Source organism: Ambystoma mexicanum, chromosome 6q (assembly GCF_040938575.1).
Source record: "Ambystoma mexicanum isolate Mex_15411 chromosome 6q, UKY_AmexF1_1, whole genome shotgun sequence".
Taxonomy (NCBI): Eukaryota; Metazoa; Chordata; class Amphibia; order Caudata; family Ambystomatidae; genus Ambystoma; species Ambystoma mexicanum.
Window position 1 is genome coordinate 1,064,853,367 of NC_090937.1, and position 144,179 is coordinate 1,064,997,545.

Here is a 144,179-nt window from a genome sequence, read left to right on the forward strand (position 1 = left end):
ATAATTTTTAGAATACATAAGGATTGGATACATATTTGGTGACAAGGTGGTCCCCAAATTGGTTGATTCACCATTCGTGATTGTGTTGAGATCATGTGACATTCGTGTTTGAACATATTGTGTGTGGGTGATTTAATTCCCAGTGATTTAGATATGTGTACATATTCATTGTAATTTGCAAGTTGTTTCATACATTTGGCAATAAAAAACACAATAATCAATAAACAGTATTGAGTACATGTTAAGGCGCTTTACACAGCAATTGAACATCGCCATGTGTTGGATGCAATTGACTATGCATTTGCACAAATCTCTGCATCTCACTACCAACATCTGACCTTTCTGTTTGATGGGACATACTATAAACAAAAGAAAGGCATCGCCATGGGTGCGACTTATGCACCTGCTGTTGCAAATCTGTTCATGCACAAATACAAACAGATTCATGCTTTCAGGGAAGAAAGATTAAAAAAACACATCCTAAAATGGCATCGATTTATTGATGACATCCTACTAATTTGGAATGGAGGGAAAGAACTCTTGGAAGAATACAAGCTTTATCTGAATTGCAACAACTTTGGAATAGTGCTGATTGGGACAGAAAGTGAACACACCATTGACTTTCTAGATATCAGGATCACCGCCACAACCACTGGCCTTGAAACCAGAACTTTCAGAAAAACTACAGAGGTCAACTCAGTCCTCTGCTCTACCAGCTGCCTTAAAAGGAATGTGATTGAGAACATACCAAAAGGAGAAATAATAAGGGCGAAAAGAAACTGCAGCACAAATGACTCCTATAAAGAAGAGTGTGAATTACTCCGTGACATATTCCTGCAACGAGGATACAATTCATTCATCCATCATCTCAAAGGCCATCGATCAAGTATCAACGATCCCCAGGAATTAACTGTTACAGGCAAAACCAAGAGGGAACACCACAGAACAGATGAATGACATCTGATTTATCACTAAGTGCAACAGGGATAGCTCAAAAATCCAGAAGATACTCACTAGACATTGGCATATCCTAGGAGTAGATCAATATATAAAGGATTGGATATCAGAGAAACCGAAAATGACCTACTGCAGAGCACCAACACTTAAGAGCATGCTCAGTCCCTCATTCATGGACCCCAGACAGGACCAGGGAGAACTGTCTACACCAACATACTGGGTCTGGATTCCATAAATGCGGAACCTGCACAGTGTGTCCTCAAGCCACCGCAACCGATAGAGTGCACTTTGATAATCTCTATGAAAAAAAGATCAAACAATTCATCAACTGCTGCACTAAATTTGTAATTTATGTAATAATATGCATATGTGGACTGAAATAAAAAGGCAGCACTATACAAGAACTAAGAACAAGGATAAGGGAACACCTACATTCCCTGAAAACCACAGAAGCAAGGTATATACTGGCTACCCACTGGCAAAAGAAACATCAAATGGAAAACCAGAAAAATATCAGATTTGTGGGTCTGGATTCAATCAAGCCCAACTCCAGGGGAGGAAACCGAGCCCTGAGTTTACGGCAAAACGAAGCAAGACTCATTTGTAGAACGATAAATACGGAGCTTGGTCTGAATACCGAGCATGAGCTCAATGTGATCTTGTAAAATATGACTGTTACCTGATTTATGCTAACCCCACTATATCACCGAAGAGAAGGTAGTAATCCAGACATGGGCCCACATCTATGTAGACTATCTCCCATGACCCGTCATTACCTGACCAAACTGATACCCAGACCCCAATATGGCAAAATGAGGACGGTCTCACGCCCCTGTCAGGACAGACATTACAACACCCACTTTGACATAAGATAAGACGCAGCCTATGACTGCAACCCTAGGAGACCCTGAAAGAACCAGGCCAACTTGTCGTGGGTTACAGCCCATTACCTTGAATTGATTTTATCACAGAAAGCACTATCCCCATACCGTAGTACAGCACACAAACCAACGTGGTATCATCCACAAGGACCAAGACTTGATTGACCAATACAACCAATATTGCACATCCGTTGATACTGTATTAACCAGTAATACATGCTCACATTGGATCACTTTAGTTTCATCACATATCATCAATATTTATTTACATATTATCACATATTATTTATTTATTTACATATTATCACATATTTAGTTTCATCGTATATCATCACAAGTCCACTGTGTGTCACTCTTAGTCAGGTGGCATCTATATTTCTGGTCGACCGGTTTCAGTGATTGTCTTTCGTATATCATCATCGATGATCATCGACAATCACTGAAACCGGTCGATCAGAGATATAGATGTCACCTGACTTAGAGTGACACACAGTGGACTTGTGCATTTTGGAAATTTTTAATTGATGTTGTAGATATTGCAATTTATTTTATGTATGAACTATGCGCTCTCGCACAATTTAATTGTGTATGTACTCCAAAGCAAGAGTTTATTTGAGGGTGCATTTCAACTTGTTGAGAGTGTGATTTTGATATTTATATTCTTAAAATGTTTTAGACATTACACTTGGGCCAACCAGACACACCTCACGGAGGGCAAATAAATTGTCCAAAGCCTGACGTCTAGTCCCACGTGAACTGTCTGTTTGACCAAAGTGTGCAGTCGGGAAAATGACTTTTTCCCTTAACTGTACTTTTTAATTTGTTTGGGCCAGAATCAAAATTGGGCTGAATGCAATTTTTGTGAAAAGCTCTATCTGAAAATCATCCCATCGTATGTAGGAACAGGGTGAGGTTTGCCCACATGTACCCCCCACTCTTAGTCGGTGCACCAGTGCTTTCTAGGGTGAGGAGCATCATGAAGGTCTAGGTTAGTGTGTCCTCTCTAGGGAGAGTGTTAGGGCTGCATTGATGGCACAATAAAGAAATTGGCACAAAAAATGTTTCACCATACAGTTCTTCACAATCTTATCACAAAAGCTGAAATGTTACGATCTACCGGAGACTTATTCTTCAAGCTCTAATTGACAGCACCTTTCTACCAAGAGAAAGAGAACATTTTTATATTGATTTTAAACAGAATGAAACCACTAACTAAATGAATGAATACATTACAAAAAGTACTTCTAAACAGGTGCAATGTCAATAAAGATACCTTTTCAAATTGCTGTGAAGGTGAATGGATTCACACAAGCAGCACAGAAACATATTTCGATGAAGAGGCTTATACATAAAAAAAAACCAATTGCCATAGACTGTGTTGGTCGAGGGTATGAAATGTTAGGAGACACAATTACGGCAAAAGAAACCCTCATAGCAAAAACATCGCCAACAAACTTTAATACAAACATTCCTTTTCTCCCAAACAAACCGTCCAGTGTAAAAATGGACATGCAGCTCAATGTGTAACGTAAGGCAACAATCCTTCAAATGTTTACAACAATTCGTCAATCACTACACCAAACTAAAATATAAAAATAGAATGAAAACTTTACAAACCATGGACTCCTGTCCACTGCACAGCCACACTGGTCTTCGAGGACATTCATTACTGGGCATTTTGGGAACCTTCCACCACATCAAAATGTTAGCAGCACACCGTTCCACGATACAGGATCTTGTGCATAGATTATATTATGCCAAAACTCATGCTCTAGAACTACAACATTTAAATACCATTCTCCTACATGGAAAAGCCAAAGAACTCCTTAAAAAATAGAACACATCCAAATTAAGTACTTTGGAACTGAATTTGACTTAAGAAAACATTACCGAAAACTTTACACACATCAACCTCCTAACAAACACATACAAAAAAGAAATAGTTACATTTCAAAACACATCTGCTGAAATACCAGACCAAGTTATGTGTCTGTTGTCGGAGAACTTTTTTATAAAGAACACAAAAACATTAGATATGGCCTTCAAAATAGAGAACAATGAAGAATCGCAATGGTTCCAATTAGCTTTATATCTAACAGCAGAAAATAAATACAAAATAACTGTTGTGATGCTGGAAATGTATCAGAGGGACAGGGCCTCTGAATCCTTGTCCTCTTCTGCCTTTTATCGTGTGTTCTGTTATGTTTTCTGCCCAGGAATCCATTTGGGACTCCTGGCAGTGCAGCTCTCTCTTTTGGTTTGGTGAACAGACCCCTGGGATACCCTTATGGCACCCATGGGTGGGGGGGTACAACCCTGTGCCCCTAGTGTATGTTTTTGGGCACCTGTGGGTGGCCCACAGAGCAGGGTATGGGCTGGTGGCAGCTCCATGCTGAATTGGACAGGTGCTCTGGGTGTCCTCCATTTTGGGATACCCAGGCCCTGCCATTGGGATCAGTTGATTCCTGATAGAAACAAGATGGCCCCTGTGGCCTCTTGCTTTCTATTGCCTGTTGTCTTGTTTTCCCAAAGTCCTGGGATGCCCTGACTCTGTCCCTTCCCCCTGACTGGCTGTTGGGTGGAAGTTCCATATATGGTGTTGTTGTGAAGGCCCAGCTAGACTGACTGGAGCCTTCCCAGTGACTGTATGTTGTGGGTACCTCCTGTGGGTGGGACCTGGGTGAATGGAGTGTGTGACCAATATACACTCCTTGTTGTGGTTGTCTGGTTTCTGGCATGAGAGACAAAGACTGAGACAGCCCTGCCCGAAACTGGCCTGAATGCAGTGTGTAGTGTTGAATGGCTGGGTACTTGTCCCAATCCACATTCCTTGTTGTGAGTGTCTGAAAGGGAGGAGTGTGGCCTGAATGCACTGTGTGCCTGATTGGCTGACTGACTGCATGAATGCCCTTCTGTGTGATTGGCTGCTGTGTGTGTGCCAGCAGTGTGGATGAGAGACAGAATAGTATATCTGGGGACCTCTCACCACTGGAAATTGTTCAGAAGCATTCAGAAGCTGAGTCTCCACTCAAGAGTAACTGGATTTGCTGATCCTCGACGTCCAGCTGGAAGAAGAAGACTTGCTGTGGCATTTGCTTCGACGGAACTGAAGGTTGTCGAAATCGTCGAGGACTGACCCGAGAGAGGACCTGGTAAGGCGCCCTCTTCCCGTGCTCCGAGGGACCATCGAGCACCGCTGAATCTTCGCCGAAGCGCCCTGGAAGTCAGACCCTCGAAAGGCTGCCGACCCGAGACGGGACCGCCGAGGAGATCGAAGTGAAGCACCCGGACATCGACGCTGTCGAAGTCCATTGCCGTCGACCAGGGTTCGCAGGTCTGTGTAACCGCTGGAGGCCCGTCGAAGTTGTGTTGCCCAGCCGTGGGAACCACTTGACGCCGTGCCGCCGACGATCGGAGCCGTCCGCTCCATTGCCTAAGAACATTCAATCGAAGGACTCTCTCGACCGCATCGTCGACCGCTTATCCTGCCGGAGAAAGTCGAGGACGACCAACGCGCCGAGGAGAAACCTGCCGGTGGGTTTCCCGCCACCCGACGACCCCAAAGACTCGGACGACTCGACGCCCTTGCTGGGCTCCCGTCTCTACAATCTTTGCGGTCCAGAACTATTGTCATCGAGGTGCCCCGCACACCTCCGCCTTGCAGGACGCCGACGCCCCGACGCCGACGAGCACCGCTCGGACGGAGCTGCCGCCTCTTCGACAACGTTCGGCCTCGTTCGTCGACGGACGTTCGACGCCCCGTGCCTCCCGCCTGAAAAGGAAGGCATTCAAGAAGGGCCGTCGATTCCCCGTCGCCGAACAGCGAGTCCCTCGACGCTTGTCGACGCCTTTTCGAGGAACTCGACTCCACCAGGTACATTGGGGGGGTAAAAACATTATAGGAGAAAAATAGACTATTGAACAATATCTGGACTGGGCTGGGGTTATATCTCTTTATTTTGCAGGTTGCCCAGGTGGGGGGATCTCCACACAGAACTGTGTCCAGTAGCAAGGGCCAGTATTCTGCCTATTGTTTCAACCCTCTGTTATCTCTCCTCTCTCTATTGCTGGTTTCCTTCTTATTGATCTGTGTGCCATTTCTACAGTATTGTGAATGCACTTTAATGAGGTCTAATATTAGTGGTACCACTTTAGAATTGTAGATATTTACCATTGCTGATTTTCCTGAGCACAAAGTGCGTTATTGTGATAAGTGTACATAACCCTTGAATATTAATTATATAAAGACTGTGTTTTCAGTAATACAGTGTGTGGACATTCCTTTGTGGGGGCTTGGGGATACACTGTACTTAAGAACCAGCCTGCATCACCTCCTGAGAAGCTAGGCCTTGATTGCTCGTCCATCGCTACCGTATTAGAGAATCTTGGCTGGGGTCCTCTGTGCCTCCCCTCTACCATATAGAGAGCAGAAGTACAGACCCCCCCACCGGTCTTCTTTACAAAGCTGGTGGCAGCGGTGGGATGCTTATGGTTTTAAGACTCAGTGTATAACCGTGCCACTTACAAAATATCCGCACTTTTATTAGATTAAGGTTTGGGTGTGTACCAAATAACTGCATTACAAGCAATGGAGGCCATTGCAAATGGTAAATTGACTCGGATGAGCTTAGAGGCTCTCCAGAGTGCTTGTGAAGCCAGGGAGTTAGACTTTGTGGATAAGTCTAGGGCTGAGCTGATAGCTGCCCTGGTGGATTACCAGACTGATGGTGAAACTCTTGAGGAAGGGGGGGATGCAACCAGTGAGGACTCTGCCCCTGGGGTTGTCGCTGAATCTGTTTCTGGGAATGCCACCATTCCTGCTGCCTCTGTTCCAAACCCCAGCAATTCCATGGAACTTGAGTTATTGAGGATGAAGTTAGCCTTTGAATATCGCAAGTTGGAAATAGAAGCTGAGCTTAAGAAAGAGGAGCTGGCACAGCAAGTGGAACTCAAGAATAGGGATCTTGAACTCAGAAATAAGGACCTTGAACTCAAAAGCCAGGACACTGAATGTCAGAGAATCCAGCTAGAGAAAGCCAGAGTGGAGACTTCAGCTAGATCCAGTGAGAGTGTCAGGTCCCCAGCCACCAAGTTTATGAAAGATTTGGTTGGTGTGTTTGTGGAGGGTTCAGATATCCTCCAATGGATTGAAGCGTTTGAAATGGCTTGTGCAATTCATGATGTGGATAAAAGAGATTGGGCTAAGTGTTTGTTAAGCAGAGTGCCTCAAACTGGATATGACTGTATTCTGAAGCTGAGTGTGGAAGAAAGGGGTCAGTATGAGTGTATGAAGTCTGCTTTGATTGCCAAGTTTGGCAAGACACCTGCCCAATACCTTAAAAGGTTCAGGGAATTTAAGAAAAGAGAGAATGTGTCTTGGGTTGACTGGGTGAGTACTGCGCACATGAACATGATGGGGTGGATTGATGGATACAAGGTGAAAACTTTTGTTGAGTTGTCCCACCTCTTGTTTTTTGAGCATTTTTCTGAAGCCTGTTCACCAGAGCTGCGTCAGTATGTGGCTGACCAGAACATTTTGGACCCCTTTAAGCTGGCTAGGTTGGCTGACAAGTGGGTCTCCCACCGGGTGTCCCCTAAGGACTCCAGTGGGAAGGACAAGGACAAAGAAAAGGGGGCCTCTCAGAAAGCTGAGGAGTCCCAAAAGCAGTCACAGTCGGGTAAACCAAAACCTTCCTCTCCTAAGACCCAAAAATCTAGTGGGGATAAGTCCTCTGTGGGTGGGAATAAGAGTAGTGGTCCACCTGCTGCAAAGCAGGCTCCCAGTGGTTCCAGTACCGTACCCCGCACTCCTGGCACTTGTTGGGATTGTGGGGCTCTGGATCACAAAAGGGGTGACCCCAAGTGTAAAGGTAAGGCACTTGGAGTACAGGCTGTCAGCCTGACCTACCCTTACCCCGTGTCTGAGGTGGAGGCCACTGTCCTCCCCTCCTCTACAGGAATCACATTTGGTGCTCCAGTAGAGATTTCCTTAGTGTCCCTTGGGGCCTGGGACCAGTACGCAGAAGTACTGGCGACTATCCCGCAGAACACCCGTAGGTTTTTGAGAAGTGTCCTCTTGAATGGCCAGCCTTCTACTGGTTTGAGAGACACTGGGGCAAGCATGACAGTGGTGGACAGGACCCTGCTCAAGCCAGAGGACTATGTAGGTGCTCCTCTGAGAACCACCAGGTTAGCTGGTGGGCCTCCCAAATTATCGCCTGTAACCCTAGTCACACTCATGATTGGAGACAAGACAGCAAAGCTTCCTGTCCTGGTTCAGGACAATGTCCCTGCTAACATTCTGTTAGGAAACGATCTAGTAGAGTTGGGGTTGATCTCGGATGGTCTTCCCATGACTGCTGCTGCAGTCACTAGGTCACAGGTGACACCGGGTCTGGCTGTGAGTCAGGTATCCGAGCCAAAGGCGAGGCCTAAGGCAAGAAGAAGGAAGACCAAGAAGGCCACCTCTGTGGAGGGAACACCTTCTCTTCCTGCTGTTCCGACAGCACCCAATGGGATCCATGCTCCGGACGGGCTGGGTCCAGCGGAAAACCCAAACTCAACTCCTGTGGGAGAAGAGACAGAAGACTCTCCTGTGGGAGAGGTTCTCAACCCGGAGGATCATCCCGACCTTCAATGCTTGTTAGCTGAAGGGGGACCCTCCCGGGCAGACTTCTGTAAGGGACAGAGAGAGTGCCACTCTCTCGAGGGCCTGAGGAAACAGGCCCTGTCCCAGGCACAAGGTGAAGTGCCTAGGACATTCAAGATTTATTGGGAGGGTGAGCTCCTTGTTAGTGAGCCCACTAAGCCCGAACCTGGTGCCCGCAAGAGGTTGGTGGTACCCCAGGTTTACAGGCCCTTCCTACTGCAGTTGGCGCATGAGGTGCCCTTGGCTGGTCATCTTGGGACCAAGAAGACTAAGCAGAGGCTCTCTGCCCATTTCTACTGGCCACGGATGGGAGTAGAGGTGGAGTCCCACTGCAGGACCTGCCCAACTTGTCAGTTGTCTGGCAAGACTGGAGGCAGGGTCATTGCCCCACTGCAGCCATTACCAGTGGTTGGCACCCCATTTGAGAGGGTGGGCATCGACATCGTCGGTCCCCTTGACCCTCCCACTTCAGGTGGACATCGGTTCATCCTGGTCTTGGTAGATCATGCCACCAGGTACCCTGAGGCAATACCCCTTCGGACTGTTACTGCCAAGGTGGTTGCCAGGGCTCTCCTGGGCATTTTCACCCGTGTTGGATTCCCCAAGGAGGTTGTCTCTGACCGAGGATCCAACTTCATGTCTAGTTACATGAAAACCATGTGGAAAGAGTGCGGGGTAACCTACAAGTTCTCCACCTCTTACCACCCCCAGACCAATGGTCTGGTTGAGAGATTTAACAAAACTCTCAAGGGCATGCTAGGTGCTTTGGAAGAGCCCCTAAGGAGGAAATGGGATCTCCTCCTGCCATGCCTGCTGTTTGCTTACAGAGAGGTACCTCAAGAGGGTGTTGGTTTCAGCCCCTTTGAGTTACTCTTTGGACATCCCGTGAGGGGGCCCCTCGCCTTGATCCGAGAAGGCTTGGAAGCCACCCCTCCAGGTCCCGCCAAGCAAGTGGGGGACTATGTGTTAGGCCTCAGGCGGAGGATGACACAAATGATGGGTCAGGCAACAGCAAATCTCAAGGCCAGCCAGGAATTGAATAAGTACTGGCATGACCTGAAAGCTTCGCAAGTGGATTGGACTCCGGGACAGGAAATCCTTGTGATGGAGCCTACCAAGCCTAGAGCTTTGGCAGACAAGTGGACTGGACCCTTCAGGATCATCTCCAAGATGGGCGAAGTCAATTATCTGGTGGACATGGGAGCCTCTGGGGTAGCCCCCCAGGTATTCCATGTCAACAGGCTCAAGCCTTTCCACAGGCGAGCAGAAGTCTCATGTCTCTTGCTAGCTTCAGGGCAAGAAGAGGATGAGAGTGAGCCCCTTCCTGATTTGCTGCATAGCAACCCTCAGGATGGCTCAGTGGAGGGAGTACAACTCTCTCCCGATTTGACAACAGAGCAGCAGAGGGCCTGCCGGGCTTTGCTCCAGCAGTATGCCCCTCTGTTTTCACTGACACCGGGCCTTACACCGTGGTGTAAGCACGAAATTGACACTGGTGACAGTGTGCCTGTCAAAAGCAGGAGCTATCGTATGTCAGATACCGTCAAAAACCACATCCAGGCTGAGGTCGCCAAGATGTTGGATCTGGGTGTTATTGAACCCTCCACCAGTCCCTGGTCCAGTCCAGTGGTCCTTGTCCCCAAGGCAAGTTCCCCGGCGGGTACCAAGGATTGGAGGTTCTGTGTGGACTACCGAGGAGTCAATGCCGTCACCAAAACTGACGCGCACCCATTGCCCAGGGCTGATGAGCTCGTGGACACTATAGGTGCTGCCAAATTTGTGAGCACCTTTGACCTTACCTCAGGCTATTGGCAAATAGCTCTGACGGACCATGCCAAGGAAAAGACGGCATTCTCCACACCTGAGGGACTCTACCAGTTTAGGGTCATGCCCTTTGGGTTGAAGAATGCCCCTGCCACCTTCCAGAGATTGGTCAACCATGCGCTCAGTGGGCTGGAAGCCTTTTGTGTGGCTTACTTAGACGACATTGCCGTCTACAGTTCCACCTGGGAAGAGCATTTGACACATCTGGATAAGGTGTTGCAGGCCTTGAAAAGGGCTAACCTCACTATCAAGGCCACCAAGTGCCAGATAGCTCAGGGGAAAGTTACCTATCTTGGTCATGAGGTAGGAGGGGGTCAAATCCAACCTCTCTCCAGTAAAGTACAGGACGTACAGAACTGGGAGACTCCCACTACTCAAACCCAGGTGAGAGCCTTTTTGGGCCTCACTGGGTACTATCGCAATTTCATGGCAGACTATGGAACCATAGCTGCACCCCTGACAGCTCTAACTTCACCCAAACAGCCTAGGAAGGTTAATTGGACTGAAGACTGTCAGAGGGCCTTTGATGGCTTGAAAGAAAGTCTGTGTAGGGCACCTGTGTTGAGTGCGCCTGACTACAGCCGACCCTTTATCGTCCAGACGGATGCCTGCGACACCGGAATTGGAGCTGTCTTGTCCCAGTTAGATGACAAAGGGAGAGAACATCCTATCATATTCATCAGTAGACAACTCAAGGGTAGAGAACTTAGGTGGGCTACTGTTGAAAAGGAATGTTTTAGTATAGTTTGGAGCCTTAGGCGTTTTAGGCCCTACCTTACGGGGTCCACCTTCAAGGTCCAAACAGATCATAAGCCCCTGAAGTGGCTTATGCAGATGAAGGGTGAGAATCCGAAATTGCTCAGGTGGTCGATTAGCCTACAAGGGCTAGACTTCACCATAGAGCACAGACCAGGGAAGAGTCACGATAATGCAGATGGCCTTTCCAGAAGGTATGTTGACCGTCTGGATGAGGGTGTCTATCCCGTGGGAGATTAGGCACCCTCCACCTCAGTCTGGGGGGGGCGACTGTGATGCTGGAAATGTATCAGAGGGACAGGGCCTCTGAATCCTTGTCCTCTTCTGCCTTTTATCGTGTGTTCTGTTATGTTTTCTGCCCAGGAATCCATTTGGGACTCCTGGCAGTGCAGCTCTCTCTTTTGGTTTGGTGAACAGACCCCTGGGATACCCTTATGGCACCCATGGGTGGGGGGGTACAACCCTGTGCCCCTAGTGTATGTTTTTGGGCACCTGTGGGTGGCCCACAGAGCAGGGTATGGGCTGGTGGCAGCTCCATGCTGAATTGGACAGGTGCTCTGGGTGTCCTCCATTTTGGGATACCCAGGCCCTGCCATTGGGATCAGTTGATTCCTGATAGAAACAAGATGGCCCCTGTGGCCTCTTGCTTTCTATTGCCTGTTGTCTTGTTTTCCCAAAGTCCTGGGATGCCCTGACTCTGTCCCTTCCCCCTGACTGGCTGTTGGGTGGAAGTTCCATATATGGTGTTGTTGTGAAGGCCCAGCTAGACTGACTGGAGCCTTCCCAGTGACTGTATGTTGTGGGTACCTCCTGTGGGTGGGACCTGGGTGAATGGAGTGTGTGACCAATATACACTCCTTGTTGTGGTTGTCTGGTTTCTGGCATGAGAGACAAAGACTGAGACAGCCCTGCCCGAAACTGGCCTGAATGCAGTGTGTAGTGTTGAATGGCTGGGTACTTGTCCCAATCCACATTCCTTGTTGTGAGTGTCTGAAAGGGAGGAGTGTGGCCTGAATGCACTGTGTGCCTGATTGGCTGACTGACTGCATGAATGCCCTTCTGTGTGATTGGCTGCTGTGTGTGTGCCAGCAGTGTGGATGAGAGACAGAATAGTATATCTGGGGACCTCTCACCACTGGAAATTGTTCAGAAGCATTCAGAAGCTGAGTCTCCACTCAAGAGTAACTGGATTTGCTGATCCTCGACGTCCAGCTGGAAGAAGAAGACTTGCTGTGGCATTTGCTTCGACGGAACTGAAGGTTGTCGAAATCGTCGAGGACTGACCCGAGAGAGGACCTGGTAAGGCGCCCTCTTCCCGTGCTCCGAGGGACCATCGAGCACCGCTGAATCTTCGCCGAAGCGCCCTGGAAGTCAGACCCTCGAAAGGCTGCCGACCCGAGACGGGACCGCCGAGGAGATCGAAGTGAAGCACCCGGACATCGACGCTGTCGAAGTCCATTGCCGTCGACCAGGGTTCGCAGGTCTGTGTAACCGCTGGAGGCCCGTCGAAGTTGTGTTGCCCAGCCGTGGGAACCACTTGACGCCGTGCCGCCGACGATCGGAGCCGTCCGCTCCATTGCCTAAGAACATTCAATCGAAGGACTCTCTCGACCGCATCGTCGACCGCTTATCCTGCCGGAGAAAGTCGAGGACGACCAACGCGCCGAGGAGAAACCTGCCGGTGGGTTTCCCGCCACCCGACGACCCCAAAGACTCGGACGACTCGACGCCCTTGCTGGGCTCCCGTCTCTACAATCTTTGCGGTCCAGAACTATTGTCATCGAGGTGCCCCGCACACCTCCGCCTTGCAGGACGCCGACGCCCCGACGCCGACGAGCACCGCTCGGACGGAGCTGCCGCCTCTTCGACAACGTTCGGCCTCGTTCGTCGACGGACGTTCGACGCCCCGTGCCTCCCGCCTGAAAAGGAAGGCATTCAAGAAGGGCCGTCGATTCCCCGTCGCCGAACAGCGAGTCCCTCGACGCTTGTCGACGCCTTTTCGAGGAACTCGACTCCACCAGGTACATTGGGGGGGTAAAAACATTATAGGAGAAAAATAGACTATTGAACAATATCTGGACTGGGCTGGGGTTATATCTCTTTATTTTGCAGGTTGCCCAGGTGGGGGGATCTCCACACAGAACTGTGTCCAGTAGCAAGGGCCAGTATTCTGCCTATTGTTTCAACCCTCTGTTATCTCTCCTCTCTCTATTGCTGGTTTCCTTCTTATTGATCTGTGTGCCATTTCTACAGTATTGTGAATGCACTTTAATGAGGTCTAATATTAGTGGTACCACTTTAGAATTGTAGATATTTACCATTGCTGATTTTCCTGAGCACAAAGTGCGTTATTGTGATAAGTGTACATAACCCTTGAATATTAATTATATAAAGACTGTGTTTTCAGTAATACAGTGTGTGGACATTCCTTTGTGGGGGCTTGGGGATACACTGTACTTAAGAACCAGCCTGCATCACCTCCTGAGAAGCTAGGCCTTGATTGCTCGTCCATCGCTACCGTATTAGAGAATCTTGGCTGGGGTCCTCTGTGCCTCCCCTCTACCATATAGAGAGCAGAAGTACAGACCCCCCCACCGGTCTTCTTTACAACTGTCCCCAATACTTTGCACGTACTGCAACACAAAACTTGACAATAAGCAAATGCCATCGTGTGCTATCCCTAATAGCTTAGAAATATTCCCACTTCCAATACTCTCCAGCAACTTAACTTGTATGAGAGCATTTTAATACAAACAGTACACTCATTTCAAGGTATAGTATGCCTTCAGATGAAAACAGCCAAATTACCCCCATCTGAGTTACAAAAGGGTATTATTATATTTGCCATTAAAGCTGAAAGAAAATGTAGAAACTCTAAGAATGCAATGACCAATAGATAATTCTTTGATTGTACTAGTTAATGGTGTACCAACAGAAGACAAACAAATTTGGCAACAACTAGTTGACTTGAACAAAGTTCTACAAAGATATAAACATAAAGGAAAACTTAAAAGAATCAACACAAATAATTAAAGATTGACCAGCAACTGACCAATTTGAATGTGTAGATCAGGTACTGCAGCCAACATTTTAGACCAGTATACAATTCCCCCACTACACTCCAAAGACACCACTGAAGATGCATTAAAACCATATCAAATGTGTCAAGCCAACGGATCCCCAATGAGCATGTGGGAAAATGTCTAGAAGCATGGTTGTTTCCTCTACTCTTTCTTACAGGAAAAGGAAAAAGATATGATGAAAGGTCCACACAAATTAGTGCATCAGAATATCGCTCTTTACGAATTTATTCTGAAGATGCAGATTCAGACAAAATGTAGAATACATTTTCTGACTCCTATTTGACAGTGAAAGAGTGAACTAGCAACTCTATGTTACAGACTATAATTTTGTAAACATGTCCGCTACCCAACTGCTTCAAAAAATACAAGACAAAGAGGACGTTTTGCAGTCAAGTCACACAATTTTGTTGTAAAACATGCGTGGTACAAAAGAATACTGGTTCCAACATGACGCTGATGTATGTTGTATGCTAAGTCACCTAGACCAACCAACATGGTTTGATACTTTAAGCTGTTCAGAGTAAGCATCAGATGACTTGCATGACTTTGTATGCACTGCAAACCAAATTAAGATGGAATAGATATAAAAACACTAGAGGAATCTCTTCTCTTGACCCTGCCTACGTATCAAGGTACTTTCACCATCGCTTCACTGCTATGCTGCACTTCCTCTGCAATAAAACTATCCCCATGCTCAGAGAAGTGCAACACTTATTTTTGAGCAGAGATTATCAATCCAGAGGAGCACCAAACATCCACATGCTTTTGTGGATAAAAGTAGCTCCCAAATGTGGCCAGGACATTAGTGCCACTGTTTTACAGTTTATTGAAAAATACATAACCTGCTAAATCCCTTCAGAAACCACAGATAGTGTCCTACGTACACAAATCTTACGCTTTCAAAAACATAGTGTGGCAAATTCTGCCAACTTAGATATAGAAACAAAGGTAAATACTATACCAAATGTTGTTTGGGCTTCACGAGACACGTTTGCAAGTAAATAGCTTAATGTCTTCTGTTCGACACCGTGTAAAAGGTAAATCCCCTAAAAACACATAGAACATGAAAAGGGACGAAGCATCCAAGTACATCAATGTTTTATATGCCGGAACATGCAGCATTTGATGTGCACATGCGCTTTTGTGCGACAATCTCAGGCACAAGTGATCCCTATGGCACAACTGCAAGGGTTTGTCACAGCACAGCAGCAGTGGAAGCAGATGCAGCCCCAACCAGCCCAACTGCAACAATGGCAGCTGCCCCTGCCACAGGTGCTGCAGCAAATACAATGGGGTCTGACAGATGGTGGAATCACACTACAAAGTATGACATACATGCCATCTTTGGTTGCGAGAAGTAACTAACTAACTAACTAACTAAAGAGTTTCTTATATAGCGCAATCACTCACCCAATGGTCTCAGGGCGCTTACATAACATAACAAACAAATAACATAAATTGAAAAGAGAAGAGAAAAAAGAAATAGCCGCGATGGCGACTAACACGTCCTGAAAGATAGCCAGAGATCTTAGGGCATAAGATGGTGATTAGACATCAAAAAGAAAGGTCTTAAGACATTTTCTGAATTGTTGCAGTGTGGTGGACTGTTTGAGGTGGAGAAGGATTATGTTCCAATTCTTAGGGCCCCAGGCCCCAAAGCTTGCTTCACCCACTTTCTTCAGAAGGGTACATGGTTGTGCCAATAGCAAGAGACTGTTAGAGCGTAGCGTACGCTTTGGAATCGCTGTCTGTAGCCTAGTTTTTAGATATTCCGGGGCTTTGCCTGAAAGACATTTAAAAACTATAACTAGTCCTTTAAATTGAAGCCGCTGCTCAATAGAGAGCCAGTGTAACTTTCTTCGATGTTCTGTGATGTGAGTTTGGCGACTTAGGCCACATACAGCTCGAACAGCTCCATTCTGTATAGTTTGGAGACTCCTAATATTTCTTTTTGAGGTGCCTATCAGGAGGCTGTTGCAGTAGTCCAGCTTGGTGTTAACTATGGCTGCTGCAATGGATGCTCTGTTAACTTCGGACAGATATGGTCTTATTTGCCATAACAGATGTGTGAAAAAACTGCAAGATGACTTGAGGTAGGATACGTGCTTCTAAAATGTAAGATAAGTATCAAAATATACTCCCAGCGTTTTTACAGAGTCTGATACTTGAATGTTGTTTCCGCCAATTACGAAGGCTGTATAGTCTGTGTCCATGTTTTTATGCCTAAAAGGTGTACTGATAACCAGCAACTCTGTTTTTTATCGTTGAGTGTGAGAGAGTTAAGAGCCATCCATTTTTGAATGGTATCATAAATTTCATTTACAGTAGCCAAATCATCCTTGTAGACACCAGATAGTTTAATCACTATCTGCGTGTCGTCGGCGTAGTTAGCACATTGTATGCCCATTGATTTCAGCAAATCACATAGGCATTTGATGTAAATATTAAAAAGTAGTGGGGATAAGCAAGATCCCTGGGGGACACCACAGGTCACAGGAATTTTTTGAGATTTAAAAGATCCCTTCGCGACACATGCATTCCTAGGACCCAGGAAAGATTTTAGCCACCGTACCGCTTCGGGAAAGCATAGGCTGGTTTTTTGGAGTCTATCAGCAAGTAATTCATGGTCGACTAAGTCGAACGCAGAGGAGAGATCCAGCAGGAGCAGTAAAGCAGAATTACCCTCCTCAAGTATCTCTGTTATATTGGCTTTAAGATCTAATAACGCCGTCTCAGTTCCATGGTTGGCTCTGAAACCGGACTGTTCCCTGGCAAGAATGTTATTATTTTCAACAAATTTCTCCAGCTGGATATAGGCTATTTTGTCCAGTATTTTAAGTATAAAGGGAACATTTGTGATGGGACGGTAGTTCTCAGGTAGCAAAGGATCAAGATTGTCCTTCTTAAGTAGAGTGGTGATTCATGCCTCCTTTATCCCAACAGGAACAGCAGCCTCCTGAAAGGAGCGATTAACAAGTTCTGTTACCCATGGGGTAAGGGAGCTGGTGAATTCCTTAAAAAGTGAAGTGGGAAAGATGTCTCCTTTGCATGATGTAGGCTTTAGGCCCTCAATAATCGCTAGGACCTCTGATTCTGTCATGCTAGTAAAGGAAAAAGGTGTTATGCCGTGATGCGGAGGTTTCTAGCAGAGATGGTAGTGATGATTCAGTTAAACATTGAGACTCAATTTTATCCCTAATGCATCCCTGATGGAGTTCAGTTTTCTGAGTAAAACTATCAAGTATGTTTTGACACCATTCATTGTTTATAGTGATCCTATGATCAGTATTGGGATTTTTCAGTTCGTTAAGAACTGTAAAAAGTTTTTTAGATTTTATTGCGGCTTTTTCAATTCTGTTGTTAAGAGACAGTTGTTTAGCCTCAAGCACAAGACTTTTGTATTCTCTAGCTGCGACTTGATAGATCAATAGGGCGAGGGTGGATAGGTGGTTGCGCCACTGGCGTTCACATTTCCGTTTGTTTTTCCTAGCAGTGTTTATATTGGGGGTGAGTTGAAGTTTGAAGCCTTGCTTCTTCTTCCTTTTTTCCTGACGGAGGGGGGCAAGAATATCAAATGCCTTGTTAGTTGCGTTTCTAAAGGCAGTAGTAAAGTCTTCGAAAGATAGGTTACCTCCTAGTGGTGGTAGCATGGGCTGTATGGTAGATTTAAATGTATCAGCTTTAATATTTGTTATATTATGTGATTCACTTATACTACTAGTTTTTTCCGGGATAGGATTACATTTCAATGCTAATGCAAAATGTACCAAAAGGTGATCGGACCAAGGGCACGGATCTATATTAGTTATAGTAGGTATAATATTCCTAGTAAGAATCCAATCAAGGGTGTTTCCAGCTTTGTGGGTTGGCTTATCCACTGACTGTACAAACCCTATAGAGGAGAGTGTCTGAAGAAGGGATTGAACTTCTGTATCTTGAAGGTTATTTGCCCATAGGTTAAAGTCTCCTAAGATAACAGACGCAGTATTAGTTTTACATATACTTCCTATGAGAGCTAGCAATTGTTCCTCAAAGAGGGGAGTTTCTTTTGGGGGTCTGTAAATAATTATTAGACTTAAAGAGTGAGTTGTATCTGTGTTAAGTTTGAGTTGAATAGCTTCACATAATTCAAGTTGTTGAGAAGACGATATGTAGAAATCTAAAGAAGATTTAAAAATAATTGCAACCCCACCTCCACGTCCGGATTTACGATCAGCATGTAAGCACTTGTATCCTACTGGAGTGGCAAGAGCTATTGCATGCAAGGCTGTGTCATGAAGCCATGTCTCGGTTAGGACAAAAAGGTCATAATTATTAGCCATGATATTATCAGCGATCTCAGTTGCGTGTAACACCATGGAACGTGTGTTCAAAAGACTGCACTTGAGAGTGTTGTCATTAATATGAGGTGAGGAGTGTTGTTTGTTTACACTAGTTAAAGTAGGTTCCTCTTGTAGTGTGATTGTGTTAGCACAGTCATCTGAAACAGTGATATGGTGCTCATATGTTGGGCAAGAAAGAGCATGATAGCTTACTCTACAAGGTATGGTGTGCAAGGAACTTTCTTTTTTGAAAGGGCAGTTGGCTTCCGCCTGAATCCGTAATCTACGATTTCTTTGAATCATGGATACAAGTTCTATTTGTGTGTATTCTTTTATAGGCATGACTGGTGCCTGGTCTAAATACAAGTGACTATAGGCGCACAATAAGATAAAAGAAAAGAAAAAAGGGATATTGCTATGCTATGCAATCACCTGTAGCGAACCGGAGCAAACCGGCCCCTACGCGCGCCTAACGTGAGATTAAATACACGTTAGAACTACAGTGGAGATGGGAGTTGTAGTTCTTAACAGTTTCCTCACTGCAAGCAAGCAGAGCAAAGATGCCAAACATGTGCTTTCACGGCGAAAAGCACGCGAGGCAGAAGAAGAAATAAAATCCTGACTTATTTCGCAATTATATTAGTTTTCAAAGCACAAGTAGTTTGAGCAGTTCCTGCAATTCTTGACTATACAGAAAAAAAGGGTTTTTAAAAACGAGCGAAAACGAAAGTAAAATAAACAGCACTTCACTTCAGCCTATCATACGAAATAAAACAATCTATTGCCTGATGGATGCTTTCTCAGTTTAAATACCGGAGCAAACCGGCCCCTACGCGCCGGCGCTTACGCGCCTGACATAAGATTAAATACACGTCAGAACTACAGTGGAGGTGGGAGTTGTAGTTCTTAACAGTTTCCTCACTGCAAGCAAGCAGAGCAAAGATACCAAACAGTTGCTTTCATGGCGAAAAGCACGCGAGGCAGAAGAAGAAATAAAATCCTGACTTATTTCGCAATTATATTAGTTTTCAAAGCACAAGTAGTTTGAGCAGTTCCTACAATTCTTGACTATACAGATAAAAAGGGTTTTTAAAAACGAGCGAAAACGAAAGTAAAATAAACAGCACTTCACTTCAGCCTATCATACGAAATAAAACAATCTATTGCCTGATGGATGCTTTCTCAGTTTAAATACCGGAGCAAACCGGCCCCTACGCGCCGGTGCTTACGCGCCTGAAGTGAGATTAAATACACGTCAGTACAGTCATGTTAGGACAGAACGTGGTACCCCACTACACCAGGGTCAGCATTGTCAGAGGAAATTCTTTCTCTTTCCCACAGAGTGACCCACAACAATAGGGGGGCCTGCAGAAAGCTTGGGTGTGTCCAGTCCTAGCTGTAAATTATGTCCCTGACTCGTAACCCAAGGTAGCAGTAGAAATAGGACCAAGAGAGCTCTCATTCCTCATAAATACAGGAGACACCAATTCCTGTTTAATGGATGGGGGATTCTCGCTATCAAACAATGTGATGGACATGCAGGGCTTCTCTAGGGCAGTAGTGACGGTTCCAGTAACAGAAAACGTACTACTACCGATAGGGACAAAGCACATTGTAGCACTCCTTTTGTATTCCAACAAAACCCCTATCAATATACTAGGGAGAGACTTGCTGAGAAAACTGAATGCCACAATATCATTCACAGAAAAGGGGATGGTGTACTCAATGCCAGGCATGTATTACACACGAGTGGCACAGTACGAGGCCAAACCATTTACCCCAGCATGTTTCTGTATGGGGTTGAGATACTGGTGCAATGGGTCCCGGGGATACGAAGGACGGTGTTCCGATCGGCACCAGAATTCGTATTTCGGCCACAGAGCCAGAAGGAAGGCACAAAAAGCACCTTGGTAGTGCTACAGTTTGAAGAGGTACTGATACGCAAAGACATGGTGATTTTATGCGGGATGAACAATGACAACATGGAATGGCGTGCAATGTTATGAATCGACCCAACACTGACAGTAATAGGAGTAACAGATGAACAAATGTTCTCCGATGGGGAGGAGGAGGGAGAGATTGTATTCCAGGTACAAGTGCCCTGCCCAAAAAAGTAGTAGAAAAACTGCTGCCGATACTCAGACAACTGCTGAAGAGGGAAGAAAACAACAGGGTTCCAGAGAGACTGTGGACAAAAGAGTCCCATGATGTAAGGTGACTGAAAGGGGTAGGGTCAGTTAAGATAAAGTTAAAAGAAGGGGCGCTGCTGCCCTACAAAAGATGATACCCATTGTCCAGAGAAGCAGATGAGGCGATATACTCAACCCTACATGCCCTTAGGCAGCAAGGCATAATACAGCCATCCACATCGCTATACGACACGGCTATATACTCGATAAAGAAATCGAAGGGTGGTTTGTGGGGATTTATACAAGATTTACGCCCTCTTAACAATGCAGTTGAAACTGAGTTTCCCTGGGTACCGAACCCCACTAAAATACTGTTCAACATTCCAGCAAAGGCGACCTAAAGAATGCCTTCTTTTTCATCCCACTACACCCAGACTCTAAATATTTGACATCATTTACGTATAGGGGAACCTAATTTGAACACACTAGACTACCCCAAGGGTATTGGAAATCACCCAGCATTTTTAACAGAGTGATACAAATGGACCTAAGCAACTTACAAATGTCGAGCAGAGTGATACAATATGTTGACTCTTTTTTGATGTGCAGCGAGGCTGAGGAGCAGTGTAGGGCCGACTTGGTGCATCTCTTGTCACTACCAGCAGACAGGGGCATCAAGTGGATAAGGAAATACTGTAATATTGCCAAGAGGAGGTCGTGTACTTGGTGCAAATAATATGCATTGAAGGACAGAAGATGACACAGGAGAGGTTAAAAGCAATTCATCTGACTGCTCGTCCACGCAGAGTGAAGGAGTTGCAGACGTTTCTGGGTTTATATAATTACTGCAGGGCGTGGGTTTTAGATTACTCTACATTTACAAAACCATGTCTGCAGGCCCTTAAGAAGGCACAGAAGGAGAAAAGGGAAATAGAGTGGACATCAGAAATGATTGAGAACTCGACGGAACTAACATAAGCATTGAACCATGCACCAGTGTTGGCCACGCCTAACTACAAAGAGAAGTTTTACTCGTTTCCCCACTCAAATGGCTCAGTGATGACAGCGGTCCTCACGCAAAAGAGACCACAGGACCACAAACCATTGGCTTATTATAGTGGTGTTCTAGACCTAGTTATGCAGGGAAATTTCCCCTGCAAACAAGCACTTACAGCTGCAGATTTTGCAATAGAAAAGGCACCAGCAATTACTATGGGTTGTCCAGTTGTACTGTATGTGGAATATTCATTATTTGCGATTTTGGAAAAATCAAAGAGTACCCTGACAACATAGAGGGCGTCAGGGCAACAACGAATACTGACAACCCCAGCCATCGAGGTAGTGAGGTGTTGTGTGGTAAACCCAGCAACATTCATAATGGAACCAGCAATGGAAGGAGATTACATGCATTGATGTGGAACATGTGCCTTCTTAAACTGTCTGTAACAGCATAGAACTTTATCCGTTTCCCAATGCTCTCCAACACTTTGTATCTGAGAGCATAATTATTCAAATGCTAAATCCTTTTTCGGCCATTGCAGATTTATAACATAAAACTGCCATGCAGCCACCCCATGGATTACTAGAACAAGTTAACCATAATGTTATACATCTGAGAATGTCTAATGAGTATTTTAGGAAAGTTTGAATGCTTTTTGTTTTCTCCTGCTTTTTCCCAGTGGAAAGGAGAAACAAATCATGAGTAATCACTCCAGATATGTGTAGCAGAGTTCCAGTCCTTGGAATTTATTATCTTGGTTCCAGGTTCCAAAAAAAAACATTGAATTCATTTAGCATCTGCTGTTTAAGAATGACTGGCACCTTTTGTGTAAATGTGTTACAGAAACATTGAACATTGGTAATTGCTTTCATATATAATTGGCTGGACATGTTTAAAATCCCACAGAAAAAGTGTTGGAGTCAAGACTTAGTAACATATTGACAAAAAAGATAACTGGTTACGGCAGGTGGGGGGATTCAAATGACGTCCTAGGTCTTGTAAACCAAACTACTTGTTGATGGCGGATGGGTGGAGGCCCTGATTATGCTCGATCTGTCAGCGGCTTTTGATTCTATTCACCACAGCCCTCCTCCTCTCTCGTCTGTCACTCTCAGAATCTCTGGTCCCATACTAGCTTGGTTCACCTCTTTCCTGACCGATCGTGACCAGTCTGTATCCCTTCCTCCCTTTCTTTCTCCCTCTCATTCTCTTCTCTGTGGGGTTCCCCAGGGATCTGCCTTGTCTCTGATGTTATTTAACACCTATGTCTGCTCCCTAGTAGCTCTTATGCGCTCCCATGGCTTTAGGTGTTACTCCTACACGGACGACACGCAAATCCTGGTCTGATTAGATCTTGACCAGGATGGAGTGTCATCTCGTTTGTGTGACTGCCTATTAGCCGTGGGGGATTGGATGAGTGCCAGCTGGCTCAAACTTAACGGGGACAAGACGGAAGGCCTGCTGGTGGGGACCTCGGCCATATTTTACTCCTGGTCCGCTTCCTTCTGGACTACATCACTGGGTGTATATCCCATTCCGGTGACAGCGGTAAATCATTTGGGGGTCTATTTGTCTGCCTCACTGTCTATGGCCTCACATGTGATTGCGGTATGTCAGTCTGGTCACTTCTTGCTGCGGGTTCTCTGTAAGAATCTGCACTTTCTTCCATCTTCACTTCATCTGCCAGTGATGGCTGCTCTCCTTTCTAGCAGGATCAACTACTGCAACGCCCTTTTTCTGGCCCAGCCGGACAGTCTTTTCCACTGGCTATAACTGCCCCAGAATTTAGCAGCTTGAGTCACAACTGAAACCCTGTATGGCTCTCACATCAGCCTGGTACTTCACTGTCTACACTGGCTTCCAGGGCAACAGTGAATTGACTTCAAATCTTTATGTACTGTTGATTGAGCCTTTTATCAAGTTGAACCGGATTTTCTTTGGGACTAGTTCCAGCCCTATATTCCCCACCGGACTCTCCACTCTAGTGGTGACCGTTTGGTCAAGGTTCCCAGGTTCCGCCTTCAGAGAGTAGGTGGTCAGGCCTTCTATGTTGTGGCTGGCAAGCTTTGGAACGGTCTTCCTTTCAAACTCAATTCTATTGAGAACCATCTGAACTTCCTTCACCTACTTAAAACTACTCCCGTCTGCTGATTCTCTCCTAGCTGCAGACTTGTTGCGTTGTTCCTCGGGGCAAGAAGCCCTTGGGTGTATGTGCGTGCTCCAAATTCACCTATCATTACATAACAAACAAAGAAAACAGTGGAAATGGAAATTATTGACTTACAATGTTTTGATGAACTGTGTACAAAGGACCTAGTGAACAGTTTGTATTACTTCCAATGCAATGTTGAATTGTGTGGCCTCCACCTGGCAAAATCACACACTTTTTCTGGAGGGAAAAGTATCAGTCAGTAGGTGCTTCATGAATCCACATGCAGTTATTAATCAAGGTTGCTCCCACGTTTGGCAGAGACTTTCATCCCACTATATGGCAATTTATTGAAAAGCACATTCCATGTATTGTCCCCTTTTAAGAGAGACATGTAAATATTGCAATACTTTTAGAAGCACAGCAAAAACTACACCAATGGTCACTTCAGTTTCCCCAGACCTCTATTTACAAAATGTCCAGTGAATCGGTTCATGTCTGCTTACAAACACAGCTTTACTGTGCTTGTCTTCCACATCCAGAAGAGCAGGGAGTGATGCAGATGCCTCAGTCTCTTACTCCTCCAGAGAGTTCTGCTTGGGGAAAACCTCTGTCTCCCCTACCTGCTGGTCCTACATCCCCTTCTGTGATATCGCCTGAACATTCGCCTTATCTGTCTTCCTGCATTACCATAATCTTTCTTCACCCTCTTACGATCTGACCAAAACATCTTTAGTACAAATATTGTTGGGTTGTGCCGTACACTTTATTGTTTGCAGCCAAACAAACACAAATAGATAAGACAAAAAATGATCCAGTCCTTTTACAATGCTCCCAAATTACTGATCAGAAGGACACCAAGTCTAACCAGGAGTTTCAGTGAGGCTGATTTGCCTGCTGAACAGAACCACATCTGCTCAAACCTGCACGGGACATTATTGGCTGCTTATGAGTTCCAACAACAAATACAGCATCCTTCATGGTAACTGCCAAAACACACAATGAATCCACCAGTCATTGCCTGATTTAATTTCCTCTGTCTACTTTAATGAGGGGAATGCCTTTGGCCATGCCTCAGGACCCCCCACCCCCGAAATACTATGAACCCACTAATACTGGTTAGTGATCATACCATCTATTGTCTCCTATGACTGAGACTGGTGTATCAGTTAGACACAGTGGAGTCTTGGAACATTGCCTGTGACTGCTTCCATGAAACACAATTACCCACAGAAAATTCCACATTCCTTATTGCTAGTTTTATAGGGTTCACGTGGCCAGTTGACATGAGCTGTGGACATGCCTATTGCATACTTTGACTAGGGCGGGGACGTCTGCTCTGCACCAGGAACACCCAAAATGCACGATTGCTTACTGTTAATGGACCTCTTTCACGTTTTGTGTCACATGTTTCACAGGAAGAACACAAAGAAGTCCTTTCAGCAGAGTGTTGCAACCTCTTCAGCACTCACCAGCAAGCCTATGTCCCCACACACACACAAACTGATTGCAAATGCATCCCATCAGTGATGTGTGCTTACGTTGCTGCTGATAAAACAAGGAGTAACATTACAGTTTATTCCTTATGCAAAAACAAGGTGAGCGGTGCCAAGGTGAGGATGGGTCACTTCTGGGGACATCAGGCCAGAAAGCCCACATGAAAAACAACTAGTGGATATGGGGCTAAGAAGGAGGGAGTCGTAACAGCACCAGTGGGCCACTAGCACAGATTCAACAAATATGCTGCCCAAGTGCAACTACAACAAAAAATACCCCTATAGGCAATATGCACCAGCCAGAGCTTACTGAGGCTTTGGAGAAACAAATAATTCTATATGATCGCAAACATCCCATTGCCCATCAACTTGAGGCTCTCACATCAAAGATCCTTGCAGTTGATCTGCTGCCCTTTTTTCTTTTTTGAAAACTAGGGCTTCCAAGAACTGATGTCATGCACCATACCAATGTGGAACATTCCAAGTCACCATTATTTCGCAAGGGTTGCAGTTCCAGCTACCTATGAAAAAGGTGGTGTGTGATCTGGACAATAAACTGTAAGAACCAGAGGTGGAGAAGTTGCACCTCACCATGGACATGTAGACTATTAGACAGATCTCTGACTACATCATTGTAAAGGTGCACTGTGTCTCATTTGCCACATAACATTCAGGGCTGACAACCACAAGCTGCACTGATGGGTCCCCAAGCATACCACACACTTCTTCAAACAACCAGCACCAACATGCAATGCTCAGACATTTATGCTGAAGTTGAATCTGATATTGCAGAATTGCATGGTTCAACTCTCTCAAGGTTGCATGTGTAACTGCAGGCATTGGTAGCAATATTGTCTCAGCCAGTGCTTAATTTCTAAAGAAAACTAAGTGCCAGGGCTCAACATTTTTCTTTGACGGCCACCAGTGAATTATCAGCCCCACAGGAAAGAGGTCAGGAAGGTATTGAAAATATTTGGGCTTGGAAAGGTATGGGTATTTGATAAAATTATATCAATTTTTTATCATAGTGAAAGCAGTGACAAATGGTGACCTTGAAAAAAGATGGATGAGTAAATCGCATGAACGATTGAAGTGAGCAAGCAAGAATTGCTTCTTCCAGGAGGCTTTCAATGGTTTCACAGCCAGGAACATGTATAGCTGTATATTTCAGCCCTAAAGTGGGGGGTATCGCATCCTTTTTAGATTCTTTGTCTGATCTTATGTCAGATCTATTGGAGGAAGCCGTTAGTACTATGGTTATTGTCACGGACTTTAAAAGCGATTGTTTAGACCTTTGTTATTAGAGGCTTAAAGTAAGATCTAATGTATCTCCAGTGGCAAAGGATAGAGGGTCTCTTATTAGAACGGAGTTGATTATATTTTTGTCGCTGACGATATAAACCAGAGATGTTCTAAGCTGGAGGTAAAACATATGAACTCAAGTGACCACTGTTTGTCAGCACTGTTTTTGGAGGTGGACATTGTTGAAACTTAAAAGGTAACTGCCAACATTGTTGTAGAAGTTAATCCAATAGACCATTCATTAGTTTGGAAACCTGGGCTAGCGGTGCGCTTTAACAAACGTATATTGCAAAAGGTTGGAAGAAAAAAGGACATGTTGTTAAGTTCATCTGTTTATGATACAACAGTCCGCAAAATATTACAAAATGTGCATGTTCCAAAAGCACTTGTCTGCAACCCCTCCAGGCGGCATCAGGCTTTAAAGCATGAATATGATAAACAATTTACTGATAGGAAACGTGCCTTGCAAATAGCATTGAGACATTTAAATAGGGATATTAGTACCTGTAATCTGGAGTTTAAGGCTCTAAAACAAAATGATAAAAATTGGATAAAAAATGATCTCATCTGCCTTCATATGGCAGACGCGGAAATCATGCTCGGCACGATTATCTGAAAAGATATGCGTGCCTTTTGGAGCCTTTAGGGAACCCGCACTTCAGAGCTCACTCCAACTCAGAGTCTTCGGAGGATAGCACAGGGACAACGTGCTTGCCTTGGAAGAAAGACAACACAGAGCACAGCAGGTTCGATCCCCGGTCCGTGCTTAGCAACCTGAGGTTATTTAGCACATTACAAATAACCTATCATATCATGTCATAACTGCATCACATACAAGCAGAGATCTTGCAGTCCCATTTCTCTAAATTATATGGCAGGCCTGACTTTATGAAACGGGGGCTGATCATAGACTCATGTTGGTCTGACTATATGACTGTTGATTTAGACACGGTTCAGATGCTTTTTAAAAGAAGCAAACCCTCAAATGTCCCAGGCCCAGGCGGCTGAGAAAATGCAACACTAAAATAAAATGCAAACTTATGGGCAGCTATTTTGTGGGGCCTGTTTCAAAATATCTTGAGGGAAAGCTTGCTGCCAGTATCTTGGAAAACAACCTTGATTGTTGTTATTTTTAAAAATGGTGATAGGCAATACCCTAAAAATACCCTAAAAATAACCACCCAGTATCATTTACCTCATTGGATGCCTAATTTCACATTTTTGGGACATTCATTTTAAGGGAATTAACACCAGTGTTCACCAGTGTTCATCTGCGATACAGTGCTTGGATACATTTCAATCAGGCTTCGGACCGGCGATGTTCACAGCGTTTTATTGTTCACCTTTTGCAGACCCAGGCCAAATGGCGAAAAAGAGCCATTTACTGGGCTCTTTTAGATATCTGACAGGCCTTCGACTGTGTAAACAGGGCTATACTCTGGGAAAAAATATATATGTTAAGGTTCGCCTAGATCAGAGTGGCAATTCAACTAGGTGCATTGGTTTACGCCAAGGTTGTGTTTGTGTTTTAGCACTGTTTTTATTTAATTTATGTATCAATGACCTTGGTGATATTTTTGGAGATGTTTTAAATAATCCTCCCAAACTGGACAACCTACAAATAAACCATGTGCCCTATGCAGACAATGTTGATTTGTTCTCGCTAACTCCCATAGGTTTACAAAGAGCACTGATGGCTACAAATGCCTATTTTTTATCATTGGACCTGCATCTAAATGTACATGAGTCAAAGATTTTTATTATACATTATAATAAAATAAGGAAGATACATTTTAATTGGTTTTTGGTTAAAGTATATTTGGAGATGGTCCAAAATTTCAAATATTTGGGAATTGTAATTTGAACATAATGAAAAAGAAAATTAGAATGAATGCTTCAGAGACTTTGACAGGAAATTTGAATGCTTTTCTACGACTCCTTTGGTCAAATTTTACCACCAAAAGACAGTGCCTTGTTTGCTTTATGGTGCCGAAACGGGCCTGTTGATACATTATTGGAAAAGGTTTGAAGCACTTTTATGGAAAAGGGTTTTAACTCTACCACAAGGGATTCCAATAGAGGTTTTAAGACATGAGGTGGGTTTAATCTCAATTGATGCCTGTGTAGACTCGAACAGATAACAATTGTTGAGATCGCTTTTATTGCCTTCAGAACAATCTGCATTCTCTGCTTTAAGATTTCAATTGGTTCAAATGTCCTGTAAGGTTTTGACTGAGTGGTATCGTTTTACCATCAAATCACTAGGTGCGCATGACATTATGATGGAGGATCTTTTTACCTTTCCAAAGAGTGGGAAATTTGATTGGATAAAACATCGGGCCTTAGCTATAAATTACTTATTTTTTACCATTTTAAATATGAAATTAAAGCCTACAATGTTCTACCTTTATATTTCCAAAAGCCCCCATCTGGAAAATATAGACAAGAAAGGTTGCATTTTAAACTATAACTACTCTCTACCAGAGAGGTAATGGGTGCTAGGAAAAACATTTTGGGGAACATTGTACCTGTAGGTGCTGCAATAATTATTAGAGAAACTCTTTTTTCCAGCTTGTGATTGTTTTTGAAGTCTTGTATGAACTACCTTATTAATTATTTTGTAGGTTTGTTTATGATGAATGTTTTTTAAAGACAGAGCAGTTCTGGTTGAGAATTTTAAATAGTAATGACCTTTTATTGAATATTGCAATTTTAACTTTTCGGGAAAATATTTTAAAATACATTATTGATTGTATGTGGGAAGGTTTTTTGCTTATGATTTTTATATTCTAATTATGTTGTTTTAGATTTACTTGTTTGTATTGTAAATAATAATGTTAACATTTTATTACAAAGGTTGTCATAAACTATATGCAATTAAATACAAAAATAAGTATGGAGTTATGGCCATAACAGTTAATGATGTACTATAATTCTAGTATGGTATATAGTATACTTATGGTATAATTTTCTCAAAATTGGCTGAGTGGGTGTAGGTTGCATGGATATAAAACAGATGCAGAATGAGCAACAGATATCCAGCTTCTCACACATGTAGAACTCATACAGAAGCAGTGCAAGATTTTGAATGATTCTCTCACACAAAAATGGTCAGTTTGTCTTGTGGTATTCTTCTGCCTCCACAATCACTTTGATAGCTAATGTGGTTAGCGTACATCCTGCATGACACGTGTGTGATGGGGTGGTGGAGGCTGTGGCAATGGGCTTTTGTAGGGGTGTTGAGCCTGGCAATGCATTTCACACTTGAAACAGTTTTGCACATTTGTTCAAGGTATGTTGCAGTGGCCTCAGTGAGTTTGGTAAGTCATCAGGGCAAGCTTCTCTCTCACACACAGAACAGGCATAGCACACAAGCTTTGCATATGCAGAACAACTACAGCATTTAATGTTTCCACACACAGAGAATGGGTGAACATACACGTTCCTCATGAGAGTATGTCATGATAGGTCTGCATAGAAGGGTATTTCCCCAAACAGATCAGGTACATAATGGACCACAGAGGTGCATGTTATTTCAACTCGAGAAGGTCAACATGAGGTGCAGAAGTGAATGTTTCTCTCACAAGCAAGGAACCAGGAACTTCAGTAGTGCAAGCTTCTCTTGCACAGAAGAAATCAACACCTGCCTCAGCAATGAAACCAGCGCTCAAACAGAAAAGGGCCTAGCGGGCTGCCATGATGCAAGGAAACCTTCCATCAACACAGAGCCGGACAACAGCAGTGCAAGATTTCATCATAAAAATGATTTCTTGTATTGGGCTCAGCAGTGCAAGCTTCCATCAGATAGAATGGTTGCAGCATGGCCTTCAGCAGTGCAAGCTTCCCTCACATACAATAGTCTTAGCATTGTCCTTTGCAGTTCAAGCTCCACTCAGAAAGCACTGTCATAGGAATGGGCTCCCCTTAAGTAAAACAGCATGTGTCCCAAGTGCAAGAAACATGAGCAGTATGGGCCTCAGCAGTATAATCTAATCTCACCCCATATATAATCATCACAGTAGGGGTATTTGTAGTGCCTGATGCCTTCACATACAACAGTTGCAGCATTGGCCTTTACAGCCCATGCTCCACTCAGATATAACAGTCACAGTGGTATAAGCAATGGCAGTTCAAGGTCTGCTCACAAAGAACATGCATAGCCTGGGCCACCACAGTGCAGGTGTCCCTCTGATGTAACAGATATATCATGTGGCTCAGCAGTACATTCACTCTTCATGTAGAAAAGATACAGCATCTATTTTACCAGTTGAAGTTTTCCGCATCATAAGATAGTGACAGCTTGGGCCTCTGCAGTGCTCCCTTTGTTCATTTAAGTGTGTGCTCACAGACTGCAACATATAATACTCACAATATGGGCCTTGGTAGTGCCTGATTCGTAGCCTCGAATAGCTACAACATGGGCCTCTGCAGTGCTTCCATCATGCATCCAGATCCTCTACAAACTCCCTACATCATGTTGTTCCCCAAAACTACCACATAGTAGTCAAAATATGGGCCTTGGTAGTGCCTGTTCCCTCACATAGAATAGCCACATCATGAGCCTTTACATTGTTCCCTTCATCAATCTAGGTCCTCTGCAACCTTTGGCACATCATGAATTGCTCACAGACTGCCACATATAAAAGTCAATATATGGATATTGGCAATGTTTGCTCCCTCACATAGAATAGCCACATCATGGGCATCTACAATGCTCCCAACATGCATCCAGATGCTCTGCAACCTTCGGCATATCATGTTGTACTCTGAGACTACCACATAATAGTCACAATATGGGCTTTGGTAGTGCCTGCTCACTCACATAGAATAGCCACAGCATGAGCCTTTACAGTGTTCCCTTCATGCATACGGGCCCTCTGCAACCTTCCGCACATGAATTGCTCACAGATTAACACATATAAAAGTCACAATATGGACCATGGCAGTGCTTGCTCCTTCACATAGAATAGCCACATCATGGGCCTTTGCAGTGCTCCCATCAGACACACAGATTATCTGCAAACTCCCTGCATTATTTTGTTCTCCGAAACTACCACATAATAGTCTGAATATGGACCTTGGTAGTGCCTGCTCCCTCACATAGAATAGCCAGAGCATTCGCCTCTGCAGTGCTCCCATCATACACCCAGATTCTCTGCAAACTCCGTACATCATGTTATGCGCCAGAACTACCAGATCATAGTCATAATATGGGCCTTGGTGGTGCAGGCTTCCTCACATAGAATAGACACATCTTGAGCCTTTACAGTGTTCCCTTCATGCATCTAGGTCTTCTGCAACCTTCTGCACATCAAGAATTGCTCACAGACTGCCACATATAAATGTCACAATATGGGTCTTTGTAGTGCCCCCACCAGCGGATTGCTGCTGTCCCGGAAACACTGAATCTGCCGTCTGACTACCCGGTGCCACCGGGACATTACAAGTCCCAGTGGTGCAAGAAGTCAGGAGGCAGATTTACCATCTCCCCATTCCCATGGAGTCCTTCAGGACTCCATGGGATTGGGGAGACGGAAGCACCAGCACTGGTGAAAAGCATGCCTGCAGGGGCTGTTGTGCACAGCAGGTCTGACCCTGCTGGGTGCAACAGCCCCTGCAGACAGACTCGTAGTTTGGGGGTCTGGAAACAAGGGTGCCGGTAAGCTTAGCAGCACCCTTGTTTCCAGACTGCCACACTTGCAATGAGGCTCTAGGTCCGCTGACAGCGCTTGATGAGCCCAGAGGAGAGAGGAAATTACTTTCAGTGTGTCTGTGTGTGTGTGTGTGTGTGTATGTTTGCTGAGACAAGGGAGAGGGAACATTAGCAGAGAGGTAGCTATCATTTCCACAAGTGCTTGTCTGCCATGTCCTTCTTGTAATCTTCTGGTGGGGCTCCATCACCATACATAGATATGCCAATGCCACTGCTCCATCACAATGGACTCTCTTGGGGGAGAAAGAATACCATTTGGTTAGTCGATATGTGTGTCTGTATGTGAGAGATATAGTGAGAGAATGAGATGAGAGTGACAGATAGATAGAGAGAGATAGAGAGAGAGAGAGAGAGAGAGAGAGAGAGAGAGAGAGAGAGAGAGAGAGAGAGAGAGAGAGAGAGAAATAGGGAGAGGTACTTACCCCTTCCAGAAGTACAGTTCCGGCCAGGACCTTTTTGTTATCTTTTGTCAAGGGCCCATCTACATGCTTTGCCCCACCAAGCCATTGTTCGCTCACCATGTACAAACATTTTGGGCCTTATTACCAGTTGGGCGTTTTGGGTAAAATGTGGCAGAATTACCATATACCGCTGCATTATGGCACCACCGCAAATATAACTTTCGCTGAAATTTCACCAAATTTCAGTGGAATTACTGTGGCAGAATTACAGCCACAGTAATGACTCCAAAAATCCTCCAGGAAGTCCTGTGAACTCCAATTAATGGGGACTAACATTGCCTGCTGCCACTTGTAATGCAGAGGCAATATGGCCAGACCAAGTGGTGGTAATAATGATACAGTCAGGTGGCCTCCTGGCAGATTTACTGCAGAGATACCACCAAAAATACGATGGGCCCAAAGTTGTTAGCTGTTGTATATATGTGAGAGAGAGGGAACAAATCTGATCCTAGGCATCATCCTGCTCCTACTGGTCCTTTCCTTCTCCTCTGCCCTCATGACTCTCAGTTATGGATGGGGTACTCTTCTTCCTGATCCATCACTCCACATGCCTGACAAACTGGTACTATTCAGGGTGGTGTGTCTTAGTGGGTTAAGGGCAAAAAGCCAACACATTATCAAGCACCATCTCACCATACCCCAGAAGAAACATAAAGTATCCAAGGAATGTCAGCCCTGTGTTGGCACTACTGTGATCCCACACCCCATGGAGCAGGAACAGTGGGTAACTGACAGGTGTGTTTCAGCTGCCACCAGATGATATGGGCTTCTGGCTGAGGCACTATGAAAAGAACCGCCATTGCTGATTTCCAGGTTTTTAGGATTGTCATCATGGTCATCATTGTGATAGTGGTGGTGATTCAGTGTCTGTGATTGTCAGTGGTGCTGGGCTCTGGGCACCTTTGAGGATTGCGTGGTGTTGTTCAAGATGAGGAGATGTCGCCAGTGAGCCAAGCACACATTTGGCAGAATTGGCTCCCCATCATCTCCAGGTGGCAGGTAGAAGTGGCTCTAGGTACATGACTTTCCTCGGGAGGCAGTGATGTGTCTACCGTTCTGGTGAATACTGGTCCGGCGGTGGCAGCTTCTGATCCGGCAGTGTTGAAGGAAGATGCAGGTCAAGCAGCTGCTGGTCCAGCGGTGTATGAAGGAGCTGCTGGTCCTCTGGTGCTGGTGACAGCTGCCGGTCCAGTAGTGATGGCAGCAGCATTTGGAGCAGGGGTGTCTTTAGTATCTCATGGTATCTTGTGGTATTTTGGTATAGGGGAATTTTGGCAACTCTTGGTAATATATTGTGCTAATTTTATTGTGGTATCTTTTTATTGGTGAGACTAGCTTCATAATTATTTTACCAGATTCACTAACGGTAAACAAGTACTGGACTTAGTACACCCTGAATAATTAACCTGTGCCTTCCAGTGGTATCTTATGTACAATACCACCTTATGCCCTTTTGGCTGTGTTTCAAAATACATTGATCATTTCAAATCACCAAATAGTTGTACTGACACACACAAGCCTAGCACTTCTGTAAACTCAACTCCCCCAAAATATAAAAAGTATCTTTTATTTTACCACATGTGCTAATGTGAATTACCGCCTGCAGTACAATAGCCTTACCACCTGTTGGACCTCAGTCTAGGTGTTGACAATTATTAGGATGAAATGTATGCCTCAACAAACCTATGGGGCATGTACCTGGGCAATCTAATTGAGAAGAAATCTCTTCTTAAATATTCAATACTAATCAAGAAAATGTTACTTCATTTAAATCAAAATTTTAAGGAACAGAAGGAACACAATTCGTAAATATCTTTTGCAGACAATTGTATTCATAGTTCATACAATGTTCTTGACAATCTAAATTAGAGAATTCATTAAACAAACTTATAACATTTTGCACGTCAAGATTTTCATCAAATAAGAGAGCAAAAAGTTCTTAGCAAAAAAACAATGTAATTCAGCAAAAATTCAGAAGGAATTCAGCAGAATTCGCTGAATTTATAGTTTTAAATATGAATTTCACAGAAAGGGTTTTATTTCCCCACACAATCACAATCACATAATGTTCATCCAATAGGCGTTTCGGGGTTATCTTGACCCCTTCTTCAGGTGATGATTTGATTTGTATTAGTTTCCTTGTATCCTAAAATAAATTACACAGAAAACAAAGGTACGTACTAGGTTTGTCTCTGTAGCATAATGAACACCAATAGATTTTACATACATTTTGAAACACTCTACGTGTAAATTTCACTGATCTTGGAAGTATCCAGGGTCTATATAGTCATCTCTGACTATCGTGTCACTTCTGTGTTCTTGCCACTGGTTGGTAATTGATGGTAGACTGGTTATGTAACCCTCCACAATGGTCTTGTCCCAATGATCTAGCGAAATGTTGCAATCACTCTATAGAGAAGAATAATCTTGTTACCAATTTATCACAACCTACACTTAATACTGCCTCCCTATACGCTGCACTCATATGATCACAAGACTGAAGTCAAAGCCTCCAGACCAACTTACCCACAGCTCGAAGCTTTCCTAAACGCAACGCGGGAATGGCGAAACGGCTGCAAACACAGCCTCCTGTCCCGCGGTGCATTTAAATTGGATATTTCAGTGTGTCACTTGATCGTAACCCGGATCATGTGACAAGACCTACGTTTCTTAATGGACTATCGCGCAAATGCCTCTGTCCCTACGTTGTATGTCTTCCTAGAAAACACACACTTACCCACAGCTCGAAGCTTTCTTAAACGCAACGTGGAAATGGCGAAACGGCTGCAAACACAGCCTCCCGTCCCGCAGTGCGTTTGAATTGGATATTTGAGTATATCACGTGATCGTAACCCGGATCACTTGACCAAATGTACGTTTTGTAATGGACTATTGCACAAATACCTCTGTCCCCACCTTGTATGTCTTCCTAGAAAACACCTTGTTTAGTGTCTGTCATATTGTTTGGCACTAATACTAGAAAAGGACTCAATATGTATTTGAAGGCATAGTGCCTGTACCGTAGTACCGCCTCAAGTGATCATAAAGTGGTCACGTGATGACGTGTCTGTGGTAAGACACAAAATCCGCGGATTTACGTGACGTCTATTTTAAGTGCTGTAACTCCTTTGAATGGTAAGTGTAAAAGTATACTACTAAGATATATTAATGCTGGGGTTCTACAGGGGTTCTCAATTTAGGGAAATCACACACTAACACTGATACTAATGTTACGTACATGAACAAAGACTTCCTGCTTTGTGTAAAGGTAGGTAAGAATAAATATTATACTGACATCTTCCCGGTATGGTGCTCACTGTGAAGCACCCTGTCCTCCTAAAAGGATAAATAATCTAATGAATATGGACCGAACCAAGTCTACTCTATACATAGATGGACTTGTTACTACTACCTGGGTGTTAGTCCTCCATTATCCCAATGGGGTTTTACAAATAATTATGGTTCAAAATTGAAGTGTACAATATAATAAAAGCCCAAATTCATTAAGATACCACGGGCGTTCACGATACAATTAGAAACAAGTACAGTTATTTCCCATTTTATTTAACACGCTAACATTTCTTCATTCTACTGATTAACATATCCTCAAAATGAATCAACCACCAATTGCGATTACCACAATTCTATGTACACTTTATGCCCAAAAGGGCAGTTCCAGAGACAAACAAAAAAGCATTTATACTAACAACTGCCAACTCAAAATCATATCAAATAAAACAAGTCAGATCAAAATCATTGTTCAAACCCTTCGGCTTCAAGCGCATCTAGCCGCTCAATCCACTGAACCTCTTTTTGTCTCAGTAACTTGTGTATGTCACCACCTCTTTTAGAGCCTTTTACTTGCTCCAAAATCACAAATTTCATCTGAACTACTGAGTGCTCATATTTTTTTAAATGTTGTGCCACCGGAGAGTGGACTGAGCACAATCGGATGTTAGATTTGTGTTCAGTCCACCTCAATTTCACTTTTCTTGTTGTTAAACCTACGTAAAATAACCTGCATGGGCATTTAATTCCATAAACCACATTACTTGTATCACATGTTCTAGTATGCCTTAAAGAAATCTTTTTGCCTGTATGAGGATGGCTAATGCAAGAACCTTTAATCACATTGTGACAATGCTGACAATTGTTAGAGGGCAAAGTGCCCCTAAATGCGTTAGAGTCGGTAATTGTTGTTTGATAGTCAGCTCGAACCACAAAGTCTCTTATTGATTTGCTCTTTCTGTATGCAAAAATCGGTTCCCTTTCTAACAAGTGTGTTAACAAAGGATCCACTTTCAGCATTTGGCAATTTCTTTTCATTATTTTCTTGATTTTATAGCTCTGTTGAGAGTATGTTGTTACATACACCATAGCTTCTGAATCCTCCTTCGGTGACCGCTCCAATGTGTTAGCTCTCGGAACTGCTGAGGCCTTAATTAAGGCAACTTCTAATGTGGTTGTTGAATAACCTCTTTTGAAAAATGTGTCTTTCAATTTGTTGCATTGAATCTCAAACTCCGGTGGCTCTGAAATCAGTCTACGATACCTTAAGAAATGGCTATGGGGTATACTTTGAATCGTGGTAGATGGGTGAAAGCTAGATGCAATCAATGTGCTGTTTCTGTCCGTGGGTTTGTTGTAAATGGTTGTGTGTAGATGATTGTTTTTAACGTAAATTTCCATGTCCAAAAACTGGATCCGATTTTTGTTAGTCTGAGTCGTAAACTTAATTCTTGGTGCCAACTGATTCATGTACTCAAAAAATTGAAGGAGGCTTTGATGCGGACCTCTCCACATAACTAATATGTCATCTATGAATCTCATGAAGCTTCTTAAGTGGGGCTGATATTGTGGATTGTTAAGTACCATTGTTTGTTCTAAGTAAGCCATATAGGTATTGGCATAACCGGGTGCCATGGCGGCACCCATCGATGTTCCTGCAATCTGGATGAAGTATCTGTTTTCAAAATGAAAAAAATTGTTATTTAAGACCAATTTCAATAGATTCAATATGCACATGTTGTTTGCCTTGCATTCTTGTGATGACAACAATAGCCATTCCATTGCCTCCATTCCTGCTTCATGTGTAATATTTGTGTACAAACTACAGCATCCATTGTGAAAAGGATGTCTGTTGTATCATCAAATTCAAGATCTTTGATCTTTAATAAGAAATCTGAAGATTCTTTAAGATACGTGATGGTTTTCTGCACAAGTGGCTGTATTGCTTGATCGATGTACTGTGCCAATGGTTCTAAAAGACTGTCCGTTGCTTCTATAATAGGTCTACCCGGTGGGTTCTGGAGATTTTTGTGCACGTTTGGTAAGATATAAAGAACCAGCATTATCGGACAATTTTTAGTTAAGAATGATCTTGTGTTATCTGTTATCCACTCTTGTGCTACTGTTTCATCAAGAAATTCATTGATAAGTGTTCTCACTCGATTCGTAGGGTCAAAGGTGACCTCCAAGTATGTTTCTTGATCACTCAATTGACGTTCAACCTCCAATTTGTATTTCATTCGGTCCATTATTACTAATGCATCGCCTTTATCGGCTGGCTTCAGTATAATGTCCTCATTCTGTCACAATTTTTCCAACGATAGTCTTTCATGTTTAGAAAAATGACTCATCATAATTCTGCCTTTCAAAGAAATAGACTTGAAATCTCTTAAAGTTTGTTTATGAAAGACTTCCAAAATGTGGTTCGGAGTGTGTGGTGTAAACACGCTTTTTGGTGAAATTTCCAAATATTTTGAGGACTCCAATGGTTGTGTACCTTCCGTAGTAGAGAAAAATACTTTCAATTTCATCTTTCGAAATAACCTAAATAGATCAATTTTCTCTTTCAGAAGATTACTTGAGTATGTTGGAACAAAAGATAAACCCTTTTGAAGAGACTTCGATTCAAAGTCACTTAGTTGGTATGATGATATGTTAATGACTAAGTTTTCTTTTGAGGTAGATTCACTTGATGTGATGTTTTTTTTCTTTTGGGATCTTCTGGTTTTCTTTTGTCTAAAAAAGGCGCGCTTGCGCTTATTCCGGGCTGATTTCTCAAATTCTCTCCCCCTTCTGTTGAATCTGTTTGTTGATGCCTTAAGCAAGCTTCCTCTTCAGTCTCAGGGCCTGAAGCTTCAGATGATGTTTGTGAAACTGACATTCTCCTTGGTCTTACAGGGAACTGTTGTGGATTCATCTTGTTGTAATACTCTTTCCAAGTGTACACAATGTCAAATTTATAATCTATTGTGTCTCGTCGAAACTTTCTAATTTTCGTCGTTTCGATTTCGGATTTAAATTGGTCCAGTCTATTATTGATGTCTTCCAATGTTGAGACAGGTTGTTCCTTAGTCAAAAAAGATGACAAACTCAATTTTAAAATATCTATTTCCTCATTCAATGATGTTAATGATTTTGATAATTCTTCTATAGTTAGAAGTATGATGTCTAATGAACACCTATTAAGTATTTGTCTCCACTTTTTGACAAATCCCAGACTATCTCTACACAGGGTTGGTTCTAGATCTACCCTTAAACATCTAGGTATTCTTTGAGATTTAAAGTACTAGCATGTCATTTCTGATTGATTTCTCGCTTAATCACCCTTTCCAACTGCTTAATTAATTCCTCTGGATTTTTAATGGGCTGTGTGTTTTCTTTTTCTGTTGTGGCAATCAAATTGAGGATACGTTTGGCTTCTTCGTCCGAGAAGCCCAATGTTTCTGCTCTATTATTGGTCAATGATTCTATTTTCGAAAATGACATCCTATGTCAAATATCCACGTAACCTGCAACACACTCTATTCCGTGTATAATGTTCACAAACAATTCTTTTAAAAAAAATAATGTGTGCAACCGTGAGTAGGAAGTAGCACAAATGGGCCAACCCCACAGAAAAATAACAGTGCACAACGTTGTAATTAAATCAATAATCCTATTTTAATCTAGAACAAAAGGTTACATTTATTCATTAGTTTCACTGTGCTCCAGGTTATACTCTCGCTACTAGCAAAGAGAGAACGTAATACCAATGAAATGTATGCCTCAAAAAACCTATGGGGCATGTAACTGGTCACTCTAATTGAGAAAAATCTCTTCTAAAATATTCAACACTAATCAAGAAAATGTTACTTCATTTAAATCAAAATTTCAAGGAACAGAAGAAACACACTTCGTAAATATCTTTTGCAGACAATTGTATTGATAGTTCATACAATGTTCTTGACAATCTAAATTAGAGAATTTATTAAACAAACTTATAACAGTTTGCACGTCAAGATTTTCATCAAATAAGAGAGCAAAAAGTTCTTAGCAAAAAAACAATGTCATTCAGAAAAAATTCAGAAGAAATTCAGCAGAATTCGCTGAATTTATAGATTTAAATATGAATTTCACAGAAAGGGTTTTATTTCCCCACACAATCACAATCACATGATGTTCATCCACTACACGTTTCGGGGTTATCTTGGCCCCTTCTTCTGGTGCTGATGTGATGTGTATTAGTTTCCTTGTATCCTAAAATACATTTCACAGAAAACAAAGGTTTGTACTAGGTTTGTCTCTGTAGCATAGTGAACATCAATAGATCATCAATACATTTTGAGACACTCTACGTGTAAATTTCACTGACCCTGGAAGTATCCAGGGTCTATATAGTCATCTCTGACTATTGTGTCACTTCTGTGTTCTTGCCACTGGTTGGTAATTGATGGTAGACTGATTATGTAACCCTAAATGGTCTTGTCCCAATGGTCTAGCAAAATGTAGCAATCACTCTATAGAGAAGAATAATCTTGTTACCAATTTATCACAACCTACACTTAATACTGCCTCCCTATATGCTGCACTCACTCAATCACAAGACTGAAGTCAAAGCCTCCAGACCAATTTACCCACAGCTCAAAACTTTCCTAAACGCAATGCGGGAATGGCGAAACGGCTGCACACACAGCCTCCTGTCCCGTGGTGTGTTTAAATGGGATATTTCAGTGTGTCATGTGATCGTAACCAGGATCACGTGACAAGACTTGCATTTCTTAATGGACTATCACGCAAATGCCTCTGTCCCTACATTGTATGTCTTCCTAGAAAACACCACATATAGTGTCTGTCATGTTGTTTGGCACTAATACTAGAAAAGGACTCAATATGTATTTGAAGGCATAGTGCCTGAACCGTAGTAACGCCTCACGTGATCATAAAGTGGTCACGTGATGACGTGTCTGTGGTAAGACACACAATCATCAGATTTACAATCCGTCTATTTTAAGTGCTCTACCTCCTTTGAATGGTAAGTGTAAAAGTCTACTGCTAAGATATATTAATGCTGTGGTTCTATAGGGGTTCTCAATTTAGGGAACAATAATTCAGACACATAATAAGAGTACAAATCCAATTAATGTTTCTCTTTTGTGGCTTTATAAAATATTACAATTCAGAAAGTGACAAAACAGTTGCAAATCAAGATGTCAACTATCGATCTGTTACACCGTTCTACTCCCCCTGAAGAGGAGGGCTGGTAAGAAATATTTAACTTCCTTTTCGCACCCAAAATTTGCCACATGTTTGTCATTAATGCACTAGTGAAATGACTTCCATGGTCTGATTCTATTCTTTGAGGTAAACCAAATCTTGAGAAAATATGATTCCCAAATAAAATGGCTGCCATTTGCGCTCTGCAGTCTGGGATTGGAATGCACTCCACCCATTTAGGCATTAAACAATAAATGTAGCTGTTTCCCCTTGCTGATCTCCCCACAGGCCCTACATAATCGACTTGCAAATCAGACCATGGGAGTGCCTAATCCTTTTTAATTAATGGTAATCTATGAGCTAGTGACGCAGGTCGAAACTGTGCACACACTAAACACCCTCTGGTGTAGAGCTCAACATCTTGAGACATGTGTGGCCAATAGGCATAATCTTTTAACATTTCAAATGTTTTCTGTGAACCTCTGTGTCCTGCAGTTATGGCATCATGGACGTGATTTAACATCAATCCCCAAAATGACAAAGGCACTAAACAGGTTCACCCCTGTTCCTCCAAAACTATCAAGGACCACATCGACTCCCTGGCTCCTGCCCTGGCTGACCTTTGCAACCACTCCTTTGCCTCTGGAGTCTTCCGATCCCCTTTAAGCACTCCCTTGTGCACCCTCTTCTTAAGAAACCCTCTTCCGACCCCTCCTGCCCGACTAACTATCGCCCAATCTCCATCACTCCCTTCCTGGGCAAGCTCCTGGAGAAACTGGCCATCTCCCAGCTTAACCTCCATGCTGAATCTGTTGGTAGTCTTCATGACCATCAATCTGGCTTCAGAGCTGCCAGAAGCACGGAAACTGCTCTCCTGAACATCTGTGAGGACCTGCTCTCGAACCTCGACTTCAACACTCCGTGTGTTCTCATTCTGCTCGATCTCTCTTCTGCCTTTGACACTGTCAACCATGCCATCCTGCTCAACCGTCTCCGTGATAACCTGGGTATCACTGGTCAGGCTCTGGCGTGGCTGACCTCTTTCCTTTCCACTCGACCCTCCCAGGTCCAACTGGGGTCCTTCCTCTCTGACATCTTTTTCTCTACCTTTGGTGTCCTCCAGGAATCTAATCTCTCTCCCTGGCTTTTCAACCAGTATCTGGCACTCCTTGCCCACCGCATTGCCGCTCTCTGCCCCAACTTTCAGTGCTATGCGGACGCTACCCAGCTCATTTTCAGGCTACCCTCAGCCTCCTCCTCTCCTTCCCTCATCTCTGACTGTCTGTCTGCTATCCAGGAATGGTGTGCCGCCAATGACCTCTGACTTAATGCCAGTAAGCCTGAGATTCTACTCATCGGCACACCCACTCCCTCCTTCCCTGCAGCTCTCTGGCCAGCCTCTCTTGGCTCTCTTCCTGCTCCTACCTGCAAGGCAAAAAACCTCGGGGTCATCTTCGACTCCACACTCTCCTTCTCTCCTCATATATCTGACGTCTCTAAGAAGTCACACTACCAGTTGCACCTCCTCAGAGGTATTCTTCCCTTCCTCTCCTTCCCCCAGAAGCTCACTGTCTCCCGAGCCCTAGTTCTCTCGAAGTTGGACTACTGTAACAGCCTCTATCTTAATCTGCCTGCCTCCACTCTCCGCCCTCTGCAACTCATCCAGACAGGACTGCGAGACTTGTCCGTGGCCTCAAGCTCAGAGACCGTATCTCTCCAGGACTGAAATCTCTACACTGGCTCCCAGTGGCTGTGAGGATTAAGTTCAAAACCCTCTGCATTGTCCACAAGGCCTTCTGGGGCCGGGGGCCTAAATACCTTCAACTCTCTCTTCCTAAATATCTACCTTCCCGAGCCCTTCGCTCATCCGTCTCCAACTCCCTCAGGGTCAGCCGCTTCTCGAAGCAACGAGCTGGGGGTAGATCTCTCTCTGCGGCAGAGGCCTCCCTCTGGAACAGCCTTCCTGCCTCCCTGAAACTTAAGGAGAACCATCTCCGGTTCCGGAAGCACCTCAAAACCTTCCGCTTTGCTTCTGCTTTCTCTCTCCCTCTCCCCTGCTAAATTCTTCACTGAAACTGCACTGAATCTGCAACTGGGCCACTCTCTCCGACCTCGGTCCTTGGCCCAGCCATTCTCCACTTGCACTGCCTCCCTGACAACCCCTGCACTGCGGGACTGTCTCTGTATCCCTACATCCCCCCCTCCCCAGCACTTGTCTGCACTTACCTTGTACTTGCCACCAGCTGGCCCTATTATTTATTTTTTATTCTACTTACCCTGTACTGAACTTCCCCCCTCCCCTTGCACTTTTCCCTCCCCCGTACCCCTGCACTTGCGCGATCTAAATGACACCTGGCCTAGTAGGATCGCTGTCTGTCTTCCCCTTGTTCCCCCTCCCTGCCTCGTTGCCCTTGAAACACTTGTGCATAGGCGCGTTACAAATGCCATATCATATCATATCATACCCATTGGATTTGGCCTGTCACGGCTTCTCTAGTCATCAGTCCATTTTGTAACTTAATTCTCTTTTTGTTTTTTAAAACACCTTCAATTGCTCTTTCCCTTTGCAGTCCTTTTCAGTCAGTGGGTTTTGTTCTGAATCTAGCAAATGGTTGTAAAATAGGCCTAGAATAAGATACTCCTTGTGTGCCTTAGTCACGTCTTGATCTGGAGTATCAAAGCTCCATGGTGCCACAGGCTGTTCAACCGTTTTCAGAGTTTTGGAGAGTTTTATCGCATCTACCTGTATTTCACCAAGCAGGTGTTCGATAGAGAATAACTCCCCCATTACAGCTTCAATTTTGGCTAATTGATCTGCCTTATCATTTTCTTCCTTATCCTCGCCTAGTTTTTTCAAATGGCCGCAGATTTTCCTCCAATGGAATATCAGGTTTTTCTGACACAAGTTTGTCCATAGGTTAAATCGTCTTGCCATGTTTAGGTGGCTTCTTGTTATATGTGAGCATGCCTTTCACCTTTCAGCCTGGTAAATACTCCACAAAACTATTTCGGGCATAATCAGAATAAGTGACTAAAACAATGTATTTGAGTCTTTTTTCTACTGCTGTAGATATTGCTTTATAAATAGCAGCCAATTCTGCCACTCGACTGCTTTTGGGGCCTATCCTCATGCTTACACTTGGAATGCCATCAGATTTAAACCACACATTTCCTGCCACAATTTATTTTTCAGTATCATTTTCTACATAGTATGCATATCCATCTACATATACAGTCGGTAAATCCTTCCATGTTTCTTCGTTGAAAGCCTTGTGTGGGGATTGCTCAGATTCATTTAAACTTGTCTCTATCCCTTGAGCAACTGGGTTCATTTTATTCTGTCCATATCTCAGTTCTACCAGAAATCCCTGAAAAGCTAATGTACATGAGGTATCCTTGACTGGCACAAACTCCCTGATCTGATCTTCTTATTTTTCAAAAGTTGCAAAGGCTGGTGATTTGTATCAACAATCACCCATTCCCCTTGAATTATGGGCTGGATATGTTGTAATACTAAGACAGTGGTCAGAAGCGCTTTTTCACATTCACAAAATGTAGTCTCTACCTGTGACAATGCTTTGCTAGCATATGCAATGGTTTTGTTGTTTGCATCATGTTTTTGATATAACACTGCTGACATGCATTGATCTGTGAATCCTATTTCTTTCCTATTGTTTTATTCGATATGCCAAACATGGTGCTTTCATTAGGCACCCTTTCAGCCTAACCACTGCCTCACTTTGTTCCTTTTCCCATTTTCAGGGTACACCCTGCCTCAATAACCTTGTCAAAGTTTGTGTCATTTCTGCATAATTATCAATAAACCTTCTGTTGTAACGTATCATTTCCTAACAGACTCTTTAAACTTTTCAAGTTAGTGGGATCTTTTAGCCTCTGAATCGCTTCCACTCTTTTCTATTGTGGGTTGAATCCATGCTCTGTCATTATATAGCATAGGAAAAATACCCTTTTTATGCACCACTGTGCTTTCTATAAAGATACATTTGCCCCAGCCTTCTCTAGCTGACTCAGTACATGTCTAATCTCTTTGAAGTGGCTTTTTAGATCTTCATTTTTGATTAGGACATCATCCCCATACACTATTGTTCCTCTATCAGCTGCAACCCGAGAGTGCCTTGCTCAGGAATATCCCAAACTCACTCCCACTATTGACATACCCAAAAGGGGTTCGGGACCGTGCATATTGTGATTTTTCAAATGAAAATGAAAGTACATTTTGAATGCATTCAGCTAGTGGTACACACCAGTATCCAGATGCAAGATCTGAGGTGGTAAATACCTTTGACCTGTGAACCTAGGCAAGCCCTGATCAATAAATGGAAGGGGCCACCTTGAAACAGGTACCTTGTTGCCACAAGGTACCTGCCATTGACCATTGGGTTTTAGCCCACCTAACATAGGGGTATTTGATGTACTATGAATAGGCCTAATGATTCCTCTAGATTCAAAATGTTTGGTTATTTCAGCTAGTGATTCCAAACATGCCAATAGTTACCTATATTGACACACAAATACCAGTTCCCTACCATGTCCTTCTGGTAGTCTGGCCACATGCAAATTGGTCAGCCCACAGTCATGGGCATCTTTGGCACAAACCTTTTTCGAACTTGATTAATATTTTCCACAATTGGTCTTTTTCATCTTCTTTTGTACAAGCATCTGCAGCTAGAATCTGCTCCTCTACCTTTTTGAAACAACTCTGGGAAATCCTCCAAAGGAGCTACCTATGTACTTACCGTGTGGCAGTGTCTCTCTGGAGAGCCACTACCCTCAAATATGTTGGAATATTGACCTCCACATGCTGCTTTTCTCTCTTAGACTCACCTAATTCAAACAGGATACAATCATCCTGATGACTGCATACCATTTCACTTGGTTCATAAGTGTACACAGACTGAAATCGAAAGATTCCTTTAGGCTTAGACTCCAATGATTCTGGTAATTCACCCTGTGCAGTCACATAGCTTTCAGGGATGTCACAAGCACTGTGTTACTGAACGCAGCAGTATAGTAAGATTTTTCTTCTGCCATTCCAAATGCTGAATTCCCTTCCAAATGAATGTCCTGTCACCCTTTATTGTCCACCAGGATTTGAATGGGTCCATCCCCAATCTCTATCAGTCGTGTATATTTACATTCTAATCCTTGTTGCTATTTGGATTTATTAAGGCACACAAATACATCATAATATGTTATCTGTTGTCCCTTCCTCTATTGTAATGCTACTGTAAATTTTCTGGTAAATGTGGGAATGGTGACATCCTTTTTCACTTGAAGCTCAAAGTGACTTCATTCATTTCAGAACACCCATTCACATGGATAGGGATCCATGGATGCTTTTCTCCCATGTGTATTTCTGAGGTTGTCGAAATGTGTTTTTCCTGATTTAACTTTGGATTAATATTTGATTAGCATTTTTCTTCATTTAGATACAAATTTTAGGCAATGTGTTTTCATCTATTTCTGTTTGCCAGATTTTCTTGGGATCCAAATAAATCTCCAAAGACTGCTTCTCTTTTTCTCCTCACATTTCATCCTGACGCATGAGAATAACAGTGACACTAGGCACACAGCCATTCAGAAGATATACTTCCACTGCACTTTCTTATTTATCAACAGTGTGGCATTATTTTACGCTGTTCCTGTGGGTCATTATTTTTAGCTAAGGACCACAATACTCCATTTACCCCATCAATGAAGGGCGATAATCTCCTCAGGCAATTCATCCCTATGAGAAAGGGTATTTCATTAATGGGTGTGAACAGCAGTTCTGTCTCATCCAATGCTTCCCTAGCTTTATATCAACCTCAGTCACACCTTCAATAGTTATCTCTTCCCCATTGAATTGTGCCCAGGGCCTTCATTCTGTCTCACCTTTACATGATATTGTGGTGTTCTCCCTTTATTTAATACTTTCCACCAGTTCGTTTGACATTTTTGTTGGTTGGACACCCGTATCAATCATTGTAAATGCATTACATTTTTCTTCAATGGTGATAGGAGCATAGTACCGATCCTCAACCTCTTCTAGTATGCATAAAAAATTAGAATTTTTACTAATTTCAGGACTTACCTTTCTTAGCTCTTTTTTACTTTTTGCTAGGCAAATGCACATATGAAATGACATTTTACCCTCCTTTTGCCCACTTAATTTTGAGGAGTGTGGGTAAAAACTGCCCCTCTGACTTGGGACCACTAATGTTCACACCCCAATTCCTTATTGTGCCTTTCACACTATCTAGGTCTCTCTACTTTCTTCCACATTGCACCCTATTGGCTGGGTATTTTCACAAGTGTCACATGAAACCATGTCAGCTTCTGGTGTGTGATACTTATCTGCATTTTTTACAGTCATTCCTGTTATCTGTGGCTAAAAATACTCTTCAGTTGACTGACCTGGATCTTCCTTTTGGGCAATTATTTCCTCATTAGGGGTATCAACAGTATTTTGATGATCAATTAAGGATAACATATCTGTTGATCCTAATTCTTCATTTGGTGTTTCATTTTCATATTGGATGTACTTTTTAAATCTATTTCTCTGTTATTTGAGTTTTTCTTTTGATCTTCAACTTCACACTCCTGAAAGGTTTTGTTGAACTCCAAATTGAACCACACTCCCTTTTTATGTGTTTTGTAACTCCTTGTCTCACTTTCATTTGTTTGTTTTCTCATTTTTAAATCAGCAAGAAATTCAGTATTTTTATTGAAAGGCGATTCATGGGCATCTGGGTTTCCCTCAGGGCAGAGGTGATTAGCAAGTCACTTGTCTCTGCACACACGATCACTCCTATGGCCTTCTGCACCTTCACTTGGCTGTTGTTTTTGAACTGCACATAATTTTCCTATCTGTTCAGAAAACATTTTGGGGGTAATTCATAGAATCCAGCGCACAAGTGGCGCACGCGCCTGGCATACAGTGTGCAAAAATCAATTTCCGCGCACAGCGTATTCATGGATTTTAACATCCATTACCAGCCGTGGTGCAGAGTGGCCCAGCAACCCTGCAGCAGTGCCAGTTACGCCCCCAATCCCTCCGCGTGCGCCATTTACAGCGCACAAATCCCGTACATGGCGCACAGACCCCCAACCACGAAAACGTCTGTAAAACTCCCCGTGCACCCCTCCGAATACACGTACCCCGCTGCGTGGGGAGTTTCACACGCGATAGGCCCAGTGTGAGCGGTGTACATGTATTACTGGGATGGGCGGGAAGTTTCACACGCGATTGGGCCTGTGCGCGCAGGGTACATGTATTTCGGGGGCACGCGGGAAGTTTCACACGCGATTGGCCCTGTGCGAGCGGAGTACGTGTATTACTGGGGTGCGTGGGAAGTTTCACACGCGATTGGCCCTGTGCGAGCAGGTTACGTTTATTTTGGGGATGCACGGGAAATTTCACATGCGATTGGCCCTGTGCGAGCAAGGTACGTGTATTTCTGGGGTACGCGGGAAGTTTCACACGCGATTGGCCCTGTGCGAATGGGTACGTGTATTACTGGGGTGCGTGGGAAGTTTCACACGCAATTGGCCCTATGCGAGCAGGGTACGAGTATTTCCGGGGTACGCGGGAAGTTTCACACGCAATTGGCCCTGTGCGAGAAGGGTACGTGTATTTCGGTGGTGGGCGGGTAGTTTCACATGCGATTGGGCCTGTGCGAGCAGGGTACGTGTATTTCGGGGGTGCGCGGGAAGTTTCACACGCGATTGGCCCTGTGCGAGCGGGGTACGTGTATTACTGGGGTGCGCGGGAAGTTTCACACGCGATTGGCCCTGTGCGAGCAGGTTACAATTATTTTGGGGATGCATGGGAAGTTTCACACGCGATTGGCCCTGTGCGAGCAGGGTACGTGTATTTCGGGGGTGCACAGGAAGTTTCACACGCGATTGGCCCTGTGCGAGCAGGTTACGTTTATTTCGGGGATGCACGGGAAGTTTCACACGCGATTGGCCCTGTGCGAGCAGGGTACGTGTATTTCTGGGGTACGTGGGAAGTTCCACACGCGATTGGCCCTGTGCGAGCGGGGTACATGTATTACTGGGGTGCGCGGGAAGTTTCACGCGCGATTGACCCAGTGCGAGTGGGGTACGTGTATTTCGGGGGTGCGTGGGAAGTTTCACATGCAATTGGCCCTATGCGAGCAGGGTACGAGTATTTCCGGGGTACACGGGAAGTTTCACACGCGATTGGCCCTGTGCGAGCAGGGTACGTGTATTTCGGGGGTGCGCGGGAAGTTTCACACGTGATTGGCCCAGTGCGAGCGGGGTACTTGTATTAGTGGGGTGGGCGGGAAGTTTCACATGCGATTGGGCCTGTGCGAGCAGGGTACGTGTATTTCAGGGGGGCGCGGGAAGTTTCACACGCAATTGGCCCTGTGCGAGTGGGGTACGTGTATTACTGGTTTGCGTGGGAAGTTTCACATGCGATTGGCCCTGTGCTAGCGGGGTACGTGTATTTCGGGGGTGCACAGGAAGTTTCACACGGGATTGGCCCTGTGCGAGCAGGGTACGTTTATTTCGGGGATGCACGGGAAGTTTCACACGCGATTGGCCCTGTGCGAGCAGGGTACATGTATTTCCGGGGTACGCGGGAAGTTTCACACGCGATTGGCCCTGTGCGAGCAGGGTACGTGTATTTCGGGGGTGCGTGGGAAGTTTCAAACGTGATTGGCCCTGTGCGAGCAGCGTACGTGTATTTCTGGGGTACGTGGGAAGTTCCACACGCGATTGGCCCTCTGCGAGCAGAGTACATGTATTACTGGGGTGCGCGAGAAGTTTCACGCGCGATTGGCCCAGTGCGAGTGGGGTACATGTATTACTGGGGTGCGCGGGAAGTTTCACACGCGATTGGGCCTGTGCGAGCAGGGTACGTGTATTTCGGGGGTGCGTGGGCAGTTTCACACGCGATTGGCCCTGTGCGAGTGGGGTACGTGTATTACCGGGGTGCGCAGGAAGTTTCACATGCGATTGGCCCTGTGCGAGGAGGGTATGTGTATTTCGGGGGTGCGCAGGAAGTTTCACACGCGATTGGCCCTGTGCGAGCAGGGTATGTGTATTTCGGGGGTGCGCGGGAAGTTTCACACGCAATTGGCCCTGTGCGAGCAGGGTACGAGTATTTCCGGGGTATGCGGGAAGTGTCATACGCGATTGGCCCTGTGCGAGCGGCGTACGTGTATTACTGGGGTGCGTGGGAAGTTTCACACGCGATTGGCCCTGTACGTGCGGGGTACGTGTATTTCAGGGGTGCACAGGACGTTTCACACGCGATTGGCCCTGTGCGAGCAGGTTACGTTTATTTCGGGGATGCACGGGAAGTTTCACATGCGATTGGCCCTGTGCGAGCAGGGTACGTGTATTTCTGGGGTACGCGGGAAGTTTCACACGCGATTGGCCCTTTGCGAGCAGGGTACGTGTATTTCGGGGGTGCGTGGGAAGTTTCAAACGCGGTTGGCCCTGTGCGAGCAGGGTACGTGTATTTCTGGGGTACGTGGGAAGTTCCACACGCGATTGGCCCTGTGCGAATGGGTACGTGTATTACTGGGGTGCGTGGGAAGTTTCACACGCAATTGGCCCTATGCGAGCAGGGTACGAGTATTTCCGGGGTACGCGGGAAGTTTCACACGCAATTGGCCCTGTGCGAGAAGGGTACGTGTATTTCGGGGGTGGGCGGGTAGTTTCACATGCGATTGGGCCTGTGCGAGCAGGGTACGTGTATTACTGGGGTGCGCGGGAAGTTTCACATGCGATTGGCCCTGTGCGAGCAGGTTACGTTTATTTTGGGGATGCATGGGAAGTTTCACACGCGATTGGCCCTGTGCGACCAGGGTACGTGTATTTCGGGGGTGCACAGGAAGTTTCACACGCGATTGGCCCTGTGCGAGCAGGTTACGTTTATTTCGGGGATGCACGGGAAGTTTCACACGCGATTGGCCCTGTGCGAGCAGGGTACGTGTATTTTTGGGGTACGTGGGAAGTTCCACACGCGATTGGCCCTGTGCGAGCGGGGTACATGTATTACTGGGGTGCGCGGGAAGTTTCAAACGTGATTGGCCCTGTGCGAGCAGGGTACGTGTATTTCTGGGGTACGTGGGAAGTTCCACACGTGATTGGCCCTCTGCGAGCAGAGTACATGTATTACTGGGGTGCGCGAGAAGTTTCACGCGCGATTGGCCCAGTGCGAGTGGGGTACATGTATTACTGGGGTGCGCGGGAAGTTTCACACGCGATTGGGCCTGTGCGAGCAAGGTACGTGTATTTCGGGGGTGCATGGGCAGTTTCACACGCGATTGGCCCTGTGCGAGTGGGGTACGTGTATTTCTGGGGTGTGCAGGAAGTTTCACATGCGATTGGCCCTGTGCGAGGAGGGTATGTGTATTTCGGGGGTGCGCAGGAAGTTTCACACGCGATTGGCCCTGTGCGAGCAGGGTATGTGTATTTCGGGGGTGCGCGGGAAGTTTCACACGCAATTGGCCCTGTGCGAGCAGGGTACGAGTATTTCCGGGGTATGCGGGAAGTTTCATACGCGATTGGCCCTGTGCGAGCGGCGTACGTGTATTACTGGGGTGCGTGGGAAGTTTCACACGCGATTGGCCCTGTACGTGCGGGGTACGTGTATTTCAGGGGTGCACAGGACGTTTCACACGCGATTGGCCCTGTGCGAGCAGGTTACGTTTATTTCGGGGGTGCGCGGGAAGTTTCACACGCGATTGGCCCTGTGGGAGCGGGGTACGTGTATTACTGGGGTGCGCGGGAACTTTCACACGCGATTGGCCCTGTGCGAGCAGGTTACAATTATTTTGGGGATGCATGGGAAGTTTCACACGCGATTGGCCCTGTGCGAGCAGGGTACGTGTATTTCGGGGGTGCACAGGAAGTTTCACACGCGATTGGCCCTGTGCGAGCAGGTTACGTTTATTTCGGGGATGCAGGGGAAGTTTCACACGCGATTGGCCCTGTGCGAGCAGGGTACGTGTATTTCTGGGGTACGTGGGAAGTTCCACACGCGATTGGCCCTGTGCGAGTGGGGTACATGTATTAATGGGGTGCGCGGGAAGTTTCACGCGCGATTGGCCCAGTGCGAGTGGGGTACGTGTATTTCGGGGGTGCGTGGGAAGTTTCACATGCAATTGGCCCTATGCGAGCAGGGTACGAGTATTTCCGGGGTACGCGGGAAGTTTCACACGCGATTGGCCCTGTGCGAGCAGGGTACGTGTATTTCGGGGGTGCGCGGGAAGTTTCACACGTGATTGGCCCAGTGCGAGCGGGGTACTTGTATTACTGGGGTGGGCGGGAAGTTTCACACGCGATTGGGCCTGTGCGAGCAGGGTACGTGTATTTCAGGGGTGCGCGGGAAGTTTCACACGCGATTGGCCCTGTGCGAGCGGGGTACGTGTATTACTGGTTTGCGTGGGAAGTTTCACATGCGATTGGCCCTGTGCTAGCGGGGTACGTGTATTTCGGGGGTGCACAGGAGTGCACAGGAAGTTTCACACGGGATTGGCCCTGTGCGAGCAGGGTACATTTATTTCGGGGATGCACGGGAAGTTTCACACGCGATTGGCCCTGTGCGAGCAGGGTACATGTATTTCCGGGGTACGCGGGAAGTTTCACACGCGATTGGCCCTGTGCGAGCAGGGTACGTGTATTTCGGGGGTGCGTGGGAAGTTTCAAACGTGATTGGCCCTGTGCGAGCAGCGTACGTGTATTTCTGGGGTGCGTGGGAAGTTCCACACGCGATTGGCCCTCTGCGAGCAGAGTACATGTATTACTGGGGTGCGCGAGAAGTTTCACGCGCGATTGGCCCAGTGCGAGTGGGGTACATGTATTACTGGGGTGCGCGGGAAGTTTCACACGCGATTGGGCCTGTGCGAGCAGGGTACGTGTATTTCGGGGGTGCGTGGGCAGTTTCACACGCGATTGGCCCTGTGCGAGTGGGGTACGTGTATTACTGGGGTGCGCAGGAAGTTTCACATGCGATTGGCCCTGTGCGAGGAGGGTATGTGTATTTCGGGGGTGCGCAGGAAGTTTCACACGCAATTGGCCCTGTGCGAGCAGGGTATGTGTATTTCGGGGGTGCGCGGGAAGTTTCACACGCAATTGGCCCTGTGCGAGCAGGGTACGAGTATTTCCGGGGTATGCGGGAAGTTTCATACGCGATTGGCCCTGTGCGAGCGGTGAACGTGTATTACTGGGGTGCTTGGGAAGTTTCACACGCGATTGGCCCTGTACGTGCGGGGTACGTGTATTTCAGGGGTGCACAGGACGTTTCACACGCGATTGGCCCTGTGCGAGCAGTTTACGTTTATTTCGGGGATGCACGGGAAGTTTCACATGCGATTGGCCCTGTGCGAGCAGGGTATGTGTATTTCTGGGGTACGCGGGAAGTTTCACACGCGATTGGCCCTGTGCGAGCAGGGTACGTGTATTTCGGGGGTGCGTGGGAAGTTTCAAACGCGGTTGGCCCTGTGCGAGCAGGGTACGTGTATTTCTGGGGTACGTGGGAAGTTCCACACGCGATTGGCCCTGTGCGAATGGGTACGTGTATTACTGGGGTGCGTGGGAAGTTTCACACGCAATTGGCCCTATGCGAGCAGGGTACGAGTATTTCCGGGGTACGCGGGAAGTTTCACACGCAATTGGCCCTGTGCGAGAAGGGTACGTGTATTTCGGGGGTGGGCGGGTAGTTTCACATGCGATTGGGCCTGTGCGAGCAGGGTACGTGTATTACTGGGGTGCGCGGGAAGTTTCACATGCGATTGGCCCTGTGCGAGCAGGTTACGTTTATTTTGGGGATGCATGGGAAGTTTCACACGCGATTGGCCCTGTGCGAGCAGGGTACGTGTATTTCGGGGGTGCACAGGAAGTTTCACACGCGATTGGCCCTGTGCGAGCAGGTTACGTTTATTTCGGGGATGCACGGGAAGTTTCACACACGATTGGCCCTGTGCGAGCAGGGTACGTGTATTTCTGGGGTACGTGGGAAGTTCCACACGCGATTGGCCCTGTGCGAGCGGGGTACATGTATTACTGGGGTGCGCGGGAAGTTTCAAACGTGATTGGCCCTGTGCGAGCAGGGTACGTGTATTTCTGGGGTACGTGGGAAGTTCCACACGCGATTCGCCCTCTGCGAGCAGAGTACATGTATTACTGGGGTGCGCGAGAAGTTTCACGCGCGATTGGCCCAGTGCGAATGGGGCACATGTATTACTGGGGTGCGCGGGAAGTTTCACACGCGATTGGGCCTGTGCGAGCAGGGTACGTGTATTTCGGGGGTGCATGGGCAGTTTCACACGTGATTGGCCCTGTGCGAGTGGGGTACGTGTATTACTGGGGTGCGCAGGAAGTTTCACATGCGATTGGCCCTGTGCGAGGAGGGTATGTGTATTTCGGGGGTGCGCAGGAAGTTTCACACGCGATTGGCCCTGTGCGAGCAGGGTATGTGTATTTCGGGGGTGCGCGGGAAGTTTCACACGCAATTGGCCCTGTGCGAGCAGGGTACGAGTATTTCCGGGGTATGCGGGAAGTTTCATACGCGATTGGCCCTGTGCGAGCGGCGTACGTGTATTACTGGGGTGCGAGGGAAGTTTCACACGCGATTGGCCCTGTACGTGCGGGGTATGTGTATTTCAGGGGTGCACAGGACGTTTCACACGCGATTGGCCCTGTGCGAGCAGGTTACGTTTATTTCGGGGATGCACGGGAAGTTTCACATGCGATTGGCCCTGTGCGAGCAGAGTACGTGTATTTCTGGGGTACGCGGGAAGTTTCACACGCGATTGGCCCTGTGCGAGCAGGGTACGTGTATTTCGGGGGTGCGTGGGAAGTTTCAAAAGCGGTTGGCCCTGTGCGAGCAGGGTACGTGTATTTCTGGGGTACGTGGGAAGTTCCACACGTGATTGGCCCTGTGCGAATGGGTACGTGTATTACTGGGGTGCGTGGGAAGTTTCACACGCAATTGGCCCTATGCGAGCAGGGTACGAGTATTTCCGGGGTACGCGGGAAGTTTCACACGCAATTGGCCCTGTGCGAGAAGGGTACGTGTATTTCGGGGGTGGGCGGGCAGTTTCACATGCGATTGGGCCTGTGCGAGCAGGGTACGTGTATTACTGGGGTGCGCGGGAAGTTTCACATGCGATTGGCCCTGTGCGAGCAGGTTACGTTTATTTTGGGGATGCATGGGAAGTTTCACACGCGATTGGCCCTGTGCGAGCAGGGTACGTGTATTTCGGGGGTGCACAGGAAGTGTCACACGCGATTGGCCCTGTGCGAGCAGGTTACGTTTATTTCGGGGATGCACGGGAAGTTTCACACGCGATTGGCCCTGTGCGAGCAGGGTACGTGTATTTCTGGGGTACGTGGGAAGTTCCACATGCGATTGGCCCTGTGCGAGCGGGGTACATGTATTACTGGGGTGCGCGGGAAGTTTCACACGCGACTGGGCCTGTGCGAGCAGGGTACGTGTATTTCAGGGGTGCGCGGGAAGTTTCACACGCGATTGGCCCTGTGCGAGCGGGGTACGTGTATTACTGGTTTGCGTGGGAAGTTTCACATGCGATTGGCCCTGTGCTAGCGGGTTACGTGTATTCCGGGGGTGCACAGGAAGTTTCACACGGGATTGGCCCTGTGCGAGCAGGGTACGTTTATTTCGGGGATGCACGGGAAGTTTCACACGCGATTGGCCCTGTGCGAGCAGGGTACATGTATTTCCGGGGTACGCGGGAAGTTTCACACGCGATTGGCCCTGTGCGAGCAGGGTACGTGTTTTTCGGGGGTGCGTGGGAAGTTTGAAACGTGATTGGCCCTGTGCGAGCAGGGTACGTGTATTTCTGGGGTACGTGGGAAGTTCCACACGCGATTGGCCCTCTGCGAGCAGAGTACATGTATTACTGGGTTGCCCGAGAAGTTTCACGCGTGATTGGCCCAGTGCGAGTGGGGTACATGTATTACTGTGGTGCGCGGGAAGTTTCACACGCGATTGGGCCTGTGCGAGCAGGGTCCGTGTATTTCGGGGGTGCGTGGGCAGTTTCACACGCGATTGGCCCTGTGCGAGTGGGGTACGTGTATTACTGGGGTGCGCAGGAAGTTTCACATGCGATTGGCCCTGTGCGAGGAGGGTATGTGTATTTCGGGGGTGCGCAAGAAGTTTCACACGCGATTGGCCCTGTGCGAGCAGGGTATGTGTATTTCGGGGGTGCGCGGGAAGTTTCACACGCAATTGGCCCTGTGCGAGCAGGGTACGAGTATTTCCGGGGTATGCGGGAAGTTTCATACGCGATTGGCCCTGTGCGAGCGGGGTACGTGTATTACTGGGGTGCGTGGGAAGTTTCACAGGTGATTGGCCCTGTACGTGCGGGGTACGTGTATTTCAGGGGTGCACAGGACGTTTCACACGCGAATGGCCCTGTGCGAGCAGGTTACGTTTATTTCGGGGATGCACGGGAAGTTTCACATGCGATTGGCCCTGTGCGAGCAAGGTACGTGTATTTCTGGGGTACGCGGGAAGTTTCACACACGATTGGCCCTGTGCGAGCAGGGTACGTGTATTTCTGGGGTATGCGGGAAGTTTCATACGCGATTGGCCCTGTGCGAGCAGGGTACGTGTATTTCGGGGGTGCGTGGGAAGTTTCAAACGCGGTTGGCCCTGTGCGAGCAGGGTACGTGTATTTCTGGGGTACGTGGGAAGTTCCACACGCGATTGGCCCTGTGCGAATGGGTACGTGTATTACTGGGGTGCGTGGGAAGTTTCACACGCAATTGGCCCTATGCGAGCAGGGTACGAGTATTTTCGGGGTACGCGGGAAGTTTCACATGCAATTGGCCCTGTGCGAGAAGGGTATGTGTATTTCGGGGGTGGGCGGGTAGTTTCACATGCGATTGGGCCTGTGCGAGCAGGGTACGTGTATTACTGGGGTGCGCGGGAAGTTTCACATGCGATTGGCCCTGTGCGAGCAGGTTACGTTTATTTTGGGGATGCATGGGAAGTTTCACACGCGATTGGCCCTGTGCGAGCAGGGTACGTGTATTTCGGGGGTGCACAGGAAGTTTCACACGCGATTGGCCTTGTGCGAGCAGGTTACGTTTATTTCGGGGATGCACGGGAAGTTTCACACGCGATTGGCCCTGTGCGAGCAGGGTACGTGTATTTCTGGGGTACGTGGGAAGTTCCACACGCGATTGGCCCTGTGCGAGCGGGGTACATGTATTACTGGGGTGCGCGGGAAGTTTCACGCGCGATTGGCCCAGTGCGAGTGGGGTACGTGTATTACTGGGGTGCGCGGGAAGTTTCACACGCGATTGGCCCTGTGCGAGCAGGGTACGTGTATTTCGGGGGTGCGTGGGAAGTTTCACATGCAATTGGCCCTATGCGAGCAGGGTACGAGTATTTCCGGGGTACGCGGGAAGTTTCACACGCGATTGGCCCTGTGCGAGCAGGGTACGTGTATTTCGGGGGTGCGCGGGAAGTTTCACACACGATTGGCCCAGTGCGAGCGGGGTACTTGTATTACTGGGGTGGGCGGGAAGTTTCACACGCGATTGGGCCTGTGCGAGCAGGGTACGTGTATTTCAGGGGTGCGCGGGAAGTTTCACACGCGATTGGCCCTGTGCGAGCGGGGTACGTGTATTACTGGTTTGCGTGGGAAGTTTCAAATGCGATTGGCCCTGTGCTAGCGGGATACGTGTATTTCGGGGGTGCACAGGAAGTTTCACACGGGATTGGCCCTGTGCGAGCAGGGTACGTTTATTTCGGGGATGCACAGGAAGTTTCACACGCGATTGGCCCTGTGCGAGCAGGGTACATGTATTTCCGGGGTACGCGGGAAGTTTCACACGCGATTGGCCCTGTGCGAGCAGGGTACGTGTATTGCGGGGGTGCGTGGGAAGTTTCAAACGTGATTGGCCCTGTGCGAGCAGGGTACGTGTATTTCTGGGGTACGTGGGAAGTTCCACACGCGATTGGCCCTCTGCGAGCAGAGTACATGTATTACTGGGGTGCGCGAGAAGTTTCACGCGCGATTGGCCCAGTGCGAGTGGGGTACATGTATTACTGGGGTGCGCGGGAAGTTTCACACGCGATTGGGCCTGTGCGAGCAGGGTACGTGTATTTCGGGGGTGCGTGGGCAGTTTCACACGCGATTGGCCCTGTGCGAGTGGGGTACGGGTATTTCCGGGGTATGCAGGAAGTTTCATACGCGATTGGCCCTGTGCGAGCAGGGTACGTGTATTACTGGGGTGCGCAGGAAGTTTCACATGCGATTGGCCCTGTGCGAGCGGGTTATGTGTATTTCGGGGGTGCGCAGGAAGTTTCACACGCGATTGGCCCTGTGCGAGCAGGGAATGTGTATTTCGGGGGTGCGCGGGAAGTTTCACACGCAATTGGCCCTGTGCGAGCAGGGTACGAGTGTTTCCGGGGTATGCGGGAAGTTTCATACGTGATTGGCCCTGTGCGAGCAGGGTACGTGTATTTCGGGGGTGCGCAGGAAGTTTTACATGCGGTTGGCCCTGTGCGAGCAGGGTACGTGTATTACTGGGGTGCGCGGGGAGTCCCACACACGATTGGGCCTGTGCGAGCAGGGTACGTGGATTTCGGGGGTGCGCGGGAAGATTCACACGCAATTTCGCTGTCAGAGCGGGGTACGTGTATCCAGTGGGGTACGCGGGGAGTCCCACACGTGAATTGGCAGTGTGGGTCCTCCCAGGGGTGCCCTCTATCCCCTCCATGGCCCCTGCAGGCAACCCACACCACAAGGGACTACCTTGCACCCCTGGTCATGTCCCGCAGGCAGCCCATCCACCATGGGCATGCCCCCCAGCCAGCCCACATGTCACCTTCTTCTATTGATCACCAACTCATGTCCCCCAGCACCCCCACCCACCAGCAGTGAGGGGCACCTGCCAGCAGGCCCCGACTCATGTCCCCCAGCACCCCCACCCACCCAGCAGTGATGGGCACCTGCCAGCAGGCCCCGACTCATATCCCCCAGCACCCCCACCCCCCAGCAGTGAGCCTCAGGCCCCGACTCATGTCCCCCAGCACCCCCACCCCCCAGCAGTGATGGGCACCTGCCAGCAGGCCCCAACTCATGTCCCCAAGCACCCCCACCCCCAGCAGTAAGCCTCAGTCCCCGACTCATGTCCCCGAGCACCCCCGCCCACCCAGCAGTGATTGACACCTGCCAGCAGGCCCGACTCATGTCCCCCAGCACCCCCACACCCCAGCAGTGATGGGCACCTGCCAGCAGGCCCCAACTCATGTCCCCCAGCACCCCTACCCCCCAGCAGTAAGCCTCAGGCCCTGACTCATGTCCCCCAGCACCCCCACCCCCCAGCAGTGATGGGCACCTGCCAGCAGGCCCCGACTCATGTCCCCCAGCACCCCCACCCCCCGGCAGTGAGCCTCAGGCCCCGACTCATGTCCCCCAGCACCCCCACCCACCCAGCAGTGATGGGCACCTGCCAGCAGGCCCCGGGTCATGTCCCCGAGCACCCCCACCCCCAGCAGTAAGCCTCAGTCCCCGACTCATGTCCCCCAGCACCCCCACCCACCCAGCAGTGATTGGCACCTGCCAGCAGACCCGACTCATGTCCCCCAGCACCCCCACCCCCCAGCAGTGATGGGCACCTGCCAGCAGGCCCCGACTCATGTCCCCCAGCACCCCCACCCCCCGGCAGTGAGCCTCAGGCCCCGACTCATGTCCCCCAGCACCCCCACCCACCCAGCAGTGATGGGCACCTGCCAGCAGGCCCCGGGTCATGTCCCCGAGCACCCCCACCCCCAGCAGTAAGCCTCAGTCCCCGATCCATGTCCCCCAGCACCCCCACCCACCCAGCAGTGATTGGCACCTGCCAGTAGACCCGACTCATGTCCCCCAGCACCCCCACACCCCAGCAGTGATTGGCACCTGCCAGCAGACCCGACTCATGTCCCCCAGCACCCCCACCCACCCAGCATTGATGGGCACCTGCCAGCAGGCCCCGTCTCATGTCCCCAGCACCCCCACCCCCCCAGCAGTGATGGGCACCTGCCAGCAGGCCCGGACTCATGTCCCCCAGCACCCCCAACCCCAGCAGTGAGCCTCAGGCCCAGACTCATGTACCCCAGCACCCACACCCACCCAACAGTGATGGGCACCTGCCAGCAGGCCCAGACTCATGTCCCAACAAACAACATGTCCTAACAAAACAGACCCATGTCCCTAAAGCCAACCCTAATCCCCCTTGCCCCCTAATCCAAGCATGCAACCATCCACAGAACCCACTCCCAAATTACCAATGGCATGAAAGTCGAAATGAACCACCATGCCCATGCAGGAATGCACAACGTAGCCACACAGTGGCAACACGTGACTGAGGAAATGTTCAATGAGATATGCACAAAACCAATTACAGAACACAACACCAATTCAGAAGTAATACAAAATGTATTAAACACATAAAGAACTGCCTTGGAGGAATAGTAAAATGAAAATCAATGTACAATGATCGATGTAGAAAAAAATATTGTAAATCCAATGAAGTTAAAAAAAAAAATCATGTAGAATAAAAAAATGGTCCATTGCCAATGTCCATAATAAAAACTTAATCCAAATTAAAAAAAACATTGATCCATAGGAATATAGAAAAAGAAAGTATGTACAAGTCTGCAACTATATACAATGTAAGTCCAAATGGTCCATGATCCACAAACAAAAGGAAACCAACAAAAAAGTCCTATGAAGAAAAAACTATATACACACAAAGTGGAGCAATGTCCATTAACTCTAAATTAAAAGAAAAACAAAGGAAACCTAACACTATCTAACTATATACAATGGCGGCGGGCAAGTCCTGCGGCTCACTCTGTGATGTCCCGGGCCAGGGCATCATCGAACTCCATGTCGATGTCCCGGAGGCGGGCCTCTGCCCTGGCCCCGAGGTCTCACAGGGATGCACTCATGGCCTGTTCCAACTCCCTGCGAGTTGCCTCGAGGCACTCTGCCCGCCTCAACACCAGACGCATGGAGAACTTTGCCCTGGTGAGCCGCGCCTCTTCCACCCCCCGCCGCTCCGCATCTATGCGCTGGACCAACCGCAGCCATACGGAAGACACTCCCATTCCAGGGTTCTCCTGCCCTCTGGCCGATGCCTGCCCCTCTGATGTTGATGGCCCCGAGCCATCATTGCTCCCACCTAGAGCCTGCTGCTGTTGCTGCTGTCCATGTGCCCTGTCCGATGCCTGCACATCCTCCATCTGCTGGTCTCCAGTTGTTGGGGTGTCCACGCCTGCTGGACCGCCGACTCCCGACTGTGGCAGGGATGGGATCTCCACCAAGCTGGCTGTGTTGGTCAGGCCAGGTCCACAGGGGGCCCTGGTGGAATCTGGGCCGGAAGACGGCATGGAGAACAACTGGTGCATAGTCTCAACAGAGAAGGAGAGGTCTGCCAGAGTGTGCAACACATGTAGGAACCCACCGACCAGGGCCCCTCCCAACAGTGCCACGTCGCAATGCTGCTTTTCGTGATGGCGTGCATGCTCCGCCCAGGAAGCACGCACGTCATCACGAATGTCACACGTGCACAACGCGACACCAACCAGGATGGAGCCCATACGGTCGTGGGACCCCTCGTCTGCAGGTAGTGGAGAGGCAGATGACGTGGCACTCCCCCCTACCTGCGGACGGGCCTGGGACGGGGCATCCCGGCTGGTGCATGGTGGTGCAGTCACAGGGTCAAGGACAACGACATGCACAGCGCCCTCCACGGTGACCTGTGCTGCCTCCTGACCCTGGCCCTGGACTACACCACTTGCACCAGTGGTACTACCCCCACCAGGCCCCATGTGCGGCTCAGTAGCGGGCTCCTCCTCCTCTGTGGAGACCACCAACCTGGATGTCTCCACACGGTCTTCCGCCATTGCAAGCCCCTGTGGGGGCTCATCCAGCCCTTCCGCTACAGCCGTAGTGGCAGACGCGGCACCAGCCCCCTCGCTCCTGGATGATGGCAATTCCTGGGAAGGTGGCTGGGCCTTGTGTCGCCGCCCAGTGGAGGCATCCCCGCCGCTCAGCTCCACAGCGCCATCTCCACCCTCTTCATCACTTGACGCTGCATAGAGGGAGACATAGAACACAAGCATCAGGGTACAGTACAATATTCCCCTAGACAGGAAGCAATAACACATGAGTGGCACTGTCAAATGTCACTTCGATCCTGTCCCTCCACAACACATGGGTGAATGTAAGAAACAGTCCCGGCACCTGCAATCAACATCAACATCCATGTAGAAGGGCCCCTGTGAACCAAGATGTTGCCTTCAAACTCACATGCATCATGGCTCACACTGATCCCATGCACACACATCACTGGAGGGTCATGCATCATGGCTTGTACACGACAGACACAGTGGATAGACACAGTGGATACAACGGTGTCGGCACTGCATGGGTGAATCTACACATCATCACGGACATGTGTCATGCATCCATGGTGCTTCAAAGTCACACACACACTTCTCAGACACACACACATGTGCACCATACATGTACATGACAGCAGCACCCATCCCTCACAACCCCTCCATGTCCAAGAACAGAGACTGGCATGCTTTCATGTGTGCATTCCCCATACAGCTCCCCATGTTGCATTGGAACACATGCACCATCCATGTGGTTCACACATTACTGGTCTCACATGCATGACCATGACGTCCCTGCACACACACATAGATACATGGCCTATGTCACACATACAGGCAAGTATTAGACTACCAGCACACTGCAACATGCCCTGTCTCACACAGCAATGCTTGGCCACTTACCGCTCAACTCCAGACGGGTCTGCCTCTGAAGGATCTGGGTGTGGATCGCTGGGGCTACGTATTCCAGGACCATCATCTGGATGTTGCTCATGCTGCCCCGGCCCCCCTCCGCGAGGCTCCGGGCCTTGTAGAGGGACCTGGACATCAAGTCCTGCCAGCGCTTCTTGACATGCTTGATGTTGCGGGTTGCCACCCCCTCCGCGTTGATGGCAACCACTGCGTCCTCCCAGATCCTCGACCTCCTTCCTTGTTAGTGCATGATGTTCCGAAGAGGGCATCATAATGCCACAGGACATACTCCATCAGGACACCAACTTCCTTCTCACTGAAGCTGGTGGCCCTCTGCCTCTCTGACTGGGGGTCACCAGTGGTCTCAGATGGTGTTTGCCCCAACATGGCGACCCCCGAGGCAGGCGTGGGTGGGCAACTGGGTCCTGAGTCTGGGCTGTGGAGCGATGGTATTCCAGTCGGGAGTCTTCTGTTCCAGCAGGGGTGGACACAGCAACTGGACCCCTGCAGATGGCTGATGTCTAGGCACCAAAAAGGAGGGCACGTGGGCAGCAGGCAGCAGCAGATGGCTGGTGGGAGCGTGCTTGGGGATCTTGGGGGCAGGAAAATGGCCTTTTGGGCTTGATACGGAGTGATTTGGCACGTGAAAAAATTGCACGTCAGAGTGAAATCTGAGGAAAGGCCCTTAGCGCGTAAGCGCATCTGTGACGTTGTGCACGCAGGCGTTGCCCACAACACGGGTGCATAGTGAATCAGCACGTGAAAAAACTGCACGTCACCGTGCTATTGGAGGAAATGGCCTTAGCGCGTAAGCGCGTAAGCGACGTTTCACGTGTGGGCTGGCTTAAAAGGTACAAGTATCACGCTATTTCCTTGTACGTGCTTTTTGTGGAGAGCGAGCGGGTGTATCTTGTACTTCTTGTCGGTTCACACGCGATTACTTCACAACGTTCCCAGTTCGTACTCCCTGTTTCCTCAGACAGCGTTCTTTTCTTCTTTTGGCGGGGGTGTTGCCAACGCGCACACGCACGTCTTTTTCACGTTCTTTTTCAAGGCAGACGGTGAGTCGCGCACATATTTTCCAACTGTGGTTGCCTCTGTGTGTCGCGTACCCCTACAGAGGTCATTGTAGTCTGCTTGTAACACACGTACGCTTATTTTTGTGTTTCTGGGTGCCACAGCGTAGTGCGGGTTTATTTTTCCACACACGTGGTCTACCAGGGGTTGCGTGCATGTTTGCTTTTGTTTTTGGGGTGCCTGTGCATTGCGTGACCCGTCATCTTCCCCCAGGGGTCACATACAGCCTTGCCAGAGCACTAGGGTACGAATTCCATCTAGTACCCTACCCCTTTCACCCCAATTGCCCAGGACAATTGTTTACTGCAACTCCCATATGCACAACAACATCAGTGCCATGGTTGGGAGGCAACCAAGGAGTAACAGAGGCAAAGGTGACCGACCCCCAAAAGGTGGGCGTGGTGGGTGCGGTAGGGGACGTGGCCAGGATTTGAAGGGTGCCCCTAAAGCCCTGTGTGTGGAGGACCAATCGGGACACCCATGCCCCCCCAATGGTTGTGGGAAACCGTTGTCAGGCTTAGATTTCCAGGTCAGCAAGTCTAAGCCACGTGTGGCGGTGAAAGTTGCTGTCACCAGGCCACATGGATCTGGGGCAGCAATGTCATCTGCTGCCCCAAGTAGCCAGGGTGGGGAGGCTGCAGGGGCAGCTGCAGCTCAATCCACCCCAGCTCCGAGTATCCCAACTGGGACAGTGTCGGTCCAGGTCCATCAAACCGACGTTGGCCCTGCCAACATCATCCTGCAGCCAATGCCTGCACCAAGACATATGGTCATTATGCCTTTACAGGCTTCTGTTTCCCAGTCCACCTGCGCTTCTGCCCCTACTGACCAGAGCGGCGTAAGCCTCTCAGGATCCACACCACCTTTGAAGAAGAAGAAGAAGAAGGGTGTTCTGGCACTACAGGCTGAGACCCCAGAAACGGCTACACACTCCGGCACGTCAAGGAAGCCTAGCTTTAATGACGCCGAACTTGATGCACTTGTGGCCTATGTGTCGGCACATAGCTGCAAAATGTTGGTGACTGCAGGGTGCAAGACCACACCTGGTCAACGTATGGCACACTGGCAGACCATCGCGGACCACATTAGTGCCCTTGGATTTGTGAGGCGCACAGCTGATGATTGCTACAAGCGGTGGAATGACCTGAAATGCAGAGCGAAGAACAAGCTGGCTTCAAATCATGCCTCTATTCTGGTGAGTGGTGGTGGGTCACCACCAGAGGACAACCAACTCACTGAACATGAGTCTGTTGCTGGAACCTTCGTCACAGAGGAACAGATCCAAGGCGTGGGAGACCTACCAGCTTACGAAGCATTGTCCGGTGAGTGCCCATGCATGTGTGTGTAATCCATGTGTATGTTGCATGGGTGATGTGTTCAGATTGAGTGCCAGGTGAGGGTGTGTAGTCCTGAGTGGTATGGGTCACCCATCTGCTTCCTCCAAAATATTCAGCGGCCTTGGATTTTATTTATTTATTGGTTAGATATACATATAGCCAATTGGCTTTGTATAACACATTAACAAAACAACATAAATACACAAAATCTAAAAACAAATTTCATTTTCACATATCCTATACAATACATTTTAAAATTGCCACAATTTTCAAGTAAAAAACAACAATAAAATATATGAGGTTAATATCATTGCCTCGCATAAAAATCATCCATTGATCAGATATCTTAGTCAATCTCAGTGTCATTATTATAAGATTTAAAACAAATAATTTGCAGATCGTTTAAACTTTCACAACACATGATAAGATGGTAAAGGGACTCAACAACATTTACTCCACACAAGCGATAATACTTTGGCACATGTGTGGATCCTATATTAGCACAATTTGTTTCTAATGCAACAGTAACGTTAAATTTCATCATTAGATAGGTACGAAACGTGCCAACATTGGGATAGCCAAGAATGTATAGGGGAGAAGACACTCGACTCATATACTCATCAAGAAACCTACCACTGAACTTTTTAGATGCTAGATTAATCATGTTTTGTTCATGGCAGTAGTCATGCACCTTGCACTTAAGTCTCATTTTGAATGATAGAAGAGAGAGGGCACCTGGATCAGACCCATTGGTCCATGTGAGGTGTAGCCTTTGAATTATACCAATGGTACCAATCAACACATTGGCCCTCATTAGGACCCTGGCGGATTTTTTCCGCCATCGACGGACTTTTCCGCCATGGCGTAAAGTCCGTTTACGCCATGGCGGATGGTGGACTTACCGCCCCATTCCGAGGTCGGCGGGGCGGTAAGTCCCCATTGACCCATTTACCCTTCCCCATTCCCATTTCGGCCCCATAGGGTATAATGGGAGTGGGGAAGGAGTTAATTACGCCACCGTAAATTACGGTGGCGTAATTAACACCAAGGTCCCATAGCGCCATGGATTTTTACGCCCGCAAAAAGCGGGCGGAAAAATGACCATGGCGCTCTGGGAACTCAGAATTGGCGGTAAGGGGTCGGCGCAGCTAACGCTAGCGTAAACCCCTTACCGCCAGGGTCCTAATGAGGGCCATTACCTTCTAGACTAAGATATGCTTTTACAAATGGCACAAAAATAGTTTCAGTGCGGAGTACGATAGCTTTCTCATAGGACAAAAGACATTGGCAGATATATGCGTACAAATAGCTTTTGATATTGAATTCCAAATACAGATATTTCACACTCACACTTGGAGGGTGACGTAGTACTTTTTTTAAAAGCTTGGATTCAAGAACCACACCACGTTTGACAAACTTGTGCCCCCAAACTTCCACAGCATAGAGCAGCATTGATATAATTTTTGCAGTGGTATGGGTCACCCATCTGCTTCCTCCAAAATATTCAGCGGCCTTGGATTTGGGTATGACAGTATCCCTTCTGATCACAGTAGCCAATGAGTGCAACATTACTGCAGTTGCCCTTGAACTGTCATCTTGCAACAACATTGTTCTGAATTTTTCAGTGTTCATTCAGCCTGATTGTTTCAATTCTCCCATTTTTCCAACACATTTTTCAGCCCTAATGCCACATATGTGACATGCTTCTGTCATTGATTACACCCCACATTGGGCCACATTTAGTACCTTGTTATGGGAATGATTACACCATTCCGGCTGATTGAGTAAGGGCCTGCTGACAATTTTGGGGCCTGTTTGAATGTGGAACATGATAGTCTTTTCGTGTCATGTTGAAGTGACCAACCATTGATGTATCCATCTGCATGCCATCACTGTATCATTGCACACTGGATGTGTTGCAGTGTGTGGCACATGCATATTTTGTCACACTATTTTGCATTTTTCATCTCATCATGTCCATCTCACATGGATGGATGACAGTACTCATTCACTGACATATGGCTGTACTTGTCAAATGTACCATGGCTATGCTACATGGCATCTATGTGCTGGCATGTGTCATGTATGTTTTTTGGACATGCCACTCACAGGCTAATGTGTGATGCCAGTTCTACCCAGCATGCAGCAAATGTGTTGCTTTTCCATCTTGGTGTCCTCAGTGTCTGCTTTTTGCCTCCCCTTCCAACTCATTGACAGTGCATGCATGCCAGGGTTATAGTCATGTGGGACATGTGTGAGTCATGTACTGGATCTCTGCTTGTCAGGCCTATGTGTGTGCATTGGTGCTCATGCCTGTTTCCATTTGTTGTATTTCATGTTTTTGCAGGTGATGGCGCACTTGATGCTGTTGAGGTGGAGGAGATGGTGCAGACCCAGGAGGAATCTCAGCCACGAGCGGGCACCAGTGGAGGACGTGGTGTTGTGGTGGGTGAAAACCTAATCTTACTGCAGACCATACTGTCCAGGGGTGTCTCTGGGTGCACCTACCCAGACCTCTATGATTCAGGTGCTTAATCGGATGATGAGACTTATGTGCTGTCGCAGGTGTGTGTTTCTGGCAGGGATTCTGTTCTGTCCAACCCACCTGCACCAGGGGTAGAACCCTCTATGGGGATGTCAGTGTTGGTAAGTCCACCTTTGGCGGTTACGGATGCAGGGTCACACTCCACAACATCTGATCCTGTTCCTGGGCCAGCAGATCAGAGGGGGAATGCAGTCCTGCAGCCTCAGGCAGTGCCAGCATTTCAAGGTGCAGATCGCCTTGCCCCAAACAGGTGTGGTGCCCGCCGACACGGTGGCTGTATGCCACCAGGCAATACTGTATGGGAAACATCCATGTACAGTATAGAAGCACAACAGGAAGCATCGGTTGAAATGATGGCTCAGGCAATGGAGAGGGTGGCCACTTCCATTCTCCCCCCTGAAAGGCAGATGGAGCAACAACAGCAGGCAACAGACTCCATTTGCCAATCACACAGGGAAGACATATTGGCGTCCAACAGGGACCGACGGGCAGCACTGGAGACTCTGCGGGAAGCCATTTCTGTAGAGTCACAGGGCCACAGGGAAGCCCCAGTTCCTAAGGGGGACTCTAAGTGAACTTGAGGCTTCCCAAAATTTAAGGTCAGAACAGCAGCTGGAGCAGCTCACACGTTTGCTCTCAGCTGAGCTGCAGGCAACTCGGGAGGAGATCCGGGCATCACGCAAGGCCATGCGTGCAGAAATGCAGGCAACCCGTGAGGTGCTGCATGGGGATCTCCGCACTATCATCCTACAGAATCAGACCTTCAACACCCGCATACTTGCTGCCATGGAGGACCATACCAGGGCTTTGCGTGGGCTGCCTCCCATAGCACCACCACCTCCTGATCAAGCAGCAGAGGGTGAAGAGAGCGACAGCAGCAGTTCTCCCACATCAGCATAGCCGTGCAGGCCATGAGCCATGGAGATATTTTTTTTTCTCGCAACATCCACGCAGGTGGGTGTTGGTGTGCACCCTGTCTTCGAACCTCCTGGTAGCCCCCCTGACCCCACATGGCCGTTTTTGATTTTTTTTTTTTTTTTTTACAGTGTGTTGCCTTGTGTGGCTCCCGTGGGCATCCACTGTGTATTCCAGCTGGGCACATGCAGGCTTGTCATGTGTTTGGGTTAGATGCTTGGGTTCCTGACACACACACCCCTCCTGCTTCCCCTTTCCATGGGCTTGAAAAAGGTGTGACCAAGTGACAGTGACTTACACAGTGACATTGGGCTCCCATGAGCTGTGTGGGCAGTCTGTAGTCAAAACTGTGTGTACATCCCTTGTGGGGATTGTTGTTGTATTGAAAACTGCATGGTGTATTGATATGTGCTTGTGCATCCACGTCTTCCTCCTTATTCACAGGTGCCTTCTTCATGTCTTCACAAGGCCGTCTCCTTTGCAGATGCAGTTCATGTTGTATGCAGTACACTGACACATTTGCCTGACAGCACCACTCTGCAGTTGGAAGGGGTCAATGTGCTGTCTTGTTCAGGTTGCAAGACTTGCACTACTTTGATTTTGTACTGTCATATTTTGGCAATGTTTCATGCTGTGTTGCTGTATTGTGTTGCTGGTAAGTATTCGGTCATGTGTGCTGTTTTTTTATTTATTACTGCGAGCATATTTTCTGTGGCCTGTTTCCATTTGGGACAGTGCACTTTGTGACACTTGTGTCATGTGTTGTGCATTCCTTTGTTTGCTTTCACATTGCATGACATGCCATGGTGTGTTGGGTAGCGGAGATGGGGAGGGGTTGGGTGACATGGCGCTATTTTCATGTGGTATTTTGCAAGGGGGTAGTCATTCATGCAGCATAAATGTGTGTCTTTTTTGTGACGCAGCATTGGTTTTCTTTCGGTAGGTAGGGATGCACACAATGTAACACTTCCAGGTGACCAATCTCAGGCTGGTATGGTTGTGACAGCTGACTGTCCCTCATCATTGATTGTCAGCTGGTATGTGCCAGGGCTGTGTGCACTCCACAGGGGTGTGATTTTAGGTGAAGTAATTACCCACCAGCTGTGTACGGGCTGCCTCACCACGTGCCCTTTCCCCTCCCATGCGCAGCGGGCGTGCCTTTTGCTTGGGGATGTGGGGACACCACCATGTCCACCGGCAGGCCCCGGCGGGTTGCAACATTGTGCAGGACACATGCTGCCACTATGATCCTGCACAATACTGGGGGTGTGTATAGCAGCTGCCCACCAGAGCGGTCAAGGGAGCGAAAGCGTGACTTGAGCACTCTGAATGTGCGCTTCACTATGCCCCGGGTTGCAATATGGGTTGTGTTGTATCTTACCTCGGGTGGTGTGGTGGGGTTCCGAATTGGCATCATCATGTGGGTGCTCAGAGGGTTGGCACTGTCCCCTGGGGAGGTGATGATGGGTATCATTAGTGAGGTTGTGACATTACTCAGTATCTGACATGCATGCATGTGCAGAGGCATTTATACTCACCAAGCAGCCATGCATCGCCATGCCGCCCAGCTTCTAGGTCCCGGTTTAGGGGTGACATTCTGTAAATGAAACTGTCATGGGTGGACCCTGGATAGTTGGCATATACTGAGGTGATGATTCCCTTGGCATCACATACTACCTGCACGTTGATGGAATGCCAGTGCTTGCGTTTTCTATAGATGTGCTCAGTTGCCCTGGGAGGACGTAGAGCCACATGGGTGCAATCAATGGCACCTAGCACTTTGGGGAAGTGTGCCACTCTGTAACAATCCTGGACGGCAGCCTGCCTTTCTACAGGAGTTCTGGGCAGGTATATGTGCCTGCGGACTGAAGAGCGTGCAGTCATGATAGCCAACACCTGGTGTAGACAGCGTGACTGCGTGGCCTGTGACAACCCCCCCACTGTGGCACTTGTCCACTGAAATGAACCAGTGGCCAAGAATTGCAGTACATTGAGCACCTTTTCCAAGGGGCTCAGTGCTTGGGAGCACAGGGTGGGTGATGTGAGGTCATCCTCCCACTCACTCACCAGGTCGAGTATTATGTGAGGTGGAAACCTGTACCTCCCATACACCTGGTCATCAGGCATCCCAAAAAGGCTGGTCCTGGGTGTAAAAATTCTGGGCCTGACTATCCTCCTCCTACTGCGGTGTCCCACGACCACTGCTGCAAGGAATGGTATATTCATCGTAGTGTCTGATCTTGTTTGTTGTTTGCGCGTACTTTTATGCTGCGCAGGGCCACGTACGCCTGCTTCCTTCCGGCGTACATGTTTCCGGATTAGCGTGTCTTTTTTGGCGCACGCGTTTCCCCTGTTCGATTCCATGAATATGTGTTGTAGGCGCTCGTGTGGGCGTTCCGCGCATTTAACTCCTGTACTTCCCCCGTAACACCCACATTTTCATGCGTTGTTCCCCATTCCGCATGTTACGCCCCGTGTTCCGCTCACTTTTGATGCGCTATGAGCGCTTTCGCTGTGCGCGTAGCACACGCCGTTTGATGACGTCTGCGCCCGCGTGCACCACGCAGGATTTTAGAGCACATCCCAGGATTTAGACGCGCACGTACTTCCATGAATCGATGTGCGCGGCTTGTTTGACTTGGGCCTCTAAGCATTGAAATCTGTCCATGTCTCTGAATTCCTCTATTTGTGGTCTGGGTCGGTAACGATTAAACTCGCCCTGATTAGGGCTGTTCTGATATCTTTCAGGAGAGGATTCCTATTTGTGTTACCACTGAATTTACGGGACACAGGAGATGGAAAACGTGGAGTGACCATCCTTTGACCATGGTCGACCAGTGGTGGGAATTGATGAAATTGGCGAGGTGCATAATTGGTTTCCATTTTCACTGAAGCTACCCATATATCTTGGTCTTTCCTGGTGGCCATACACCATTGTGTTAGGATTGAATTTACTCTGTGCCCCTAGTGTCTGGTATGGGCATGTGTACATTTGATTTTGATTGTTATTTAGGCCTGGCATATCATGGCGAAAACCCACTCTGTAGAACTACCAAGATATCTAGGATTAATGAACACATTTCTATTGCTGGGATCAATGGATAGGAATATAGGAGTTTGGGGTAATGTCCTCTGTGAAGTCACGCCCCATTGATTAGGTGTCATGTCATTCTTTGTCTGAGTTTGGGCTGATTCTAGCAGCATCTTTACAGATTTGACCTCCAAACTCACTGGTGTGGATTCCTTAGACGTTGGTGTTGCCTCTTTATTCTTAGGCCCCTTCTCTTTCTGACTTCATACAGTTTGGTCCCCTGTTCTATTATCCATTCTAGTAGTTTTTCCCTGTCAAATTCACTGATTAATTGGGAGACAATTTCTGTTTGGAGAACATAAAGGTATGCAGTTTTAAATTCTACAGAGTTAAGGTTAAAGGTCACATCAAAACGTAAACATGCTCTTTTTAAGTTTTGAAAGAAATGGCAAGGAGACTAATTTTGTTGTGCCGTCATAGTAAAAGCGGCTTTCTTGGCTTGCTGAATAGACTGGTAAGGTGATAATTGATGTATAATCGTCTTCTGAATGTCTGCCTATGACAAATTCTCCTGTTCATTGAGACTACGAATGATACTAGCAGAAGCTGCCTCTAGAGTGAGGTGAAAGCACCAACTATATTGCTCCCTAGGAATCTGACGGGATTTGAAAATATCGTGAACAACCTTTAAATGGTCTTCCATACAACAATCCCCTCCCTTTTGAATGGTTTAATCAAAGCCTTGATATATTTCATAATTTTTAAAGGACTGCGTGGTGCCTTCTAGTATGTTGTTTGGTGTAAGCCAAGTTTCGGTCAGCCAAAGAAATTGTAGATTAAGGCGGAAAAAAGAATCAAAGACAGAATGGGAACAATCTGCAGGGCAGGCATCTAAGCTTGAAAGTCATTAGCATAGGTGGTGAGCAATTCATTACCAAGGGGTGGAAAAGTTTGGTTGACTGGAACAAGACAATTCAGAGTGGTAGCTCATGTGGCAGACAGGAAGTAGTGTAGGGCTGCATCAGTGTGGGGGGCAGCTCAGTGAAAGGGACACGTGCAAGCAATCATAATGGGGCAGTCTAGAAAGATATAGGACATCAGAACCAAACAATGGAGGTGTGACAGTGCACACTAGTGTGGTAGGGCACAGCATGGAATTGGTGTAGGAGAGTACATAGCTGTCACACCCGTCCGGGTGAAGGCTGGGCCAGGGCATGCAGTGTGAGAAGGAAGTGTTTAGTAGTGTGAGATGACCATGAGATGTGGCACTTGTCACATTCCACGTTCAGCTCCAACCCCTTCTCCGTCTTCCTCGTGGCTCATATACAGGAATCAGAAAGCTCTACCAGCATCCTGGCTCCTGTTTGTGAGCAGCACAGAGGAGCAGAGGGTGGCCTGGAGTGACAAACTAAAAGCTGGAAAAACAGTTAAGAAGGCTTATTTTAAATGTATTGTGTATTATGCATGTGTGAATTACATGTCAGATGTATGTATGTTCTATGGGTCAGTGAGTGGTGGATGAATGAGAAGAAATGTGCTAGTGTGTGTGTTTGAATGTTCTGGGTGAGTGTGTGCCTGTGTGGAGAATGCAGTGAGAGTGAATGTAAGAGAAGCTGCATGAGTGAGTGACTGGTGGGTGATTAAGTAGGAATGTGATAGTGTGTGTTTGAATGTTCAGGGTGGAAACACTTTTGTTAGATGCATGTGAAGGCTGTGTGTCATCACATCCTGTGATGTCGCTTAAGGGTGCGGTCAAATGACATCACTTCCTGTGGTGTCATCAGCAGTCAAGGGCCATGTGATGTCACTTCCGCTACCCCTGGCATTTAGGTGAGATGACGTCCTTGATTACTGCACCACAAATATCACATGGGGATATAACATACCTCCATGTTGTAAGCACCTGTAACACTTCATTTTGGCGCCACTCACTCACCAATAATTCTTTAGGCACAAGTTGTTAACAAATTATACATTTAGCAGGGCAGGGGGAATTAGATCTTTCATCGATAAAAGCTAACACATGTGCAGCATTCATCTTCTTGTGGTGATGGTGTATTGATAACCGCGCAGCAGTATGCTTACAAGGTTTTCTGTGACCTTTAAATGCCTAGTTCAGCTTCAGCTGCATACTGTGGATTTGATCTTGGGGAAGCTGACACCTTATTGTGTTGAGATCTATTCCACATTGGGATTCTTTGAGTAGGTCAAAATCTCCAGACAAGGTTCCAATTACGGAAACCTCATGGGAAAATGCACTTCTTGGAATTAAGTCCCACCAGCGCTTGCTTGCCCTTTAATCTTTGCATTGAGTTTCTAAGAAGAAGGCATTAAGGAAAGGTCTCGCTGAAGGTCTGCAGGCTCATGCAGAGATGCCCATCATGCCAGTAGGGCTGTTGCTCCCAGGATCCACCAAAATGTTGCTTGTCACCTTTGATTAGCAGCTGACACGAGACAGACCCAGGAGACCTTCAGAGTATGCTCACCCACTTCACAGCAACTTAGGGTTGCGAAAACCTTGACAAAAAAAGCCTGCCATAGTTAGAACTTCCAATTTGAAGCTGGCACAAAAAAAATGTGTTGCTAGAACTGATATTCGTTCTCTAAGGTGAAAACTTGCTCTACTTCAATTAGGCAAATCACTGCTACCCACTGACTTTGAGTAATAAGTTCATAATTCATGTGCTTACTCAATACGTTTATAATCATTTTTCATTAGGGATGTAATACTCTTCACATTTTTATTATATCTTAATTTAGTAATACTAATTACCATGAATGCCAATAAAGCCCTTCACATTTAACTTCAGCTAAATTAAAATCGGGTGCTGTTTCGAGAATGTATTGCAAAATAAATAGGCAGTTAAAGTCCTATTTTTACCCTCAACTTAATCACTATTTTCAAAATGTGGTGTCATTTTTAATTTTCTGGGTTTGATGAATGATCATAATATGTCCAGCTCAAGTAATTATATCAACCAAGGGGAATTAACAATACAACGCGAATAAACGATTCAAAATCCAGATCCATTGTTCCTTTGGCTGTCCAGCGGCATAAACAGCAAACCAGAGATAGTCACTGCTCACATGCTGTTGTTGTGCTGAACATTAATACAGCCGTTCACGATATGAAACTACATACTACTCCATAATGTACACATTAAACTGTCTGGCTAAAGATGTTACTTTAATATCAAGCATAATTCTAATAGCGATACCATTTACAGTGCGGCAAGGTTTTCGTGCAACAGCACAGCTGTCTTCAGTGTAATATCGATTGAAATTGCTTCCCAAGTGGTACCAGTGCATTATATCAGTAGAGATATTGTGGAAACGTGCTCCTCCTTAAGTCTGGACTTCATTGAAATGTCGCTTCATATCATTAATGTCGTAGAGACAGGCGATGAACTGCCCCATTCCTATCAGGAACAACTTGCATGAACGCTTTGCTTGATAAAGTGCAATGTATTACAACATGCCGATTTCAGTTTAATTCATTACATACATCAATACAAAATAATACATTAACCAGTTTCATGCAAATCCAAGAGGGAACATGGAAGTACAGTAGTCAATTAATTCAGTCGATGCACCCAAGTCCCACAGTATATAGAACCTCGCTTTGAGGATGTTTTTCACTCACCTATGAAGTAAATAACATTGACGATTATTACTCTGACTTCTTGTTGCCTCTGACGGCATTCCTCCACCATGAACATACTGTATATAAACAATGGGCCTCATTTTGAGCCGGTTCGGAAATAAGGGTGCCAGTTGCAATTTACACGGCTCCTCCCTTTTCTCCAGATGTGACCTCACTTCTTGGTGGATTTAAGAAATATGCAAGGAGGGATATAGAGCATGTAACAGCATTACCCTCTGCTTCACCATGGGGTTCTAAGCCTAACATTCACCACTCAGATATCCATGGACTTCTCACAGTTGACACATCTCAAGGCGAGGATCTCCAAAGAGCTCCTTTCATGCAACAGTCTTACCGATCTTGGCTCACTTGTAGACTCACTGGTAGTCATAGTCATACGCTCACCCAGGGTAAACTTTGCATCACAGACAGACCTACAATTCGATCCAACTGTTCAGTTTCAGTTGGCAAAATCCAACATTGCCTGTCAAGCCAATACACAACGGGAGAGGGTGAACCAAGCCTCTCAAAACACCTCCACCAGGGTCGGCCTTCCAGTTCGTACTGGGTCAGCCTTCCTTATGATTGAAAAGGTCATTCCTCCCACGGTCGTTACTTAGGGTGAAGTCCAGGAAATACCTGCATCAATCGCAGTTCCTGATTATGTATCTGGCCGAAGAGGCGAACTCCAAAATCAAGCTGGTGTCCCTACGGAGTTTGCACTTAAGTAAGACTCAAATGCCAAAGATCAAGGACATGAATATCCAAGCTTTCATTACGGACCAAAGGAACTTTGTGATCACTAACATTGAGAAGGTAGATGGTAAAGAGTCCAGAGAGGGGCTGTGCAATAAGGTGCTTTGCTTGCGTGGTTGTGACAAAGAATGACGAATAACGGATAACGGGCTGAGAGCCATCAGACCATCTGATTGGAAGAATCTTCATCAGATTGACCAGAGTGACTGGTGCTCGCACTTAAAAAGTGATTGTGTAGTAGTGTGTTGTAGGTTTAGCACCTTTATTTAAGCAAGTGTAAATATTTTCCCGGGGGGGGGGTTGAATTGTAAATTTATACTCTAATGTTCTCGGTTTGATTTGGTATAATTGTGTATTATCCCCTTGGGTTTGTCTGGTTTTACAGACTGTTTCTTTGCCCTATTTATTTTGTTTTAAGTTTTTTATGTGGTTTGTTGTGTTCGTTTGTATCTGCCCTCATGCCTACGTTCAATGGTGTGGTATAAATGTAATAAAGCAAAGAAAGTAAAAAAAGTAAAGTAAGGTAGGTGGGGACTTTGCAGGTGGTGAATGAGGCATTGATCAGGGTACTGATAAAGGGTGCCAGTTCTATCACAGTCCTTGATTACAGTAGCTGGGCAGGTATTGCCTTGGCATCTTGTGGGCTTCAGGCTTTGGATGATGCTCAAGAATTCTTGTGTTGAGACTGGCTTGAAGTGGAATGCCGGGGGTGCAGATGGAGATGGTTTCGTCATGGTAGGGGTGGTTGGGGTATTGGAGTTCTGTTTTTGTCAAATGTTTTTCTGAAGGGAGTCCAGTTTGCCAAGCAATGCGTTTTGAATGTTAATGTGGCACAGTGTTGGTGGCTTTTGCTGTGATTGAGTTGTAAATGTCAGCCAGAGCTGTCGGGTTGTCTGTCATGGTTGCTGAGTAGGTGGTGATTTCAGATAGTAAAGGAAGGATATTTGTTGTGATATTTTTTAAATTGTGCGATAGGTTGGGGTCTTACAGTGGCTCGTGTTGGGGATCCTTCTGTGTGGGGAGGATGAATTATATCACGGTGTGGTCTGACCATGGATAAGGTTCGCTTGAGGTAATGGTGATGGGGCAGTTCATTTCAACAATCCAATTGAGTATCCGGGCCTTGGCGTGGGTAGGGCTGTAGATGCATTGGGAGAGTCCAAGTGCAGTTAGGGAGTTGGTCAGGGAGAGGGCATTGCTGTCATTGGTGTAGTTGAACCCCAGATCCAGGTTGCCTAGGAGCATAATTTGTGAGGAGGGCTTGGTTTTCAGGGGTTAGGACTTGCATAACTCCTCCTTTAAAGGTGGATATTGGAATGGGTGTCCTGTATATTATGTGGGTAGTTAGTGTTGAGGTGTGTGAGAGGGTGATTTTAAGGAAGTGTACTTCACTGGAGGTGGGAATGTCACTGTTGATCTATCTGATGACTAGTGAGTCTTTGGCAATCAGGGTTACCAGTTCCCCTTTGGCGTGTGTTCGGTTTTTCCTGAAAATAATGTAGTTGAGTGGGATGGCTCGAGTTAAGGCGGGCCTGTGACTGGGTGAAGCCAGGTTTCTGATATTGTAAGTAATGTGGTAATGGTGTGGTAATGAGGTCTGAGATTTTTAGTGCATGTGCAGTCAGGGATCTGGCATTGACTAGTGCTCCCTTGAAAAAGCATGGGGTGTTTTGTTTGGTTTGGTTTTGTGTTTGGGTGTTGGTCTTTTTGTGTGAGTGATGTGTGATGCTGTGAGGGCATTGCATAGTGTGTCAGGTTGCACTGAGGCAGCACACAGGGTTTCAGGCTTCGTTGTGAGAAGGGCATCACACAGGGCTTCAGGCATCATTAAATGAGGGGCATCACATGAGGTATCATCCTCATAGTTCATAAACTGTACTCCCATTTGTACGGGCAGGATACAAAGTGGTTTAATGTAAACATTAAAGAGTGCTGACGACAAGCATGCACCCTGGGAGACACCACAGTATAGCGGGCCAGGTCTGAAGCATCATCACTCCAATGTACCGTGGATCTCCTGTTGTTTTTAAGAAGGAGCAAATCCATTGCATAGTATTTTCTGAGCATTCAACCATTGTAGTTAGCATTGTCAGGTGGCGCTTGTGATCTAGAAGTTTGAATGCCACCAATAGATCTAGCATCACCATTAGCCCAGTCTTTCCCTCTGTCCATAATGTCCAGCTGTGCATCTGCAGATATAACAAGGCTCTCTCAGTGCCATGATTCAGGCGAAAGCCATATTGCCTTAGGTGAACAATAGAAGAGAGGTCCAGGTGTTCCTGGAACTAAGCAAATTAACAAGGGGGGGTCCTGGGAGTCGCTCTGCCAGACATTAGTCCTGGTTACGAGATCCTTACCCAGATTCTTTAGCTCTCTGTCATTCACAGAGGAGAAATATCCCAAAAATATCAGTCTTTTTCACGTGTTTCAGTCTTGTTGGACCTCATCAGTATGGTGGAGCTGTGCCTCTCTAAGAATAGTGGAACTACGCCATGGCTATTTGGTCAATAACATTAGAAGACATTGGGCATTCATAATTGACCTTAAGTTAGCAGCCTTCCCGGGATTTAAACCCTCTTTTTTTAGAAGAGGTGTAACCATGACCTCCTTTATGATATTCTGTTTGAGAAAGGGGGCAAAAATGTTTATATTCCCTTGGAGTTTAGTTGGAATAATGTCTGCAGGGCAGGATGTGGGGCACATCTTTCCAAGTGTATTTTCCATATCACACACGGTTTTAGCTTTAATGAAAAATTGTGAATGTGTTGAGGTTTCATTGTCTTCCAGTGGACTGGACTGAATATCTATGAATATGTCATTCATACATTTCTTATGAGCTGGACCAATTCTATAAGAAAATGCGTGTTGTGCTTTAATATATTCTTCCTTAGTGGGAAAGAAAGCTTGTATTTGAACCTTAGGTTTCTCCAAATGTTTACGACTTCAAAGAACCTTTTAGGTTTGTTTTCAGCATTATTCATTTGCTTGTTAAGAAATATTTTCTTCGTTTCGTAAATTGCCAACCTATAAACCTTTTCCTGGATTTTCCATACTGCTTTATTCGCATCTGTCTTCTCTTTGAGCCAAATACTTTCAGCCTGCCTTTTCTTCTTTTTATGATCATCTAAAGGTTTGTAAACCAGCAGTTATGACATAACCTGTGCCTTACAATTTTGGACTTTATGGTGGCTACATGGTGCACCATTTCGGTAATGCATGTTCTGTATGAAGCAGCAAGGGCACAGTACCTGAGTCTGTAGTGCAATCCATACGAATATTAACACTCCTCGACTTATTGGGGTTTGTTGACTCTACCAGTAGGCCTCTCAGCAAGCTGTATCTGAAACTCAACAAATAAATGGTGAGACCAGATACAAGGTTTGGTGTTTATGTCTCTATATTGATGTTCTGCGAGGCCACTCACTCCAGAATGTTACTTTTAACATGGGTTGGCTCACTAGTATGAACAAGGAACTCAAAATGTTTAAGAATTTGCTCCAAGGCTATAACTACTTTATGTGTGGCATCTCCACGGCACCGATTCAGCAATTTGGTGTGTATAACGGAGATAACAATTGTCATTAAAACTGGGCATATCATCTGGAGGGTGATAAAGGAGGATAACAATAATGCAGCTGTTACTGCTGGGAGTTAAAGATGAATAACTTCACAGCCCTCACAAATGTTGGATGGTTTAAAAAAATGGAGTTCTTTCTTTGCTATGAAAGCAACCCCCCTCCCCCTCAACCTCCATTTCCATGCTTGCGGCTCCTGATATAGAAACTATAAGCCCTGGGAACAGCCAGACCAATTCTTGTCCCACTGGAGTCCATAATCAGGTTGCAATTAAGCACAGCATATCAATTTCATTATCCATAATATAGTCAAGAACATCGATAGCATGTTTAGTCATTGACCAGAAATTCAAAAGAGAGGCGATAATGGTCCGACCCTCGTAGTATTTGCTACAGTTGGGGGATATTGAGGACACATGTCCTGGTCAGCACCAAGTGAGGGACAAACCCTACTAGGCATATTGTTAAGAGTTATATTAGTCATGCCATCAGAGTCCATGGCTATATGCACACTATTAGGTACACTAACCATGTCCATACATTGGCTATCATGGCGAACATAGGAAGAACAAAATGTATTAACAACAACACTGACCAAGTATGTGTCATAATTAATGGAATTTAGATTAGGATCTTCAGTACTATCATTAATAAATGCCAGAGTAAATTCCTCAGTAACATCGCCAAGAGATATATTACTAGGTATATCACTGGAAGCATTAGTGAAAAGTAGATCATTGGTTGTATGCAGCAAAGCATTTGAAGACGACCATCTAGCGTGTGGCATTCAGCTGAGGGATCCATTATAATTAGTCCCGGGGGTCCAGAGGAGGCATCAACAAGATCCTCAGGAAAGACATTAATATTTTATTTATTGCATTTGTGTAACTCCCAGACCTGGAGGTATCACAGCCTTTGTAGAGAAGTCTTGAAGATGTAAAAAGCACAGAGACATAGTTAAAACTAGTCATTAGTCATATTTGTTAAACAGCCAAGTTCTCACAAGTATTCTAAAAGTCGGGTGGGAACGCTCATTTCTGATGTTGGGTGGTAGGGAGTTCCAGAGGGCGGGCGCAGTGATACAGAAGCTCACGCCTCCTGCTCTTTTACTTTTTAATCTAAGGGTGAACAGGGTGAGGCTTGTGGAAGATTGTCGAAGGTGCACGTGGTCTTTCGGGGAAATTTTATTATTGAGGTAAAGGGGAGCCTCTTTGTAGACACATCGGTGTGCAATGGTCAGTGTTTTGAATTCAATGCAGGCTTTGATGGGACGCCAGTGGACATCTTGCCTGGTTGCTGAGATGTGGCCAGTATGTCGTAAGCCACAGCTGTGCAAGGGCTTTGTTTTGAAGAAGTTGGAGTTTGGCTAGGTACTTTGCAGAGGTACCCAGGAGGGGTGCATTGCAATAGTCCAGTTTACTGTTGATGATGGCTCGTGCAAGCATAAGGCAATTGTTTGGAGAGAGGAATTGTCAGCTCAAGGAGATAAGCTTAGAGGTATAGTCCGTGGATGAGGCCATGGCGTGGATATGTTTAGACATAGAGAGTGCCACATCTAGGTAGAGTCCCAGAATGTTTACGTGTGCTGAGACCAGTATGATGGTGCCATCAATGGAGAAGATGGAGAAAGCAGAGTCTTCATTTTAGAGAGTCTGAAGGGGGAGCCCTCAATTAGCAGCTCCATTTTGTCCTGGTTAAGACATAGGGCCTCATTATAAGTTTGCCAGTCCAGAAACAATGGTACCGGTAAGTTTGCCGGTACCATTGTTTCCAGACCGGCAAACTACGAGTTCTGCAAGCGGGTGCCTTTCAGCACTCCAGGTCTGCCCTGGCGGGCTGAACGGCACCCGCTATCAGATCTTGATGGATGCGCCGGCACCATTCATGAATGGTGCCGGTGCATCCGTCCTCCCCATTCCCATTGAGTCCAATGGGACTCAAATGGGAATGGGGAGCAGTATTTTCCGGAGCCCAGGAATGGGCAATTACCGGGTCTGCCGGGGCTGTAATGCCACGTTAATTGCCCATTCCTGGGCGCCGGAAAATTCCTGACTCCAGCGGCTATCGCCAAAGTCATAATGACCCCCATAGATTGTGGGTAACCCTCCAGTTTTGGATGATGCTGTAAACCCTATTAACGGCGTCAGCATTGGAAGGATAGTTACCTGTGATAGGGATGTGTATTTCGGTATTGTCTGCAAGATTTGTAGAGCCGAGGGAGTTAGGATGGTCAAATAATGGCTTGGTATAGATGTTGTAGAGGATTGGTGGGAGGCATGATCCTTGTGGGACTCCAATGGGGACAGAAATAGAATCTGTTGCTGAGTCCCCAAGTGAAGATTCTAGAGGCATGCTCCCTTAGGAAGGATTTAACCAAAGTGGTGGTTTCAGTAGAGAAGTGGAAGTTCAAACTTAGGTGCTGGCAGAGCATATGTTGAATGCTGCAGAGAGATCAAGAAGAATATTATCTAATTGGATTTTAAGGAGGTATTTGAATGAAGGTGTACATGCTAGAGCATCAGATGATGGGTGTTAAACAGAAAGTTGGGATTTTTTTCAAAGCAATTTTATCTCTTAGAGTGTCCATTTTGTTAGCAAGGGCGGTTTGCATGGTGGAGCACCAGGCTTTGTCTGACTGAGTCTGGGTGCTGATGGGTGTCGATGGGGACTGCGTTTTCGACTCTTTAAGAATGGAGAAGAGTTATTTAACATTGGAACTGGCATTTGTGATTTTGGAGTTATGGGAGTTGGCTTTAGATGTAATTAAGGCATTTTTGGAGGTTTTAGTGGCATTGGAGATGTTTTCACAGTTAGGGGGAGTGGGATGTTTCCTCCATAGTTGTTCTGGGGCTCTTTCTATATCTGCATAGGGTGACTAGCTCTTCCATAAACCAAATGTTAGCTGGCTTGTGTGGTTTTAGCATTTTGTGTTTGAGGGGCGGCATGCCGGTCCATGGTGGAATGGATGCTCTGATGGTAGAGGTTGGCTAGGACTTGAGGGTCTTTACAACCTGGCACCAAGGGGGTAAGTAGTGTCTCTAGCATAGGCAAAGTGTCTAATGTACATTTTATGGGTGTTACGAACCAGTGGCGGACTGGTGAGGTGTGTGGAGTTAGTCGTGGAGTGGGAAAGACCTTACTCGAAATGGCGGGAGTCCCTGTCTTCCAGATTGTGGGAGCAACACTAGAAATAAACTGACATATCAATCTGGAACAATATATGCAGTCCCACAATAGGATACTAAATGAAATAAGCTACACAGTTTATTTTACAATTCATGTGAATGACATAATTGAAAGGTACATACAACAGCACCACAAAATGAATTTAAAATCAATAATACATTTTTCAACCTCACACACATTACATCCAAAATAAATATGCGTCCAAGCTACTCAACAACATACTGCACATATGGACTAGCTAAAACGAAGAGGGAGTTGTGTGAAAATTCACGACAACAATTGCCTAACTAACCCAAATGACACATTGATAAAATAACATATAACCAAGAGAAGAACACAATCAATACATTTTTGTGTGTATCTTCTGGCTATTTCCATAGCACTTACCCGTTTTGACATAATATATTCAATTACAAAACATCTTAATCAGGGGAACAAACAGTTCTGAAACACATATTGGAAATGTGTAAGTGGAAGCACTGAGACCAAGTTGTGTTGTAATGATTTAAAGTATTTCAAGCCATACTTCCACATCAATTAAGGCTGCACAATTGAAAGGAGGCCTGTAAATGATCAGGGAACCTGCACAGAGTAGTTGTTCCTCATGAGAAAAAGCCAGAACATATTTTGTGACAGAAACACAAGATTCTTTGTGAGTCTTTGTGAGTCTGTGAATGAGAGCCAATCCAGAACTATTCATTCATTTTTAAGGGATCCACTTCTCTGTGAAAGAGAGCTGTATTACAAAAGTATGGACTAGAAGGATTGACAAAATCATTGTCTCTTGGCAAGAGGAAGATCAGAAAATGGTTGCAGGAGATAGAACACGTGCCTCCAAACTGTTTTGAAGTGAGGGGCTTAATTTTTGTATTATATATGTATTCTTATATAAGGAAGAACAATGCTCTTTCGATTGGAAAAGAATGTACAATAGATAAGATATCAGATTTGACAGGAAGAAGTGGCCCACTTACAATGAGGTTAGTTCTAGTGCAATTCTGACCAATCAGTGGTGGTGAGAAAATGCAACAGGCACAGTGGACAATAAATGGGTGACTTACATAGATTAAGGGCGATCACCATTAGACATTTTTAAGTGCAGGTCGTTGGGTACAGGCAGGTGGTACATTGCTACATCCAGCTATGGTAGGGATGAGAACATGATGGAATAAGTTTCAGAGTAGAGGCAGAGAAAATGAGGGAAAGAGGTGGGTTAAAGGCAAGAGAAAGTTGTTGCTAAATGTCTACCAAAAACAGATTGATTCACATACACTGCTGACAATTTGTGGAGAAGTTGCTTCCACTGGATGTATATTTGGTGGCCATGTGATTTCTTTGCCTAATACCACTGCAAGTGAGTTCACAACCAAGATGGAGGGCCAGCATTACATTACAACTAATACATGTAGCACCATAGCAGAGAGGGAGTGAGAATCTAAACCTGATAATTCCTCAGACACTAGCATTTCTCACTTGAAAGAGTAACAATGTGCCAGGATTAGCCTCAGATGTGGATCCTGAAGCTGCTGATCCCATGGAATGTTTGACAGACATATAGCTTTGCTTAAGCTTCATATTGAACAATGTCATTAAATGGCTCTTTTTAAACATCAAACAGACAGCACAATGCACTATGGGCAGATGACAATTGTACTTTAATTTGTTAGTTCTTCCAGAAGGCCTGTGTTGGCAGACTGAAGCAACACATCACTTCATTTGCAAACTACAAGTGGCATATTAGAAAGTTATTGTGATCAATCTGTTCAAGTTTCACAATTGTATGAACACATGAGAAAAACAGTTAATTTTGCCCTGGGGGTCAGAGAAAGCCACACTGTGCATTTAACAATCGATATGTGGACCAGCTCTCAAACAGCAGATTACATGTGCATCGCTGCAATTGGGTGTAATTCCAGTTTACAGACCATGAAATCTCTTCTTCTAAGGCCCTGCCTATAAAATATTTCTCCACCATCAAGATAGGCAGTGTTATGCAGAAATTGATGCTTTCTGAATCTCTCCATTTGGAAAAAAGACACACTGCAAATAATATTTTAAAAGATCTTCAAGATGATATATCTAAGCTGTTGTAACTGTTAAATAGTCAAGGGTCAGTGAGCGAGCCCCAGTCTCTCCCCAGTTGGTGTGCTTCTTTAATGCAAGTGGATCGTGTTTGCTGGAGAAAAGTAAACTGTTACTGTGCCTTGACCGTTTAGGCACTGCCTAGAAGAACTGACCCAGGGTGTTCCTCTCCTTGGAGTAGGAGGGCTGGAGCCCCCCTCCACCTCACCCACCAGGAGCAGCAGACCGCCATGGGCCCATGTGCCCCCCACCCACCAGGAGCAGCAGACCGCCGTAGGACCGTGTGCCCCCCGCCCACCAGGAGCAGCAGACCGCCTTGGGCCTGTGTGCCCCCCACCCACCTGGCCCATCAGGATCCATGCATGTGCCCAATAGCACATCCATAGTGGCCAGCACTGGAAAGCAGGTCTGCATGCGCCGACATCAGTAAATTCATAATGTAGGGCGCGTTGCGGCCTGAAAATGAGGCTCAGCATCCTCGGCGTTGCTAGGCAACGTGCCGCCGCAAATCCCTACTTTAATGGCCAATATCTGCCGGCAGGCGGAAGATCTGGCCATCTAAAGGCCATATTAAGGCCAACACCCCTGTTTGCCCCCCACTCCGTTCCTCTCTTTGGAGTAGGAGGGCTGGAGCCCCCCTCCACCTCACCCACCAGGAGCAGCAGACCGCCATGGGCCCGTGTGCCACCCACCCACCAGGAGCAGCAGACTGCCGTGGGCCCATGTGCCCCCCACCTACCAGGAGCAGCAGACCGCCGTGGGGACCTGTGCCCCCCACCCACCTGGCCCATCAGGATCCGTGCGTGTGCCCAATAGCACATCCATAGTGGCCAGGACTGGAAAGCAGGTCCGCACGCGCCGACATCAGCAAATTCAAAATGTCGGGAGCAATGCAGCCTGAAAACGAGGCTCGGCGTCCTCGGTGTTGCTTGGCAACGCGCCGCCGCAAATCCCTACTTTACTGGCCAATATCCGCCGGCAGGCGGAGAGCCGGCCATCTAAAGGCCATATTAAGGCCTACACCCCTGTTTGCCCCTGTTCGCCGCTGGCCGACGGAAGACATTATCCGAACCCTGTTCTATGGACATGCCAATGTAAGTACCGTAGCAACTTGTAACTCAAGCTATTGTTACTGACTACTACCTGCTCTCCTATTACAGTAGTATGTTCAAATAGGTATAAACAGTCCCTATAATAACATCCTACTCTACTGACAGGGATATCAATATGTATAATACAATAAAGAGTAAGATAACACGTCTTGTTTTACTTACATCCAACCCCCTTTACACAGGAACTCTATAAGGATTTCCGGCATCACTAGTCCTGACAAAATGGACCGTCTGCTATGATTGATTAACCCTTTAAGTGCCATGGGTATTTCTCCCCAGTGCCAGAGCCTTTTTTGGTGATTTTGGTATGTGGCCATTCAATGGCTTGTAACTTTTTTGTTACATGAGATATCTCGGCCAAATTTGGCTCCTTTTCTTCCCACATGTAGGCGGTCGTAACGCCACCCAGGAATCCCAGGTTGCTGTAGGGGGGTGAGAGAAAATAAGGAAAATGTGCGAAAATTTTGGGTTTTTTCAAAAAATGCCAATAAAATGATGCACAAAGAAGCCAGTGGTTTTTTCCTTGTAAGAGCTAGGAACAAATGGTTTGCTGTGCTGAGTTCCCCAATGTGTTGGCTTTCAGGAACAGGTTGAGTGGAAATGGAAAAAAAATATTTTGATGGGGATATCAACCGTTTTGTGAGAGGTAGGCGATTTTTGCCATTTTTGCCAATTGGACATGCATGGACGGAATGGAAGAAAAGGGCAGGAAAGCCAAATTGGAGGACAGAAAGGCATATATTTCTGAAAAGTAGACAAAATTCCAAGTTTAGGAAGGGGTGATTTGTATAGGTCAGGCAACAACTAGGTAGGGGAAACTGCCATCGAATGGGGGAAAAGCGGGAAAATGACTGAAAAAAAAGGTATGTGTTGGACATGGTTGGCTTGGTACGGCAATGGCTTCTATGAATTTTGAGAAAAGCAATGCTCCGCTACATTCCCCCGACTCTTGCAGTTAGGAGAGCATACCATTTTTGTAGTGTTTGTACAAAACAAGCAATACCACAAGCCAAACACTGAGCCATGGTACACAGGAGTTTTACGCTCACGGTCTGACCAGACGCACTTAGCATGTGTAAATTGGGAAAACCAATGTGGTGAGGAACGGCAGCCATACATTTTTTGAAAGAGCACAGGCAGACCTTTTCAAGGGTAGGTGACTTGTGCAGGTTACAAAAGTGTATGGTGGCTAAAGCAGCGACTAAATGTAGGTCACATTTGGGAAAAGAAAGGGTTGTGAGACAAAGGGCTCCAGCAAATGGGTCAAAACGTTATGAAAACCACACAAACACAACACATGGCCTACCGTCCCGCGTTCCCACAGGTGTCCCGATGAAAACGGTACCTCACATGTGTGGGTGCACCTACCTGGCCGCCAAGGGGAAAGCCCAAAACACAAGTAACCCCAAGTCTGTTTTCACACCGGAAATGTCACACTCTCCCATCATACAGATATGGGCCTCGGGTGTCCAAGCCACCGAGGAAAACAGGGAACCCCATGCATTTCCGAAAAGAGGACACCCGTGGGAATCCGCAGAGGTATGATATGCCCAAATTGCCCCAGAATTTATTACCCAGACACCCCTGCAAAGTCGGAAATGTGGGGAAAAAAACGCTTTTTCCGTACATTTCGCTCGACGCACCCATCGAAACACGCCCCCAACAACACATGGCCTACCGTCCCGCGTTCCCACAGGTGTCCCGATGAAAACGGTACCTCACATGTGTGGGTGCACCTACCTGGCCGCCAAGGGGAAAGCCTAAAACACAAGTAACCCCAAGTCTGTTTTCACACCGGAAATGTCACACTCTCACATCATACAGATATGGGCCTCGGGTGTCCAAGCCACCAAGGAAAACAGGGAACCCCATGCATTTCCGGAAAGAGGACACCCGTGGGAATCCGCAGAGGTATGATATGCCCAAATCGCCCCAGAATTTATTACCCAGACACCCCCGCAAAGTCCGAAATGTGGGAAAAAATACGCATTTTCCTCACATTTCGCTCGACTCACCCATCGAAACACGCCCCCAACAACACATGGCCTACCGTCCCGCGTTCCCACAGGTGTCCCGATGAAAACGGTACCTCACATGTGTGGGTGCACCTACCTGGCCGCCAAGGGGAAAGCCTAAAACACAAGTAACCCCAAGTCTGTTTTCAGAGGGAAAACTCAGACATTCTGCCGACCGGCACAAGGTACAGATATGGGCCTCGGGTGTCCAAGCCACCGAGGAAAACAGGGAACCCCATGCATTTCCGAAAAGAGGACACCCGTGGGAATCCGCAGAGGTATGATATGCCCAAATTGCCCCAGAATTTATTACCCAGACACCCCTGCAAAGTCCGAAATGTGGGGAAAAAAACGCTTTTTCCGCACATTTCGCTCGACGCACCCATCGAAACACGCCCCCCACAACACATGGCCTACCGTCACGCGTTCCCACAGGTGTCCCGATGAAAACGGTACCTCACATGTGTGGGTGCACCTACCTGGCCGCCAAGGGGAAAGCCTAAAACACAAGTAACCCCAAGTCTGTTTTCACACCGGAAATGTCACACTCTCACATCATACAGATATGGGCCTCGGGTGTCCAAGCCACCAAGGAAAACAGGGAACCCCATGCATTTCCGGAAAGAGGACACCCGTGGGAATCCGCAGAGGTATGATATGCCCAAATCGCCCCAGAATTTATTACCCAGACACCCCCGCAAAGTCCGAAATGTGGGAAAAAATACGCATTTTCCTCACATTTCGCTCGACTCACCCATCGAAACACGCCCCCAACAACACATGGCCTACCGTCCCGCGTTCCCACAGGTGTCCCGATGAAAACGGTACCTCACATGTGTGGGTGCACCTACCTGGCCGCCAAGGGGAAAGCCTAAAACACAAGTAACCCCAAGTCTGTTTTCAGAGGGAAAACTCAGACATTCTGCCGACCGGCACAAGGTACAGATATGGGCCTCGGGTGTCCAAGCCACCGAGGAAAACAGGGAACCCCATGCATTTCCGAAAAGAGGACACCCGTGGGAATCCGCAGAGGTATGATATGCCCAAATTGCCCCAGAATTTATTACCCAGACACCCCTGCAAAGTCCGAAATGTGGGGAAAAAAAACGCTTTTTCCGCACAATTCGCTCGACGCACCCATCGAAACACGCCCCCCACAACACATGGCCTACCGTCACGCGTTCCCACAGGTGTCCCGATGAAAACGGTACCTCACATGTGTGGGTGCACCTACCTGGCCGCCAAGGGGAAAGCCTAAAACACAAGTAACCCCAAGTCTGTTTTCACACCGGAAATGTCACACTCTCACATCATACAGATATGGGCCTCGGGTGTCCAAGCCACCAAGGAAAACAGGGAACCCCATGCATTTCCGGAAAGAGGACACCCGTGGGAATCCGCAGAGGTATGATATGCCCAAATCGCCCCAGAATTTATTACCCAGACACCCCCGCAAAGTCCGAAATGTGGGAAAAAATACGCATTTTCCTCACATTTCGCTCGACTCACCCATCGAAACACGCCCCCAACAACACATGGCCTACCGTCCCGCGTTCCCACAGGTGTCCCGATGAAAACGGTACCTCACATGTGTGGGTGCACCTACCTGGCCGCCAAGGGGAAAGCCTAAAACACAAGTAACCCCAAGTCTGTTTTCAGAGGGAAAACTCAGACATTCTGCCGACCGGCACAAGGTACAGATATGGGCCTCGGGTGTCCAAGCCACCGAGGAAAACAGGGAACCCCATGCATTTCCGAAAAGAGGACACCCGTGGGAATCCGCAGAGGTATGATATGCCCAAATTGCCCCAGAATTTATTACCCAGACACCCCTGCAAAGTCCGAAATGTGGGGAAAAAAACGCTTTTTCCGCACATTTCGCTCGACGCACCCATCGAAACACGCCCCCCACAACACATGGCCTACCGTCACGCGTTCCCACAGGTGTCCCGATGAAAACGGTACCTCACATGTGTGGGTGCACCTACCTGGCCGCCAAGGGGAAAGCCTAAAACACAAGTAACCCCAAGTCTGTTTTCACACCGGAAATGTCACACTCTCACATCATACAGATATGGGCCTCGGGTGTCCAAGCCACCAAGGAAAACAGGGAACCCCATGCATTTCCGGAAAGAGGACACCCGTGGGAATCCGCAGAGGTATGATATGCCCAAATCGCCCCAGAATTTATTACCCAGACACCCCCGCAAAGTCCGAAATGTGGGAAAAAATACGCATTTTCCTCACATTTCGCTCGACTCACCCATCGAAACACGCCCCCAACAACACATGGCCTACCGTCCCGCGTTCCCACAGGTGTCCCGATGAAAACGGTACCTCACATGTGTGGGTGCACCTACCTGGCCGCCAAGGGGAAAGCCTAAAACACAAGTAACCCCAAGTCTGTTTTCAGAGGGAAAACTCAGACATTCTGCCGACCGGCACAATGTACAGATATGGGCCTCGGGTGTCCAAGCCACCGAGGAAAACAGGGAACCCCATGCATTTCCGAAAAGAGGACACCCGTGGGAATCCGCAGAGGTATGATATGCCCAAATTGCCCCAGAATTTATTACCCAGACACCCCTGCAAAGTCCGAAATGTGGGGAAAAAAACGCTTTTTCCGCACATTTCGCTCGACGCACCCATCGAAACACGCCCCCAACAACACATGGCCTACCGTCACGCGTTCCCACAGGTGTCCCGATGAAAACGGTACCTCACATGTGTGGGTGCACCTACCTGGCCGCCAAGGGGAAAGCCTAAAACACAAGTAATCCCAAGTCTGTTTTCACACCGGAAATGTCACACTCTCACATCATACAGATATGGGCCTCGGGTGTCCAAGCCACCAAGGAAAACAGGGAACCCCATGCATTTCCGGAAAGAGGACACCCGTGGGAATCCGCAGAGGTATGATATGCCCAAATCGCCCCAGAATTTATTACCCAGACACCCCCGCAAAGTCCGAAATGTGGGAAAAAATACGCATTTTCCTCACATTTCGCTCGACTCACCCATCGAAACACGCCTCCAACAACACATGGCCTACCGTCCCGCGTTCCCACAGGTGTCCCGATGAAAACGGTACCTCACATGTCTGGGTGCACCTACCTGGCCGCCAAGGGGAAAGCCTAAAACACAAGTAACCCCAAGTCTGTTTTCAGAGGGAAAACTCAGACATTCTGCCGACCGGCACAATGTACAGATATGGGCCTCGGGTGTCCAAGCCACCGAGGAAAACAGGGAACCCCATGCATTTCCGAAAAGAGGACACCCGTGGGAATCCGCAGAGGTATGATATGCCCAAATTGCCCCAGAATTTATTACCCAGACACCCCTGCAAAGTCCGAAATGTGGGGAAAAAAACGCTTTTTCCGCACATTTCGCTCGACGCACCCATCGAAACATGCCCCCAACAACACATGGCCTACCGTCACGCGTTCCCACAGGTGTCCCGATGAAAACGGTACCTCACATGTGTGGGTGCACCTACCTGGCCGCCAAGGGGAAAGCCTAAAACACAAGTAACCCCAAGTCTGTTTTCACACCGGAAATGTCACACTCTCACATCATACAGATATGGGCCTCGGGTGTCCAAGCCACCAAGGAAAACAGGGAACCCCATGCATTTCCGGAAAGAGGACACCCGTGGGAATCCGCAGAGGTATGATATGCCCAAATCGCCCCAGAATTTATTACCCAGACACCCCCGCAAAGTCCGAAATGTGGGAAAAAATACGCATTTTCCTCACATTTCGCTCGACTCACCCATCGAAACACGCCCCCCACAACACATGGCCTACCGTCCCGCGTTCCCACAGGTGTCCCGATGAAAACGGTACCTCACATGTGTGGGTGCACCTACCTGGCCGCCAAGGGGAAAGCCTAAAACACAAGTAACCCCAAGTCTGTTTTCAGAGGGAAAACTCAGACATTCTGCCGACCGGCACAATGTACAGATATGGGCCTCGGGTGTCCAAGCCACCGAGGAAAACAGGGAAACCCATGCATTTCCGAAAAGAGGACACCCGTGGGAATCCGCAGAGGTATGATATGCCCAAATCGCCCCAGAATTTATTACCCAGACACCCCCGCAAAGTCCGAAATGTGGGAAAAAATACGCATTTTCCTCACATTTCGCTCGACTCACCCATCGAAACACGCCCCCAACAACACATGGCCTACCGTCCCGCGTTCCCACAGGTGTCCCGATGAAAACGGTACCTCACATGTGTGGGTGCACCTACCTGGCCGCCAAGGGGAAAGCCTAAATCACAAGTAACCCCAAGTCTGTTTTCAGAGGGAAAACTCAGACATTCTGCCGACCGGCACAATGTACAGATATGGGCCTCGGGTGTCCAAGCCACCGAGGAAAACAGGGAACCCCATGCATTTCCGAAAAGAGGACACCCGTGGGAATCCGCAGAGGTATGATATGCCCAAATTGCCCCAGAATTTATTACCCAGACACCCCTGCAAAGTCTGAAATGTGGGGAAAAAAAACGCTTTTTCCGCACATTTCGCTCGACGCACCCATCGAAACACGCCCCCAACAACACATGGCCTACCGTCACGCGTTCCCACAGGTGTCCCGATGAAAACGGTACCTCACATGTGTGGGTGCACCTACCTGGCCGCCAAGGGGAAAGCCTAAAACACAAGTAACCCCAAGTCTGTTTTCACACCGGAAATGTCACACTCTCACATCATACAGATATGGGCCTCGGGTGTCCAAGCCACCAAGGAAAACAGGGAACCCCATGCATTTCCGGAAAGAGGACACCCGTGGGAATCCGCAGAGGTATAATATGCCCAAATCGCCCCAGAATTTATTACCCAGACACCCCCGCAAAGTCCGAAATGTGGGAAAAAATACGCATTTTCCTCACATTTCGCTCGACTCACCCATCAAAACACGCCCCCAACAACACATGGCCTACCGTCCCGCGTTCCCACAGGTGTCCCGATGAAAACGGTACCTCACATGTGTGGGTGCACCTACCTGGCCGCCAAGGGGAAAGCCTAAAACACAAGTAACCCCAAGTCTGTTTTCAGAGGGAAAACTCAGACATTCTGCCGACCGGCGCAACTTACAGATATGGGCCTCGGGTGTCCAAGCCACCGAGGAAAACAGGGAACCCCATGCATTTTCGAAAAGAGGACACCCGTGGGAATCCGCAGAGGTGTGATTTGCGCCCATCGCCCCAGATTTTTTTACCCAGACAGCCCTGCAAAGTCGGAAATGTGGGGGAAAAAACGCTTTTTCCGCACATTTCGCTCGCCGCACCCATCGAAACGCGCCCCCCACAACACATGGCCTACCGTCCCGCGTTCCCACAGGTGTCCCGATGAAAACGGTACCTCACATGTGTGGGTGCACCTACCTGGCCGCCAAGGGGAAAGCCTAAAACACAAGTAACCCCAAGTCTGTTGTCAGAGGGAAATCTCCGACATTCTGCCGACCGGCGCAACTTACAGATATGGGCCTCGGGTGTCCAAGCCACCGAGGAAAACAGGGAACCCCATGCATTTTCGAAAAGAGGACACCCGTGGGAATCCGCAGAGGTGTGATTTGCGCCCATCGCCCCAGATTTTTTTACCCAGACAGCCCTGCAAAGTCGGAAATGTGGGGAAAAAAACGCTTTTCCCGCACATTTCGCTCGCCGCACCCATCGAAACACGCCCCCCACAACACATGGCCTACCGTCCCGCGTTCCCACAGGTGTCCCGATGAAAACGGTACCTCACATGTGTGGGTGCACCTACCTGGCCGCCAAGGGGAAAGCCTAAAACACAAGTAACCCCAAGTCTGTTGTCCATTCTGCCGACCGGCGCAACTTACAGATATGGGCCTCGGGTGTCCAAGCCACCGAGGAAAACAGGGAACCCCATGCATTTTCGAAAAGAGGACACCCGTGGGAATCCGCAGAGGTGTGATTTGCGCCCATCGCCCCAGATTTTTTTACCCAGACAGCCCTGCAAAGTCGGAAATGTGGGGGAAAAAACGCTTTTTCCGCACATTTCGCTCGCCGCACCCATCGAAACGCGCCCCCCACAACACATGGCCTACCGTCCCGCGTTCCCACAGGTGTCCCGATGAAAACGGTACCTCACATGTGTGGGTGCACCTACCTGGCCGCCAAGGGGAAAGCCTAAAACACAAGTAACCCCAAGTCTGTTGTCAGAGGGAAATCTCCGACATTCTGCCGACCGGCGCAACTTACAGATATGGGCCTCGGGTGTCCAAGCCACCGAGGAAAACAGGGAACCCCATGCATTTTCGAAAAGAGGACACCCGTGGGAATCCGCAGAGGTGTGATTTGCGCCCATCGCCCCAGATTTTTTTACCCAGACAGCCCTGCAAAGTCGGAAATGTGGGGAAAAAAACGCTTTTCCCGCACATTTCGCTCGCCGCACCCATCGAAACACGCCCCCCACAACACATGGCCTACCGTCCCGCGTTCCCACAGGTGTCCCGATGAAAACGGTACCTCACATGTGTGGGTGCACCTACCTGGCCGCCAAGGGGAAAGCCTAAAACACAAGTAACCCCAAGTCTGTTGTCAGAGGGAAATCTCCGACATTCTGCCGACCGGCGCAACTTACAGATATGGGCCTCGGGTGTCCAAGCCACCGAGGAAAACAGGGAACCCCATGCATTTTCGAAAAGAGGACACCCGTGGGAATCCGCAGAGGTGTGATTTGCGCCCATCGCCCCAGATTTTTTTACCCAGACAGCCCTGCAAAGTCGGAAATGTGGGGAAAAAAACGCTTTTTCCGCACATTTCGCTCGCCGCACCCATCGAAACGCGCCCCCCACAACACATGGCCTACCGTCCCGCGTTCCCACAGGTGTCCCGATGAAAACGGTACCTCACATGTGTGGGTGCACCTACCTGGCCGCCAAGGGGAAAGCCTAAAACACAAGTAACCCCAAGTCTGTTGTCCATTCTGCCGACCGGCGCAACTTACAGATATGGGCCTCGGGTGTCCAAGCCACCGAGGAAAACAGGGAACCCCATGCATTTTCGAAAAGAGGACACCCGTGGGAATCCGCAGAGGTGTGATTTGCGCCCATCGCCCCAGATTTTTTTACCCAGACAGCCCTGCAAAGTCGGAAATGTGGGGAAAAAAACGCTTTTTCCGCACATTTCGCTCGCCGCACCCATCGAAACACGCCCCCCACAACACATGGCCTACCGTCCCGCGTTCCCACAGGTGTCCCGATGAAAACGGTACCTCACATGTGTGGGTGCACCTACCTGGCCGCCAAGGGGAAAGCCTAAAACACAAGTAACCCCAAGTCTGTTGTCAGAGGGAAATCTCCGACATTCTGCCGACCGGCGCAACTTACAGATATGGGCCTCGGGTGTCCAAGCCACCGAGGAAAACAGGGAACCCCATGCATTTTCGAAAAGAGGACACCCGTGGGAATCCGCAGAGGTGTGATTTGCGCCCATCGCCCCAGAATTTTTTACCCAGACAGCCCTGCAAAGTCGGAAATGTGGGGAAAAAAACGCTTTTTCCGCACATTTCGCTCGCCGCACCCATCGAAACACGCCCCCCACAACACATGGCCTACCGTCCCGCGTTCCCACAGGTGTCCCGATGAAAACGGTACCTCACATGTGTGGGTGCACCTACCTGGCCGCCAAGGGGAAAGCCTAAAACACAAGTAACCCCAAGTCTGTTGTCCATTCTGCCGACCGGCGCAACTTACAGATATGGGCCTCGGGTGTCCAAGCCACCGAGGAAAACAGGGAACCCCATGCATTTTCGAAAAGAGGACACCCGTGGGAATCCGCAGAGGTGTGATTTGCGCCCATCGCCCCAGATTTTTTTACCCAGACAGCCCTGCAAAGTCGGAAATGTGGGGAAAAAAACGCTTTTTCCGCACATTTCGCTCGCCGCACCCATCGAAACGCGCCCCCCACAACACATGGCCTACCGTCCCGTGTTCCCACAGGTGTCCCGATGAAAACGGTACCTCACATGTGTGGGTGCACCTACCTGGCCGCCAAGGGGAAAGCCTAAAACACAAGTAACCCCAAGTCTGTTGTCAGAGGGAACTCTCCGACATTCTGCCGACCGGCGCAACTTACAGATATGGGCCTCGGGTGTCCAAGCCACCGAGGAAAACAGGGAACCCCATGCATTTTCGAAAAGAGGACACCCGTGGGAATCCGCAGAGGTGTGATTTGCGCCCATCGCCCCAGATTTTTTTACCCAGACAGCCCTGCAAAGTCGGAAATGTGGGGAAAAAAACGCTTTTTCCGCACATTTCGCTCGCCGCACCCATCGAAACACGCCCCCCACAACACATGGCCTACCGTCCCGCGTTCCCACAGGTGTCCCGATGAAAACGGTACCTCACATGTGTGGGTGCACCTACCTGGCCGCCAAGGGGAAAGCCTAAAACACAAGTAACCCCAAGTCTGTTGTCAGAGGGAAATCTCCGACATTCTGCCGACCGGCGCAACTTACAGATATGGGCCTCGGGTGTCCAAGCCACCGAGGAAAACAGGGAACCCCATGCATTTTCGAAAAGAGGACACCCGTGGGAATCCGCAGAGGTGTGATTTGCGCCCATCGCCCCAGATTTTTTTACCCAGACAGCCCTGCAAAGTCGGAAATGTGGGGAAAAAAACGCTTTTTCCGCACATTTCGCTCGCCGCACCCATCGAAACACGCCCCCCACAACACATGGCCTACCGTCCCGCGTTCCCACAGGTGTCCCGATGAAAACGGTACCTCACATGTGTGGGTGCACCTACCTGGCCGCCAAGGGGAAAGCCTAAAACACAAGTAACCCCAAGTCTGTTGTCCATTCTGCCGACCGGCGCAACTTACAGATATGGGCCTCGGGTGTCCAAGCCACCGAGGAAAACAGGGAACCCCATGCATTTTCGAAAAGAGGACACCCGTGGGAATCCGCAGAGGTGTGATTTGCGCCCATCGCCCCAGATTTTTTTACCCAGACAGCCCTGCAAAGTCGGAAATGTGGGGAAAAAAACGCTTTTTCCGCACATTTCGCTCGCCGCACCCATCGAAACGCGCCCCCCACAACACATGGCCTACCGTCCCGCGTTCCCACAGGTGTCCCGATGAAAACGGTACCTCACATGTGTGGGTGCACCTACCTGGCCGCCAAGGGGAAAGCCTAAAACACAAGTAACCCCAAGTCTGTTGTCAGAGGGAAATCTCCGACATTCTGCCGACCGGCGCAACTTACAGATATGGGCCTCGGGTGTCCAAGCCACCGAGGAAAACAGGGAACCCCATGCATTTTCGAAAAGAGGACACCCGTGGGAATCCGCAGAGGTGTGATTTGCGCCCATCGCCCCAGATTTTTTTACCCAGACAGCCCTGCAAAGTCGGAAATGTGGGGAAAAAAACGCTTTTTCCGCACATTTCGCTCGCCGCACCCATCGAAACACGCCCCCCACAACACATGGCCTACCGTCCCGCGTTCCCACAGGTGTCCCGATGAAAACGGTACCTCACATGTGTGGGTGCACCTACCTGGCCGCCAAGGGGAAAGCCTAAAACACAAGTAACCCCAAGTCTGTTGTCAGAGGGAAATCTCCGACATTCTGCCGACCGGCGCAACTTACAGATATGGGCCTCGGGTGTCCAAGCCACCGAGGAAAACAGGGAACCCCATGCATTTTCGAAAAGAGGACACCCGTGGGAATCCGCAGAGGTGTGATTTGCGCCCATCGCCCCAGAATTTTTTACCCAGACAGCCCTGCAAAGTCGGAAATGTGGGGAAAAAAACGCTTTTTCCGCACATTTCGCTCGCCGCACCCATCGAAACACGCCCCCCACAACACATGGCCTACCGTCCCGCGTTCCCACAGGTGTCCCGATGAAAACGGTACCTCACATGTGTGGGTGCACCTACCTGGCCGCCAAGGGGAAAGCCTAAAACACAAGTAACCCCAAGTCTGTTGTCCATTCTGCCGACCGGCGCAACTTACAGATATGGGCCTCGGGTGTCCAAGCCACCGAGGAAAACAGGGAACCCCATGCATTTTCGAAAAGAGGACACCCGTGGGAATCCGCAGAGGTGTGATTTGCGCCCATCGCCCCAGATTTTTTTACCCAGACAGCCCTGCAAAGTCGGAAATGTGGGGAAAAAAACGCTTTTTCCGCACATTTCGCTCGCCGCACCCATCGAAACGCGCCCCCCACAACACATGGCCTACCGTCCCGTGTTCCCACAGGTGTCCCGATGAAAACGGTACCTCACATGTGTGGGTGCACCTACCTGGCCGCCAAGGGGAAAGCCTAAAACACAAGTAACCCCAAGTCTGTTGTCAGAGGGAACTCTCCGACATTCTGCCGACCGGCGCAACTTACAGATATGGGCCTCGGGTGTCCAAGCCACCGAGGAAAACAGGGAACCCCATGCATTTTCGAAAAGAGGACACCCGTGGGAATCCGCAGAGGTGTGATTTGCGCCCATCGCCCCAGATTTTTTTACCCAGACAGCCCTGCAAAGTCGGAAATGTGGGGAAAAAAACGCTTTTTCCGCACATTTCGCTCGCCGCACCCATCGAAACACGCCCCCCACAACACATGGCCTACCGTCCCGCGTTCCCACAGGTGTCCCGATGAAAACGGTACCTCACATGTGTGGGTGCACCTACCTGGCCGCCAAGGGGAAAGCCTAAAACACAAGTAACCCCAAGTCTGTTGTCAGAGGGAAATCTCCGACATTCTGCCGACCGGCGCAACTTACAGATATGGGCCTCGGGTGTCCAAGCCACCGAGGAAAACAGGGAACCCCATGCATTTTCGAAAAGAGGACACCCGTGGGAATCCGCAGAGGTGTGATTTGCGCCCATCGCCCCAGATTTTTTTACCCAGACAGCCCTGCAAAGTCGGAAATGTGGGGAAAAAAACGCTTTTTCCGCACATTTCGCTCGCCGCACCCATCGAAACACGCCCCCCACAACACATGGCCTACCGTCCCGCGTTCCCACAGGTGTCCCGATGAAAACGGTACCTCACATGTGTGGGTGCACCTACCTGGCCGCCAAGGGGAAAGCCTAAAACACAAGTAACCCCAAGTCTGTTGTCCATTCTGCCGACCGGCGCAACTTACAGATATGGGCCTCGGGTGTCCAAGCCACCGAGGAAAACAGGGAACCCCATGCATTTTCGAAAAGAGGACACCCGTGGGAATCCGCAGAGGTGTGATTTGCGCCCATCGCCCCAGATTTTTTTACCCAGACAGCCCTGCAAAGTCGGAAATGTGGGGAAAAAAACGCTTTTTCCGCACATTTCGCTCGCCGCACCCATCGAAACGCGCCCCCCACAACACATGGCCTACCGTCCCGTGTTCCCACAGGTGTCCCGATGAAAACGGTACCTCACATGTGTGGGTGCACCTACCTGGCCGCCAAGGGGAAAGCCTAAAACACAAGTAACCCCAAGTCTGTTGTCAGAGGGAACTCTCCGACATTCTGCCGACCGGCGCAACTTACAGATATGGGCCTCGGGTGTCCAAGCCACCGAGGAAAACAGGGAACCCCATGCATTTTCGAAAAGAGGACACCCGTGGGAATCCGCAGAGGTGTGATTTGCGCCCATCGCCCCAGATTTTTTTACCCAGACAGCCCTGCAAAGTCGGAAATGTGGGGAAAAAAACGCTTTTTCCGCACATTTCGCTCGCCGCACCCATCGAAACACGCCCCCCACAACACATGGCCTACCGTCCCGCGTTCCCACAGGTGTCCCGATGAAAACGGTACCTCACATGTGTGGGTGCACCTACCTGGCCGCCAAGGGGAAAGCCTAAAACACAAGTAACCCCAAGTCTGTTGTCAGAGGGAAATCTCCGACATTCTGCCGACCGGCGCAACTTACAGATATGGGCCTCGGGTGTCCAAGCCACCGAGGAAAACAGGGAACCCCATGCATTTTCGAAAAGAGGACACCCGTGGGAATCCGCAGAGGTGTGATTTGCGCCCATCGCCCCAGATTTTTTTACCCAGACAGCCCTGCAAAGTCGGAAATGTGGGGAAAAAAACGCTTTTTCCGCACATTTCGCTCGCCGCACCCATCGAAACACGCCCCCCACAACACATGGCCTACCGTCCCGCGTTCCCACAGGTGTCCCGATGAAAACGGTACCTCACATGTGTGGGTGCACCTACCTGGCCGCCAAGGGGAAAGCCTAAAACACAAGTAACCCCAAGTCTGTTGTCCATTCTGCCGACCGGCGCAACTTACAGATATGGGCCTCGGGTGTCCAAGCCACCGAGGAAAACAGGGAACCCCATGCATTTTCGAAAAGAGGACACCCGTGGGAATCCGCAGAGGTGTGATTTGCGCCCATCGCCCCAGATTTTTTTACCCAGACAGCCCTGCAAAGTCGGAAATGTGGGGAAAAAAACGCTTTTTCCGCACATTTCGCTCGCCGCACCCATCGAAACGCGCCCCCCACAACACATGGCCTACCGTCCCGCGTTCCCACAGGTGTCCCGATGAAAACGGTACCTCACATGTGTGGGTGCACCTACCTGGCCGCCAAGGGGAAAGCCTAAAACACAAGTAACCCCAAGTCTGTTGTCAGAGGGAAATCTCCGACATTCTGCCGACCGGCGCAACTTACAGATATGGGCCTCGGGTGTCCAAGCCACCGAGGAAAACAGGGAACCCCATGCATTTTCGAAAAGAGGACACCCGTGGGAATCCGCAGAGGTGTGATTTGCGCCCATCGCCCCAGATTTTTTTACCCAGACAGCCCTGCAAAGTCGGAAATGTGGGGAAAAAAACGCTTTTTCCGCACATTTCGCTCGCCGCACCCATCGAAACACGCCCCCCACAACACATGGCCTACCGTCCCGCGTTCCCACAGGTGTCCCGATGAAAACGGTACCTCACATGTGTGGGTGCACCTACCTGGCCGCCAAGGGGAAAGCCTAAAACACAAGTAACCCCAAGTCTGTTGTCAGAGGGAAATCTCCGACATTCTGCCGACCGGCGCAACTTACAGATATGGGCCTCGGGTGTCCAAGCCACCGAGGAAAACAGGGAACCCCATGCATTTTCGAAAAGAGGACACCCGTGGGAATCCGCAGAGGTGTGATTTGCGCCCATCGCCCCAGAATTTTTTACCCAGACAGCCCTGCAAAGTCGGAAATGTGGGGAAAAAAACGCTTTTTCCGCACATTTCGCTCGCCGCACCCATCGAAACACGCCCCCCACAACACATGGCCTACCGTCCCGCGTTCCCACAGGTGTCCCGATGAAAACGGTACCTCACATGTGTGGGTGCACCTACCTGGCCGCCAAGGGGAAAGCCTAAAACACAAGTAACCCCAAGTCTGTTGTCCATTCTGCCGACCGGCGCAACTTACAGATATGGGCCTCGGGTGTCCAAGCCACCGAGGAAAACAGGGAACCCCATGCATTTTCGAAAAGAGGACACCCGTGGGAATCCGCAGAGGTGTGATTTGCGCCCATCGCCCCAGATTTTTTTACCCAGACAGCCCTGCAAAGTCGGAAATGTGGGGAAAAAAACGCTTTTTCCGCACATTTCGCTCGCCGCACCCATCGAAACGCGCCCCCCACAACACATGGCCTACCGTCCCGTGTTCCCACAGGTGTCCCGATGAAAACGGTACCTCACATGTGTGGGTGCACCTACCTGGCCGCCAAGGGGAAAGCCTAAAACACAAGTAACCCCAAGTCTGTTGTCAGAGGGAACTCTCCGACATTCTGCCGACCGGCGCAACTTACAGATATGGGCCTCGGGTGTCCAAGCCACCGAGGAAAACAGGGAACCCCATGCATTTTCGAAAAGAGGACACCCGTGGGAATCCGCAGAGGTGTGATTTGCGCCCATCGCCCCAGATTTTTTTACCCAGACAGCCCTGCAAAGTCGGAAATGTGGGGAAAAAAACGCTTTTTCCGCACATTTCGCTCGCCGCACCCATCGAAACACGCCCCCCACAACACATGGCCTACCGTCCCGCGTTCCCACAGGTGTCCCGATGAAAACGGTACCTCACATGTGTGGGTGCACCTACCTGGCCGCCAAGGGGAAAGCCTAAAACACAAGTAACCCCAAGTCTGTTGTCAGAGGGAAATCTCCGACATTCTGCCGACCGGCGCAACTTACAGATATGGGCCTCGGGTGTCCAAGCCACCGAGGAAAACAGGGAACCCCATGCATTTTCGAAAAGAGGACACCCGTGGGAATCCGCAGAGGTGTGATTTGCGCCCATCGCCCCAGATTTTTTTACCCAGACAGCCCTGCAAAGTCGGAAATGTGGGGAAAAAAACGCTTTTTCCGCACATTTCGCTCGCCGCACCCATCGAAACACGCCCCCCACAACACATGGCCTACCGTCCCGCGTTCCCACAGGTGTCCCGATGAAAACGGTACCTCACATGTGTGGGTGCACCTACCTGGCCGCCAAGGGGAAAGCCTAAAACACAAGTAACCCCAAGTCTGTTGTCCATTCTGCCGACCGGCGCAACTTACAGATATGGGCCTCGGGTGTCCAAGCCACCGAGGAAAACAGGGAACCCCATGCATTTTCGAAAAGAGGACACCCGTGGGAATCCGCAGAGGTGTGATTTGCGCCCATCGCCCCAGATTTTTTTACCCAGACAGCCCTGCAAAGTCGGAAATGTGGGGAAAAAAACGCTTTTTCCGCACATTTCGCTCGCCGCACCCATCGAAACGCGCCCCCCACAACACATGGCCTACCGTCCCGCGTTCCCACAGGTGTCCCGATGAAAACGGTACCTCACATGTGTGGGTGCACCTACCTGGCCGCCAAGGGGAAAGCCTAAAACACAAGTAACCCCAAGTCTGTTGTCAGAGGGAAATCTCCGACATTCTGCCGACCGGCGCAACTTACAGATATGGGCCTCGGGTGTCCAAGCCACCGAGGAAAACAGGGAACCCCATGCATTTTCGAAAAGAGGACACCCGTGGGAATCCGCAGAGGTGTGATTTGCGCCCATCGCCCCAGATTTTTTTACCCAGACAGCCCTGCAAAGTCGGAAATGTGGGGAAAAAAACGCTTTTTCCGCACATTTCGCTCGCCGCACCCATCGAAACACGCCCCCCACAACACATGGCCTACCGTCCCGCGTTCCCACAGGTGTCCCGATGAAAACGGTACCTCACATGTGTGGGTGCACCTACCTGGCCGCCAAGGGGAAAGCCTAAAACACAAGTAACCCCAAGTCTGTTGTCCATTCTGCCGACCGGCGCAACTTACAGATATGGGCCTCGGGTGTCCAAGCCACCGAGGAAAACAGGGAACCCCATGCATTTTCGAAAAGAGGACACCCGTGGGAATCCGCAGAGGTGTGATTTGCGCCCATCGCCCCAGATTTTTTTACCCAGACAGCCCTGCAAAGTCGGAAATGTGGGGAAAAAAACGCTTTTTCCGCACATTTCGCTCGCCGCACCCATCGAAACGCGCCCCCCACAACACATGGCCTACCGTCCCGCGTTCCCACAGGTGTCCCGATGAAAACGGTACCTCACATGTGTGGGTGCACCTACCTGGCCGCCAAGGGGAAAGCCTAAAACTCAAGTAACCCCAAGTCTGTTGTCAGAGGGAAATCTCCGACATTCTGCCGACCGGCGCAACTTACAGATATGGGCCTCGGGTGTCCAAGCCACCGAGGAAAACAGGGAACCCCATGCATTTTCGAAAAGAGGACACCCGTGGGAATCCGCAGAGGTGTGATTTGCGCCCATCGCCCCAGATTATTTTACCCAGACAGCCCTGCAAAGTCGGAAATGTGGGGAAAAAAACGCTTTTTCCGCACATTTCGCTCGCCGCACCCATCGAAACGCGCCCCCCACAACACATGGCCTACCGTCCCGCGTTCCCACAGGTGTCCCGATGAAAACGGTACCTCACATGTGTGGGTGCACCTACCTGGCCGCCAAGGGGAAAGCCTAAAACACAAGTAACCCCAAGTCTGTTGTCAGAGGGAAATCTCCGACATTCTGCCGACCGGCGCAACTTACAGATATGGGCCTCGGGTGTCCAAGCCAGCGAGGAAAACAGGGAACCCCATGCATTTTCGAAAAGAGGACACCCGTGGGAATCCGCAGAGGTGTGATTTGCGCCCATCGCCCCAGATTTTTTTACCCAGACAGCCCTGCAAAGTCGGAAATGTGGGGAAAAAAACGCTTTTTCCGCACATTTCGCTCGCCGCACCCATCGAAACACGCCCCCCACAACACATGGCCTACCGTCCCGCGTTCCCACAGGTGTCGCGATGAAAACGGTACCTCACATGTGTGGGTGCACCTACCTGGCCGCCAAGGGGAAAGCCTAAAACACAAGTAACCCCAAGTCTGTTGTCCATTCTGCCGACCGGCGCAACTTACAGATATGGGCCTCGGGTGTCCAAGCCACCGAGGAAAACAGGGAACCCCATGCATTTTCGAAAAGAGGACACCCGTGGGAATCCGCAGAGGTGTGATTTGCGCCCATCGCCCCAGATTTTTTTACCCAGACAGCCCTGCAAAGTCGGAAATGTGGGGGAAAAAACGCTTTTTCCGCACATTTCGCTCGCCGCACCCATCCAAACGCGCCCCCCACAACACATGGCCTACCGTCCCGCGTTCCCACAGGTGTCCCGATGAAAACGGTACCCCACATGTGTGGGTGCACCTACCTGGCCGCCAAGGGGAAAGCCTAAAACACAAGTAACCCCAAGTCTGTTGTCAGAGGGAAATCTCCGACATTCTGCCGACCGGCGCAACTTACAGATATGGGCCTCGGGTGTCCAAGCCACCGAGGAAAACAGGGAACCCCATGCATTTTCGAAAAGAGGACACCCGTGGGAATCCGCAGAGGTGTGATTTGCGCCCATCGCCCCAGATTTTTTTACCCAGACAGCCCTGCAAAGTCGGAAATGTGGGGGAAAAAACGCTTTTTCCGCACATTTCACTCGCCGCACCCATCGAAACACGCCCCCCACAACACATGGCCTACCGTCCCGCGTTCCCACAGGTGTCCCGATGAAAACGGTACCTCACATGTGTGGGTGCACCTACCTGGCCGCCAAGGGGAAAGCCTAAAACACAAGTAACCCCAAGTCTGTTGTCCATTCTGCCGACCGGCGCAACTTACAGATATGGGCCTCGGGTGTCCAAGCCACCGAGGAAAACAGGGAACCCCATGCATTTTCGAAAAGAGGACACCCGTGGGAATCCGCAGAGGTGTGATTTGCGCCCATCGCCCCAGATTTTTTTACCCAGACAGCCCTGCAAATTCGGAAATGTGGGGAAAAAAACGCTTTTTCCGCACATTTCGCTCGCCGCACCCATCGAAACGCGCCCCCCACAACACATGGCCTACCGTCCCGCGTTCCCACAGGTGTCCCGATGAAAACGGTACCTCACATGTGTGGGTGCACCTACCTGGCCGCCAAGGGGAAAGCCTAAAACACAAGTAACCCCAAGTCTGTTGTCAGAGGGAAATCTCCGACATTCTGCCGACCGGCGCAACTTACAGATATGGGCCTCGGGTGTCCAAGCCACCGAGGGAAACAGGGAACCCCATGCATTTTCGAAAAGAGGACACCCGTGGGAATCCGCAGAGGTGTGATTTGCGCCCATCGCCCCAGATTTTTTTACCCAGACAGCCCTGCAAAGTCGGAAATGTGGGGGAAAAAACGCTTTTCCCGCACATTTCGCTCGCCGCACCCATCGAAACGCGCCCCCCACAACACATGGCCTACCGTCCCGCGTTCCCACAGGTGTCCCGATGAAAACGGTACCTCACATGTGTGGGTGCACCTACCTGGCCGCCAAGGGGAAAGCCTAAAACACAAGTAACCCCAAGTCTGTTGTCAGAGGGAAATCTCCGACATTCTGCCGACCGGCGCAACTTACAGATATGGGCCTCGGGTGTCCAAGCCACCGAGGAAAACAGGGAACCCCATGCATTTTCGAAAAGAGGACACCCGTGGGAATCCGCAGAGGTGTGATTTGCGCCCATCGCCCCAGATTTTTTTACCCAGACAGCCCTGCAAAGTCGGAAATGTGGGGGAAAAAACGCTTTTTCCGCACATTTCACTCGCCGCACCCATCGAAACACGCCCCCCACAACACATGGCCTACCGTCCCGCGTTCCCACAGGTGTACCGATGAAAACGGTACCTCACATGTGTGGGTGCACCTACCTGGCCGCCAAGGGGAAAGCCTAAAACACAAGTAACCCCAAGTCTGTTGTCCATTCTGCCGACCGGCGCAACTTACAGATATGGGCCTCGGGTGTCCAAGCCACCGAGGAAAACAGGGAACCCCATGCATTTTCGAAAAGAGGACACCCGTGGGAATCCGCAGAGGTGTGATTTGCGCCCATCGCCCCAGATTTTTTTACCCAGACAGCCCTGCAAAGTCGGAAATGTGGGGAAAAAAACGCTTTTTCCGCACATTTCGCTCGCCGCACCCATCGAAACACGCCCCCCACAACACATGGCCTACTGTCCCGCGTTCCCACAGGTGTCCCGATGAAAACGGTACCTCACATGTGTGGGTGCACCTACCTGGCCGCCAAGGGGAAAGCCTAAAACACAAGTAACCCCAAGTCTGTTGTCAGAGGGAAATCTCCGACATTTTGCCGACCGGCGCAACTTACAGATATGGGCCTCGGGTGTCCAAGCCAGCGAGGAAAACAGGGAACCCCATGCATTTTCGAAAAGAGGACACCCGTGGGAATCCGCAGAGGTGTGATTTGCGCCCATCGCCCCAGATTTTTTTACCCAGACAGCCCTGCAAAGTCGGAAATGTGGGGAAAAAACCGCTTTTTCCGCACATTTCGCTCGCCGCACCCATCGAAACACGCCCCCCACAACACATGGCCTACCGTCCCGCGTTCCCACAGGTGTCCCGATGAAAACGGTACCTCACATGTGTGGGTGCACCTACCTGGCCGCCAAGGGGAAAGCCTAAAACACAAGTAACCCCAAGTCTGTTGTCAGAAGGAAATCTCCGACATTCTGCCGACCGGCGCAACTTACAGATATGGGCCTCGGGTGTCCAAGCCACCGAGGAAAACAGGGAACCCCATGCATTTTCGAAAAGAGGACACCCGTGGGAATCCGTAGAGGTGTGATTTGCGCCCATCGCCCCAGATTTTTTTACCCAGACAGCCCTGCAAAGTCGGAAATGTGGGGAAAAAAACGCTTTTTCCGCACATTTCGCTCGCCGCACCCATCGAAACACGCCCCCCACAACACATGGCCTACCGTCCCGCGTTCCCACAGGTGTCCCGATGAAAACGGTACCTCACATGTGTGGGTGCACCTACCTGGCCGCCAAGGGGAAAGCCTAAAACACAAGTAACCCCAAGTCTGTTGTCCATTCTGCCGACCGGCGCAACTTACAGATATGGGCCTCGGGTGTCCAAGCCACCGAGGAAAACAGGGAACCCCATGCATTTTCGAAAAGAGGACACCCGTGGGAATCCGCAGAGGTGTGATTTGCGCCCATCGCCCCAGATTTTTTTACCCAGACAGCCCTGCAAAGTCGGAAATGTGGGGAAAAAAACGCTTTTTCCGCACATTTCGCTCGCCGCACCCATCTAAACGCGCCCCCCACAACACATGGCCTACCGTCCCGCGTTCCCACAGGTGTCCCGATGAAAACGGTACCTCACATGTGTGGGTGCACCTACCTGGCCGCCAAGGGGAAAGCCTAAAACACAAGTAACCCCAAGTCTGTTGTCAGAGGGAAATCTCCGACATTCTGCCGACCGGCGCAACTTACAGATATGGGCCTCGGGTGTCCAAGCCACCGAGGAAAACAGGGAACCCCATGCATTTTCGAAAAGAGGACACCCGTGGGAATCCGCAGAGGTGTGATTTGCGCCCATCGCCCCAGATTTTTTTACCCAGACAGCCCTGCAAAGTCGGAAATGTGGGGAAAAAAATGCTTTTTCCGCACATTTCGCTCGCCGCACCCATCTAAACGCGCCCCCCACAACACATGGCCTACCGTCCCGCGTTCCCACAGGTGTCCCGATGAAAACGGTACCTCACATGTGTGGGTGCACCTACCTGGCCGCCAAGGGGAAAGCCTAAAACACAAGTAACCCCAAGTCTGTTGTCAGAGGGAAATCTCCGACATTCTGCCGACCGGCGCAACTTACAGATATGGGCCTCGGGTGTCCAAGCCACCGAGGAAAACAGGGAACCCCATGCATTTTCGAAAAGAGGACACCCGTGGGAATCCGCAGAGGTGTGATTTGCGCCCATCGCCCCAGATTTTTTTACCCAGACAGCCCTGCAAAGTCGGAAATGTGGGGGAAAAAACGCTTTTTCCGCACATTTCACTCGCCGCACCCATCGAAACACGCCCCCCACAACACATGGCCTACCGTCCCGCGTTCCCACAGGTGTCCCGATGAAAACGGTACCTCACATGTGTGGGTGCACCTACCTGGCCGCCAAGGGGAAAGCCTAAAACACAAGTAACCCCAAGTCTGTTGTCCATTCTGCCGACCGGCGCAACTTACAGATATGGGCCTCGGGTGTCCAAGCCACCGAGGAAAACAGGGAACCCCATGCATTTTCGAAAAGAGGACACCCGTGGGAATCCGCAGAGGTGTGATTTGCGCCCATCGCCCCAGATTTTTTTACCCAGACAGCCCTGCAAAGTCGGAAATGTGGGGAAAAAAACGCTTTTTCCACACATTTCGCTCGCCGCACCCATCGAAACGCGCCCCCCACAACACATGGCCTACCGTCCCGCGTTCCCACAGGTGTCCCGATGAAAACGGTACCTCACATGTGTGGGTGCACCTACCTGGCCGCCAAGGGGAAAGCCTAAAACACAAGTAACCCCAAGTCTGTTGTCAGAGGGAAATCTCCGACATTCTGCCGACCGGCGCAACTTACAGATATGGGCCTCGGGTGTCCAAGCCACCGAGGGAAACAGGGAACCCCATGCATTTTCGAAAAGAGGACACCCGTGGGAATCCGCAGAGGTGTGATTTGCGCCCATCGCCCCAGATTTTTTTACCCAGACAGCCCTGCAAAGTCGGAAATGTGGGGGAAAAAACGCTTTTCCCGCACATTTCGCTCGCCGCACCCATCGAAACGCGCCCCCCACAACACATGGCCTACCGTCCCGCGTTCCCACAGGTGTCCCGATGAAAACGGTACCTCACATGTGTGGGTGCACCTACCTGGCCGCCAAGGGGAAAGCCTAAAACACAAGTAACCCCAAGTCTGTTGTCAGAGGGAAATCTCCGACATTCTGCCGACCGGCGCAACTTACAGATATGGGCCTCGGGTGTCCAAGCCACCGAGGAAAACAGGGAACCCCATGCATTTTCGAAAAGAGGACACCCGTGGGAATCCGCAGAGGTGTGATTTGCGCCCATCGCCCCAGATTTTTTTACCCAGACAGCCCTGCAAAGTCGGAAATGTGGGGGAAAAAACGCTTTTTCCGCACATTTCACTCGCCGCACCCATCGAAACACGCCCCCCACAACACATGGCCTACCGTCCCGCGTTCCCACAGGTGTACCGATGAAAACGGTACCTCACATGTGTGGGTGCACCTACCTGGCCGCCAAGGGGAAAGCCTAAAACACAAGTAACCCCAAGTCTGTTGTCCATTCTGCCGACCGGCGCAACTTACAGATATGGGCCTCGGGTGTCCAAGCCACCGAGGAAAACAGGGAACCCCATGCATTTTCGAAAAGAGGACACCCGTGGGAATCCGCAGAGGTGTGATTTGCGCCCATCGCCCCAGATTTTTTTACCCAGACAGCCCTGCAAAGTCGGAAATGTGGGGAAAAAAACGCTTTTTCCGCACATTTCGCTCGCCGCACCCATCGAAACACGCCCCCCACAACACATGGCCTACTGTCCCGCGTTCCCACAGGTGTCCCGATGAAAACGGTACCTCACATGTGTGGGTGCACCTACCTGGCCGCCAAGGGGAAAGCCTAAAACACAAGTAACCCCAAGTCTGTTGTCAGAGGGAAATCTCCGACATTTTGCCGACCGGCGCAACTTACAGATATGGGCCTCGGGTGTCCAAGCCAGCGAGGAAAACAGGGAACCCCATGCATTTTCGAAAAGAGGACACCCGTGGGAATCCGCAGAGGTGTGATTTGCGCCCATCGCCCCAGATTTTTTTACCCAGACAGCCCTGCAAAGTCGGAAATGTGGGGAAAAAACCGCTTTTTCCGCACATTTCGCTCGCCGCACCCATCGAAACACGCCCCCCACAACACATGGCCTACCGTCCCGCGTTCCCACAGGTGTCCCGATGAAAACGGTACCTCACATGTGTGGGTGCACCTACCTGGCCGCCAAGGGGAAAGCCTAAAACACAAGTAACCCCAAGTCTGTTGTCCATTCTGCCGACCGGCGCAACTTACAGATATGGGCCTCGGGTGTCCAAGCCACCGAGGAAAACAGGGAACCCCATGCATTTTCGAAAAGAGGACACCCGTGGGAATCCGCAGAGGTGTGATTTGCGCCCATCGCCCCAGATTTTTTTACCCAGACAGCCCTGCAAAGTCGGAAATGTGGGGAAAAAAACGCTTTTTCCGCACATTTCGCTCGCCGCACCCATCTAAACGCGCCCCCCACAACACATGGCCTACCGTCCCGCGTTCCCACAGGTGTCCCGATGAAAACGGTACCTCACATGTGTGGGTGCACCTACCTGGCCGCCAAGGGGAAAGCCTAAAACACAAGTAACCCCAAGTCTGTTGTCAGAGGGAAATCTCCGACATTCTGCCGACCGGCGCAACTTACAGATATGGGCCTCGGGTGTCCAAGCCACCGAGGAAAACAGGGAACCCCATGCATTTTCGAAAAGAGGACACCCGTGGGAATCCGCAGAGGTGTGATTTGCGCCCATCGCCCCAGATTTTTTTACCCAGACAGCCCTGCAAAGTCGGAAATGTGGGGGAAAAAACGCTTTTTCCGCACATTTCACTCGCCGCACCCATCGAAACACGCCCCCCACAACACATGGCCTACCGTCCCGCGTTCCCACAGGTGTCCCGATGAAAACGGTACCTCACATGTGTGGGTGCACCTACCTGGCCGCCAAGGGGAAAGCCTAAAACACAAGTAACCCCAAGTCTGTTGTCCATTCTGCCGACCGGCGCAACTTACAGATATGGGCCTCGGGTGTCCAAGCCACCGAGGAAAACAGGGAACCCCATGCATTTTCGAAAAGAGGACACCCGTGGGAATCCGCAGAGGTGTGATTTGCGCCCATCGCCCCAGATTTTTTTACCCAGACAGCCCTGCAAAGTCGGAAATGTGGGGAAAAAGACGCTTTTTCCGCACATTTCGCTCGCCGCACCCATCGAAACACGCCCCCCACAACACATGGCCTACCGTCCCGCGTTCCCACAGGTGTCCCGATGAAAACGGTACCTCACATGTGTGGGTGCACCTACCTGGCCGCCAAGGGGAAAGCCTAAAACACAAGTAACCCCAAGTCTGTTGTCAGAGGGAAATCTCCGACATTCTGCCGACCGGCGCAACTTACAGATATGGGCCTCGGGTGTCCAAGCCAGCGAGGAAAACAGGGAACCCCATGCATTTTCGAAAAGAGGACACCCGTGGGAATCCGCAGAGGTGTGATTTGCGCCCATCGCCCCAGATTTTTTTACCCAGACAGCCCTGCAAAGTCGGAAATGTGGGGAAAAAAACGCTTTTTCCGCACATTTCGCTCGCCGCACCCATCGAAACACGCCCCCCACAACACATGGCCTACCGTCCCGCGTTCCCACAGGTGTCCCGATGAAAACGGTACCTCACATGTGTGGGTGCACCTACCTGGCCGCCAAGGGGAAAGCCTAAAACACAAGTAACCCCAAGTCTGTTGTCAGAGGGAAATCTCCGACATTCTGCCGACCGGCGCAACTTACAGATATGGGCCTCGGGTGTCCAAGCCACCGAGGAAAACAGGGAACCCCATGCATTTTCGAAAAGAGGACACCCGTGGGAATCCGCAGAGGTGTGATTTGCGCCCATCGCCCCAGATTTTTTTACCCAGACAGCCCTGCAAAGTCGGAAATGTGGGGGAAAAAACGCTTTTTCCGCACATTTCGCTCGCCGCACCCATCCAAACGCGCCCCCCACAACACATGGCCTACCGTCCCGCGTTCCCACAGGTGTCCCGATGAAAACGGTACCCCACATGTGTGGGTGCACCTACCTGGCCGCCAAGGGGAAAGCCTAAAACACAAGTAACCCCAAGTCTGTTGTCAGAGGGAAATCTCCGACATTCTGCCGACCGGCGCAACTTACAGATATGGGCCTCGGGTGTCCAAGCCACCGAGGAAAACAGGGAACCCCATGCATTTTCGAAAAGAGGACACCCGTGGGAATCCGCAGAGGTGTGATTTGCGCCCATCGCCCCAGATTTTTTTACCCAGACAGCCCTGCAAAGTCGGAAATGTGGGGGAAAAAACGCTTTTTCCGCACATTTCACTCGCCGCACCCATCGAAACACGCCCCCCACAACACATGGCCTACCGTCCCGCGTTCCCACAGGTGTCCCGATGAAAACGGTACCTCACATGTGTGGGTGCACCTACCTGGCCGCCAAGGGGAAAGCCTAAAACACAAGTAACCCCAAGTCTGTTGTCCATTCTGCCGACCGGCGCAACTTACAGATATGGGCCTCGGGTGTCCAAGCCACCGAGGAAAACAGGGAACCCCATGCATTTTCGAAAAGAGGACACCCGTGGGAATCCGCAGAGGTGTGATTTGCGCCCATCGCCCCAGATTTTTTTACCCAGACAGCCCTGCAAATTCGGAAATGTGGGGAAAAAAACGCTTTTTCCGCACATTTCGCTCGCCGCACCCATCGAAACGCGCCCCCCACAACACATGGCCTACCGTCCCGCGTTCCCACAGGTGTCCCGATGAAAACGGTACCTCACATGTGTGGGTGCACCTACCTGGCCGCCAAGGGGAAAGCCTAAAACACAAGTAACCCCAAGTCTGTTGTCAGAGGGAAATCTCCGACATTCTGCCGACCGGCGCAACTTACAGATATGGGCCTCGGGTGTCCAAGCCACCGAGGGAAACAGGGAACCCCATGCATTTTCGAAAAGAGGACACCCGTGGGAATCCGCAGAGGTGTGATTTGCGCCCATCGCCCCAGATTTTTTTACCCAGACAGCCCTGCAAAGTCGGAAATGTGGGGGAAAAAACGCTTTTCCCGCACATTTCGCTCGCCGCACCCATCGAAACGCGCCCCCCACAACACATGGCCTACCGTCCCGCGTTCCCACAGGTGTCCCGATGAAAACGGTACCTCACATGTGTGGGTGCACCTACCTGGCCGCCAAGGGGAAAGCCTAAAACACAAGTAACCCCAAGTCTGTTGTCAGAGGGAAATCTCCGACATTCTGCCGACCGGCGCAACTTACAGATATGGGCCTCGGGTGTCCAAGCCACCGAGGAAAACAGGGAACCCCATGCATTTTCGAAAAGAGGACACCCGTGGGAATCCGCAGAGGTGTGATTTGCGCCCATCGCCCCAGATTTTTTTACCCAGACAGCCCTGCAAAGTCGGAAATGTGGGGGAAAAAACGCTTTTTCCGCACATTTCACTCGCCGCACCCATCGAAACACGCCCCCCACAACACATGGCCTACCGTCCCGCGTTCCCACAGGTGTACCGATGAAAACGGTACCTCACATGTGTGGGTGCACCTACCTGGCCGCCAAGGGGAAAGCCTAAAACACAAGTAACCCCAAGTCTGTTGTCCATTCTGCCGACCGGCGCAACTTACAGATATGGGCCTCGGGTGTCCAAGCCACCGAGGAAAACAGGGAACCCCATGCATTTTCGAAAAGAGGACACCCGTGGGAATCCGCAGAGGTGTGATTTGCGCCCATCGCCCCAGATTTTTTTACCCAGACAGCCCTGCAAAGTCGGAAATGTGGGGAAAAAAACGCTTTTTCCGCACATTTCGCTCGCCGCACCCATCGAAACACGCCCCCCACAACACATGGCCTACTGTCCCGCGTTCCCACAGGTGTCCCGATGAAAACGGTACCTCACATGTGTGGGTGCACCTACCTGGCCGCCAAGGGGAAAGCCTAAAACACAAGTAACCCCAAGTCTGTTGTCAGAGGGAAATCTCCGACATTTTGCCGACCGGCGCAACTTACAGATATGGGCCTCGGGTGTCCAAGCCAGCGAGGAAAACAGGGAACCCCATGCATTTTCGAAAAGAGGACACCCGTGGGAATCCGCAGAGGTGTGATTTGCGCCCATCGCCCCAGATTTTTTTACCCAGACAGCCCTGCAAAGTCGGAAATGTGGGGAAAAAACCGCTTTTTCCGCACATTTCGCTCGCCGCACCCATCGAAACACGCCCCCCACAACACATGGCCTACCGTCCCGCGTTCCCACAGGTGTCCCGATGAAAACGGTACCTCACATGTGTGGGTGCACCTACCTGGCCGCCAAGGGGAAAGCCTAAAACACAAGTAACCCCAAGTCTGTTGTCAGAAGGAAATCTCCGACATTCTGCCGACCGGCGCAACTTACAGATATGGGCCTCGGGTGTCCAAGCCACCGAGGAAAACAGGGAACCCCATGCATTTTCGAAAAGAGGACACCCGTGGGAATCCGTAGAGGTGTGATTTGCGCCCATCGCCCCAGATTTTTTTACCCAGACAGCCCTGCAAAGTCGGAAATGTGGGGAAAAAAACGCTTTTTCCGCACATTTCGCTCGCCGCACCCATCGAAACACGCCCCCCACAACACATGGCCTACCGTCCCGCGTTCCCACAGGTGTCCCGATGAAAACGGTACCTCACATGTGTGGGTGCACCTACCTGGCCGCCAAGGGGAAAGCCTAAAACACAAGTAACCCCAAGTCTGTTGTCCATTCTGCCGACCGGCGCAACTTACAGATATGGGCCTCGGGTGTCCAAGCCACCGAGGAAAACAGGGAACCCCATGCATTTTCGAAAAGAGGACACCCGTGGGAATCCGCAGAGGTGTGATTTGCGCCCATCGCCCCAGATTTTTTTACCCAGACAGCCCTGCAAAGTCGGAAATGTGGGGAAAAAAACGCTTTTTCCGCACATTTCGCTCGCCGCACCCATCTAAACGCGCCCCCCACAACACATGGCCTACCGTCCCGCGTTCCCACAGGTGTCCCGATGAAAACGGTACCTCACATGTGTGGGTGCACCTACCTGGCCGCCAAGGGGAAAGCCTAAAACACAAGTAACCCCAAGTCTGTTGTCAGAGGGAAATCTCCGACATTCTGCCGACCGGCGCAACTTACAGATATGGGCCTCGGGTGTCCAAGCCACCGAGGAAAACAGGGAACCCCATGCATTTTCGAAAAGAGGACACCCGTGGGAATCCGCAGAGGTGTGATTTGCGCCCATCGCCCCAGATTTTTTTACCCAGACAGCCCTGCAAAGTCGGAAATGTGGGGGAAAAAACGCTTTTTCCGCACATTTCACTCGCCGCACCCATCGAAACACGCCCCCCACAACACATGGCCTACCGTCCCGCGTTCCCACAGGTGTCCCGATGAAAACGGTACCTCACATGTGTGGGTGCACCTACCTGGCCGCCAAGGGGAAAGCCTAAAACACAAGTAACCCCAAGTCTGTTGTCCATTCTGCCGACCGGCGCAACTTACAGATATGGGCCTCGGGTGTCCAAGCCACCGAGGAAAACAGGGAACCCCATGCATTTTCGAAAAGAGGACACCCGTGGGAATCCGCAGAGGTGTGATTTGCGCCCATCGCCCCAGATTTTTTTACCCAGACAGCCCTGCAAAGTCGGAAATGTGGGGAAAAAAACGCTTTTTCCACACATTTCGCTCGCCGCACCCATCGAAACGCGCCCCCCACAACACATGGCCTACCGTCCCGCGTTCCCACAGGTGTCCCGATGAAAACGGTACCTCACATGTGTGGGTGCACCTACCTGGCCGCCAAGGGGAAAGCCTAAAACACAAGTAACCCCAAGTCTGTTGTCAGAGGGAAATCTCCGACATTCTGCCGACCGGCGCAACTTACAGATATGGGCCTCGGGTGTCCAAGCCACCGAGGGAAACAGGGAACCCCATGCATTTTCGAAAAGAGGACACCCGTGGGAATCCGCAGAGGTGTGATTTGCGCCCATCGCCCCAGATTTTTTTACCCAGACAGCCCTGCAAAGTCGGAAATGTGGGGGAAAAAACGCTTTTCCCGCACATTTCGCTCGCCGCACCCATCGAAACGCGCCCCCCACAACACATGGCCTACCGTCCCGCGTTCCCACAGGTGTCCCGATGAAAACGGTACCTCACATGTGTGGGTGCACCTACCTGGCCGCCAAGGGGAAAGCCTAAAACACAAGTAACCCCAAGTCTGTTGTCAGAGGGAAATCTCCGACATTCTGCCGACCGGCGCAACTTACAGATATGGGCCTCGGGTGTCCAAGCCACCGAGGAAAACAGGGAACCCCATGCATTTTCGAAAAGAGGACACCCGTGGGAATCCGCAGAGGTGTGATTTGCGCCCATCGCCCCAGATTTTTTTACCCAGACAGCCCTGCAAAGTCGGAAATGTGGGGGAAAAAACGCTTTTTCCGCACATTTCACTCGCCGCACCCATCGAAACACGCCCCCCACAACACATGGCCTACCGTCCCGCGTTCCCACAGGTGTACCGATGAAAACGGTACCTCACATGTGTGGGTGCACCTACCTGGCCGCCAAGGGGAAAGCCTAAAACACAAGTAACCCCAAGTCTGTTGTCCATTCTGCCGACCGGCGCAACTTACAGATATGGGCCTCGGGTGTCCAAGCCACCGAGGAAAACAGGGAACCCCATGCATTTTCGAAAAGAGGACACCCGTGGGAATCCGCAGAGGTGTGATTTGCGCCCATCGCCCCAGATTTTTTTACCCAGACAGCCCTGCAAAGTCGGAAATGTGGGGAAAAAAACGCTTTTTCCGAACATTTCGCTCGCCGCACCCATCGAAACACGCCCCCCACAACACATGGCCTACTGTCCCGCGTTCCCACAGGTGTCCCGATGAAAACGGTACCTCACATGTGTGGGTGCACCTACCTGGCCGCCAAGGGGAAAGCCTAAAACACAAGTAACCCCAAGTCTGTTGTCAGAGGGAAATCTCCGACATTTTGCCGACCGGCGCAACTTACAGATATGGGCCTCGGGTGTCCAAGCCAGCGAGGAAAACAGGGAACCCCATGCATTTTCGAAAAGAGGACACCCGTGGGAATCCGCAGAGGTGTGATTTGCGCCCATCGCCCCAGATTTTTTTACCCAGACAGCCCTGCAAAGTCGGAAATGTGGGGAAAAAACCGCTTTTTCCGCACATTTCGCTCGCCGCACCCATCGAAACACGCCCCCCACAACACATGGCCTACCGTCCCGCGTTCCCACAGGTGTCCCGATGAAAACGGTACCTCACATGTGTGGGTGCACCTACCTGGCCGCCAAGGGGAAAGCCTAAAACACAAGTAACCCCAAGTCTGTTGTCCATTCTGCCGACCGGCGCAACTTACAGATATGGGCCTCGGGTGTCCAAGCCACCGAGGAAAACAGGGAACCCCATGCATTTTCGAAAAGAGGACACCCGTGGGAATCCGCAGAGGTGTGATTTGCGCCCATCGCCCCAGATTTTTTTACCCAGACAGCCCTGCAAAGTCGGAAATGTGGGGAAAAAAACGCTTTTTCCGCACATTTCGCTCGCCGCACCCATCTAAACGCGCCCCCCACAACACATGGCCTACCGTCCCGCGTTCCCACAGGTGTCCCGATGAAAACGGTACCTCACATGTGTGGGTGCACCTACCTGGCCGCCAAGGGGAAAGCCTAAAACACAAGTAACCCCAAGTCTGTTGTCAGAGGGAAATCTCCGACATTCTGCCGACCGGCGCAACTTACAGATATGGGCCTCGGGTGTCCAAGCCACCGAGGAAAACAGGGAACCCCATGCATTTTCGAAAAGAGGACACCCGTGGGAATCCGCAGAGGTGTGATTTGCGCCCATCGCCCCAGATTTTTTTACCCAGACAGCCCTGCAAAGTCGGAAATGTGGGGGAAAAAACGCTTTTTCCGCACATTTCACTCGCCGCACCCATCGAAACACGCCCCCCACAACACATGGCCTACCGTCCCGCGTTCCCACAGGTGTCCCGATGAAAACGGTACCTCACATGTGTGGGTGCACCTACCTGGCCGCCAAGGGGAAAGCCTAAAACACAAGTAACCCCAAGTCTGTTGTCCATTCTGCCGACCGGCGCAACTTACAGATATGGGCCTCGGGTGTCCAAGCCACCGAGGAAAACAGGGAACCCCATGCATTTTCGAAAAGAGGACACCCGTGGGAATCCGCAGAGGTGTGATTTGCGCCCATCGCCCCAGATTTTTTTACCCAGACAGCCCTGCAAAGTCGGAAATGTGGGGAAAAAGACGCTTTTTCCGCACATTTCGCTCGCCGCACCCATCGAAACACGCCCCCCACAACACATGGCCTACCGTCCCGCGTTCCCACAGGTGTCCCGATGAAAACGGTACCTCACATGTGTGGGTGCACCTACCTGGCCGCCAAGGGGAAAGCCTAAAACACAAGTAACCCCAAGTCTGTTGTCAGAGGGAAATCTCCGACATTCTGCCGACCGGCGCAACTTACAGATATGGGCCTCGGGTGTCCAAGCCAGCGAGGAAAACAGGGAACCCCATGCATTTTCGAAAAGAGGACACCCGTGGGAATCCGCAGAGGTGTGATTTGCGCCCATCGCCCCAGATTTTTTTACCCAGACAGCCCTGCAAAGTCGGAAATGTGGGGAAAAAAACGCTTTTTCCGCACATTTCGCTCGCCGCACCCATCGAAACACGCCCCCCACAACACATGGCCTACCGTCCCGCGTTCCCACAGGTGTCCCGATGAAAACGGTACCTCACATGTGTGGGTGCACCTACCTGGCCGCCAAGGGGAAAGCCTAAAACACAAGTAACCCCAAGTCTGTTGTCCATTCTGCCGACCGGCGCAACTTACAGATATGGGCCTCGGGTGTCCAATCACCGAGGAAAACAGGGAACCCCATGCATTTTCGAAAAGAGGACACCCGTGGGAATCCGCAGAGGTGTGATTTGCGCCCATCGCCCCAGATTTTTTTACCCAGACAGCCCTGCAAAGTCGGAAATGTGGGGGAAAAAACGCTTTTTCCGCACATTTCGCTCGCCGCACCCATCGAAACGCGCCCCCCACAACACATGGCCTACCGTCCCGCGTTCCCACAGGTGTCCCGATGAAAACGGTACCTCACATGTGTGGGTGCACCTACCTGGCCGCCAAGGGGAAAGCCTAAAACACAAGTAACCCCAAGTCTGTTGTCAGAGGGAAATCTCCGACATTCTGCCGACCGGCGCAACTTACAGATATGGGCCTCGGGTGTCCAAGCCACCGAGGAAAACAGGGAACCCCATGCATTTTCGAAAAGAGGACACCCGTGGGAATCCGCAGAGGTGTGATTTGCGCCCATCGCCCCAGATTTTTTTACCCAGACAGCCCTGCAAAGTCGGAAATGTGGGGGAAAAAACGCTTTTTCCGCACATTTCACTCGCCGCACCCATCGAAACACGCCCCCCACAACACATGGCCTACCGTCCCGCGTTCCCACAGGTGTCCCGATGAAAACGGTACCTCACATGTGTGGGTGCACCTACCTGGCCGCCAAGGGGAAAGCCTAAAACACAAGTAACCCCAAGTCTGTTGTCCATTCTGCCGACCGGCGCAACTTACAGATATGGGCCTCGGGTGTCCAAGCCACCGAGGAAAACAGGGAACCCCATGCATTTTCGAAAAGAGGACACCCGTGGGAATCCGCAGAGGTGTGATTTGCGCCCATCGCCCCAGATTTTTTTACCCAGACAGCCCTGCAAAGTCGGAAATGTGGGGAAAAAAACGCTTTTTCCGCACATTTCGCTCGCCGCACCCATCGAAACGCGCCCCCCACAACACATGGCCTACCGTCCCGCGTTCCCACAGGTGTCCCGATGAAAACGGTACCTCACATGTGTGGGTGCACCTACCTGGCCGCCAAGGGTAAAGCCTAAAACACAAGTAACCCCAAGTCTGTTGTCAGAGGGAAATCTCCGACATTCTGCCGACCGGCGCAACTTACAGATATGGGCCTCGGGTGTCCAAGCCACCGAGGAAAACAGGGAACCCCATGCATTTTCGAAAAGAGGACACCCGTGGGAATCCGCAGAGGTGTGATTTGCGCCCATCGCCCCAGATTTTTTTACCCAGACAGCCCTGCAAAGTCGGAAATGTGGGGGAAAAAACGCTTTTTCCGCACATTTCGCTCGCCGCACCCATCGAAACGCGCCCCCCACAACACATGGCCTACCGTCCCGCGTTCCCACAGGTGTCCCGATGAAAACGGTACCTCACATGTGTGGGTGCACCTACCTGGCCGCCAAGGGGAAAGCCTAAAACACAAGTAACCCCAAGTCTGTTGTCCATTCTGCCGACCGGCGCAACTTACAGATATGGGCCTCGGGTGTCCAAGCCACCGAGGAAAACAGGGAACCCCATGCATTTTCGAAAAGAGGACACCCGTGGGAATCCGCAGAGGTGTGATTTGCGCCCATCGCCCCAGATTTTTTTACCCAGACAGCCCTGCAAATTCGGAAATGTGGGGAAAAAAACGCTTTTTCCGCACATTTCGCTCGCCGCACCCATCGAAACGCGCCCCCCACAACACATGGCCTACCGTCCCGCGTTCCCACATGTGTCCCGACCTCACATGTGTGGGTGCACCTACCGGGGGCGCAAAAGGAAAAGGGTAACCAACTGGGAACCCCAAGCCATTCGCCACTGCCCATTTTGTTCATGTGGGCAACCTACAGATTTGGGCCTAGGGTGTCGCAGCCAGCAAGGGAAACAGGGAACCCCATGCATTTCCCAAAAGAGGACACCCGTGGGAATCCACAGAGGTCTGACTTACGCAAATCGGCCCAGAATGTAATACCCAGAACCACCAGCAAAGACCCACATGGGAGAAGGGTGCCCAAGGCCAGGGATATTACCGCCGACTTTGCTGGAGCCCTGGCTGCCCTGCGTTACAGCTTCTCCCCACCAAGGAGTCTCGGCAGTGTGCCAATACCTCCCCGAAGGGAAAAGCTGTAATGCAGCCAAGCCGCAACTCCAGGACAGTTGGAGGTGATCTGCCCAGACGGGCCATTCCCACCCACACCACCAACAATCCAGCCCCAGTCTCACCCACCCCACTGACAGTGGGCCCTAACCATAGAATAATAAAAAACAGTACTCACATAACGTTGCAGCTGCTCGGGTAGAAAAAGCTGTAAACAAAACAAAGAACATGTGTTACCTATGGTCACACCAGCAAAATGTAGCCCTCCCCGGGGGCAGATAGGGGGGGGGGGGTTGTCCTGCACTCCTCCCTGGGCTGAGGCGTCCGTTCCTAGGAGCAGATATCTGGTCCCAGGAAGGGCTGCATGACTTGGCACCCACTCCATTGCGGGTGGGGGGGGGGTCAACGCCCCATCCCATTAGAAAATTCCCTGACCCATTGGGGTGCCCCACCGCCCCCCCTAAAAAGCGTACCACCATTTTCATTTTTTTCCTTTGGTAACCCAACTCCCCTTGGTGCAGAGGGTCACATTGGTGTGCCAATCTGGCGCCGGGGTGCCCAAACCTTACTGCCCCACCCACTGGGGGGGCCTGACCCACCATTTTTGGGGGCCCTCTCCCCCCTCACCCCAAATGGCTGGGGGACACACCTCATGCAGGCCTCCCTGGGCCTCCTCCAAACGGCTGCGTGAGGTACACCCCACCTCCATTTGGGGTGAGGGGGGAGAGGGCCACGCCAAAAGGTGGGGCAGGACCCCCAATAGATGGGGCAGTAGGGTTTGGGCACCCTGGGGGCAGATAGCCACACTAATGTGGCCATCTGCACCAAGCAAAGTTGGGTAAACAAAAACAAAATATACAAAACCACAGGCTGCTTTTTAGGGGGGGCTGAGGGCCACCCTAAATTGGCAGCGCATGATGTACCGCAACGGGGGGTGGCCCTCAACCCCCCCCCCCACCCCAAATGGAGGGCCCCACCTCATGCAACCCTCCCTGGGGGCAGATATCTGCTCCTAGGAAGGGGCATCTGACCCCAGGGAGGGATGCATGAGGTGAGGCCCCCCTATCTGCGCCCAGGGAGGGTTGCATGAGGTGGGGCCCTCCATTTGGGGTGGGGGGGGGTTGAGGGCCACCCCCCGTTGCGGTACATCATGCGCTGCCAATTCAGGGTGGCCCTCAGCCCCCCCTAAAAAGCAGCCTGTGATTTTGTATATTTTTTTTTGTTTACCCAACTTGGCTTGGTGCAGATGGGCCCATTAGTGTGGCTATCTGCCCCCAGGGTGCCCAAACCCTACTGCCCCATCTATTGGGGGTCCTGCCCGACCTTTTGGGGTGCCCCCCCCACCCCACCCCCAATGGCTGGGGGACACACCTCATGCAGGCCTCCCTGGGCCTCCTCCAAACGGCTGCGTGAGGTACACCCCACCTCCATTTGGGGTGAGGGGGGAGAGGGCCACCCCAAAAGGTGGGGCAGGACCCCCAATAGATGGGGCAGTAGGGTTTGGGCACCCTGGGGGCAGATAGCCACACTAATGTGGCCATCTGCACCAAGCAAAGTTGGGTAAACAAAAAAAAATATACAAAACCACAGGCTGCTTTTTAGGGGGGGCTGAGGGCCACCCTAAATTGGCAGCGCATGATGTACCGCAACGGGGGGTGGCCCTCAACCCCCCCCACCCCAAATGGAGGGCCCCACCTCATGCAACCCTCCCTGGGGGCAGATATCTGCTCCTAGGAAGGGGCATCTGACCCCAGGGAGGGATGCATGAGGTGAGGCCCCCCCTATCTGCGCCCAGGGAGGGTTGCATGAGGTGGGGCCCTCCATTTGGGGTGGGGGGGGGTTGAGGGCCACCCCCCGTTGCGGTACATCATGCGCTGCCAATTCAGGGTGGCCCTCAGCCCCCCCTAAAAAGCAGCCTGTGATTTTGTATATTTTTTTTTGTTTACCCAACTTGGCTTGGTGCAGATGGGCCCATTAGTGTGGCTATCTGCCCCCAGGGTGCCCAAACCCTACTGCCCCATCTATTGGGGGTCCTGCCCCACCTTTTGGGGCGCCCCCCCCCACCCCACCCCCAATGGCTGGGGGACACACCTCATGCAGGCCTCCCTGGGCCTCCTCCAAACGGCTGCGTGAGGTACACCCCACCTCCATTTGGAGTGAGGGGGGAGAGGGCCACCCCAAAAGGTGGGGCAGGACCCCCAATAGATGGGGCAGTAGGGTTTGGGCACCCTGGGGGCAGATAGCCACACTAATGTGGCCATCTGCACCAAGCAAAGTTGGGTAAACAAAAAAAAATATACAAAACCACAGGCTGCTTTTTAGGGGGGGCTGAGGGCCACCCTAAATTGGCAGCGCATGATGTACCGCAACGGGGGGTGGCCCTCAACCCCCCCGCACCCCAAATGGAGGGCCCCACCTCATGCAACCCTCCCTGGGGGCAGATATCTGCTCCTAGGAAGGGGCATCTGACCCCAGGGAGGGATGCATGAGGTGAGGCCCCCCCTATCTGCGCCCAGGGAGGGTTGCATGAGGTGGGGCCCTCCATTTGGGGTGGGGGGGGGTTGAGGGCCACCCCCCGTTGCGGTACATCATGCGCTGCCAATTCAGGGTGGCCCTCAGCCCCCCCTAAAAAGCAGCCTGTGATTTTGTATATTTTTTTTTGTTTACCCAACTTGGCTTGGTGCAGATGGGCCCATTAGTGTGGCTATCTGCCCCCAGGGTGCCCAAACCCTACTGCCCCATCTATTGGGGGTCCTGCCCCACCTTTTGGGGTGCCCCCCCCCCACCCCACCCCCAATGGCTGGGGGACACACCTCATGCAGGCCTCCCTGGGCCTCCTCCAAACGGCTGCGTGAGGTACACCCCACCTCCATTTGGGGTGAGGGGGGAGAGGGCCACCCCAAAAGGTGGGGCAGGACCCCCAATAGATGGGGCAGTAGGGTTTGGGCACCCTGGGGGCAGATAGCCACACTAATGTGGCCATCTGCACCAAGCAAAGTTGGGTAAACAAAAAAAAATATACAAAACCACAGGCTGCTTTTTAGGGGGGGCTGAGGGCCACCCTAAATTGGCAGCGCATGATGTACCGCAACGGGGGGTGGCCCTCAACCCCCCCCCACCCCAAATGGAGGGCCCCACCTCATGCAACCCTCCCTGGGGGCAGATATCTGCTCCTAGGAAGGGGCATCTGACCCCAGGGAGGGATGCATGAGGTGAGGCCCCCCCTATCTGCGCCCAGGGAGGGTTGCATGAGGTGGGGCCCTCCATTTGGGGTGGGGGGGGGTTGAGGGCCACCCCCCGTTGCGGTACATCATGCGCTGCCAATTCAGGGTGGCCCTCAGCCCCCCCTAAAAAGCAGCCTGTGATTTTGTATATTTTTTTTTGTTTACCCAACTTGGCTTGGTGCAGATGGGCCCATTAGTGTGGCTATCTGCCCCCAGGGTGCCCAAACCCTACTGCCCCATCTATTGGGGGTCCTGCCCCACCTTTTGGGGTGCCCCCCCCCACCCCACCCCCAATGGCTGGGGGACACACCTCATGCAGGCCTCCCTGGGCCTCCTCCAAACGGCTGCGTGAGGTACACCCCACCTCCATTTGGGGTGAGGGGGGAGAGGGCCACCCCAAAAGGTGGGGCAGGACCCCCAATAGATGGGGCAGTAGGGTTTGGGCACCCTGGGGGCAGATAGCCACACTAATGTGGCCATCTGCACCAAGCAAAGTTGGGTAAACAAAAAAAAATATACAAAACCACAGGCTGCTTTTTAGGGGGGGCTGAGGGCCACCCTAAATTGGCAGCGCATGATGTACCGCAACGGGGGGTGGCCCTCAACCCCCCCCCACCCCAAATGGAGGGCCCCACCTCATGCAACCCTCCCTGGGGGCAGATATCTGCTCCTAGGAAGGGGCATCTGACCCCAGGGAGGGATGCATGAGGTGAGGCCCCCCCTATCTGCGCCCAGGGAGGGTTGCATGAGGTGGGGCCCTCCATTTGGGGTGGGGGGGGTTGAGGGCCACCCCCCGTTGCGGTACATCATGCGCTGCCAATTCAGGGTGGCCCTCAGCCCCCCCTAAAAAGCAGCCTGTGATTTTTCTATATTTTTTTTTGTTTACCCAACTTGGCTTGGTGCAGATGGGCCCATTAGTGTGGCTATCTGCCCCCAGGGTGCCCAAACCCTACTGCCCCATCTATTGGGGGTCCTGCCCCACCTTTTGGGGTGCCCCCCCCCCACCCCACCCCCAATGGCTGGGGGACACACCTCATGCAGGCCTCCCTGGGCCTCCTCCAAACGGCTGCGTGAGGTACACCCCACCTCCATTTGGGGTGAGGGGGGAGAGGGCCACCCCAAAAGGTGGGGCTGGACCCCCAATAGATGGGGCAGTAGGGTTTGGGCACCCTGGGGGCAGATAGCCACACTAATGTGGCCATCTGCACCAAGCAAAGTTGGGTAAACAAAAAAAAAATTACAAAACCACAGGCTGCTTTTTAGGGGGGGCTGAGGGCCACCCTAAATTGGCAGCGCATGATGTACCGCAACGGGGGGTGGCCCTCAACCCCCCCCACCCCAAATGGAGGGCCCCACCTCATGCAACCCTCCCTGGGGGCAGATATCTGCTCCTAGGAAGGGGCATCTGACCCCAGGGAGGGATGCATGAGGTGAGGCCCCCCCTATCTGCGCCCAGGGAGGGTTGCATGAGGTGGGGCCCTCCATTTGGGGTGGGGGGGGGGTTGAGGGCCACCCCCCGTTGCGGTACATCATGCGCTGCCAATTTAGGGTGGCCCTCAGCCCCCCCTAAAAAGCAGCCTGTTTTTTTGTATATTTTTTTTTGTTTACCCAACTTGGCTTGGTGCAGATGGGCCCATTAGTGTGGCTATCTGCCCCCAGGGTGCCCAAACCTTACTGTCTCATCTATTGGGGGTCCTGCCCCAGCTTTTGGGGTGCCCCCCCCCCCACCCCACCCCCAATGGCTGGGGGACACACCTCATGCAGGCCTCCCTGGGCCTCCTCCAAACGGCTGCGTGAGGTACACCCCACCTCCATTTGGGGTGAGGGGGGAGAGGGCCACCCCAAAAGGTGGGGCTGGACCCCCAATAGATGGGGCAGTAGGGTTTGGGCACCCTGGGGGCAGATAGCCACACTAATGTGGCCATCTGCACCAAGCAAAGTTGGGTAAACAAAAAAAAAATTACAAAACCACAGGCTGCTTTTTAGGGGGGGCTGAGGGCCACCCTAAATTGGCAGCGCATGATGTACCGCAACGGGGGGTGGCCCTCAACCCCCCCCCACCCCAAATGGAGGGCCCCACCTCATGCAACCCTCCCTGGGGGCAGATAGGGGGGGCCCCACCTCATGCATCCCTCCCTGGGGTCAGATGGCCCTCCCTAGGAACAGATATCTGCCCCAGGGAGGGTTACAAGGGGTGCCCCCTTTCTACTTTGGTTGGGGGGGCACCCGCCCCTATGGGGGGACACCCCCTCCCTTTCATTCAGTAAATAATCCATGGTGGCTAGTGGCCCCCACCCCTTCCCCCAACCCTGTTTCCCATCATTTCATTTTTGTTTTTTATTTTACATTCCCTTGGGGCAGATGGTCAGCCATCTGCCCCAGGGTTCACATACACGTGCCCCCATGCTTTGGGGTCGGGAGGGGGGAGAGGGCTGCTTACTTGAAGCAGCCCCCTTCCCACCCCCCACCTCACAAAGAGATCCATGGTGGTCTAGTGGGTTGCTGGTCACGGATCGAGCGCTCTGCGCCGATCCGTGACCAGCAATGCCTCATATGTGGTGTCCTTGGAAAGGGGAGAAAGTCCCCTTTCCAGGGACACCACTTTCTGTTCAATCCCTGGTGGCCTAGTGGGCCCCAGGACCCCAAACCCCCTCCCACCTCCCCCCATCCCTCAGATTATTATTATTTTTTTTATATATATTTCCCTGGGGGCAGATGGCCAGCCATCTGCCCCCAGGGTACATTTTCATGTGTCCCCATGCTTTGGGGGCCGGGGGGGGGGGAGAGGGCTGCTTACCTGAAGCAGCCCCCCTCCCCCCCAACTCGCAAACAGATCCATGGTGGTTCAGTGGGTTGCTGGTCACGGATCAGCGCTCTGCGCTGATCCGTGACCAGCAATGCGGCATATGAGTGGTGTCCCTGGAAAGGGGAGAAAGTCCCCTTTCCAGGGACACCACTTTTAGGTCAATCGCTGGTGGCCCAGTGGGCCCCAGGGCCCAAAACCCCCTCCCACCTCCCTCCTTCCCTCGATTTTTTTTTTTTTTTTTTTTTTTCCCCCCACCCCCGGGGGCAGTGATCATCTGCCCCCAGGGGTCCCTGGCGCTGTGGCCCCATGCTTTGGGGCCACGGGGGAAGGGGGCCGCTTACCTAGTAAGCAGCCCCCCCTCCCCCACGCGTCACAAAAGGATCTTCGTTTGATCCGTGACGTTGCTGCCCGCGGATCGAGGCGCCCTGCGCCCGATCCGCGGGCAGCAAAGTCACACAATGGGTACCGTTGGAAAGGGGAGAATCTCCCCTTTCCAACGGTACCCGCCTCGATCTCCGGCTTGAAATACAGCCGGAGATCGAGGCGGAACAAGAAGGGCACTCACCTTCTCTCTCCAACGCAGCAGCCGAAAATGGCTGCTGCGTTGGAAATACTTTCCGTTTCACGCCGACGTGCGTAACGCACGTCGGCGTGAAACTGAAGGAAATCCAACCCCCGGGCAGTGAGGGGGGACCTCCCCCTCGCATAGCCCGGGGGTTGGATTACAGTTTTGAGCGATCCCTGCTTTGCAGGGATCGCTCAAAACAAGGTGCCAAAAAGGACGAGCTATCTCGTCCTTGGCACTGCGTGTGCACTTCCAAGGACGAGATACCTCGTCCTTGGCACTTAAAGGGTTAAAAAATGTGTATAACAAATTTTTATTCAAATAATTCGAACTGAATTTAAACATAAAACACTACCCTCACCTAACACAGTGTACTAAACACTAAAAACAGTTACTAAAACATGAAATACAAAGTTCACTTATTTGCATGACACAAAAGATATCACATAACATAACACAAAAAAATCTCAATGTGTCTCTAAAACAACAACCATCCCAACATGTTTCTGTTCTTCACTGCCCAGTTCGGGCGAACATTCTTCAGGGGAATTTTTTTTAAAAAAAGCATCCACTAATCTCTTCAACACCGTACTGAAAGGGTAGATTCAAACTTCTATACAGGCAAAGGAAGGAAAGAACCTCCGAGCCTGTAAGAGTAAAAGGAAAAACTAATGAGTTCCAAAAAGAGGGATAGGAAGTACTACAAAATGTAGAAAAAGAACATGGCATAGAGGTTATGCCACACTCACACGGGTCCCAACAGGGCACCCACAAATGTACCTTTAAATGGTGAAACTTCAAAGCGCGTCACAGGATGACAAATTCGCTGGTTTCTCGCCAAATGAGAGACCACTACTTCACAAAAGCGTCATAGTCCGCTAAAGTATCGCCACACCTAAATGAGACAGAACCAATACACAGAGACCACATGCTCTGTTATATCCAGAAAGGGGCTTCAAAATGCAATTACACATGAAAACAGGGCTCCAAATATCATAAAATAAATTACCTTCACAGATGTAGGGATCAAGACTGTAACAAGCAAAGCAGCAATCAACGTGTTTGCAAAGGAGAAATCCACACAGTCAAGCCGTAAAGTATCAATCTGGAAAACAATGGATGCATGGCAATGAACACCATATGTCTGGCATCACCCTTCAACATGTACCGATGGGAGTGCTTTTATTTCACCCTCGTGATTAAGACTAAGTGCCCGTACAATATATAGAATGCAGAAAAAACTTCCATGCTGTCCAACCTACACAACGTGGGGAACCCATGGCAAAAGATAACCAAACTACCCCACGCGTACAGGAAGGGAATGTAACGGCAGTGGGAAAATTATCACACACAGAACCACAATGCTAATGACTCACCTGTATACTCAGAGGGATTAAATCACTCTAATGGCAGCTTCCAAACGCACACAGCCAACACTGAATTCAGTGAAACCAAAAACTGCTGCACACTAACAGTACGTCTATGGTCGTGCGGCAACACAAAGAAAGGACTACACTACTCAGTGTAGGAAGGAAAGTCCATCAAAAGGAAGGGCCATGTTGGAACGGACCCGGCAACATAGAAAAAGGACTACACTACTCAGTGTTGGAAAAAAAGTCCATCAAAGGGAAGGGCCATATTGGAACGGACCTGAAGCCTACTGGTGTAGAACAGATTACAGTATCCAGCCTTAAAGTGTTGTGTCTGTACACTCTGTCTGTGCTAACTGCGTACCATGTCATTTCTAACTCCATTCAAACCTCCAGGTGGCCCCCTCTGACTGTTGCACTTAGTACTACACTACGTACTATCCGATTGTTATACAAACAATTCAACTTGTGTAGTCCTGTGTTGCCATTACCTAGCCACTGTGTTGCCCTAGCCATTGTGTAGCCAAATCCAGCCATTGCATAACCACTGTGTATCCACCGTGTTGCCCTAGCACTGCGTAGCCATTGTGTTGCCCTAGCCACTGTATAGCCACTGTGTTGCCCTAGCCATTGTGTAGCCAGTGTGTTGCCCTAGCCACTGCGTAGCCACTATGATGCCCAAATCCAGCTATTGTGTAGCCATTGTGTTGCCCTAGCCATTGTGTAGCCACTGCGTAGCCATTATGATGCCAAACCCAGCCATTGCGTAGCCACTGTGTAGCCACTGTGTTGCCCTAGCCACTGCGTAGCCATTGTGTCGCCCTAGCCACTGAGTAGCCACTGTGCTGCCCTAACCATTGTGTAGCCATTGTGGTGCCCTAGCCACTGCGCAGCCATTGTGTAGCCAATGTGATGCCCACATCTAGCCACCATGTTGCACACACCTAGCCAGTGTGCTGCCTATACCTAGCCATTGTGTTACCACTGCCCATACTTAGCCAAAATGTTGACAGCCATTGTATGCTCTATAGAATGATCCCCATCTTCATCCTCCTGATCACCCTTTGCTCCACAATGACAACAGCAAACCACCCACTGCAGTCTATGCCTAATGCAACATCAAACTCTGATGATGATCCCCGACCGACCAGCACCCCAGACACTAACCCACAAAACTATAAAGATAAAGATACCTATCACCCACCACCCTATAACAAATATCCCATGCAATACCTTAAGTAGAAATGCAAAGTTACGATCAAGACTACCCAAAATCTATGAACCCCCAGCCAGACTAGCCACCAAACCTAGCAATACAAGAGACCACCAATGCAATGCTCCCAAACTAGACACCTCCCCCACCAAAAGAGATTCCCACGCTAACAGTCCCATTAACAACCACCGCAAATCAAGCAACAGACCCACCAAAAAGAAAAGCCATGTCACCCCTGCGACACCCAAACCAAACATACAGCTGAAGGGTGCCCTCATTAATGCTAGATCATTAATAGCACATGCCACCGAAATTGCCGATCTCATCCAAATAGGCGATTATGACCTTCTAGCCATAACGGAAACCTGGCTTCACCAAGCAGCAGGACCCGCTTTGATGCTTGCCCTGCCCCCTAACTACAACATTCTCAGAGAGGACAGAACCAACTCTCGAGGAGGCGGCCTAGCCATCATCACTAAAAACAACCTCGCCATAACAATAGAAACGCCCTCAATCGCCAAATCTTGTGAATCTTGTGAATCCTTAACCGCCAAACTCTCAACATCACCTTCTCAATCTATCAATCTATCAATATACACCTCATCTATAGGCCTCCAGGTCCCATGGGAACCTTTGAGGAGGACATCTCTATGACCCTCTCAAACAATCTAAAAAACTCATCGCAAGCCATCCTCCTGGAAGACATGAACTTAGGTGTCAATGACCACAAAGACTTGCAAGCGACTAATATCGCCAATGTCATCACAGAACTGGGATTTACCCAAAGAATCTCACAACCTACCCACGAAAAAGGTCGAACACTCGACTGGGTAGCCAACCACAACTGTAATGTAACAATTACCGATGTCTGCCCACAAATCTGGACAGATCATGCACTAATAACCTTCCTCATAAATGAAAACACCACCCAACCCAACCCAAGGAAATTGTATTGCCTCCCCCTACCAACCAGAAATAAAAAAAAAACATAACTGCAGACAAACTGCTACCACTTATCCTCCCAACTCTAAATTCCTTATCTACTAAACCCAACAGCCCTAGTGAACGAATTCAGCTCAACCATGTCCACAGCCTTGGACACTATCGCCCTGTTGAAAATGAGAAAAAGCAAGCCCAGAGCACACTTAAACACTTGGTTCACCCCTCACCTCAAATTCCTAAGAATGCGAATCCGCCTGCCGACTAACTCCATCAGAGACTAACAAAGTAGCTCTCATCAGTGCCACTAAGATCTACAAAAATGAAATAAGGAGGGCCAAAAAAGAAAACGTTAACAACAGAATACTACAGGCTAAATCTGGAACCAAAGAGCTATTTCTTATACTAAAGGAACTGGAAAACCCTATCCCTGCTCGAGACAACTGCGACAAAAATAAAACGTGGTGTTCTAACATCCAAAAAGCTCTAAACAACAAAATTGCCACACTCCAAACCAAAATTGAGAAAAAGAAACAAAATATACCCACTTCAATCAATCAAAGTGGTAAACCACCTACCTCTACCAAGCCAGAACACAAATTCAACTTCACCAAAGTAACCATCCTAGAGATTGAAAAAATAATACTATCGCTCAAACCAACCAACTGTCGAGGCGACATATGCCTAGCCAACTGATAAAAGACGCGGTCAGAGACCTATTCCCATTTATCTCCAAACTTATTAATGCTTCCTTTGCATCAGGCACTATACCAGACAATCTTAAACAATCATGGGTCCTCCCCCTCCTTAAAAAGCAAACCCTGGACCCCGCCATCCCGACTAACTACAGGCCAATCACTACGGTACCATTTCTGCTAAAAATCCTAGACAGAGTGGCCTACCTACAGATCCAAAAATATTTGGAGATGCACCAACTATTAGGTACCAGATAGTCAGGCTTCATGCCTCAACATGGTACCGAAACTGCGCTTATCGATCTCAAAACCCAAGTCGATGAGCTGAGAGATCTTGGAAAAACTGCCCTACTCCTCCTGCTGGACTTCTCAGCGGCATTTGACTTGGTGGATCATGATGTGCTCTGTACCCACTTGGAAATCGCGGCCCACTTCTCCACACATGCCATTGCATGGATCAGGTCGTTCCTAAGCGGCAGAACCATGAGGGTTTTCTCCACCTCCGCAGCGGCTGACCCAATACCTATTACATGTGGCGTCCCCCAGGGATCCTGTGTCTCTCCGACTATGTATAACATCTTCACGAAGCCCCTGTTCGCTGATCTGGACCTTCTGGGTGTCACCTACACAAACTATGCAGATGACACTCAGATTCTCATCCCACTTTCGGGGGATTATGGTCAGGATTTGGCCTTGGTGAACAAAATATACCTCATCATCCAGGCATGGATGGCCCGTCATGGTCTATGCCTGAATGATGACAAAACGGAACTCATCATACTTGGGAACACACAAAATATCAAAAGACTGAACAATGACTACTCATCATTTGTCATAGATGGCAACACCATTAAAGTAGCGAAAGAAGTAAAAACACTAGGTTTTTACCTCGAGTCTTGCCTCTCTCTAACAAAGCAGGTGAATGCGATGGCCTCTAGCACCGCTTACACCTGTAAGCTGATTAGAGCAGCGAAACCATATCTATCCACCGCCAGCTGCCTCACCCTATCAAGAGCCCTGGTATTATCCAAATTGGACTATTGCAATGCACTATACATAGGGTCCAATAAACACACACTGCAAAAAATCCAAACCCTGCAGAACAACGCCCTTCGAGCCGCCCTAGGAATCCCAAGAAGAGAGCATATCTCAGACGTCAGAAAACTGGCTATCCACAGCTGACAAAATTAAGCATCATTGACTTTCAAAAGTATTAATGACCTAGCCCCCAAATACCGAACAGAAAGATTCAAAATAAGAACTTCTAACAGACCTGCCAGAGAAGCATACACCAACCAACTAGCTGTGCCCCCATTCAAGTTGAGCACAGCCGGAGGCACCAGCTTCCCTGTCAAAGCGGCCCAGCTATGGAACTCCCTCCCATCATCCTTAAGGTCTGACCAATCTTATCCACACTTCAGACTTAATTGCATTAGATGGCTCAAAGAAAATGACCTATAACTGACTAGACTGGGACTACTTACGCCTGACCCACCTGTTAATCTGCAGTTGAACGCATTCCTCATTCATCACCCCCGCTTAACCCACCTTGCTCCTTGACATTCAATGTATACTGTGTACACACCCCTGTGTACAATCACCTGTGTATGTAACCATGTATATTGTCATCACTTACTGTTAATGCACCCTGTAACCTTCCTGAAATGTGTAACTGTTAAATGTAAGCTTAAAGTATTCTTGAACATGCGCCCGGATACCCTCGGTTCTGGCGCACGCAATAAATAAATAAACAAACAAACAGCATAGTGCCGTGTGTAAGTCTGTGAGTGTGTCCCAGTTTCTCCCCAGTCCCTACCAAGGCTTGAACACATGGATCAACTTATTGGCCCCATTCCGCGGGCAAGGAGCAGGCATTTCAGCGGTGGGGGTGGCGGAGCTGCCCGATACGATCACTCTGAAGCTGAGTGACACAGATAAGGCTGAAGCTTTAAGTACAGTAGGCAGCCACAAAATCGCATACATCAGCAGTAGATGCGTGCACGAAAACAGACATAAGCGGCAGGGACCCGTGAAAACCAAATTGCTATTGCAGTGTCAGGCGCTAGATCTAAATGATGCAGAACTGCTCAAGGCAGATCAACCCTTCGGAAAGTCTGTATCGTTTCCTGCTCTTTAAGTCTTAACGGGTGAACAATCAGATGTTGAGCAGCTAGCGACGGCAGCAAACGATTTAAATAATGTGTCAGCAGAGCGTCCAGAGGAGCATGATGGTGGTCAAGGAGCTTCAATACGGGAAGCCGACACACGTAACATGGAAAGAACAGAGAAAATCGAGAGCAAGGATTATATGGCTAAAATGGAATCACCAGACATCCTTGGAAGCCGCTCATTTAATCTGGAGAATTCAGTGAATTTGGAGAGTGTAGCCACCAAAACTCAGCAAACCGTCAAAGTGAGCACAGAGGGGGTGGGGGGTTGATATGTTTGAAGCCCCTGCTGAAGTGAGGCAAACTTTGAGAAAAAAAAGTAAATCAAAAGCTGACACATCTGCACAAAGGATAATCACGGCCGATGATTTGGAATGTGAACTGCCATTACATTGTGCAACAAACCGAGTGCTAGAACTAATACTTCAGCAAAACTGTCCGGGAAATGGTAAGTATAAATCCCAAACGGGGAACCAAGCTTCAACGCCACTGACAGGTTAACCAAAAAAAAGGGTGGTGCGTTAGCTTCAATGAAACCTCGATTGCTGATGAAATTAAAGAATTTGAATTACGGTCCAACTTCATTACCAAAATGAAAATGGCAGGAGGACCAACTGCCCGAAAGCAGGCTGAAAATGATTCCAGCATGAACAACAACAGTGAGGTTGTGAAAACGAAACCAAACATGCAGAACGTGGAAGTGATCAAGCTACCCGAACAAGAAGTAACGCATACTTATAACTTTGGGAACACCCAACGGCCACAATCGTGCAAACTTATTTTACAGGGTCTGGATCTAAGGCATTCCAGGAAAAATTCTTAAGTGCCAAAAGTAAAGGCTACGTCGAATAAGCACAACTCAACAAGAACCATAATCGATGAGAGTGGGCAGCATGATGAACGAAATGAAGAGACATGTAAGCTGCCAGATGGTTTCCAGAACCACACTCAACCAGGCGGAATAAACAACTTGAGAAACAAGATTAGGAAAAGTGTTTACTGGAATCAACAAACGGACAAGGCCAAACTGTCTATTGCAACAGGAATACAGATTCACAATAATGTTATGGCGGCAATGACAATCTCTCTGGTACCATACACCAAACTTTATGAAGCAGTGAATGAAAGCTTAAAAGAGAATTCTACACTATTAGCAATGATGCACACAAAGGTAACACTCCTAGAGGCATTTACAACAAAAGTTGAGGAAAGACTAAATTGCAAAGGTAAAACCTCAGCATATTGGCAAAGACGACTGTGTGATCATGCAAGTGGTGAACACGGCGAAAAAACAGCAATGACATCTGCATTGCTAGACTCCATAAAATGGATGAGATCATTGCTAATTGACAAAGAGAGGGAATGGGGGAGACAATCTGAGACTGAATACCCAGGACAAAGAGGTCACCTTGACAGCAGTGTGTGATCAGCATAAAGATTGACCTGGAAACACTAGAACAGGTGACCATCACATGCTTACAATAAATTAAGAACCTTTAAGTGCAACAAACACAAAGCATCTGGGGGTGGAAAGTCTGAATGCAAAAAAAGCTAAAAAAAACAGCAGAACCTAGTGTGAAAGGGCAAGGATTCGGTTTAATGACCCACCTGGACATTGAGCCTAACAATCTGATTCAAGTACTGTCAAACATGGCAACAAAACAATCACTAAACACACATAGCTGCAATACTCCAAGGACCCTGTCTACTCTGTTTTGAAAAACCAAAACAAAGCAAATGACAAAAATAAGGACAATCAACTGGTGCGCCTTACATCAGCACCGCCTAAGTAACAGAAGATTGTGAGTAAACAAAAAGATAAGAAAACGACGAATATGAAAAATGGGTCAAAGTTAAGGCCGAATGGATCCCGTGCCTTTCTGCGGAACTTAACAACGCTGCCTCATCAACCCAGCAGGAAAAGAAAAGAGAGGGCACATGAAGTAGTTACACCTCAGCCAGCACGAAATCCAAGGAATGTGGCAATACATTTAGAAAACAACGATGGATGAAAGCAATACAGACTCAGAAGTTGAAGAGGAGAATGGAACGCACAAGCTGATAGACGATGCATCCTTTTATATCAATGAGAATGAAACCTCACTGGAAAGTGCCCATTCAGGAAAAGCGCATGGAAAATATGAACAAAGGCAAAACACATCTAGAGGGAGAGAAAGTGGATTATCATACAGAGAATGAAGGACACTAAACATCTCAGAACATAAGAATGAAAACATTCCGTTCTAAACTCCTTCAAACAAGCAAAGAGTAACAAAACAAAATGCCAAGGCGAAGCCAGAATATCCTCCCGAGAATACAAACTTGAGTCACCACAGTTGGAATCCTAAACGACCTGGTGTAAAGACAAAGGGAAGCTCGGTTAGAGATTCTCAAAGGAATCCGAAGTGAACAAAACGACCAAGATCAGGATAGAGAACGTTTTTGGGGGACAGAAATAAAGTGAACTTGTACCGCAAAAATGTCATGCACTTAATCAACTGTGTACCCTCCCTATGGACATAGCGATCTTGGAATACATTGATGAAAGTAGGGCTGATCAGTTATTCTTCACCTGAAATCAGAAATGTTGAAATAAATGTTATTGAAGCAAAGCGCAGAGCTGCTACGACTGGGTTTTGACCTGAAAGACCATGACACAGAAATCCAAGGAAACGACCTGGTGAGTCGTAATGCACATGATGAAAAGGGACATGATGAAAAGGATGAAGTAAAATAGGGGCATTCAACAAAGTCCCGTAATCTACATATGTTGAATGGAAAAACACAGGGAGACATCCTTGGGAAAAAGATCTGGACGAATGGAATCCAAGAATCCACCATCGATTACGTTTGGATTTTTTAAGAACCACTTACAAAAGGCCAAGTGCTTAAACATGTTATCCCAGCAGAGCAGCGACCATAACCTGCAGAAACTAATTTGGAACGGAAACTTAGTGAAAGAATCAGTTGACAAAATCCAACTGCTGGAAATAAACCATGGAGGTAACCAACTGAAGTTAAGGAAAAATAATGCCTTAAGAATAACAAGTAACTATTGTAAGGGAGGAAAGGTCGATTTCGCCCCCTCCCCTCATGCATGCTAAGGTCTTTCCATGACCGCCGATGCCCCTGTGGCCAGAGATGCCGGACGGCCTCGGGACAACACATACAAGTGCCTTATGAGAAAAAGTTGGATGAACACATCCAGCTAAGTCCAGCGCTCTCCGTTGGAGCTCTTCTGGAGCTCACTGTTCAGATTGTGTTTGTTTTAATGTTTAATAAGCTTAGAGTTCATCGCTCATGGATATCTAAAATTGTATTTAGAGCCACTTCAGAAAAATTTCAAGAGTATAATCCTGAATCTGAGGAGCATCAACAGCTGGGTGTTTTGCTAAATAAGAAGCAGACTTGTTTCATTTTGTGTACGGTTGTTTTAATGCCAATGCATTTCGGAGCGTTTCTCCTTCTTCAGGGCGTTAACCATACCACTTATTTTAAATTCTTACATAATTATAATACGAGAATAAATGAAAATGTTTCAATCCACATCATGTGAAAATTCCAAATCAAAACAAGATTATAATTCCAATCAATAGTTTGAGAGTAAATAACCAATATTAACATAGTTCACCATAGTTGAGTACACAAATCAACAAATGCATAAAATGAATAATTGAAAAACATACACACCCAGTAAAGGTAATTTGTTAAAGATGGAAGATTAGATGGTGGGGGGAGGGGGGAGAAAACAACAACAACATAGAGCCCTTGTTAGGTAAAAGTAGGTACATGTTTGCGCACATTCATTTCTAAATCCAAAATAAATCCCATACATGACTATCATGTTTTCAAAATTGCCTTAATCATTTTCCTGTGGTGTCTAGCACCCTTCTTTTTAGAACAACTTCTTACGTACAGCACTCCAGCCGTCTGTATTCTAAATTTAAAGAAAAGTAATACTAACAATGATGTATAATGTAATCATTGTTCTATATGTATACAAACGTTATACCTAATTCTTCTTAAATGTGGGGCACAGACTCACCCGTAGTGTTGTTTAAAAGTCTGGATGAGCTTCTGTCTAACGCTTCACTCGCGCTCTGCCTGTGTTGCATATACGCTGGTCCACGGGGAGCCACGTTCCAAGCAAAAAAGGTGAAAAATGTCTTCTAAGTGGTTGCTGAGGTAACCACGTACGTTGTGCGTGGTCACCTGACCACTATTCAGTACTACGTCGTCACGCATCCCGTGTTTCCATGGAAACCAGGAAGTAGGACTATAAATATACAGAAAAAGTGCCGGCTAATACTGCACTGCTGTCAGGTATTTCAAGTAATGATTGCTGCGTGCAGGTTTCAATGGAGACTTATAATGACTCGGTGATGCTATTAAACAAAAATCAATGTAACTGCCTCATTGAGCGTACGCTCGCGCCTGGCTGATGGCCTGCGTGGCGACGCCTTGGGTCCCGTGTCCTCATGGAGACGGGGAGACGGGATGTTGGGGGTAATTACATTCAATTATACCGCTGCATATATGCTTATGTTTCCCATACGATTACTTATTAACCAATGTCATTACGTAAGCCTCAGACGTGCTAAGTTATATTCTAACTTCTGTCTACATGTTCGTTAAGAGTGTGTTACACTAAGCATAAACTGAATATTAATTCGTACATACAAAATCACGTAAACAGGTGAAGTTAAATGATGACGGATATTCTGCACTATCCGTAATGCTTGCGCCCAAAAATGTTATGTACGTTACTCTGTACGTGTAGTTTACAATAATGATGATAACTTGTGCATGTTCTATCAGGCATGTATATTGCATTGTGTGTAGCAACCATCTGTCTGGATCTGGTTGTCGGACCTAAAATGCCTAGGTCTCATCCTTGCACCGCTTTTCTTTTTATGTATCCACAACTGTTATTTAGCCACAATATATATGTCCATGTTGGTGTCCATACAAGTGCAACATCCATGAAGAGGGCAAATTACCGACTCCATTTTGTAACGATTCCCGACTCCAGTTTGTATGGACCAAAGCAGGCCTCACATTAAAGCCAGGCTGAAGGCCTGCAGCTCTCCCCTGGCGCCGCACATAGCAAGCCAGCCACTCCCCCCCCCCACCATCTCCCCTCTGGTGTCCCTGCAGCTGCCCTGTTCTCACGAAGACTGGGAGCGAACAGCTACAAATTGGACACTACATCTCTCGTCTCCTTCCTTCCCTCACTTACCTGTGAATGACCGGGCAAGAACCGGCCCTGGAAAGAACAATCCATCTCCACAAACATGCCTCGTTACTTGCAGACTCTACCCTTAAGAAAGATACTGTGTATAACCCCCCAACCTTATACCCCTTTTCATGTAGCAGATGCATGCCCCACGACTGTGTGCCACCCTGTTTCACCTACGACGCTAATCCCCTCTGTTAGACTATAAATTCCCTCCTGTGTTTATGTATAAGGAAGTTGTCTCTATGAGACGTAACAGAACAATCCATACTTAACCTACCTAAATCAACTGCAATGAATATGATATCATGTTCCACATGTCGGTGTCCTATGGTGTTGGTTCATATTATTCCCTACCAAAGATCCCCCTGCAAATGTATATACCTAGTTTCTTATACTAATTTATTATAATGCAAAATGTATGACCTGCATGCTCACTTGTTTCTCAGAATTGTGTATACCTACAGATGTATTCAGATCTTATAAGAATCTCATGTACAATATAAATGGTGTGACACAAGACTGATATATGTGATAATGGTAGACATAATCGAACCCCATGTCAATGGGTCACGTACAATTCCACGGATCGAACTGGGCTAGACTCGAAGAGCCAAAGGGCCCTCTCTCGCTTCTCCAGCAGCGCCGCGCACGAAGAGCGCACAGCCCCCACCGCTCCTGCCTCCCTTATGACAGAGCTGCAACCAGAGGCCTATGTCTCACTGATGCCGTAATGCAACAATTGTATCTTCTCCCACATCTATCAGGCCCACACAGAATGTCACCTTCCTGCCCCCTGACACAACGATGACCCCCATACCTTTTCCCCCCTTCAGGTGCGCAAGACAAATGCATGTATAGGTAAGTGCGAAATATATGATTCTCCCCCCTCCACTGACAGAATGTCAACAATATTTTTTATGAGTGTCTTTTTATTGCATACTTTGAAGTAATGTCTAGATTTGAGAGTTAGTATCAATCACCCCATCCGGGGCCAATAACCTTCACCGTGCACTGACCAGCCCGGCTGAAGCACGGGATGTCCGCCTTCCCACCAAGTAACTATCCAATCATCTGGAGGCGGCGCCTATACTACTATACTGGATTTGTCGACCTGCCAATGAGAATGTGATCTCTGTTGCTTATGTAGTTACGTCATTTATGACGATGTAACCCTTTTTCATGTACTGTCAGAGTGATGTTGGGCAGAGTACTCTCAGAGTGTGCAGAGTTCTCTGCTTGCCCTCTGTTGAGTTTAGATAAACTTTACTTTTACTTTCACCCGCACTTGCTCTTGGTCTCATTCCCTCTTGGGGTGTGTCCATTATTGACTCTTATTGGGGAGTTTTGATTGCATTTTGGGGGACTCACACTTTCACTATCATGACCAGATTAATAACGGATTAACTGACACATTTTACAATCCGTTTCTGAAGACCTACAAAGTCGTCAATACAGGGATGAATCTGCTCTTCTGCATCCAAGGCATCTATACAGCAAAGCCGTGGTGGAACGGTGAAAGGGATTTCAGACATTACCTAATCCAGCATAATTGTACCCATCTTTAATAAGGGGGCGAGAGACGAATCGGCTAACTACTGGCCGATAGCTTTGCTCGACGTAATTGGGAACATTTTTGTATCTATTCTACAAGTGAAATTAACCAAGTGGGCAGACACTGCTCAACTAATTGATCCACAACAAACTGGGTTCACAAGGGGCATAGGGTCTGACCTGAACCTGTTTATTCTTTCACTATTAAAGTTAGCCACTATAAGAGCTAAGGGCAAACTCTATCTTGCCTTTGTTAATTTGAAACAAGCTTTTGATGGAGTAAACAGGCAAACTGGAGTGCTTGGAACTGCCCAGATGAGCTTCTAATACCAAATGAAGCATTGCATAAGAACACAATGTGTTGAAAGTTGAACAACAAGGGGGCGCTATCAGCTGCTATTGACATAAGAAGAGAAGTAAAGCAAGGCTTCCCACTAGCATAAACCCTTTAACGTGATACTTAGCATATCTTCCTGAGGCGATACAAGATACAAGGCATTGTGTCCCCAATCTGAACAATGAGGAAATAACAGTTGTAGCGTACACAGACGATCTGGTTCTCATGGACCAAACAAAGATCGGCCTACAACGGTTGCTCAACAAGTTGCAAATCTACATGCAAGCCAATTATTTGGTTATAAACAGTATTAAATCTAACATCATGTCAATAGGAAGTAAATGGAGGACAAGAGTGAGTTTGTTTAAATGGAAAATTGGTGAGGAGAAAATAGAGACAGTGAACTGTTTCCAAGAATGGTAGAACAAATGAAGGTACCATAGGATGACGCTATGCAGTATGTAGTGGCCCTCACAGCGGAGGTGCTAGATCTGGAAAAAATCTTAGGCTATGCTAATGTCAGGTCTGTCGGGACTTGGGACTAGCTCGCCTTTTGGTTGTAGCCCCTGAGATTCTATCTGGGGCTTCAACCGAATGACCCAGGGCTATAGCCCCCTCTGCACCCAACCATAGCAATGTCTCTGAGTGGCAGATTGTATTATGTTTAATTCATCACAGCAGTTCATGTTCGAGGAGCTTGCAAACTCTGTGAGACTGTTTCAAGAAGAAAGTAACTTCATTTGCAGGGAGTGCAGCACAGTAATTGGTATGATACCACTAAGGAATCTGTTAACACAATAAAATCACAAGTGTCCCAACCTATTGGTTTAACAGGTTGAGACACAGTCTAACACAATTGAAAGCAAAGGAGAGGTTTCCAGTATACACTTTCTGAATGAATTATAAAGAAGCTTAAAAATTGTGAACACTTTAACAAACTAATGGTCAAAGAACATTGTACGCTTGCAACCCTACCAAAGTTCAAGGATGCTTATGTTATATATATATATACACTTGTTTCTGAATGGAACGTTTAGCAGAGGGATCTGACCAGTCCAATGCTACCCAGACCAACACTTCCACCCAACATCACCAGGTAAATAGTAGGCCTACCAGCTTAGATAAAAAACGTAGGTCAGAAAGTGCTCCACACCAAATACAACTAGCAGTACCTGTCAAAACAACCTGTTGGGACAAGCTGCTCATGTCCCACAGGACGATACTGCAGTTATGTCAAAGGGCACTCTGTACAGTACACTGTTGGAAGCTATCTCAGTGAAGGTGTCACACCATTGGACACACCATTGGACATGGATCCATTTACGTACTGGAGTGAAAAGAGGCATGTCGGGCTCATCTTTCCAGATGTGCTTGAAGAGGATGATCTGCCCTTCAAACTATGTTTACTGCAAGTCGATCTTTAGCACAGCTGTAAGTTTTATGTCTGAAACACATACTGAAATCCAGGGGTGTTGCTAGGTCTGGAATAGGTCCGGGGCTACGCTAAAAAGAAACTTTTAGCAAACAATATTTGAGGAGGTCATTTGAAGAAATTCACATTCAGTCAGAGTAGGTCACAAGAACCAAAGTTCATATTTATTCTTGATGTTTGAGATTGTGGCAGGCCCAACACGTTTTGAGTGGTAATCCACTCTTCATCAGGGGCAAATCAAAACGATTCTAAGGAAAAATATGTACAGAATTCTACATTAGAGTGTTTATTTTTCATAAACAACAATTTTACAACTTATACCAAACAGGCTGTTACAACTACTTAAATCGTGTATACATAGGCTAGTACAATAATTCTCAAAAAATGACTCAGCAAAAAATAGGAGGTACATTGACACCAAACGATTAATATCTTCAGACTAAACATTTACCTTCATGTTACTATTTATAGAGAAATATGATAATTGAGTCAATATCATGAAATAGTAAGATAGACTGTGCTCTACTGAAATAACGTCATCAAAAAGAGGATCTAGCAAGGAGAAAAACTGATTCAACAAAAGGGCTGTTCTAACCTTGTGAACGTTTTTTTAAAAAATGTCTTCAATTGAAGAAATGGTGGATCCAGAAAAAGGACCTCGACTCATCAAGGGGACAGAAATCCAAGGATAGTGATACCCCAATCATATCTGTTGAGAAATGGGTTGAAAAAAATATAAAATAAAATAAACCCTAGTAAGTCTAAGTAAGGAGAAGAGACTCCGGGAAACTGTTTAATAAAAACCACTTACATCTGCTAGCGGTAGTGGAGATTCATTTAATAGCCAGGGTTACGTTGGTAGGGTACAACGGCGATCCCCAACGGAAACGTAGGAAATCTGAGATTATGTTGGCTGAATCAAAATTCGAATAATGGACAGACGTCCACTGTCACTACAAAGAAAAAACAGTCATAGAGTAGGTTAGAGGTGTACCCGGAATGGGTTATGGTGAAAGCCAGGGTGAGAAGTGTATTCTACACCAAACAAGTTCAAATAAATGCCCAGAGTAAATGCAAGGGGAGAGAGAGCTCTTACCTAGGTGACCTCAGCACTGACAATTGGAGACCGGAATCCAAGAGGACAGCCGATGCCATTGTCAGTGCCGTCAGTGTTTATATTGCATTTGTAATGCGTGA